Below are 144179 nucleotides of genomic sequence, written 5' to 3'. Positions count from 1 at the left end.
GATCTGTATAATTTTTATAATGTACGGAGATATAACGAGTAAGTTTTATTGCAGATAAAAAAATAAAAAAACTCAAATCAGAATTTAAAAAACTATATCACAAGGTGCGTATTCATTATCCGCACGGACGAACGAACGAACGAACGAATATTCGCTAGTGGTATGGACGGGGACCGCACGATAGAACCGCACGAGAAGACCGCACGCATTTCTTGTCGAATTTCCGTGGATTCACCATTCGCCAATACTATCGAGGTAATAGTGCTATGTATCGCGACGAAGAAATAATAATAATTAGCGCCTGTTATGTAGTAATAAAATTGCTTTCAAAAAAACAACGGCGAAAAAAAATTGGGAAAGGCGATTATACCAAAGCAGATTAATATATCGTGGAGTGGATATTCCAGAAGACCTTAGAACAGATGTTATTAATATAAATTGATTGTTAGTACAATACCTCATTTAATATAAAATAATATTCTACTTTTTGAAATGTATCGGGCCCTAATTGTACCTAAAAGTAATATATTTTTAGTGATATACCATATTGTAAACTATTTAATATTTCAGTCGCTTAAAAAGTTAATTTGCATTGAATAATTGCCTACCATTAAAGGAAATTTGAGCTATATAACCCTTGATGGGCATATTCTGGGTATGCAAATACTTCCTTTAAAATTTGGGTGTGGTTCAACCGATTTATTCTCAAAACCAGAAACATCTACATATAAAAAGAAGCACAGGTCATTAATTATAATAAACTTCACCCTTGGTATTACTTCCACGAATTATAATAAACTTCACCCTTGGAATTACTTCTATCACAATTACAATACGTTCATCTGCATTGGCATTTTCTACTTTTCGATGGGAAACAATAAACTTCCCAACATTTTTTAAATGATGTAACAATTCCTCTTGTGGTTACTTTTCCATAGATATCCTCATCTCTGTCCTCATGTGAATTCAGAGGCAATAAAATGAAAATTATTTACCATAAACATCGCAAACTAAAAACCTAAAAACAATTTTATACCGAATATAGAAATAAATTTAGTATTTTTACCTATTATCGTCCAAATCCATGTTAATATATAATTATTATTCTTAAATATATTTTTGGAACTGCTGGTTTTAGTAATTATTAAATTAAACGAACTAAAAAGTCTTAAAAATAAAAAATTCTTAACCATAACCTCAAAAATGCAGATCTCCTGTCAACTTTCTTTATTTTTTATTTATTCCTCATTTTCCTAGTGACGTCACAGGTGGTATGCGCGAACTGAACGAAATTGGAGCCGCTATCGATCATACCTTGTATTCTTTGTACCATGACGTCTAAACGCCTTTGATGTACCGACTTGAAGCGGATGGTCGAGCGCACGAACGAACGAACGGCCGCATGCGTTCGGTCCCCGTCTAAATATACCGCACTTTCATTCGTTCGTTCGTTCGTTCGGATAATGAATACGCACCTTAAATGTGAAAGCGCACGCAGGCGAACGCCTTTGATGTACCAACTCGAAGCGGATGGTCGAGCGCACGACCGAACGACCGGCCGCATGCGTTCGGTCCCCGTCTAAATATACCGCACTTTCATTCGTTCGTTCGTTCGTTCGTTCGTTCGTTCGGATGATGAATACACACCTTCATAAATCAATTGGAGCAAATATTACAAAAAAATTACGAAAAATTGCATTTTTCCTCACTTCACGTTTTTTTGTTTTTGTCTAAAAATGAAGAATATCTACTTCGTTTTATAAGATATTTCTTAATTTTAGGGACCTAAATTGAAACATTCCCATAAAATATTTAAAAAACAAACTAAAAATCAAAAACAGTATCCATGACAATTTTCTGTGGTAATTACGCCGCGCCGGCTGTGACAATAGACAAGGCCGAATCCATCGTCGTCGTCTTGTATTATATCTCGGATCTGCCGACTGAAAAGATTCCCGTGAACTAGTCTTTTGATAGTTCCTCTATGTCCGGATCCGATAACATACGGCTGGCACTCCCCACGCCTGCCTAGCATCAATCGCGCTGGCTGATCCATACGTAAATTAGTCTTTTATTTAGTTCCTCTAGTTCCTTTAGGTGCGGATCCGATAACATACGGCATACGGCTGGCACTCCCCACTCCTGCCTAGCATCGATCGCGCTGGCCCGATCCGTTCGTACGTAAACTAGTCTATCTAGTTCAGTGTTATTACAATAAGTACAATTGTACTATTTTGGGTACATTTGATAGTCAAGGAGTACATATGTACAATTGCAAGAAAAAATGTACAATTCTTACTTCTCAAACCCAAACTAACCCAAACTTAAACCCACGTACATATTTTTAGACGAACGGTGATACGCGATGCGTGGATTTGAAATGCAGGTTGCTAGGAGCAGAGGCACAGAATTATACATTACTTGAAATGCTAGTTCAAGCTGCACGGATGTCAAACGTAAGTTTGATATCCATGCGGTGAGTAGGAGGGGGGCTAATCACTGCGACCTTAGAGATCTATTGTGTCCCGATGTCAAACGTGACGTCACGCAATTAGTTCCCATTTAACCAATGCTATTCAAAGCTCTTTGTAGCTTCTGTATTGCTGTCCTCCATTTGCGAATTTCAAGTTCCAGAGCTTATGGAGGCAGTTCTGAACTTTATGACTCAATTGAATGGAGGGAGAGTATCGCGTTCTTGAACAGTTCCTAGAGCTGCTCAACTGCGTGAAAGGAGGACAGCATATGGTGTATAATTCTGTGAGGGTGCATCCACATTATCCTAAAAAAAGCGGATCGGCGGCGGTGTATCGGCGTAACGACCTTGAATCGATTTCCAGCAATTCTATTGGCTGAAAAATTCATCTGTCAGAAATTTTATCTGTCAAATTCACCTGCCAAAAAATTTCAGCCAATAGAATTGCAGGAAATCGATTCAAGGTCGTTAAGCCAATACGCCGTTCCGCTGTTTTTAGGATAGTGTGGATGCACCCTACGTACCAAAACTTGGTAAAAGGTAAATAGAGAGATCACATGACCCCACATTTTTGCACCAAAAATGTACAATCCCACTTAAAAAAGTACAATTTCGACACCATTTATAGTACAAAAATTTTTGCCCTTGTAACAACGCTGATCTAGTTTAGTTCCTCTAGGTCCGGATCCGATAACGTATGTCTGGCACTCTCCACTCCTGCCTACCATTGGGCTACGCGCGCTAGCCGATCCGTCGCCGTGGCATATTATTCTATATCGCTCAGTCTCGATCCCGGAATAGGTCCTGAGGAACTAGTTCTTTGAGAAACCAGGAACTAGTTTCTTTCATTCCGGGGTCGGATTGGTTCATTGGAACTAGTTCGTTCACGAACTACACACCTCTACAGGACACAGGTATAGGAGACTAGGTGCAGACTTGGAAAAGGAACAAACACAATAGGACTTATAGGTCGCAGTGTTTAATAATAATAATATATAAGACTTTATTGTACAAAAAGCCAAAATAACTTCATCGATTAAATGCTTTTACAAAACAAACAAAAGCACAAAAAATATACAAATAATAATAAATATCATACAATGCAAATCATACAATTCAGAAAAAATTACGCCATTAAAATTACTACATTAATACATGGGCATTGCAGAACACAAAAAAAGGCGTATCAACAAAATTTTACAATAGGAAAATTGCAAATGGAGATAATCATGTAAGAGTGCCCAAGCAGCATTTGGATGTCGGGACAACGTTGTGTCACGCGACCAAACGTCGGGGCGCAACGTCGGCACAACCTCGTGCCAACCCTAGTCTGCACTAGTTTGGAGAATAATTTTTGGGTCGAAACGACGTTGGATACCGACGTTGGCTAGAAGCCTAATTTAGTACAAACTGCAACGTTGTTTAAAATCCTAATTCACAGAAATACAAAACTAATATGGCGTCTAAGTCGCGTTTTATCCTAAATTGGGATAATTTTAGTAAAAATATTACTTTTATGATTTAGTTAGAGACATATGTCAGATGGCAGTGAAGGAAAACAAAACAAAAGTATTTAAGTGTGGAGGATGTTTGAAGATCATAATTATTGAAACACTTTAACCGACTCTGTAACTCGTTACCCAAGGCAAAAAGCTAAACGCAAACAACTTTATTGATAAATGTATTGTTTCTACTTTGAAAAATACTAATGGGCCTTAAAATTAAAGAAGTTTTAAAAATTTTCTTGAATTTTTTTTTAGTAAAATGAGAATAATTTATTCGCAGTCGAAAAAATTGTTTCCGCGTGTTTTTAGGGTCAAATATTTCAAGTTAATGTATTCAAAAAGCAGGAATTGCTATTTTAGGAACGAAACATTTTCTTATTTAACAACATGGCGGCTTTCACTTTGTTGTTTTGGAGATTAAGATGGAGTAGTTAGAGTAGTCGCATACTGGACTAATAAAGTCGCAGTTCGGCCTTAACAGGTAGTATACTAGTCGCAAGATTGCCTAATTTAGTCATCCTAGAGTCTAGCTTGTGCCGCCCTCTATAATATAAATAAACGAGGGAGTGGATAAACTATCGGTAATATATGTCGATGTATATTTAAATTTAGTTTTATATGTACCTTTCTTATGTCCCATTTTAATTAAGTTTTTTATAAAAACAAAACAGCACTGAACTGTCTGACTGAACAGAACAATGAAATGAAAATTTAAAATTTAAGGTTATGGTTCAATACAGTTGCAAAAAGGTAGTGACTCGACGTCCTACCAACGTAAGAATAAGGAAATCTAAACAACGTTGGAATTAGTAAAACAGACGACGTTTGCATAACGTTGGAATAGGTCCTGAAACTGACGTCGGAAAACTCTATATTGTCCAACGTTGTAACTACGTTGTCCGAATCACCTAAAGATCACTTAAGCAAAACAGGTTACAAGACAATGTTTATTCGACGTCGCAGAAGCTTCCTACTTTGCTGTAGTACTAGTCCAACGTCGGCACAACGTTATAAAAACGTTTAAATTTATTTTAAAACCCAAGGTAGGGAGCTAACTATTTTTTGTAACTAATCCAACGTTATGATTAGTAAACATGTGGTCGCAAGTCGTGAAAATGCTACTTGGGTGATCAAATATTAAATACTAGACCTTTGACCAGTGTGTGAGATGATCAAAATTTTAAAATTCAAAATTATTGTTCATGATTAAACATCAACAAAAAAGTCGTTTACCGCATATAGGGTTCTCTCCAGTAAAACACGGTTCTCACGAGGCGATTTTAATTGAACGATTTTTGTTGACCGACAAAAATCGCAAGCGATTTGCGTTCACACGGTTGAAATAACGATCGGGCCGAACTGCTAGTTTCTCCAAAATGGCTCCAAATAAAGTAGTGCAAAGTACGTGAAATTAAAAATATTTTATTTGGGGAACTAAAAATAATATCAGAAAAGAGATATTTAGAAAAAAAGAAAATGTTGGGTGAGGAGTTGGATATCTAGGAGAGACCGACTAGGAGCATCACAGATGCTTTTAAAAGAGCTAGCTTTACAATCAAAGATAAAGCTGGATACAAGAATTTTCTGCGTATGAGCGACAATTATTGCTTGAATCGCAGTATCTCTGGCATCTTTGTTCTTGTAAATAACAAGGCTTTGATCCCAGAGGGATTTGCTGCTGATAAAGATCTATAAACTTGAAGGTTAAAGCGTCACTCCATTTAAACCCCTTTTTAGACGAAGCTATTTTGCTCATGCACCTATCACGTACAAAAAAAAATACCGTATGATCGAAAAAAAACGGCGTCCAGTTGGCTTGGAAATGACGATCGATGACATTACTCAAATAATTTTACATATAAAATGACAGCGATGTTCATTTCATACCCATTTCTGACACCGTTTTTTTTTCGATCATACGGTACAAACAAAGATTAATCGCTTTCGAGTCGGTCTGGCTCGTTCTCACGTTCAACAAGATTCAACTCGCTCAAAAATTAAGCCGACTTGAAAGCAAAAGTTGACAGCCGGGCAACTTTTTATCGGTCAACAAAAGTTGATCAACTTTTATTGAAACAGTGTTCTCACGAAGGGATTATTGTTCTATTCGGAAGCGATTTTTAGTTGACCGATAAAAATCGCCTCGTGAGAACCGTGCATAAGTATGATTTCAGAGCTTTGCGAATTGCGGGAAAGAATGAAAGCGACTTGATATTCAAAGGCAAATGATTGTACATTTTTTTGGCATTGTATGTGAGTGATGTATTGAGGCTTTAACTAGTTCTGAGCTCGGGGTTGGCAGATAAAGATCGTGCTCCGCATTCTTAAGTCGATAGCTGTGAGATGGCCTTTCGGGAATAGCAGATATGTGCTTGCGGATTAAGCAAACGGATTCAAAAATGAATAAAGAAGAAAGAGTCAGTATTTTGAAATGTTCAAAGAAATTCTGGCAGTGAGTTCTACTGTTCAGTCCCAATAAATATCGAACTGCTCTCTTTTGAAGTTGGAAAATACGATCAAATTTTGTCGCGCAGCAAGTGACCCAGAATGGAAGGGCATAACGGAGATGCGACTCAAAAAGGGCATAGTAGACTATTCTAGAGGTTGATAAGTTAAGTTCCTTAGAAACTGATCTTAGTGCAAAACAGGCAGCGCTTAGTTTCTTTGAGAAAGCTTCGATGTGGAAGTCCCATTTTAACGAATTGTCTACAACAAGTCCTAAGAATTTCACAGAGTCCACGACGTCAATAGTGGTGTTATTAAGTACAAAAGGTACCGTTTCCGGCATAGAATGGCCCCTTAATACTGAGGAAAAAAAGTATTATGGTCAAAATAAATAATAGTAAATAAATGAGCTGTTTAGTTACATGTTGCTTGTATATTATTTTGGATCAAAACCAAATAAAGCATCTATCTCACAAAAAGGTATATTAAAACATAATCCTATTATAAAAAGATATTCTCTCAAAACTGACGTGTTAATTTATTCGGTAAACAAAAATGGTTCGATATGTATTTTTGTTTTTCTTTTCATTATCCCTTTCAACACAATTAATAATTTGAGCTTCCTTATATACAATTACCTCGGCAATTTATAACAAAACTCATTAATAATCCCCTTCAAACAACGCTCGATAAATCTGAGATATTCTCAAAATACGCGCGCAAATATTAACAGATTTTTCCCATTTATCTCAAACGATTCGGATTTAATTGCTAGCTGAATTAACGAATTGGAGGTTTTTCCAGGTATGGCATAGGTGCGTTTTCAATAAGCCACAATTTACTTTGATCCAGATAAATCAAAGATAAATCACGAAAATGCATCAGATTGTTTAGATATTTATAGGTTTGGATTCAAGATCCTTTAAAAAAAATTATTCGCGCAAAATTTATCAATACATAAAATTCTCGTATGACAGTTTTTGTTATATTCCTCCTAAACACCTTAACCGATTTTGATGAAATTTTATATATTCAGTAGGTCTGAGAATAGGTTATCTATTTTTTTATACCCCTAAGTGATAACCCCAACTTTTTTTATTTTTACTTTTTTATGATTTGGCATTAAAAAATACATACAACCCTAAATTTTCAACCCTTCTACCATCAACCCCTATTTTTTAATAGTTTTTTTTTAAATTTTTTGTTACCATACTTCTCCGAAACGGCTTGACCGATTTTGATTTTATATGTATATTCAGTAGGACTGAGAATAATAGGCTGTTATCTATTTTTTATACCCCTTAGTGATAAGGGTGGTCCACCTCAGATTTTTATTTTATTTTTTGGACAAAACTTTTTATTTTATTTTTTTTATCATTTGACATTAAAAAATACATACAACCTTAAATTTTCACACTTCTGCCATCAACCCCTATTTTTTAATAGCGATATTTGTAATTCAATAATTTTAATTTAACAACAAATTGTTTTTAAAAATTCTTAGAATAACTTAAATTAAAAACGTGGGTATTATTGGGTTATGATATAGTATTGGGTATTTATCCAAATTAAATATATACTATCTATTTGTCCTTTGGGTACATACCGGGCGCAAAAACTTGGGTATTTACCCTAATCTCAATATACCGGGTACTTGCCCATCACTGACCTAAAAAGCATTTACTTTAAATGCTTAGTTTTATTTACAGGGTGTTCAAAAATAGAGTATCAAACTTCAGTGGGTGATAAAAAGAGTCAGTACAGATAAAAACAAAACAAAAAGTTCCTATTAACATAAATATGCTCTACGAGGCTTCCTGGAGTTACAGACCTCGAAAGAGTAGATAAAAATAACAAATATACAGGGTAGTCCGAATTGCATACATTTTTACGAACTTTTTTATTTATCTGCAGAATATGCTGCCAAAGTGTCCCGAATACAATCGGGGCCACCCTGTATATAAATACATTATTTATTAATTTAAAACAATAAAAACTTTTTAGTTACTCAGATGGATAGCCATTGTGCGCCAAAATAATTTATATATGAACTAGTATATCGTTCGTCAGGAACAAAAATTGAAGCCAAATTTTTGAGATGGAGCTATACAAAATCCAAAGTCGGTCCTTTTCGTTCAACAGCTTTGAACTACGCAAGCGTGAGAAGTGCTACTAGCAATATATTCTTATAATACAGGGTGTCTCAGAAATAAGTGCAAGTATTTTAAGGAGTAGTAGATCTCGATAAAACTAACATATTTTCTCTTTATCGTTTTTCAAATAAGATCAAAATCAAGGGCGGATACAGAAATTTATTTTAGGGGGGCCCAAATAAAAAATAGTGCAAAATATGCCTTTTAGGGCGCCATTTTTAACCCAAAAGCCTAATATTTAACCCAATTTACAGATTTTAGGGGGGGCCAGGCCCCATCGGCCCCCCCTCTCTATCCGCCACTGGTCAAAATAACTCCGTTATTTTACTTTAAAAATTTCCAAATTTAAAAACTACTGGATCTTTTCTGCATTTTCTTTCTTGTAAATTTAATCTACTACCTATGTTTCCATATTATCAAGAAATTATGTTTTTTTTTACTAAAAACTAAAAAAAATATCCAAAAATTTTCAAGAAATTCCGTATTTTCAAATTGTTTTTTTTTTACGAAAAGAATCTCATAGGCGTGTTTCTGGGGTTGAACTGTAGGTACTACCAGTTAAAATATTTGCACTTATTTCTGGGACACTCTGTATATTTGGTCAAAATGTTCCTTAAGTTGTTGTGCAAACTATACATGTCTAAAGTACCATATAGCGAAATTAAAATAACTTTCGTTGCACATCATAGTACGACCACCAGCAAACTCAATAAGACGACGCATGGTGTCATTGATGACGTGTGCAACGAAAGTTGTTTTAATTTCCCTATATGTAGCTATTTTTAAATTTTTACTCACCAACTTGATAAAAAATTAAACTATGCCTGGTTGGAACTTCCTCGTCTCCACACAGGAATTACCGTCATTGTTTTATTACGTAGCTACGTCGACTTATATCTACATATCTGTTATTGTCAGAGATGCAGGCAGCGAGCGCTAGCGATCACGTAGCAAAACTATTTGCCTCGGCAGAAAAGGGAAAAAAATGCGGCACGTCAGCGCGGCATCCCTGAATCCTAAAAGCCTACTTACGATGTAAGTGGCTTTGGATGTTCTTAGTGGCAACGCAAATATGGCACGGAAGATGTGCGGTAGGAAAATTCGTTAAATTCGGTTATGAATATACAGGGATCAGAGAAATAAGTAAACGTTTTCTTCTTTTTTTTTCGCCAGTCATTTTTTTTGGTAAGTTACAATAATTTCGCATACCTAGCTGTCACTTCCTTTTGTCAATATCTCGGGCAGCAAGTTTTTATTATTGAGACAAGACACCCTACTTTTATTATTATGTGTATTAAAGTTTAGTTAGAATGTTCAATGAAAAAAGAACCTTCGGTATAGGCTTGGTGTATTCTCCGCCGGTGCTGCCACCATCGGAGAATATCGTAAACAATCAGTATATAAAAATACACGGGTTTAAACAGCGAGCATACGAAAAAACTTATATATACAGGGTGTCCCAGAAATAAGTGCAAGTATTTTAAGGGGTGGTAGATCTCGATAAAAGAAACATATTTTCTCTTTATCGTTTTTCAAATAAGTCCAAAATAACCGAGTTATTTCACTTTGAAAATTTCCAAAAAAAATGATTTTTTGCTCAAATTTTGGAGAACCACTGGATCTTTTCTGGATTTTCTTTCTTGTGAATTTAATCTACTACCTATGTTGCCATATTATCAAGAAATTATGTTTTTTAACTCAAAACTAAAAAAAAAATCCAGAAATTTTTTCAAAAAATTCCGAATTTTCAATTTTTTTTTTGCGAAAAAACCTCATAGGCGTGTTTCTGGGGTTGAACTATACTACCAGTTAAAATACTTGCACTTATTTCCTGGACACCTTGTATAATTATTTTAAGTGTTAGAAAGTGTAATTTATGAAAACTCTAAAGATGAAATAAAATAGTATTTTTGTTATCTTCAGAAGATCTCACTTGTTTTATAATTTATTATTCCAGCTAAAAAACTTTTTAGATGAGTTCAACTCTCATAACCCAAGTTCAAAATAACCCAAGTTATATCTCCAAAACTATTGGAGATATAACTTGGGCTATTTTGGCTATAACAAAATTTTTTGCAGGTACATATTTATAATTTCAGAAGATATTCATAAAAAAATTACGCACTAGTTGATTAAAAAATACCTACCATTAATATTGCAAATTATATTTTATCACAGATTATACAGATTATAATCTTTGTTTTTTCTTTATTGTTTTTCGTGGTTCCAATTTTCGGAATCGGGCACTAGTTAGGTGACTAGTTTGCGCACATAGCACGCCCACTTATGGCCTCTAAAATTGTGCACAGCGCCTGACCGGCACAGTTATTAGAGAGATATCGGTACCTTATCATGGTTACGATATGCGCGAGTCAATTTTTAACGCAACACCCGCTAATAACGTTACCGTCTGACGTAATTTGCGGATCAATTACACCAAGCGCTCTTTCTAAATAACCTCTGATAACGTTTAAAAATTGCTTAAATGGGCATGTGCGGGTATTTGACAACCGCAGCCGGCCGGCGAGATCTTTTATTTTAGGTTATGTTTGAATTGTTTTGAATTATTGCTTTAGTTTTATTAGGTATTTTGATATTTAAGTAGCTGGGATTAGTTTTAATTAAATAAATATGGCCCAAAATATGGATTCCACCTCTTCCAATACTAAAGAACCTATAAAGAGTCTTAGGTTTACAGTAGATGACGACTTAGCCCTTCTAAGAGAATTTGTTGCTTGTTGCCCTAAACCCACTGGCAGACGTTGAACAATACTTACTATTATACCGTTACTACTTACTTTGAAAAGTTAAAAGAAGTATTTTTTTCTTAAATTTTAAAAACCACTGGATCTTTTTTGGGTTTTCTTCCTTGTAAATTTAATATACTAACTATGTTATATGCCATACGTGGTATACTGAAAGACCATACCATAACTTGGTATACTGATGCTTCCAAAACCAATCCGGGAACAGGGATCGGAGTGTTTGGGCCGAGAGCTAAATACGCCGAACCAATGGGCACTTACCCTAGTATCCTACAGGCAGAAATCTACGCTATCGAAAGATGCGTACAACTTATCTTAAATAGGAACTATCGGAAACAAGAAATAGCCATCTTGTCTGATAGTCAAGCAGCGTTAAAAGCGATCAACTCAGTATCAATCAACTCGAAATTGGTCAAAGAATGCATAGAGAAGCTAAATAAATTAGGTAAAAAAAACAAAGTCCTCCTACTCTAGGTGCCTGCTCACCAAGGGATAGAAGGCAATGAAAATGCAAATGATCTAGCTAGAAAAGGAGCGAACACTTCACTAACTGGACCAGAACCGTTCTGCTTTCCAAGTGGTTACCAACTCAAGGCGGAACTCAAGAACTTGGAAGATTCCGTCCGCAACCTGGAATGGGAATCTTGCAACGGTCTAAGATACTCGAAGAAGTTTCTAAGGGCTTATGATCAAGAAAAATCACAGATCTTCCTGGGTTTAAGTAAGAACAATCTTCGGATTGTCACGCGGTTTTTAACAGGACACTGTCTCCTCAATGAACACCTCAGTAGATTGAAACTAAGAAGAAAGGGCGAATGCAGATTCTGTGGGGAAAATGGGGAAACACCAGTACACCTCATTATTGAGTGCGCCGAGACGACAACCATTCGTGCCATGAATTTTGGTACGACTGATATTGGAGATGGAGAACTACCCTCTATAAAACCGTCCCAGATACTGGCTTTTGTCAAAGCCCTGGGACTGTATGATGAGTTATGACTCAAGAAAGGGGGACACAATGGATCTGTAAGGTCGCAGTGATTAACCCCCCTCCCACTCATTCTATTCTATTCTATCATTACTTTTTATGCTTTCCATACAGCTTTAAATCATAAATAATCCTCCAGTAAACCGATATTCTGTAATATCGTAAATAATTTATAAAAATTGCATTTTACATTTATAATAAAATCTCGCGTGTTCCTATTCATGAGCTCATATTTCCTGTGATATATTACACCATTTTCCGGATAAAGAAGTACCAAATGTACCATTAAGCGTGGCTGTGGAAAGAAAATCCAGGTTTGGCGCGAGAACAGAAAAAAAAACAATGAAAAAAGAATCTCAATTTTCTTTAAACGAGATTTCCCTTTCGCATACAAATCGCAAAAATTTTTATTCATCGCGCTTATTTTCTATAATTATTCCATTTTTGGAATTTCATTTTTAATAATGCTATTAGAATAGATAACGATGAAGAACTGAAAATATAGTTTTAACTTGTAGAATGTAGAGATGTATGGGAGGTTGTAGTTATAACTAGTAGTGTTGAGTTATAACTCATAATACAATTTCAGGTAAAGATACTGGCTTTGACATAAGCCAGTATCTTTGCCTTTAGTAGAAAATGCATTTTCTACGAAAACTTGAAGGGATAGGTAAAAAGTGGAATAATACAATTTGATAGACAATTAAATTGTGCATCTGATTCTCATAAAATATACAGAGTGTTCCATTTAAATTAAACAAGTTATTGCCGTTTAAAGCTAGTAATTATTTAAAATAAATTTTTAGACACTCTGTATAAGGTAGTATAATTTTTATTATTGCAACACAATAACTGATCAATAAATAAACTTCAGTAAATATTTAGTATTAAAAACTTTGATATCCTCGGAGAAATGAGGCCTTAAAATTTATACTGCATTTTCGCAAAATTGAAAATATTTCAAGAACGGTAAGGTTTAAGTGTAATAAACCTTAATCAAATTTACCTTTATTTTAATCGTAGAAACTAAAAATGCAATAATATACAGGGTGTTCCATTTAAAAAATACAACTTTGAATTTTTTTATTTATTTGGGACACTCTGTATCTTGTAAAAATATTTTTAAATTGTAGCTCTAATAGTCCTTCAACGAACCCAAAACTTACAATTTGTAAAAATCTAATCGTTTAGCTACAATACTCCGTGTCGTATGTGGTGAACAACCCTGTATAATTAAGTTACAAATCACGATTTTTTCTGGTATTTAGTTAAAAAAAACGTCATTACGTAACAGAATAAAAAGCATTAGCCTCTTTATTACTAATATAGGTCACTAGGGAACAAAAAAAGGGAAATAATGGAAAAAAGATTTCCCAAATTGGTGTGGCAATCAGTCGAGATTAAAACAATGAAATAAATGAGCGGAAACCAGATCAGAGCAGCAGCCATTTGGGCTCATTTGCGTCTATGGAAGGAGATTTTCTTGAATTTATTTTTCGTCTAAATTAAAGGTAATTGCCAAATCAGTCGAGGCCATCTGGATTATCAGTAAAATTCTCTAACCAGAAAAAAAAGTCAGAAAGATTTTTTTTATTATTATTGTGCAAAAACGTATTTAATTTCAATCATATTATTGTTGATATACCGTATGATCGAAAAAAAAACGACGTCAAATTGACTTATTACGAAAATAGTACTGTTTTGTAACCTTTGCAAATATCAATATCAATCTATTCAATTTTATAATCGCCCCCCGTAGCATAGTGGCCAAGTAATATCGTCGGGACTAACAAAATTAAACCTCGTATATCGCCGAAAGTTTCGTGCTGTCAGCTGTCAGGCCAGTTCACCTATGCTTTAATTTGGTCGACTGTGCGGCTAGTGCGACACCGTTGCTGACGACCTTGAAAGAAAACTCGAAATTTGGCAGCGTTGACAGAATGACAGCGATTTTAATTTCATTTCAAATTTTTCGATCATACTGTATATTCTTAAATATTAAATAAAAAGTTTTTAATTTTAAAGCAGCCTGTATACAGCGTTAAATTGTTATTAAATATTTTGTATGCAGTTGCAATAAGTTTAATAAAATTTCCGGATAAATATTGCCTCTTCCAGATTATGTGCAAAACTAAGTATGAACAAACACAAATCGGATTCATATAAACGATAAGATAAAACGTATTTGCATAAAAGTGGAACTTTTTTTAATGGATTATCGGAAAACACTTCAAACTTCATCTATGTAACCACTCCATTTTGTTTATTTTGACTAAATGCTTGTTTAATAAAATGTACACACTTCTTTATTTTTCAGTGAACTATATACCGGGTTTCTCTCTCTCTCTTCCTCAAAAGTGGCTATAATTCTTTTTATTTTTTCATATAAAATAAACGAGATTTGGTATGTTAGTATATGACATAAACTTGGATTGATTGACGTATTCAATTGATTTCGGCAACTTCCTCTTTCACCGAAAATGCCTAGAACTTTTGACACTCCGAAAATGACACTCTGAATAGAATGACAGTCATATGTCAACTTTGGACAATTTCGCTTAAAAATCGTATTTTAATATTCAATCTATCCATGGCTGTATTTAAAACACTTATTTTTAATCAAGGAGCCTTGGAAAAATAGATTTGATCGTCTAATGTTTTTCGTGTCTTGTCCTGACCGGCTAAAAGATACCTATATCGTATTTAAAACCATATCTCATTTTTTTTCAAATAGAACAAGAGTGGCTCATTAGCATATTTGAAAAAAATATTTTTTAGGAAAAATTAGGTACCACACACTTGGTATTTCCAGTCAACTTGTCGTTATGAACCGCCATGTTGCAATTTAAAATATACCCTATCCGTCATTCCTATTCTATATGTCATTCTATTCACAGTGTCATTTTCTATCGAATAATAGTTATTTTTTATACAAGACGATAGAATGGTATTTTATCTTCGACCGAAAAGATTAATTCGGGAGACGATAATGCAATTTTATCGTCGTGTATAAAACAATTTTTTTTCCATGGCGAGTTACGTTTTAAAAAATATTCAGAAATTATTGTTTCAAGGAATTTATTACGAGTAGAAACATATTGTGCTGGGTTGACGTTGGTTTCTACCATAGAAAAACAAATAAAAAGAGACTGGCAAATTAAATGGCAAAGAGAGGGACAACGTTCCCGTAGCGCAACTCAGAACGCAAAATTTCGTTCTATTTATGTTGATCTGCGCATTGCGTCTATTAGGCCCACTATCTCATTCTAATATTACAAGAGAGAAAGAAGCAGCCATATAAAACGTAATTTCTAAATAGAAATTAGAACAATCGCCTTTCGTTTTCGTCATCATGACAACCAAGATGACAACATCATGACAATTCGTCATTTTTGTTAATTTTTTTTTGCTGATTTACCTTTTTTTCTAAACTCTCCATTTTATTGACTTATGAGTATGGACAAGGAACAAATTCCTTTGTTCCAGATAGGTATTTATATTTTGTTACTTATAATTTTAGGTTTTACTATTTGTTATTTTATTTGCTGCAGGAGCCAGTATCATCTATTTTTTACAGGTATTGGTACCCCCTTTCTGTGATAGATATGTTAAAGACACCCGGTAAAATAAATGTAAGTAGTTATATTTATCATCTTATTAAGAAAAAAGTAGAAGTAGTAGTGTCAAAAATATTTCGAACCTCTCTTAACATAACAAATTAATACAAATTAATTTTTTCATTTTTGTGTAGGTAGTTTATAGCTGGTTTATAGTAACCAGAAACTTTATTAATATACCTATTTTACTTTTGTTTTAGGATTAAAACTGGACTTGAAAATGGTTCAGGATCATGATTCTCGTAAAGTCTTCTTTGCTTGGATATTCACTTTGTTATTGCAATTAGGCAGTTTTTTTCGAAAATGAGATTTTTAATGTCCTTTAAAAAAATTGGCCGATCGTTTCCTGCAACAGTCAGTTCTTCTGCATTTAAAATTGGTAGGTGGGTGGAATAAACACTGTTATTTTTTGTTATTATATTATAAAAAGTTTATTTATTTTTATGTATAAATAAATATGTTTATAAAACAGTACAATTTTTGCTTTTCTTATAATTTCCCTTAGTATTCTTTCGTTCTGAAAGAAACAAATTTTCACTTAAACTGATTTATTCCCTACACCACGTTCCCTTTACGTGGTATAGGAAATAAATCAGTTTAAGTGAAAATTTTCAGTTTCAGAATGAAAGAATACTACTAATAATGGCTAATTTAAATTTTCCGCCAGCCAGAATGTGCGATAATGTCTTACGATACGTTTTATATCTATCTCTTTCTTGTTCATATAAAGCACACATAATAAAGAAAGATAGCAATAAAGACGTACGTCCGTACGTTCTAGCCATGGTCCTGCTAATTGGTTTCAAAATTGTTATTCTGAGTTGCGCTACGGGAACGCGGTCCCACTCTTTACCATGAAATTTGTCAGTCTCTTTTTTATTTGTTTGTCTATGGTTTCTACGTGATTTGACAAATAAATAAAGCTGTCTCTTTAGGTGTCAATTTGAGTCAATATTTTTAATTCTCTTTCGTGTCGATTGTTGATTGAATTGGAGCCAGAAATGTTGGTAAATTACCAACAGATATTCAGGCTGAGGAGACAAACGCCATGTCCAAACTACTTCCATTTAAATCCCGAATAACTTATGAAAAGGAATACAAAAATTTTCAAAAATGGAAGCAATTAAAAAACGTGCGACAAGAAATAAAGTTTTAACCTATCCTCGCTGTTAAAGTCTCATTTAATCTACTCTTGCGGTTAAAGTACTATTTTATCTACTATTTTTGATAGATATAAAGCAAGTTTAACAGTTGTTATGGAAAAAAGTAAAAAAATACCGAGGATATTCTCAAAAATCAAAAGTTGTAGTCATTTCCTGTGGAACAGGAAGTGACCAAAATCAATACGCAAGTACCAAAACTCGTTTTTTTATCTGAAAAAATAAAAGTTTATAGAGACGAGACACTTTTGAGAAATACCCGGTATATAAATACATTTTTTTCTCAATTTATAAAAACGGATTTATTTTAATCCTGATAATTTTTACAACTGGAATATTTCATTAATTTCTTTTTGTCGTATTCTCCAATTTTCTCTAAAAAATATGAAAACTAAGTTTGACAACATAAAATATAGGCCGCATTTCTCATTATCCTTTTTCTGCCTTTTTCAAAAGTGTTAGAGGTATTTTCCTCATTTTACTGCTTTTATATTCATTAAAAAAATGCTGAAATCGCTTGAATTCAGGTTTAATTATAAAGGACCAGGGCCGGACTGGCCATGGAGTTAGGGTGGATATTGCTAGCGAGGCACCAGCCTTCGCGGGCGCCCCTGTCCTAGGACCTACATAAAATAGTTCATTATTTAATCTCAAATACACGGAAAAAATAAATTGCAATAAACCCCACAATTGTAGAAATCACTGCTGCATTTTGCGTCTAAAATGGTACTAGGCTTCATTTATTAGGCGTTCTTATTAGGCTTTATTAGGCTATAATTAGGCGTACGTTGTAACTCTCCAAAAAATCCTTTATGGATATTTCGCCACTGCACTGCAAGAAAAATCTACAAAATAAAATAGCTATTTTGTGTAAACACTTCTGCGTTAAACCTAAACGGACACTGCTTGTCAGAAGTTATGTTTACAGTAATAAAAATTTGCCTAACAAAGAAAAAAATGCTTAATGTTTCGGAAAGTTTATCTCTTTCCATCGTCGGAAGCAAAAAAATACAAAGAATAAAGAAAAAAACTATTTTAAATATTTAAATTCAAATATTCGAGAACACTTTACTTTTTTTAAAACAGATACAGTGCCGGCCAAAAGTGAAGAAACTTTTAAATTTTACAATGCATCCCATAAATACATTTGCTATTGATACGCCAAGTATACGAATGTTTATAGATCTTGACACTACCTAATAAAAAAGAAAAACACTAAATATTTTTAGAAAGAATTTGCTAAGTAAAATTGTTTATTTTTATGGAGACATAAATAAAGAAAACATAAATCAGGTAAAACAACTAATTATTAAAAAATACCAGAAGGGAGTCAAGCAAGTTGATATTGCAAGTCAGTTAAAATTAAATAAAAGTGTTGTTTGCAAACAAATAAAACTGTACCAAGTAAGAGGATCAATTGAAAGTAAACCTAAACCAGGAGGGCCCAGAAAAAGTGGAGCTGTCACCGATAAATTAATAAGAAGGTGTTCTTTGAAAAATCTATTTTTAACTGCGGTAAAAACTCAAATTATAAAACAACCTAGGGCTTGTATGTTTTATGGCGTATAATGTTGGGTTTAGTCAATATAAAGTACACATTTAAATTTTTAAAATTCCAAAGAAATTAGTTTGAGGTGTAGCGCAGGGGCCGGAAAGTGAAATAGCAATAGCGGTTCCACCGTTTCCTTGGAAATTTCAAATAAAATAGTTCCAGCCTCAAACACTACGTGGTAGTGCAATTAATTAATTTTTAGGTTAAAAAGTTGCTAAAATAAATCAGTTTAAGTGAAAATTTTCAGTTTCAGAATGAAAGAATACTACTAATAATGGCTAATTTAAATTTTCCGCCAGCCAGAATGTGCGATAATGTCTTACGATACGTTTTATATCTATCTCTTTCTTGTTCATATAAAGCACACATAATAAAGAAAGATAGCAATAAAGACGTACGTCCGTACGTTCCTAGCCATGGTCCTGCTGATTGGTTTCAAAATTGTTATTCTGAGTTGCGCTACGGGAACGCGGTCCCACTCTTTACCATGAAATTTGTCAGTCTCTTTTTATTTGTTTGTCTATGGTTTCTACGTGATTTGACAAATAAATAAAGCTGTCTCTTTAGGTGTCAATTTGAGTCAATATTTTTTAATTCTCTTTCGTGTCGATTGTTGATTGAATTGGAGCCAGAAATGTTGGTAAATTACCAACAGATATTCAGGCTGAGGAGACAAACGCCATGTCCAAACTACTTCCATTTAAATCCCGAATAACTTATGAAAAGGAATACAAAAATTTTCAAAAATGGAAGCAATTAAAAAACGTGCGACAAGAAATAAAGTTTTTAACCTATCCTCGCTGTTAAAGTCTCATTTAATCTACTCTTGCGGTTAAAGTACTATTTTATCTACTATTTTTGATAGATATAAAGCAAGTTTAACAGTTGTTATGGAAAAAAGTAAAAAAATACCGAGGATATTCTCAAAAATCAAAAGTTGTAGTCATTTCCTGTGGAACAGGAAGTGACCAAAATCAATACGTAAGTACCAAAACTCGTTTTTTTATCTGAAAAAAATAAAAGTTTATAGGGACGAGACACTTTTGAGAAATACCCAGTATATAAATACATTTTTTTCTCAATTTATAAAAACGGATTTATTTTAATCCTGATAATTTTTACAACTGGAATATTTCATTAATTTCTTTTTGCCGTATTCTCCAATTTTCTCTAAAAAATATGAAAACTAAGTTTGACAACATAAAATATAGGCCGCATTTCTCATTATCCTTTTTCTGCCTTTTTCAAAAGTGTTAGGGGTATTTTCCTCATTTTACTGCTTTTATATTCATTAAAAAAATGCGAAATCGCTTGAAGTCAGGTTTAATTATAAAGGACCAGGGCCGGACTAGCTATGGAGTTAGGGTGGATATTGCTAGCGAGGCACCAGCCTTCGCGGGCGCCCCTGTCCTAGAACCTACATAAAATAGTTCATTATTTAATCTCAAATACACGGAAAAAATAAATTGCAATAAACCCCACAATTGTAGAAATCACTGCTGCATTTTGCGTCTAAAATGGTACTAGGCTTTATTTATTAGGCGTTCTTATTAGGCTTTATTTATTAGGCTATAATTAGGCGTACGTTGTAACTCTCCAAAAAATCCTTTATGGGTATTTCGCCACTGCACTGCAAGAAAAATCTACAAAATAGAATAGCTATTTTTGGTAAACACTTCTGCGTTAAACCTAAACGGACACTGCTTGTCAGAAGTTATGTTTACAGTAATAAAAATTTGCCCAGCAAAGAAAAAAATGCTTAACGTTTCGGAAAGTTTATCTCTTTCCGTCGTCGGAAGCAAAAAAATACAAAGAATAAAGAAAAAAACTATTTAAAATATTTAAATTCAAATATTCGAGAACACTTTACTTTTTTTAAAACAGATACAGTGCCGGCCAAAAGTGAAGAAACTTTTAAATTTTACAATGCATTCCACAAATACATTTGCTATTGATACGCCAAGTATACGAATGTTTATAGATCTTGACACTACCTAATAAAAAAGAAAAACACTAAATATTTTTAGAAAGAATTTGCTAATAATTGTTTATTTTTATGGGGACATAAATGAAGAAAACATAAATCAGATAAAACAACTAATTATTAAAAAATACCAGGAGGGAGTCAAGCAAGTTGATATTGCAAGTCAGTTAAAATTAAATAAAAGTGTTGTTTGCAAACAAATAAAACTGTACCAAGTAAGAGGATCAATTGAAAGTAAACCTAAACCAGGAGGGCCCAGAAAAAGTGGAGCTGCCACCGATAAATTAATAAGAAGGTGTTCTTTGAAAAATCTATTTTTAACTGCGGTAAAAACTCAAATTATAAAACAACTTAGGTTTTTGTATCGTTTATCGCGTATAATATTGGGTTTAGTCAATATAAAGCAATATTTAAATTTGTAATATCTAAAGAAATCTAGTTTGAGGTGTAGCGCAGGGGCCGGAAAGTGAAATAGCAAAAGCGGTTCCACCGTTTCCACGGAAATTTCAAATAAAATAGTTCCAGCCTCGGGCGCTAGGTGGTAGTGCAATTAATTTTTAGGTTAAAAAGTTGCTACTAGTTATTGCCAGATGGCGTTCAATCAGATTTTTTTTGTAGTTTCCTTAGTTTCCAACGGCCATTGTCATATTATTGTCAAATTCTCAAAAAATATTGTCGTTGTCATAGCGCCAATCATAATATTATCAAAAATAATTGCATATGAAATAATTATCAAAACCTTTGATCAAAACCATCAAAACGTTTTTCAAACTAATTTGTTATATGTGTTTTTATTAGACAATTCATTTTGTTTGTGGCCCTAAAAATATAATGTAAGTCATTTATTTTTGCTATCATTTAAGTACCTATTTATATTTACTCCATTTACATAATTTTGGGCGTATTACGTTGGTCTTGTTTTATTATAATAAACGATGTTTAAATATTTGACTAATAATTAAAATCTTTAAATAATAAATAATATTTACACATGTTTGGCTTTAATTTTATTTAATAATTGTATAAATTATACTGTTAAATCTTATTTTTTACACATCACAACGATACTTGTTATTAGTATTGTTGAATTTGTGTAAAAAATATGATTTAAAAATCAAATTTAAATTATATATTTTAGAGTATAATTCAGTAAATACGCTCATTTAAAAAGCCCGCGCTTCGATCCACTTAAAACAAGCCCTACTTAATAGATGGCGCCACTTCTGTAGAACCATTTTTCAGTATGGCAGAGTCCATTCTTTTTCTAGCTAGGTATATTCTTTGGTGCAGCGCGAAATTGGAAAATCCTGTCAAATTATGACATTTTTATGTTTTTTTTTTAAATAACTCTGGGTCTGGGTGCACTGTACAGAAAATTTGCAAGAGACCAAAAAGAAAGCTATTTAAATTCTCTACAAAAACAACAATGTCAGGAAATAACTTTGAATAAGAAGACTAAGGAAGGAGCATAATGTTATCCATGTATTCAAGCATGGTGGGCGGAAAAAGGATTCTAGTGTGGGGATCCTTGACAGTTCTGTTTGACACATTTGAATTTGATTTGAAATTTTGTGGATTTGTCAGTGACATAGATAAATGCAACAAGTTTAGATTGGAAAGCCCGTAAAAATTTTAGGTCGCGAAATTATTTTGGGTTGCGACCGTTATACGCGATCTGGCGCTGCTATAGCGGTCGCTAAGAACAACGGCAAACAAAAACAGAAATAATTTTCTCTTGTCAAAGTCAGAATCTTCAAAAATCATAATAATTTTTCAAAATCTAAACCGCTCTCATTAAAGAAATTCCGAAAAGTGTTTATAGCGTCCATTTTCAAAGCAATTATTGCTATCTTGTGAGTATAATTCAAGTTTTATTTACTCCCAACCGGTGATAATTGTGAAAAAGTGGCATAAAAAACTTAAAAATCTGTGCTGTGAACTGTGAACTGCAAAAACCATCGTGGATCGTGGCATAACGTCGGTTTCCAATGTTTCATAGGTATTTCATACATGCGTCCTTATATAAAATAAAGTTTCTTGTATGCAACACACTGTATTTTATTTATAAAATTAAACAAAAATAATAATAAATTTGAATAAACAATATTTGACAATATTATTCCGGAAAAGGCCGAACCGCTCCGAAATTTTCAAAAGTTTTGGGTCGCGACCGTTGCAAGAATAGCGCCAAATAGTGTTTACATTGTCCTTATGGGCACTTTCCAATCTAAACTTGTTTCATTTATCTATGGTCAGTGACAGAACTTAAAATAACAGTGACACTATCGCGATTTATCGAAAAAGACTCTAAAATAGTTGGTTGTGTAGCGTGCGATAGATCTCGGCAAAATCGAGTGAAATAATGGAACAACTTTTCGCTAGTAAGTGACTATATAATATACATACGTGTAATAAACCGATCATTTATGAAATTCACTTAAATTAACTAATTATATATTTTTTCATCCATTTTTGCTTTTATTTACTACTTGTCAAAGATTAGATGCCAAAGAATTTAGATACGTCAATTTGACTTACCTGCTACAGTAGCGTATCGGATGTTTATGATTATAAATAATTATTATAACTTATCTATTTTTATTAGAATTTTATATTTTTATAACAATTTTAATAACTACCAACATTTATTCACAACGTAAAACAAATAAAAAATTATAGAGTCTACCACACGTCTACCCTACATCATAGTTTTACATTTTTTAAATAAAATTAGAACGGCACTGATAAACCAGAATTTAAGTCCGCCATATTTGAGGCCCATCGCGGTGGACCTAAGATTTTTGATATGCTCCTTCCTTAGTCTCCTTATTCAAAGGGAAATAAATAAATAAATGTGGCAACTTGACATTTCTTACAGCAGAGCTACCAACCGAATCCCCAGCGGGAAATTTAAATCCTAGTTAGTCATCACGGCGCCGAATATGTCCCTGAATGGCAAAAATGAATTTAAAAATCGCTCCCTCCATTACGTAAACTAGAAGTTTAATTGGTATGGACTTTATATTCCGACCTTTAATAAAAACAACTATTCTTCAACAAAACCAAACACCCTGTCTTTTCTGGCTGGAGATATTCACAGAGAAAGACAACCTTTTCGCTTTATTGCTATCCGTTCCACCGGGGTTTCCCGCCGCCTGTCAACAGACCACAGATCTGTCGTGGAAAAGCTGGAAATCCAACAAAGCCAGCGAGAATACCCGGATAAAGCCACGGCTACGGCTCCTCGCAAAAGTCAAATTCCAGCTAGATATCCGGCAAAATCAAAGTAGTATACTCGATTATTTATACGGCCCTTTGTCCTTGTGCCCTTAGGATATAAAGCTTTGTGGTATTTGGGCCTGCGATTGTGTGCGGAAGAAGAAAGCCAAGAGCCACTGAGAGAGTCGATATGACGAAAATGCCAAAACGAGTTAAAAAGATCAGGGAAATAGCCCTTTTTTGAATTGGTAAAATAAAAGTTCTTTCTCCGGTTTAAATTCGTATAAGTTTGAATGTTTAAACGAAAGTTTCTTTTGCATTTAGACATTTGAGATCGTTTATGATTACAAAGGGACCTCATATATCTCAAATTTATTGCAAAATAGATATTAATAATATGGCACAATTTCAGTTAAATTTGAACGACGATCTGAATAAAACTAATAAATATGCTCGGGATCATAATTTAAAATTAAATGCCGATAAATCTTGTGTTATAATATTTGGTAGTGATATAAACAAAATTACAAATACGGCTGGTAACATGAATATCCATATAGATAATGTTGTGATATCTATTGTTACAGAGACTAAAAATATTGGAGTCTATTTTGATGCGAAGCTTTCTTTTCAGGCACATATAACTACTAAATTAAAGGCTGCTTATGTACGTTTGAAGAATTTTTCGTCTCTTAAGAAATATATACCATCAAAGACTCTAGAAAAATCCAAATACTTCAAAACTCGTGTCTATGGTTTTCTTTTAACATTCCTTTTAGAGATCATATAACGCCACATCTTAAAAATTTATTTATTTTATCCATGACCAACAGACGACAATTTCATTTATTGACATTCATTTATCGAATTTTAACTGCAGAGCATCAGCCTCTCTATTTGTTCTCATTATTTCACTAGGTTGGCCATGCTCATTCGACTAGGTAAGTGTATTATTTTAAAATTCCTCAACACCGAACAGCTAACTTCCAAAAATCTTTCAGTTTCATAGCGCCACATTTGTGGAATAATATTTCTAATATGAACAGGAAAGAAATCGTGAGGGAAATGTATAAAAAAGAAGAAAAAGATTAAACGGCTTAGCCCTCAACAACTCGTAACCGTATACACCAGTGTACACCAGTGCATACACGCACACTCACACACTCACACAACCACACCTACACTAGTGTACACTGATGTAACTGCCTTCAGGCTTCATCAGTACGGTAAGGAATCAGGAAGCGATGAAACCGATCCCAAAACACAAAAAACCAGGAAGCAAACGATGCAACGAGGCACCGTGTGCAACCCAGGAGATGAAAAAAAAATTGATGAAAAAACAAAAATAAATGATGGAAAATAAAAGGAGCATAGCAAACGGGAGCCTAAAGCCCCAATTTGCAGCCAAGTTTTTTGAGTTTGAGTTGAGTTTGAGTTTGAGTTATTGAGTGCTAAGCCGTTTAATATTTTTCTTCTTTTTTATACATTTCCCTCACTATTTCTTTCTGTTCATATTGGTACCACGGCTAAGGGTATTGCGGCGGGTTGCTGTTGGCTACCTCAACGGCTGTTCTGGACGAAGCCCGCAATCGTGGGCGACTCTAGTTCTTGGCTGCAAATTGGGGCTTTAGGCTCCCGTTTGCCACTTTTATTTTCCATCATTTATTTTCGTTTTTTCATCTACTGGGTTGCACACGGTGCCTCGTTGCATCGTTTGCTTCCTGGTTTTTTGTGTTTTGGGATCGGTTTCATCGCTTCCTGATTCCTTACCGTACTGATGAAGCCTGAAGGCAGTTACATCACTGTACACTAGTGTAGGTGTGGTTGTGTGAGTGTGTGAGTGTGCGTGTCTGCACTGGTGTACACTGGTGTATACGGTTACGAGTTGTTGAGGACTAAAGATACAGATTATAAAAAACAAATCAAAAATAATTTACTAAATTCGTAAAAGTTATAATTTCTTTGACTGATTTGTGAGGTTCTTGCTCTTCTGATATGCCCGTCATTGGTTGCTGTTCCGTATTTTACACTGTTTCGTTATGCCTCTCTGCTTATCTCCGCTCATCCCTGATAAAATTATATTTTTACTTTTTTTCTTAATCTAATCTCTGTTTATTTTTATAATTTAATTTATTTTATTTCGTTTTTGGGGTCGCACCACTCTGGCACTTATTGTATACCAATTTCAATAACCAATTTGAAGAGCTCTTTAACTGTGGGTATAAAAGCCCGCGGCTGGGGCCTGAAGAGGACAGAAATAACTAGACAAGTACAGTTAACGCGCTAAATTCAAAAAAAAAATGCTAGATAAATAGTTATAAATCGTTTGTAAATAGTTCTTTAAGTCTTTTATCGTTATTGTTTTTGTTAATTAGTGTTAAATAAATTGTGTTTAAATAAATTGTGACTTTCTATTCACACGGAACCGGCGAAAAACGTAACAGTATTATATAAAAAAACTGTCTGATTATATCTCAAGCTCTTCAAGATATCTGGATTTGCCATAGAAATCGATATCTTTAAAGTTGGAGATAAAAACTTCCGACAATCTATCAAATTATGGGAGTGCTATACGTCACCTGCCATGGCCAGAGCTGATTATCCGTCGATTGTCGATAAACAAGCTCCAAAACAAAATAAACTAATTTGCCTTTCATGGAAATCAAGCATACAACATGCATTTACGACCGACAATGGACCTATCGACTATCGACGTCCATAACTCCATATAAACCGACTTATTACATCCCTGTTCTTGCAAAATCCCTTTAACAAAGTTTACTTACAGTGATAGTATCAATTATAATTTACCCGTATATACTGTATCAAGAGTTATTAATAATTTTGAAACACATGGGTGCGTGTTCCCACAAAAACACAGAAAGCCTGATGTGTTGATTAATGAAGAACAGGAGTTACAGAGTAATATTTTAGTTTTTTTGGGGTTTAGAGAATTTATTTATTTTTAGTTTCGGTTTGTAAACACACTCAAATAATAAATATTTAAGTATTTTCATTTTAAATGTTACCTTAAGTGAAGGTAAACACTTAAAATGAAAATAATAAATACTCGGCATTCCTCGAGTCGTATTCCTAGTCTGTCATGACCGAGCCGTCCAAGCACAACTGCAACTGCGTACTGCCTGACCAGCCGACTAGCCGGCAGTGACTCTCGAGCAGGTGGATGACACTTCTTATGGTAGAACTGGAAATGGTTGAAAACTTGACTACAAGCGATTTTCTAGGAATCTTCTTTACCGATAAATTATTGACAAGAGTGACAGATAAAACCTTGACATTCTTTCAGTATAACTGTTCAGCTCTTTTTTCTTTCTAAAGTGTGTGTTGAAAGGGAGACAAAACAATTTTTGCAACCCATAAATTGTTATTCGAACACCACTTTTCTCCTTGTCGGGTCGTTGACGTGACTTGTCGCCATTTTATTTCTTTTGTTTACACGCTGCAGTTTGCTTTGTAAATTGAATACATAAATTATTTAGGCAAATATAGGTTTTTGATAAAACTCCTTGGACTAACGTGTAGGTAAGTGTTGATAAATAAGTTTTTTTTCATCTTAACATGCTCATTGTCATTCTCCTGATTTAGGTGACAGAAAAGGATCATCAAATGAAATTGAATTTTATATTTTTTCATCCCAGGACCGATAATAAAATATATATTTTATGGATACCTTCCTAAATATCAACGAGATGAGCCATCGGAAGAAAGGGACCATAGTACAAAACAGAAAGGTGATCTTTTTTCTTTCCACTTAGGATATTGAAATTATTATATACTGTAGTCGTGTTTGGCATTATGCTCTTAGAAATATAGGTAAACAAAGAAGAACAGATATAAAGCATCCCAGAGGAAAAGAGAGGCAATACCTGTACTCTCTCTCTGATATTTGTGAAAGTTACGGCAAAGTATTGTTGTAAATGTCATCTTTTTAATCGACCTGAAAACTTCGAGCAAAAAGATGACACTTTCAACAAAACCCTGACAGATATCAGAGACGATACAGGTTTTTCCTCTCTTTTTCCCTGGAATACTTTTAATTTATTATTCTTTGTTTATCTAGATTTCTCAGAGCACTATGAACGAACTCAGCTTGTATGTTTGAAATAATCGTCCAGTTGGCTTCAAAATGATGATCGATGACATTTCCTATATAATTTTACTTTCAAAATTATGATATATATCGTCATTTCTAAGCCATCTATGACGCCATTTTTTTCAGTTTTGTTATAATTAATTTTGTCTCTTGATCTACTTGTAACATTATTTTTTAATTTTATTAATTTATTGTGGTGAAATTAATTTCTGTTGTATATTTGATATTGATATTAAACATATTTTTAAAAAATGGTGTATTTTTTGTGTTTTTATCTATGTCATAATTAAAAATAAATGAAGAATTAAAATTTTTTATTTTTTTAAACTTCCCGCCATGCGTGACAATCTAGTCCGTAGTTCCTACAAGCGATATTGGGGGCGCTAGTAGCAGTAGACTTGTCAACAGTGTCAAATTTAAACGTCAATTTCACTTTCCAATATTTAGCAAGGCGCTCGCACTTGTGTATGTGTTTTGTGCTCTCGAGTACGAACGCAAAACGGGTAAACGTAAATTCGTCCGGCAACTTGCTATGTTACTAGTACCCTGGTCGTCTCTGTATAAGCTCAGTAGATTTAGTTTAGTTCACACTTGATAATGGTCAGTGATACTTCTTACCGAAACGTTGTGTAAGCAAAATAAATAAAGACAACGAAAGTCCGAAACTCTTTTAGTTTAGCATATACAAGCAAATGTAAGCAAACTCCCTTTATTTAGTTTAGTTCGACCATAAGACTATTATTTTAAATCCAAGATAACTTTAAACTTCAAGTCAATAATAATTTTTTTTTATTATACTGATAGAAAGTTTTAAACAATTTTCGCGTAGTTTCTGGTGAGACACCAGACTGCCGCTGACATTTGGCGGAAATTAAAAAAGCCCTCTCCATTTATTAATTTCTCTTGACGATTTTTATCTGAAAAAAAACGAGAGATACGCTCGAAAATACACGTTTGTGACGCCTGATGTCACGGAGCTAATTAGTTTGTCTCGCGCTTCTTTAAGTTTTTTTTTCAATCGCTCGCAGTTTCATAGAGAAAAATGCACTTGACGTATTGTTCGGTAAAATGGCATCTACAAAAATGGAATAAAAAATTTAATCAGGTCATCTATAAAAAACTATTTAACCACTTAGTTATTGATGCTAACGAATATGATTTTCGTTTTTGCATATACTTGAGTAATGAGTAAGAGGGCGGGTAAATCACTGCGACCCTAAAGATTTATTGTACCCCCCTTCCTTGAGTCATCACACAATCTATAACCCATCATACCTGTGTTGTAGAGGGGACAGGGTATTTCCCATCTTCCTCTGGCAACAGTTCTTCGTCCGAGGGTACACACTAGAGACCTGCACGGGCCGGTTTTTTGTAGCCCGACCCGGCCCGGCCCGAGAAGAGAAATAGGATTTGTAAGCCCGGCCCGGTTTGTGGAAAGTTAAAACTTAAACTATATAGTCCGGCCCGGCCCGAACCATTAAAATAAAATGATCTCTCTCTTGCCCTTTGATGGAGATGAGTCAGGTTGTTTCTTTGTTTCTTTACTCTCCCCTTTTCGGAGGAGTGTAAGTTTTGTTTTTGTTTTTTTTTTTTTTTTTTTTGTTTCTTCCTCTGAAGCAAGTCCTTCGTGGAGTAGTCGGAGGTATCTCCGTTCTTCAGCTCCGCTAAGACCTACTTTCAGAGAATCGTCTAGCCCGCCTGGTTGACCCAGAATTCCAAACACACGTGCTTTGATTAAGGCTCGATTAAGGTTTGCAGAGTTTCAGCATTTGCCATAAAATAGCGAGCAATTTGTTACAAAACCATATAAATTATATATCACTGTAATCAAAAAACTTCAATCTATTTCCGTATTGCAAAGGAATTTTAAATTATGTCTTTATTTTCGAGAAAATTTAGTCCAAACATAAGGAATAATTGATTGATGTTTGATCATCAAAATCTTAAAAATAAAGAAGTTGCCTAAAAATATGCTACAATACGGATATAGTATAATCCTTTATCTCTAATTTCCTTCTTAATTTGTGTAAAAATACCTAGCCAGTATAAACATAAAACGTTAAATGCCGAACGCTTATTTTGCTACTTTTTCGGGCTAGTGAAATGAACTCTTAACTGACAAGCAAAACGTAAGAATGCGTAAGGTAAAATATTACGTGTAGGCAGGGCTTTAGTTAGCTCAGCATTGACACAGGGCCATGTAAGTGAAATATTAAAAATGGTTCCAGCAAAAGTTTCCTAATTATGACGGGTGATGGCGCTGATCGTCAAAATTTTTGTACAGGGATTTTGCTTACCGACAATACGACGTGAGCTACGACAGGACCAGGACCAATCAGAATGATCAGTCTTTCTTGGAAATTTTGCGGAAGTGTGTGTTAATTTCTGTTGTGATAAGTGTGGTTGTGTTTGCAGTTTGATTTTTCGGTTTTGATATTATGTTAAAATTAATTTTGAAGTATTGTATCACCTGTTTTTATGTAATAGTACTTTTTTAGTTCTATAATCTGATATGTTATGATTTGTTAATGTTTGTTTAACAATGTTATACCAAAGAGGCTATACTTAATATATCAATTTGCATAGCCTAACTTTTTTATCAATAAACTTTGTAGATTTTCAGATTATTTAATTCCTTTTGTTTCCGTTTGTAATTTTATTTTTAAGACATATTATGTAATTGTTTCACATAATATGTTTTAAAAATAAAATTGCAAATAGCGAATAAAAATAATTAAAATAAAAAAGTGTATTTTACAATTCCCCCCGGCCCCGCACGCCTTTGGCTATCCTGTAAATGTTAGCTACAACGAGAGATGGCGCTACGAAAATGGAACCGATTTATTACAAGGAACTTGGGCTTCTCTTTCGTTAGTATATTCTGTGCATTGACATAAAGAACATTTGGAAGCTCCTCAAGCAAGAAGCAGTTAACGCTACACTAAAGACAGTTTATGATACGTATCTTTAATTTTATTAATTTAGCATATTATCTGTCAGATGCTACCATTTTTATAACCCGATTTTCTATCTTAGATAAGATTTGAACTAAGCCTTAGTCAAATCTGATTATTTTTCTGATAAATTTTGTACATCTGCTGATTGAAAATATTTCGGTAACAATTAGGTAGAATTAGAAAACGATTACTTGTTATTATAACATATGAATAAAATCGATATCATTAATAGGCCGTTAGAGCATATTTATTATTTCTCTATAAAGTCATTTTACTCTAGGTGCCAGCCCACTAAGGGATAGACGGTTATAAAAAAAACAAACCATGAAGCTAGAAAAGGAGTGAACACTCCACTAACTGAACCAGAACCATTCTGCTTCCCAAATGGAAACCTAAGTGCAACTTAAAGCGGAACTTAACAACCTGGAATACTACATCCGTAACGTAGAATGGGACTCTTCCAAACTGCCTTAAGACAGCAATAATTATTCCTCTTCATAAAGGAGGAGATAAAGATCAAGCTTCGATCTATCGCCCAATTGCTTTCCTGCCCACATTATCTAAGATCATTGAAAGATTGGTTAAAAAAAGGCTTCTATCTTTTCTCCTTAAATATAAAGTACTTTCTACCCATCAATTTGGATTTCTAAGTAACAGTTGCACAGTTGATGCTATGTTCGACGTTTTTAATAATGTATACTCTAGCCTGAAAAACCATCACTCTACAGCTACAATATTCTGTGATTTCTCTAAGGCTTTTGACTGTGTAAATCATAGTATCTTAATTAACAAATTGCAATACTATGGATTCAGGGGAGTGCCGCTCGAATGGCTTAAGTCGTATCTTGGCAACAGACGGCAGCTTGTGAGGATTGATACGTCTATGTCTTCTTGTAAGCCTATAGAATGTGGTGTTCCTCAGGGTTCAGTACTAGGCCCTATTTTGTTTCTGGTGTTATCAACGACATTGCAAATCTAGACATAAGCGGTAAAATCTGCCTCTTTGCGGACAATACTAGTTTCACTTGGAGAGGTCCAGATGTTACGGCACTATATAATACTATATCCAGTGACTTACGCACCATTAAATCTTGGTGCGATTCTAATCTTCTATGCCTCAACCTTTCAAAAACTAAAGTTTTGTCAAATAAAAGTTCTATACAACCTTTGGTACTTAATAACACCACTATTGACGTCGTGGACTCTGTGAGATTCTCAGGACTTGTTGTAGACAACTCGTTAAAATGGGACTTGCACATCGAAACTTTATCAAAGAAACTAAGCGCTGCCTGTTTTGCGCTAAGATCAGTTTCTAAGGATCTTAACTTATCAACCTCTAAAATGGTCTATTATGCACTTTTTGAGTCGCATCTTCGTTATGCCCTTCCATTCTGGGGCACTTTCTGCGCGACAAAATTTGATCGTATTTTCAAACTTCAAAAGAGATATTTTTTGGGACTGAACAGTAGAACTCACTGCCAGAATTTTTTTAAAACTTTCAAATTACGACTCTTCCTTCTTTATTCATTTAATTTGTATGATATGATTTGTATTGTATGATATTTTTTATTATTTGTATATATATTTTTTGTGCTTTTGTTTGTTTTTTAAATGCTTTGTCGATGAAGCTATTTTGGCTTTTTGTACAATAAAGCGTTGTTTATTATTATTATTACTATGAATACCTCAGTAGATTGATGCTAAGAAACAACAGCGAATGCATATTCTGTGATAGATATAGAAAACATTTGTCTTAAAATGTAAAGGGTTTTATTCCAACAATACTATGTTAGGATAATATATGAATTCGCTTTTTTATTAAGGATATTCTAAGGAACAACAACAATAAGCGGTTGTTTTATGGCCAAACCTATATAGGACTGTTTTATCGACAATAAGAATTGTATTTCGTTATCAAACCATGTTATAGCTTGGTATAGAAATAAATGCCGTCTCGGGATAGCCCATCAAGATTGCTGAGCTATATAATTCAGAATACATTGAATATCTCTGTAAAACATCATTTTGTAACGTCTTCTTGTTTAGCTGCTATTAACATAAGAAAACATGGCAAAAACACTCTTGGCGCCTGTTTTAATTCACGCCATAAAAGTTTTCACGCCAAAAAAGATTTTTTTAATTAAAAAAAATTCTTTTTATGACCGGGTTTATAAATTTGTTCAACGCTGAAGTGAAAGAAATGAATATATATTTTCTTGTTTGCATATCGTTATGCGCAAGTGTCTTGAAATTTAAATTGTCTAGAGCTTCGTTATCAGGTCTGAATTTTTTTACGAAAGATTCTCAAGTTATTCTACAACGTGAACCAATTATTTGATCAATGTTATAATGCCAATTTATAAGATGACAATGATATATACAGAGTATTTACGATAGTCACAATTTCGTGCTATTTTCCCACTATTTTCTTTTGGAGAGTTGTTCTACAGGGTGTTTCAAAAAACATGTGCCGTTTCTCGTGTGGAGATTCCTTGTGTAAAAATAAGATTTATTTTTCATATCAACATACAGGGGAGTAAAGTCTTAATTTTTTTCGATTTATTATAATTTTCTTCCAAATGCTTTTAGCGATTCGAATGAAATTTTGAGAGTAAAAGTTACTAGAAGTGCAACCTATTTTAATACTAAAAGAATGTCAACATCATAAAATAATTAACTAGAAAGAAGTGGCAACTCTGTGTTAAATCGTGGAAACACGATGCGCCACCGAAAGCCTTCGTTGTCGTCTGGAGAACTAATTTTCCAATTGACAGGTTGACATGATGGATTTTTATTTCCGTTTCCGGTTATTCAATGGCGGGCCCTCTTTTAGTTTAAATGTATTTTGTACTCTTTGTTATCATAAATAAAACAAAACAAAATTTTATTCAAACATATTTATTTGAAATATGAGACAACGTGACTAAATAAATATAAAAAATAAAGAATGGAATGATTTCTACAGCAATTACTTAATTATATGCAATTTTAACATAAATTAGTAAGGTATAAGCATGACTTACAGTAATTTGTAAATAAATACACGTATTCACAGCCATCAGGGATAGAAAACGGGGGCAGGAACATGAAAACGGGAGCCTTATACAAAAACCTGAAAACAGAAAAACAAATTTTTTATACTAAAAATAAAATGTAAAAATATAAATATATTGTTTAAGAAACCGTCCATTATTCCCAAACAGACCTGGCTCATCAAAAAGAAGCAAAAAAAGACTTTTGTCGGATAACATAATCAGACTATCAGTCCGATTTATTGCATTATTGACAATAAATCGCACATACTGGAGATAACTAATGTTGGCTATAGTTAAAAATGATCTTACCTTGCTGTATTTTGTTCCATTTTCAAAAAAATCGCCGATCAAAAAGATTATAACATCATTTTCTTGCATCTAAAAAATGTAAAAACAGTGTTTATTTACTACATATTTTTCATATGCATGGGACATACCTCCAAGTCTAATAACAACGTTAAATATATTCAGAAATTTTTGAGCAACAAAAAAGGACGCTACAAAGGTATGGACATGATTTAATATTGAACTGCGCAATCCTAAAACGAGTTTTTCTTTCAATTTATTGTTAATTTTTGAAAGGTTTTGTAATTGCAAACAGAGAGTAGTTAACGAGAAAGATTTTAGGAGCTGTTTAAGTATTAATTCTCGTAATTCCGCAATCAGCACGAGGAGAAAAACAAGAGGAAAAACCTTTAAAGTGGGGCGCTGGTCCTCTTACTGGACGGAAATACACGTGGAGAACGTATAACGCCGTAAACAATGGAACAAGCTGAAGCCAATTAACGCGACCACAGATTTAGACTGAGCAACACTGACAAGAAATATACAGTGTTCTTCCGAGTTAGGTATACATTTTTTTGCTTTGAATAAAAAGATTAAGAGTCCATTTCACTACTACTAGTCCTAAAAGTAGCAATATATTTAAGTTAGCTTTATGTAAAATTTGCTAAGTATTTTTACTCAAGTGAAGAAGGAAATTAAAGATTAAAGGATTATAATATATCCGTTTTGTAGCACATTTTTAGACAACTTCTTTACTTTTAAGATTTTGATGGTGAAACATCAACAAAATATTCCTTATGTTTGGACTAAATTTTCTCGAAAATAAAGACATAATTTAAAATTGCAGTTTTATGATTACAGTGATATATAATTTATGTGGTTTTGTAACAAATTGTTCGCTATTTTATGGCAAATGCTCTGTAAAGCTCTGTAAACCTTTATTAAACCTTAATCAAGGCACGTGTTTTAGGACTTTTGGGTGTGGCTTAACACGACAGGATCAGGCTAAGCCTCAGGCAAATTGCTTTGCTTTTGGTTTAAATCCAATTGTGTTGTGATACTTTACAATTGTGTTGTGATACTTTAAACTTAAACATTTTTACTAGCAGACCTTGCAGTCGAACTTTGTTCTTTTTAGAACCTCTTTTAGTGCGAAGTGAACAAGATAGCTTAACAGCCGTTTCAAAAAACTCATCGCAACCTTATTAGAATATTTTGAACGGGAAACCTGTAGTAATGGCCCTTTGTGTCCCTTAAGTGCTGTTAAAGAGGTGAGTTTTGTTGATGTAAATAATAACTGTTTATATATTTATAATTTATTTATTTTTACTTCCTAGAATAATTTTGACTGTGCCGGTCAAGCTTAATCACGTGACTAAAAGTTTATTTGGTATCCCTGCTTATATCATTTTTTATAAATTCACAAAACAATCACTAAAAAAATATCGAAATTAAATGTAAAAAAATAGAAATAATCTCTAGAGTTAGTTTTAGTAAATCAATACAAATGATCTATTAAGAAAAGTAAAGTCTCTCAGATATCCGCTATAAATTACAAATAATCTGAAACTTTTCTAATATCCAAAATCGTTTTATACATCTTAGCTCTATATAATAAATTATAGTTCTTCGGTTTGAAGTAAACGAGATCCGGGCAGCTTTCTCCATTTCCTAGGCGTTTATGTAAATGACGCCTCCCTTTTCCGTCTCTCTCTGAAGTTCGTTGAAACTTTAAAGGGCGAAATAGCTCCGTCTCAGTCGTTTTAGCTTTGCCGGTTGCACCCAAATCCGCTTGCAAAGAAATTAATCCGAGAAATAAGTTGGAGATGGTATAATTCATTTCGTTTTTATTCGGTTTCGCCCGACAGGTGGCGCACGTATTTCGCACTCGCTGGTTTATTCCGCAATGGATAGAAATCTAATCAATCCACGTGTATCATCATCAAAAACGGGAAAAAATGGAAATGCATCTCCAGTTTTTTTTTCGATTTGTAAAAATGCACTCTAACACCATGGTACAAAGAAAACAAGGTATGATCGATAACGGCTCCAATTTCGTTTTGTTCGCGCATACCACCTGTGACGTCACTAGGAAAATAAGGAATAAATCAAAAATAAAGAAAGTTGACAGGAGAGATCTGCATTTTTTGTATTTTTAGGGGTTATGGTTAAGAATTGTTTATTTTTAAGACTTTTTAGTTCGTTTAATTTAATAATGACTAAAAGCAGCAGTTCCAAAAATATATTTAAAAATAAAAGACAAAAATCCAAAATATTAATTATCTATTAACATGGATTTGGACGATAATTGGTATGAATACTAAATTTATTTCTATATTCGGTATAAAATTGTTTATTAGGTTTTTAGTTTGCGATGTTTATGGTAAATAATGTTCATGTTCATTATCTCTGAATTCACATGAGGACAGACATGAGGATATCTATGGAAAAGTAACCACAAGAGGAATTGTTACATCATTTAAAAAATGTTGGGAAGTTGATTGTTTCCCATCGAAAAAGTAAAAAATGCCAATGCAGATGAATGTATTGTAATTGTGATAGAAGTAATCCCAAAGGTGAAGTTTATTATAATTAGTGGAAGTAATTCCAAGGGTGAAGTTTATTATAATTAGTGACCTATGCTTCTTTTTATATGTAGATGTTTCAGGTTTTGAGAATAAATCGGTTGAACGAAACCCAAAATTTAGAGGAAGTATTTGCATACCCAGAATATGCCCATCAAGGATTATAGCTCAAATTTCCTTTAATGGTAGGCAATTATTCAATGCAAAATAACTTTTTAAGTGACTGAAATATTAAATAGTTTACAATATGGTATATCACTGTAAAAATATATTACTTTTAGGTACAATTAAGGCCCGATACATTTCAAAAAGTAGAATATTATTTTATATTAAATGAGGTATTGTACCAACAAATCAATTTATATTAATACCGGATATTAAAAAATAACAGAATAAATAGTTCTTTTTTTATACTACAAAAATAAACTATAGAATACAACAGAATACAAAAAATTAAATAAAAAAGTTATGTCCCCGCCGAGATTCGAACTCCGGTCTCTCGCTTCCTAGCCTGACTCTTTACGCACTGCTCCACAGTAACTTGCTTTGCGATAATTCAGTGACGGTATATAAACAAAAAAACAGGTTTATTATAATATCTTGACGATTTGAACAGGCGCGCGGAGCGTGCTGACCAATAGCGCCTGTTATCACCTGTGACGTAGCGACCAACCTGCGCAATATCATACCTTGTATTCTTTGTACCGTGCTCTAACACGAACTTATCAAACGTACTCATCAATACGTCGGCTACATTCGGCTACAGAGAATCTTTGATAGGCCATACGTGTAGAATGTATGTTATATTAACTATTGTGTCCCTTTTTCATAAATTATAACCAATGGCGGCTCGTGGTCATTATTGTAGAGAGGTCAATATCTAAAAATATTTCGGGGGGGCCAATTGGATTATGGTTAAGCCGCCACTGATTATAACAGGGTTGCCACAAGATGTACTACACAATACTACACATTTGCTTCAATGATTGCACAGCTACACCACAATCGCCTAAGCTTACACATTTTGAAAATTTACATATTTCGTATAAAAAATAATAGCAGAACAGTATATACATGTCATTATTGCCAAAAATTAAACAATGTTGAGTGGATAATTATTTGAGTGAAATGATAAATTTGGGAACTTTTGATTTTTTTTTAAATTAATCATAAATTTTTCTTCGAAAAAATGATAAAACTATTTCTGTTGAACTTATAGCACAAAAATATTTCAAATAAATGTTTTAACGAATGTATGATCGAAAACGGCGTCCATCAGTTGGCGATAACATTCCCCATCGATGACGCCGTTTTTTTTTCAATCATACGGTATCTAGTCTACGATATTTAGTCAACATTATGTTTAATTTATGTCAATGATGATAGGTATTGATAATTTCGATTCCAAATATCTCGAGAACCATTAATTTACCAAGAAACCTTTTCTACTTAAAAAAAACGGACGTAAAGTGATTACCTACCCTTCAAACCAGTTAAAAAATATGTAGGAGGCGCCCTCTACAAATAGGAGTCATATTGACATCAAAATAAAATTTATCATGTCAAAAAAACTCCCAGAAACCAATTTTCGTTCAAATGTTGACGTTACGACAGAAATTATTTTTGGAAAAAATCGAAATAAAAATGAAACTTCTACACCCTGTATCTCCGAAACTAAGCATTTTAGGACATACATTTATACAAACTTTTGTAGCAGAATATGCTGTCGAAGTTTCCGGAATACAGTTTGGACCACCCTATATAATTTCAAAGCAAACATCTAACATAAAGATTTTTGATATGTTATAAAGACATACGACAAAATAAGCATTCTCTAGCTATTCTCTGAATCTAAAATAAATTCTAATATTACCGGACAAATACGACCATTTCCTGTGTCCAGTTCAGTATAAATTCTAATTCTGATCGAATGGGAAACAATAGAACGGTTAGCAGCGTCCCGTTTCGTTCTAAAAGTCGCCGTAAATATTCGGAACAGCCACAGAGTAGGAAAATGAGATCGCAAATCGCTTTTTCCATTTGATTTAATGCGTCCAGTTTGGGTTTTCAATTCCCCATCCGGTTTGGGAAAAACAGATCTTACCACAGATAAATTTCGGAATAATGGAAGCACCTAACTGGAGTGGAGCCGTTTTCGGATCCGTCATTTGATCGGTACATCTTTAGGGCGTTACGTTTGTTTTTAATTAGTTAATTAAAAACAAAATTAATTTAGATTTTTTTGGAATTAAAATAATAAAGACACAGAACCTTTCCAAAACACTACAATTCAACACATTTAATCAACTATAAATCACAAATAATAAGTCAAGAAACACAGACGAGCGTGCTGAAGTGTCTCATGCTTGTTTCTCTCTACAAATAGGATACAAAATGTTGGATCTTATGTTATAGGGCCTTTTTTCTCTCTACAATTTCCTGTCTCACAATGTACCGTTCGTGTCCGGGAAGGGTTCATAGTTTCATAGTTGTCGATTTTCGAAAGAAATCAGTACATGTATCTTATTTCGTATATTTCTCATTTTGTTGATTTTATGGAAAGCACTGTTCGTTAAAATGTTGTATCCTATGTTATAGGGCTTGTTTCTCTCTACAATTTCCTGTCGCACAATGTACCGTTTGTGTCCGGGAAGGGTTCATAGTTTCATAGTTGTCGATTTTCGAAAGAAATCAGTACATGTATCTTATTTCGTATATTTCTCATTTTGTTGATTTTATGGAAAGCACTGTTCGTTAAAATGTTGTATCCTATGTTATAGGGCTTGTTTCTCTCTACAATTTCCTGTCGCACAATGTACCGTTTGTGTCGGGAAGGGTTCATAGTTTCATAGTTGTCGATTTTCGAAAGAAATCAGTACATGTATCTTATTTCGTATATTTCTCATTTTGTTGATTTTATGGAAAGCACTGTTCGTTAAAATGTTGTATCCTATGTTATATGGCTTGTTTCTCTCTACAATTTCCTGTCGCACAATGTACCATTTGTGTCCGGGAAGGGTTCATAGTTTCATAGTTGTCGATTTTCGAAAGAAATCAGTACATGTATCTTATTTCTTATATTTCTCATTTTGTTGATTTTATGGAAAGCACTGTTCGTTAAAATGTTGTATCCTATGTTATATGGCTTGTTTCTCTCTACAATTTCCTGTCGCACAATGTACCATTTGTGTCCGGGAAGGGTTCATAGTTTCATAGTTGTCGATTTTCGAAAGAAATCAGTACATGTATATTATTTCGTATATTTTCCATTTTATTGATTTTATGGAAAGCCATGTTTATTAAAATGTTGTATCCTATGTTATAGGGCTTGTTTCTCTCTACAATTTCCTGTCGCACAATGTACCGTTTGTGTCCGGGAAGGGTTCATAGTTTCATAGTTGTCGATTTTCGAAAGAAATCAGTACATGTATCTTATTTCGTATATTTCTCATTTTGTTGATTTTATGGAAAGCACTGTTCGTTAAAATGTTGTATCCTATGTTATATGGCTTGTTTCTCTCTACAATTTCCTGTCGCACAATGTACCGTTTGTGTCCGGGAAGGGTTCATAGTTTCATAGTTGTCGATTTTCGAAAGAAATCAGTACATGTATCTTATTTCGTATATTTCTCATTTTGTTGATTTTATGGAAAGCACTGTTCGTTAAAATGTTGTATCCTATGTTATATGGCTTGTTTCTCTCTACAATTTCCTGTCGCACAATGTACCATTAGTGTCCGGGAAGGGTTCATAGTTTCATAGTTGTCGATTTTCGAAAGAAATCAGTACATGTATATTATTTCGTATATTTTCCATTTTATTGATTTTATGGAAAGCCATGTTTATTAAAATGTTGTATCCTATGTTATAGGGCTTGTTTCTCTCTAGTAAGTAAGTAAGTAAGTAATTAGTTAATATCTTTTTTTGTACGCTTCATTGTTTAAAGTACCGTATGATCGGAAAAAAAACGGCATCCAGTTGGCTTAGAAAATGACGCGATCGATAACATTCCCCATTTAATTTTACATACAAAATGACAGCGACCTTCATTTCATCTTCATATCATCGCTGACGCCGTTTTTTTTTCGATCATATTGTATATACAGGGTGTTACAACAAGTATAAGTTATCTCTTGATATTTTGTCTAACGCAATTTTATTAATCACAATTAATAAAAAAAATAAAAAAAAATAATAAATTATACAGTACCGGCCAAAAGTGGAGAAACTTTTAATATTTTTACTATGTCAAAATACAGTTTACTCTCTGCAGAATAGGATATCAAGAAAATATTTCGCATTTAATCTGCTTTGTATAACCATATAAAAACTGCTTATTTTGTGAATAAATTTGCAGGCAAAAAATTATTTACAAATTCCAGCGGACATAAGTGGAGAAACCTTATCTTCTTCTTAACATTCTGTGAGATATTCTCTTGTTAAAGCGTCTAGATCGTGGTATTGGGTTCACAGAGCGTTAAAAATATGCCGCGCGGGATAAATTTGACAGATCAAATAAAAAAAATCATAATTGAGAAGTGTAATTCAAGAATTAAACAAATTGATATTGCTACTCACTTCAATTGACATAAAAGTGTCGTGTGCAAACAGATTAATTTGTATAGAAATCGTGGGACAACTGCCAGTATACCCAAGCCCGGAAGACCCAAAAAAACAACTTTGGCGACAGAGAAAATAATAAGAAGATATTCACTTCGAAATCCATTTTGCACTGCGGAGGATATAAGGAACGAATATCCCTTTATTTCAATATCTGTTAGGTCCATTAGACGGCGTCTGAAACAGGCACAACTAAATGCCGGAACACCTGCCCGAAAGCCGTTTATTTCTAAGAGAAATAGGCAGGCCCGACTACAATTTGCATTGGAACATGCAAATTTGACCTACAAGCAGTGGAAAAATGTACTCTGGTCAGACGAAAGCAAGTACAATCTTTTTGGTTCGGATGGTATTAGGTGGGTGAGACGTCCTGCCAACGAGAGATTCAATCCCAAGTACACCATACCCACCATAAAACACGGAGGTGGGAACGTTCTAGTCTAGAGTTATTTTTCTGGGCATGGGGTCGGGCCCCTTGTTCAAATAAATGGAATTATGGATCGTTATAAGTATTTAAATATTTTGCAAGAAACACTGGTACCTTATGCTGAATCTCTCTCTCATTAACCTGGAAATGTATGCACCATAATGATCCGAAACACACTGCCAAACTTATTAAGGAATTTTTAACCGAGGAACAAGTTGAAATGATCAAATGGCCAGCTCAAAGCCCCGACCTGAACCCTATAGAGAACCTATGGGATCAACTAGAAGTCGATGTTAGGCTTCAAAATAGGGACAAATTTATGTAATAGGGCAGCAAACAAATGTTTTGTTCGCTGCCCTATTACAAGCCTGGAATAAAATATCCGGGGACGTAATAAAGAACTTGATTGAGTCTATGCCCAAAAGATGCCAAGCAGTCATCAAAAGTAAAGGCTATGCAACCAAATACTGAGACTAACGACTACAAATGTATAAAAAATACCAGTTTCTCCATTTTTGTCCTCATAGAAATTAGTTTAATTTTTTCAAAATTTAATAGAGGCTTTTTCCAAAAAAATCTTGTGTGTATTTTTATGAGACAGTTATCCTATGTATAAATATATATGCTTTATAAACATTTTCGTTCTTGTAAAACGGCAGCAAATAAATTTAAAAAGTTTCTCCACTAAAACGGCAGCAAATAAATTTAAAAAGTTTCTCCACTTTTGGCCGGTACTGTATATTTTACCTTATTTATTATTATTTCTATTAGTTATTATTATTAATAGTCCAAGCTACAGCAATTTCAAATAAAAAAAAACTTTATTGTGACGGTAAAATGTTAATGGTTAATAATAAATGTTACTTTTTATTACATCCCCTGGTATTGACGCCACGCTACGCCACTGCCACAATACATTTAAACAATTCAACTAACTGATCTCATTAAATCGCTAGCTGCACTTCACTTTTATCTCCAAGATAAAACTGATCATATTAGAGTTTTATTACTTTATCAATACACCGACGCGACGTGTACTAGAATCAAACGGAACTGCAATTCCCTGCAAAATTGAAGAAATTCCCAATTTTTACCCGGTTGAATGACGGAAAAACCCTTTGTAATCGAATTTCTCGAACGGGGCTAGGTAGGAAATTTCAAGATGGCATCCCAGAGGGATACTTAACATATCTAGTGACCTATGGAAATAGGGTTAACAGTATTGGAGCTTGTTAGTCGGTTTTGCAAAGGATTATATTGAAACTAGCGTGTACCAGCGATTTCGTTCGCGTCGAATTAATCATTTGTAATGGTGATGATAAAGCAAAGCAAGAATCTCCATTAACATACAAACTGGATAAAATGTTCTTACATTTATGTCAGCATGAGAAAAAACAATATGGCGATATTATTAGCAGAAAGTGAATTTTAGTAATGGTAAATCATCAGATACTGTATCAATTACTAGAGGTGTTCCACAGGGCAGTATTCTGGGACCACTATTATTTACAATTTACACTGCAGACTTTTGTAAATGCCTCGAATATTGTTCCTCCCATCAATACGCCGATGATTTTCAGTTGTATTTTTCTTTTGAGGAGGTTCGATCTAACAGTGCAGTGGCACTAATTAATTCAGATTTGGCGGAGATATACAAAATTTCTAGTGCACACGGTCTAGTTCTTAATGCAAAAAAAACTCAGATGGTACTGCTTGGGAGGAATAGGAAAAATATTATTGATAATACTAATTTTAAGATCAAAATTAATAATGATATTATAAACAGTACTGACTGCTGTCGTAATCTCGGTTTATATTTGGATGTTGGACTTAGATTTGAAACTCATATTTCTAGATTGCTTCAGTCAAGTTATGGTAAACTCAAACAACTGTATTTGCATAAAGACTATTTAAATTCAGATATTAAACTTAAATTGTGTGATGCGTTGATTCTTTCTTGTCAGTCCTATTGTGACACAGTGTATTGGCCAGCTTTGACTTCAAGTCAAAAATTAAGTCTGCAGAAGCTACAAAATTATTGTTTGAAATTCAGCTACGGTATTAGAAAGTACGACCATGTTACACCGCTCTTTGGCATGTCAGGTTGGCTTACTCTGGAGGAACGATATACTGCTCACTTGTCAACTTTGGTATTTAAGATATTGAGTACCGGTCTTCCAACTTATCTTCGACAAAAGCTTATAAAGGGGTCTGAAGTTCACGGCATGCACACCCGCTATAATAATAAATTAGTAATACCAAAACACTCCACTGCATTATTCCAAAGGTCATTTAGCTACAACGGCGCTAAACTGTTCAATTCGTTACCAGATACTGTAACAATTCGCCAAGTATAATTAGTTTTAAATATAAATTAAAGGAAGTACTATTTAAAAAATAAAATACATTCTTTTTAAGAAATGGGAGAATCTATTTGCATATAGATGGATAAATATTTTGTTTATATCTTTATACATATTTCCTGCGACGGTTAGATGGAGTAGCTATGCTAGATCTCGCCGTCTAAAAATTTATTGACTTAAATAAAGACATTTATTATTATTATTATTATTATTATATAACTTGGTAATATTTGAGGGGTAGTTTCATCTCGTTGGAATTTGACTTTCGAAAAATCCGTTTGCCAAAAATAAGCTTTTTACGTCAAACAGTTTAAGCAGAATCGTGGTTAAGAAATTACCCAACTTTGTGGAACATCCTGTATGATTTTTAAAAAATTTCAAAATATGTAAAAAAAAGTTTTCCCGAAAGACTAACCGTTTTTTGAATAACAAATATTGTAATATTTGAGGGGCGTTTTCACCCTCTTGGAATTTGAGATTCGAGAAACCGCTCCTTATCGAACCTCTACACCCCACAGTCAATCCGTTTGCCAAAAATCAGCTTTAAACGTCAAGCAGTTTATGCAGAATCGTAATTACTCAATGGTCATATTTTATGAAACACCCTGTATAAATTTATAAAAAATCTTAAAATATGTAAAACAACAAAATAAAATATACGTGTTTAAGAGTTTTTCCGAAAAACTCACCGGTTTTTAAATAAAAAATATTTTAATATTTGAGGGATGGTTTCACCCCTTAGAATTCGAGTTTCGAAAAATCCTTCTTATCGAACCTCTACAACTTAAAGTCAATCTGTTTTTCAAAAATCAGCTTTTTACGTCAAGCGCTTTAAGCAGGATCGTGATTAATCAATGACCAGATTTTTTGAAACACCCTGTATACATTTTTAAAAAATCTTAAAATATGTAAAAAACAAAATAAAATATACGTGTTTAAGCGTTTTTTCGGAAACTTGAGCGTTTTTTAAATAAAAAATATTGTAATATTTGAGGGGTGGTTTCACCCTGTTGGAACTGGAATTTCGAAAAAATCCCTTCTTATCGAACCTCTACACCCTAGAATCAACCTGTATGCCAAAATTGAGCTTTTTACGTTGAGTGGTTTGAGCAGGATCGTGATTAATCAGTATGTCAGTCACTTAAGGATTTTATATATTAGTATAGATATAGATTTTAGGAATATGGTACAGTTTTGGAGATAATTTAGATCGTTATCTCTGGTTCTAGTGTATCTCTATTCTCTATGTACTTTTGAAAAATCTTAAATTTAAGTGTCAAACCAGTTGGTATATTGATAGCTTTTTATATTTATAAAATTTTTCCAAGCATTATGGTAATTAAAGTCATTGGCGTAACTACAGGGGTGCCCAGGGGTGTCGGCGCCCCCCAGGTACCGCTGGGCACCCCCCAGAGAAATCTTGAATTATAACTCTTGGCTACGTATTAATTTTTATTTGCTTGTGATGCAGTAAAAATTATGTTTTCTAGTTGTTTTAATTGTTTAGTTAGGTTAGGTTAAAATGTGTTAATTTTTATTTTTTTAGAAAATTTGTAGGTATTTAAGTAATCTACGGGAACACGGTTTGATAACCAAGTCTATGAAATTTATTGATAGAGAAATTCATGTAAACGTTTTATTCAAAAAATGTGTTTTTTAAAATTATTTTTCATTTTTAAAAAAACAAAAGCCCTAGGCTCCCCCTGAGCTCAACCACTGCCCCCCAGGATATATTGCTAGTTACGCTAATGATTAAAGTATATTTCAAACATTTCTACATCCCTAATTTTTTGTCAAGTTAACAATAGACAATCACAACATTTTATCAAATAATAAAGATCTACTGACACTATAAAACATAAAAATGGAAATATCTAGGGAAATATTTGTCTGAGGGATGGGCAACCTTAATAATATTTGATGAATTCCCCATTGAATATCGGAACAATATACTGGGTGTTCCATTTAAAACAAATGAGTAAAAGTGACCAATGTTCAATATTAATTTTGTCTCGCCCTGTATAACTTTTCGGGTCAAGATTTAATTTGACTTAGAGTACAACGGTTATTTTAAATAACAATTCAGGTAGCTTTTATTGAAATTTAAAATGTGTTCCACATTTTTAGAAAGTAGGTATCAAATAAGTTAAAAACTTTACATTTTAGTCATATGCTTCTCTAATGAAACCCGCCTTTATTTTCCTCCTAGAATCCGAAAATCAATTAATAATATAAGGTGAATGATTTAAAAAAACACATCTTTGAAGTGTAACTTTTTTCGGGGACACACTGTAGAACTCTGTATATTTTTAAAAAATGGCTCTAAATTGAGCTACATATGCTCACAAAAATGTAACTTCAATACAAACTGTCGTTCTACTTGGAGTCTGTCAGTCGTGTGAGAGACGCCGCCCTGTATATTTGGGAAACTGATCTGTAAACTTTATATTTTGTCCATTTAAATAGTAATTTTTAACACATTTCTAGGTCAGTTTTTAATTAATGACATATAGGGCCAAACCCAGCAAAAACTATCAGCATTTTCCACTTCAAGTGCCACTCCGACGCCGTTTTTTTCTCAAGAACATGATATTTTGTAAATCTATCATTATTTTTACCAACCACTTTACGATAACAGATCATAAATTCTAAAATTTAGAGTATATACTCGAAGTTTTAGATACTTAACTAAAAAGCAAAAAAACTAGACAGCTTAGAAGGAATAGAAATTGAAAAACACAATAAAGTGAATTCCACAAACTTTCTAAATGATCAAAGAGATTTACGGCAATAAATCTTTCGCCTACCTTTCCTGAGAGCAGACATTCCATTGAAAAATAGACCCTAAAGGTCGATCCACACGTCAGTCTCGCCTCAGTGACGACTATACACATCTAGACAGTTTTAAGACACTCTGTATATATAAATCATTTTTGATTTTTAAAATATTTATATGCAAGCTAGAGAGAGAGAAACCGGACAACAAGAAAAGATGATAGGAGTTAGGTAATAGCTTTTAGACTACCGTTCGTAATGCATTAATGTTATTTTAAAAAAACAAAATACGAGTATCGGAAAAAGGGGCCAAAAATGTTATTTTAGTTTATAAGTTTTGGTTATTGAGACAAAGAATGTTAGTGAAGATAAAGTAAAAATGTTTCCTCATTATACAGGGCTGTTCACCACATACGACACGGAGTATTGTAGCTAAACGATTAGATTTTTACAAACTTAAGTTTTGGGTTCGTTGAAGGACTATTAAAGCTAGAATTTAAAAATATTTTTACAGGATACAGAGTGTCCCAAATAAGTAAAAAATAATATAGTTGTATTTTTTTAAATGGAACACCCCGTATATTATTCTATTTTTAGATTCTACGATTAAAACAAAGGTAAATTTTATTAAGGTTTATCACACTTAAACCTTACCGTTTCTGAAATATTTTCAATTTTATGAAATTGCAGTAAAAATTTTAAGGCTTTACTTCTCCAAGGGTATCAAAGTTTTTAATACTAATTATTTACTGAAGTTTATTTCTTGATCAGATATTGTGTTGGAATAATAAACATAATACTACCTTATACAGAGTGTCTAAAAATTTATATTAAATAATTACTAGCTTTAAAAGGCAATAAATTGTTTAATTTAAATGGAACACCCTGTATATTTTACGTGAATCAGATTATAATTTAATTATCTATCAAATTGAATTATACCATTTTTTACCTATCTCTTCAAGTTTTCGTAGAAAATGCATTTTCTTATAATTTAGACCTCATTTATCAATATACCCATGGAATATTGACATTTTAGATTTTTTTAAAGCAAAAAAACAACATATGTACAAAATGTACAGGGTAAAAATAATAATATTGCAAGCCCATTTGTTGACAAAAAGAAAACTATTAAAATCTTTGTAAAAGAGTATACCAATTAAATATACCACCATTATTTCCGCCCAAAAACTAGTTAATTACATACTTAATTGTTTTAATTAATAAATTATTATTAATCAATGTGAATTTGACTCAGAAATCAATATAATAATAACGTCTCTGTTTTTACAAATAGGCATTCGTCAAAAAAAAAATTATAAGGTGTTACTTTTTACCACACTGTCTAATACACGTCCAAAATTCAGTTTTTTAGTATTTGGTGCAATTATTATTAATCAATGTAAACAGTCAATTAATGTAGTTTGAATACTGGGATCATATTAATTGGTCCTCTTGAACAAAAAATATTTAAACAGTTTTCTTTTATTTTATCGACAATATTAGTATCTGTACTCTTTGAAAATTTGTTACATCTTTAAAAATAATCTAAAATGTCAATATTCATTCCATGGGTATAGTGATAAATGAGGTCTAAAAATAAATGCATTTTCTACGAAAACTTGAAGAGATAGTTAAAATATAGTATAATACAATTCGATAGACAATTAAATTGTGCATTTGATTCTCATAAAACATACAGAGTGTTCCATTTAAATTAAACAAGTTATTGCCGTTTAAAGCTACTAATTATTTAATATACATTTTTGGACACTCTGTATAAGGTAGAATAATTTTTATTATTGCAACACAATATCTGATCAATAAATAATCTTCAGTAAATATTTAGTATCAAAACCTTTGATACTCTTGGAGAAGTGAAGCCTTAATTTTTTTACTGCAATTTCACAAAATTGAAAATATTTCAAAAACGGTAACGTTTAAGCGTGATAAACCTTAATCAAATTTACCTTTATTTCAATCGTTCGTTCTAAAAACAGAATAATATACAGGGTGTCCCATTTAAAAAAATACAACTATAATATTTTTTACTTATTTGGGACACTCTGTATGTTGTAAAAGTATTTTTAAATTGTAGCTCTAATAGTTCTTCAACGAACCCAAAACTTACAATTTGCAAAAATCTAATCGTTTAGCTACAATACTCCGTGTCGTAAGTGGTGAACAATCCTGTATTTAACTAGTGTTAACTTATTTTATTTTTCCGTTGTAATATTCTGTGCTAAAGCTTTTCCTTATTTATATGATCTGAGAAACGTACCATATACTTAACATGTAGTATATCCATATATTTTTTTAGTAAATTTACTTATTTCTTTTTAAAACAAAATGGCACTTGATACAAACAAACATAAAAACTATAACTGAGTATAGCCTCTCGAATTCCAGGGACCTCAGTACCAATAGGTGGAGATCTGCTAAATAACAAAACCTTCATTTATGAATGTTTTAAGTGTGTTAAACCTCAAACCCTGGTATGAAAGACACTAATTGTAGTATTATTATTTCTCTTTCATTAAAATTTAGAACAGCATAGGTCAATTTTTTCCTTGACGTACTTTTCCCTTGTGAATTCCAGGCAAAGTACGGCACTGGTTTGATTTCATCTAATAAAATAACTAGGGCTATTTAGATATTTAGCGTTTCATTTACAAAACCTATTCTCAAATTTCCTTAATATTGCTTCTGTAGAGCGCAACCTACACAATTCAAAAATAAAACTATTGTGTACGATAATAAATTTCTTAAATATACCTACCTGTAGATAACATGTTTTCAAACAAAGCAGAGTAAGTTGTTGATTTTTCATATAAACCGTTTGTTAATAAATTATTCTAAAGATATTTACGTTCCTCTATGAAACACCCACAATTTCAGAGTAATGAAGCCATTACATGTAGCTAAATCTCTAGTACGGTTTATATAAAAAAAATATCAGTATAGTTTTTAAATCATTTCTGCATATTTTTTTCCAGGTACAAAAAATATATTTAAATTATTGAGTATAAAAAAAGCCTTTTTCGTGTAATTACGTTTTTAAAATCACCCTGTATACGGGGTGGTCCGAACTGTATTCCGAAAACTTCGGCAACATATTCTGCAGATAAAAATAATTAAAAAAGTTCGTATAAATGTATGTCCTAAAATGCTTAGCTTCGGAGATACAGGGTGTAGAAGTTTCATTTTTATTTCGATTTTTTACAAATAATATCTGAAGTAACGTCAATATTTGGATCAAAATTGGTATATAGGAGTTTTTTGGAGCCTACACGTGTTTGAACTGTTTTGAAGAGCAATAACTTTTCATCCGTACCTGTATAAAATTAACGAGTAAAAAAATATACATCTCCGTCACTTTTTGCCTAAAAAATGTCTCTTTTTTTTGTCATCCAAATATTGACGTTACTTCATTAATTATTTGGAAAAAAACGAAATAAAAATGAAACTTCTACACCCTGTATCTCCAAAACTAAGCATCTTAGAATATACATTTATAAGAACTTTTTTACTTATTTTTATCTATAGAATATGCTGTTGAAGTTTCCGGAATACAGTTCGGTCCACCCTGTATATAAAAAATTAAATTAAAAATATTCAAAAGCTAAGAAAAAAGTTTTTAAAATTCTTACCTTTTGTTATTATTTCTTTAATATCATTATCACAAAACGATATCAATATTCCATGATGTAAAACAACAATTACAATCTAATATAGTTCTAAAATCACGTGCAAATAATTGTTATAACATTTTTCGAAAATAATTTTACCCACTAAGGAAGAAAAAAGTTCAATTTTTTCCGTAAGAAATATTTTGCGCGCTTTTTCGCGTAATTCGTAAAGATCCGTAAGTCACAGTGACGTGCTCCCTCGTAGAAATTTAAGAGCGCACTGATAAAGCGTCGCGACGCTCCAAACCGACGCTGATATTTCACGGGAGACGCTTGAGCACTTGCGACGGCCGTACAATCAACTGGAAGCTGGATATTTCCTAAATCGTTCTTTCTACGTCCCAAACCTTGATAACATTCTTTTTTTAATTTATATCGTTATGTCTAGCTCTTTTTTCTCAATCCTAGTAGTGGAGTGCCCAAAGACTTTTACCTCGGAATTCAATTACTGTGAATGTATTAATATGAAACCTTCAGTATTGTGTTTTATAGATAAAATACTAAAATATTTACCCATTTTTTTCCGTTGCTTTTAATTTTTTATTTTAGTAATTTTAGTAAATTCTTAATTATTTCCTTCTTAATTTTTTGATTTTTTTAATTCTTTTTCTAAGTAAATTTATTAAAGTAAATAAATCTAATGCATAAGCTATACCTATTTTGCTTATATACTAATCATTGAAATTTTGATTGAAATCGAATTATACAGGGTGACGCGACATATACGACGCGGTTTTTGCAAGGAGAACAATAGTTTGTATTGAAGTGAAATTTTGTGAGCTTATGTAAGTCAATTTAAAGCATTTTCTAAAATTATGTAGAGTTCTACAGGGTGTCCCCCAAAAAAGTTACACATCAAAGTTATGTTTTTTGTAATGGAATTATTTATATTAATTGTTTTTTGATTCTAATAAAAAAATAAAGGTTTGTTTCATTAGCAAAGTATATAACTAAAATATACAGTTTTTGAAATACATTCACCGGCAGGAAAAATGGACAACTTTGATGTATTTTAAAGGTTAATATATTTTGTTTTAATGGGCCAATGTTGATGACTTTTTAAGCAGTGTATAGCCAAATTATTTGACTTTTTAGTATATATTTCTAAATTAAAAATGGAACTCCCCATCTGTCAATTATACGCGGGAAAACAAAATGTTGATATTTTGGTGAAAGTTTGAAACACCCTGTGGAATATGGTAAAACCACAAGAAATTTAAAAACCATTTTATCATCTGGATACATCCTTTCTCGATGGTTTTTGGTTTTTTGGTTCATCTCATTAGCTTTATTTTTGTTGGAAATATTTGCTTTTGAAGAAGATACTAACATTTTTTCGTAATTTTTACATTAAGACCATGCCTTTGTTTTTGGGCCTAGTCAACACATCTAGTAAGTTCTGGTCCTGAAGCATAGGGTTTGCTTCATTTAATCTTCTTCTTATAGTCCGTTAGTTAATATGTACGTTTCTTAAGTGCAATTCATTATCAATTTGAAAAGCTGACAAACGGCGGTTCCTTAGCGATAAACTTACAATAAGTCGATCGTCTCGATTAGAACTTCTCATACGAAGGTTCCTGGACGTCTAGATTGACGTCCTCACGTTTGTGGTCATAATTTAAAAACCACTTAGTATACTCTATGGTATTAAGGTATTTTCGGAACCGGAATTTTATAGCAAATTCACTGAACTAAACAAATATAGATATATATTTGACTCACCCCCCTGTATATCTATAAAAATATTTTTGAAATGTGTCTAACATTAAACACATATTTTGTAAAATGTTTGGAGTAAAAATCTCAAATAGGAATCCTGATACAGAGCTTTTTCGGAATACGTGAAAGCAACGAATTTAAATGGGTAAATTTTGTAAGATATCTTATTAACAATACAATGCAAAAGTTTTATAAAAATTCGTTAACAGTAAATGAATTCAGAGGTTTGTATCCCATAAGGGATTAAAGCACTCCACTATCTCTACTCATAAACGGGAAACTCCATCACATGCACGAAAATGGGACACCTTGTACAACGTCCGCCTTTTTTCTACTATACACAATGTCTTACTAGTCCAAGAAAATAGGCCTTTGATATATGTAAGTTACTTTGAAAGATCTAAAACGAATTATGAAAGATTTTTTAAAATTCACCACAGAAAAGGGGTGAAATAAATAAATTTATTTTTTCGAATTTTGGGAGAAACGGTAAGAACTAGAAAAAAGTTTAAATAAAAGTTGTAGAGCGTCAAATTTTACATAGAAATGATCTCTATTTTTTTGCTCAAATCAAAATTAACCGAGATAGGGTGGCGAGAATCTACGGGATGATAGAAATTTAAAAACAATTATAAGTTGCTGAAAAATTCATATATCTAACATTTTTCTTCAATTTGTTTAGGAAATTATAAATTTCCATTATGATTTTTTTAAATACACCCCAAGACGGGGTGAAAAATATAAATAAAGTGTTTTTTCCCAAATTTCAGAGGAACGGTAAGAACTTTGAAAAAAAGTTTCAATAAAAGCTGTCCCCTAGATTCTAGCCACTCTATCTTGGTTAATTTTGATTTGAGCAAAAAAGTATAGAGACCATTTTTGAGTAAAATTGGATGCTCTACAACTTTTATTTGAACTTTTTTTTTCTAGTCCTTACCATTTGTCCGAAATTTCAAAAAAATAATTTTATTTATTTATTTCACCCCTTCTCGGGGGTGAATTTAAAACAATCTTTCACAATTCGTTTTTAGATCTTTCAAAGTAACTTATGTAAAATGTTGTGTAGATAGGGCTAATATCTAAAATAATAATAAATTATTTTGATGTTTTTTACCTGTGAATGTAATCAATCCTTTATCACAAATAAAATGTTTTTTTTTAGTAAGATTTTCTTTATAAGAAACAAATGTGCCTATCACAATCATAATCACAAAATCCGATAACTATCCAGTAAGTACGTGCACTTTTTCGAACTTAGATCATCTTCTAAAATACTATTTAATAAAAAATTTAAACGCTTCCGTTTATGTTGTGTAAACAAACTAACAACTTTCTAATTTGTTATTGAAACTACAGACAGCATTTTTTCCCGATTATATTCATGCAAATACTGATTAGAAAAAGTATCTACCGCCAACCAAAGCACGTTCAAAGTAATAATTTACAATCCTAGATAATAGTCTTAACATATTAAAGAAATCAAACATAGCAGATCAAATAAAAATGTCTTTATTTACACCTGGTTGAAACTAAGCAAGTCGTTAATCGATTTTGTATGTCACTGAATAAAACACTTACTTATACCTTATAATAAATTACACTAGTTAACATATTAACTATGTACGAAAAAATATTTTTTTAAATAAAAAAAATATTTTTTTAAATAAAGAAAATATTTTTTTTAAATAAAAAAATATTTTTTAAATAGATCCGTATGCCACAGTGACGTGCTCCCTCGTAGAAATTTAAGAGCGCACTGATAAAGCGTCGCGACGCTCCAAACCGACGCTGATATTTCACGGGAGACGCTTGAGCACTTGCGACGGCCGTACAATCAACTGGAAGCTGGATATTTCCTAAATCGTTCTTTCTACGTCCCAAACCTTGATAACATTCTTTTTTAGTTTATATCGTTGTAGTAGCTCTTTCTAATCCCTAGTAATTGGAGTTCCCAGAGACTTTTATCTTGGAATTCAATTACTGCGAATGTATTAATATGAAACCTTCTGTATTGTGTTTTATAGATAAAATACTAAAATATTTACCCATTTTTTTCCGTTGCTTTTAATTTTTTATTTTAGTAATTTTAGTAAATTCTTAATTATTTCCTTATTAATTTTTTGATTTTTTTAATTCTTTTTCTAAATAAATTTATTAAAGTAAATAAATCTAATGCATAAGCTATACCTATTTTGCTTATATACTAATCATTGAAATTTTGATTGAAATCGAATTATACAGGGTGGCGCGACATATACGACGCGGTTTTTGCAAGGAGAACAAAAGTTTGTATTGAAGTGAAATTTTGTGAGCTTATGTAAGTCAATTTAAAGCATTTTCTAAAATTATGTAGAGTTCTACAGGGTGTCCCCCAAAAAAGTTACACATCAAAGTTATGTTTTTTGTAATGGAATTGTTTATATTAATTGTTTTTTGATTCTAATAAAAAAATAAAGGTTTGTTTCATTAGCAAAGTATATGACTAAAATGTACAGTTTTTGAAATACAATACAACTTTGATGTATTTTAAAGGTTAATATATTTTGTTTTAATGGGCCAATGTTGGAAAAATGGTTCCAAAAAATGGAACTCCCCATCTGTCAATTATACGCGGGAAAACAAAATATTGATATTTTGGTGAAAGTTTGAAACTCCCTGTGGAATATGGTAAAACCACAAGAAATTTAAAAATCATTTTATCATCTGGATACATCCTTTCTCGATGGTTTTTGGTTTTTTGGTTCATCTCATTAGCTTTATTTTTGTTGGAAATATTCGCTTTTGAAGAAGATACTAACATTTTTTCGTAATTTTTACATTAAGACCATGCCTTTGTTTTTGGGCCTAGTCAACACATCTAGTAAGTTCTGGTCCTGAAGCATAGGGTTTGCTTCATTTAATCTTCTTCTTATAGTCCGTTAGTTAATATGTACGTTTCTTAAGTGCAATTCATTATCAATTTGAAAAGCTGACAAACGGCGGTTCCTTAGCGATAAACTTACAATAAGTCGATCGTCTCGATTAGAACTTCTCATACGAAGGTTCCTGGACGTTGACGTCCTCACGTTTGTGGTCATAATTTAAAAACCACGTAGTATACTCTATGGTATTAAGGTATTTTTGGAACCGGAATTTTATAGCAAATTCACTGAACTAAACAAATATAGATATATATTTGACTCATCCCCCTGTATATCTATAAAAATATTTTTGAAATGTGTCTAACATTAAACACATATTTTGTAAAATGTTTGGAGTAAAAATCTCAAATAGGAATCCTGATACAGAGCTTTTTCGGAATACGTGAAAGCAACGAATTTAAATGGGTAAATTTTGTAAGATATCTTATTAACAATACAATGCAAAAAGTTTTATAAAAATTCGTTAACAGTAAATGAATTCAGAGGTTTGTATCCCATAAGGGATTAAAGCACTCCACTATCTCTACTCATAAACGAGAAACTCCATCACATGCACGAAAATGGGACACCCTGTACAACGTCCGCCTTTTTTCTACTATACACAATGTCTTACTAGTCCAAGAAAATAGGCCTTTGATATATGTAAGTTACTTTGAAAGATCTAAAAACGAATTATGAAAGATTTTTTAAAATTCACCACAGAAAAGGGGTGAAATAAATAAATTTATTTTTTCGAATTTTGGGAGAAACGGTAAGAACTAGAAAAAAAGTTTAAATAAAAGTTGTAGAGCGTCAAATTTTACATAGAAATGATCTCTATATTTTTTTTGCTCAAATCAAAATTAACCGAGATAGGGTGGCGAGAATCTACGGGATGATAGAAATTTAAAAACAATTATAAGTTGCTGAAAAATTCATATATCTAACATTTTTCTTCAATTTGTTTAGGAAATTATAAATTTCCATTATGATTTTTTTAAATACACCCCAAGACGGGGTGAAAAATATAAATAAAGTGTTTTTTCCCAAATTTCAGAGGAACGGTAAGAACTTTGAAAAAAAGTTTCAATAAAAGCTGTCCCCTAGATTCTAGCCACTCTATCTTGGTTAATTTTGATTTGAGCAAAAAAGTATAGAGACCATTTTTAAGTAAAATTGGATGCTCTACAACTTTTATTTGAACTTTTTTTTTCTAGTCCTTACCATTTGTCCGAAATTTCAAAAAAATAATTTTATTTATTTATTTCACCCCCTCTCGGGGGTGAATTTAAAACAATCTTTCACAATTCGTTTTTAGATCTTTCAAAGTAACTTATGTAAAATGTTGTGTAGATAGGGCTAATATCTAAAATAATAATAAATTATTTTGATGTTTTTTACCTGTGAATGTAATCAATCCTTTATCACAAATAAAATGTTTTTTTTTTAGTAAGATTTTCTTTATAAGAAACAAATGTGCCTATCACAATCATAATCACAAAATCCGATAACTATCCAGTAAGTACGTGCACTTTTTCGAACTTAGTTCATCTTCTAAAATACTATTTAATAAAAAATTTAAACGCTTCCGTTTATGTTGTGTAAACAAACTAACAACTTTCTAATTAGTTATTGAAACTACAGACAGCATTTTTTCCCGATTATATTCATGCAAATACTGATTAGAAAAAGTATCTACCGCCAACCAAAGCACGTTCAAAGTAATAATTTACAATCCTAGATAATAGTCTTAACATATTAAAGAAATCAAACATAGCAGATCAAATAAAAATGTCTTTATTTACACCTGGTTGAAACTAAGCAAGTCGTTAATCGATTTTGTATGTCACTGAATAAAACACTTACTTATACCTTATAATAAATTACACTAGTTAACATATTAACTATGTACGAAAAAATATTTTTAAATAAAAAAAATATTTTTTTAAATAAAGAAAATATTTTTTTTAAATAAAAAAATTTTTTAAATATTTTTTTTATTTAAAAAAACACTTTTTATTTAAAAAATATTTTTTTAAATAAAAAAGTTTTTTTGTAAATAAAAAGTATTTTTTAAATAAAAAAAGAATTTTTTTAAATAAAAAGTGTTTTTTAAATATTTTTTTTTAAATATTTTTTTTTAAATAAAATTCATTCCGTTGAAACACTGACATCTTGTTGTTGAACTTCGTTGTCCATGTGTAGAACAACGTAATCTTCGCCTTCTGTATTTGACGACACTACTTTACATTGAGCATCGTCTTCTAGCAAAAACAAAATTAAAGTGTTACCAAGCATACATATGAGGCGTCAAGTTGCAAAACCTGTCTTATCCCAAATACGTTGTTTCGAGATAATATGCAAAAACTGTTTTAGCAAATGTTTGAGCGCTACTTTACAAAAAACGTGCCCATTGAGTAGTTATTGTTTTGTATCTCGTTTTTCTAGAAATAAAAATTAATATTTAATTTTTAGAGAGAAAAAACGTAAAAATAATGCGGATAAGGCGGGTTTTGCTACAGCAAGAGATTTGCAATTTAATAATTTGGGAATAAAAATATAACCTGACATCAGAAGAAACTCTTTCTGCACTAGAGTTAATTTGCGAATGAAATGTATTCAAATACCGGATTTCTGGCACTTCACAATTTCAAAATAAATCTCTATCATTTAGAAGTGTAATGGATTCACACGCAATAACTTGAAAAATCGGTCCAACGTTTTAATAGATGAATAGGTATTAGGGATATGTGTTATATGTTATAACATATTTTACAATTATTTTTCGATCTATTACATTCTGTCCTGTCAAAGAATATACGATTTTGCCAAAGGACATCCAAAAAATGACAGAAAAATTATACTTTTGAATTAAAATGAGATTAATGTCATATGTTCCCTGACAAAACAAACTATAGTTATTTTTTAGGTCGCAAAAATCTGTAACACATGGCATTATAAATAAATTGCTAACTTACCCATAACATGCTCTGTTTCTTCTTCATGTTCAATTAATTCAACTTCCTGCTGTTCGACCTCTTGTTCATAGTGCACCGTGTATTCTTCTTGTTGTTCAACCTTCTCCACGATACTATCTCCTTGCTGAACCTCTATAAAAAAAATGTATCCAACAACTTACCAAAAAAACCTTAAAATACACTTTTACAAATGTCAGATTATACTCTGTTTTTTTTTCTCAGGTAAGATTTCGACAGACGATGACAGAAGAAAAGCAGATGACGTCCCATACCAATCTATTTATTTTACCAAAAAAAGTTTCTAATATTTTTTAAGTTAACTATGGATGGTTTTAAATATAAATCCGTCATGCGTCGTCGCTTGTTGTTTTTAACCAGTTTTATTGGTTTATTTCAAAAATGACAGATCATATTTCAGATTTTATTGGTTTGTCGGAACGATTAACGACAAACACCGATTCGTATGAACTTGCCTTTAGCTTTTTGAGGCTTGTCAAAGTCTTGCCAAATTATAGGTTACAATTTTGTGTCAACTTATGTCAAATACCCTGCGTTTTGGGAGATGATGCATTTTGATTCGTGTTATTACGTGTGTTTGGTGTCTTTTGAAGTCAAGTGAAGGAAAAATCGAGGGAAAATTAACTGTAGACCCAGAGCACAGTTTATAGTTAATACTCGCTGCCCAGGAAGAAAGTCTTATACACCAATAAAGTTACCATCAATAAAGTTTGTATACCGTCTCGTCGTAGATAAGTGCATCTCATATATGGTACAAGGCAGGGGGGTGACAGTGAAATAGGAAAATTGAAAAGTCATTAGTGTCATTCCTGTCATCTCCTGACGACAAGTATGGCCGCCTAGACAAGGGCAGCAATGTTTTTGTCCAAATACGTTTAAAATAAAGTATACGGAGGGTACCGCTTAAATTCCTGTCCCGATATTGAAGGATGGCTATAGAACTTCAATGCATTTCCTACATAAGTCTATCCTTGTGTTGTAGGAGGTTTGACTACACAAGGATGAACCTATGTCTTGAAACCATTCGACTCGATTTTCTGTCCTCCTTCAATACTGGGACGTAAATCCTCTCATTGCTCTTATGGGGAGGCCGTCGTATATTTTATTTAAACGTATTTGTTTTCTGTCTAACTTCACAGTTTAGAATTGACAGATTTCAGAGACAACTTCAGATTTGTTCTAGAACAAATTTCGACGCCATTTTAATTCTCTCCGTTTAGTTTTGTTTTGCAAATTCAATTTGATATTTCGGCAGAAATTTATAAATATAAAGGTAATAAAGCATATAAAATATATATCAGATGAAAAATCCTGGAGAAAAAGACGTTTCTGCAGTACTAGGTATGTCCCATGTATATTAAAGATAGGTAGTAAATAAACACTATTTCTGTATTTTTTATATGCAAGAAAATGATCGGCGATTTTTTTGAAAATGGAAACAATTTACAGCAAGGTAAGATCATTTTTAACTATAGCCAACATTAGTTATCTCCAGTATGTGCAATTTATTGTCAATAATGATCTGATTGTTATTCGACTAAAAGTCTCTTTTTGCCTCTTTTTGATTTATAAACCAGGTCTCTTTGGGAATAATGGACGCTTTTTTTTAAACAGTATATTTATATTTTATACCTATTGATATTTTTACATTGTTAATTTTAGTATAAAAAAATTTGTTTTTCTGTTTTCAGGTTTTTGTATAAGGCTCCCGTTTTCATGTTCCTGCCCCCGTTTTCTGTCCCTGATGGCTGTGAATACGTGTATTTATTTACAAATTACTGTAAGTTATGCTTATACCTTACTAATGTACGTTAAAATTGCATATAATTAAGTAATTGCTGTAGAAATCATTCAATTCTTTATTTTTTATATTTATTTAGTCACGTTGTCTCATATTTCAAATAAATATGTTTGAATAAAATTTTGTTTTGTTTTATTTATAAGAAAGAGTACAAAATACATTTAAACTGAAAGAGGACCCGCCATTGAATAACCGGAAACGGAAATAAAAACGAAGTCATCATGTCAACCTGTCAATTGGAAAATTAGTTCTCCAGACGACAACGAAGGCTTTCGGTGGCGTATCGTGTTTCCACGATTTAACACAGAGTTGACACTTCTTTCTAGTTAATTATTTTATGGTACAAGGATCATACTAAACCATAATATACTAAAAACTGGAGTAGCTGTAAAATATCGACATCACACGATAGGTAAATAATGGATTTTAGTACTACAGAAAAATAATGTCAAAAGGTACCGGTTAATTAATCAACCAAGGTATTAAATTTGGTAAGTGTCATTATTAACAAAATAGTTTGTTTTATTTATTCTTGTGGAATATTACAAATTTGTATTTATACATAAGTTGTATTGATAAATATAATAATAAATGCGGGAAGTTTCTTGAAGCTTGAAAGTCAGAACTAGTTCTTTTTTATATTTTTTTGGTGTGTGGTGTTTTGTTCTCGTTTGTTTTGTATTAACACATACCGTTTTTTTAAATAAAATAACTCGATTACATTTTTTCGGTTTTATAAGTTTTTTTTCACATTATTTTGAAGTAATCACTTGTCAGTCGAATTTTAAATATTGTAGCATTAGAAGTTATAAAAAAATGATGGAATGTTTTTTTATAAGAATTTTCTTTTGGAAAAAATATTAAAACAACTAATACTATGCGACGGAGCTGTTCGCCGGTGAGCAATGGGTCGTAAGCTAGTGAAAATTAAATTGTGATACTTACGTCTTTATAATATACTGGGCGCCACTCAGTTTTCCATTTACTTTCGAAAACTTCTAAGTTGAGAACTGAGAAATCAACTCAGAATACAGGTATTACGTACCGGTCTCTTATGTAGAGACAAAACGTGGCCCAAATGTCAGGTACAAAAAAAAATGGCACCAGAAAATGCTACCATAAAACAAAATGCGTACCATAAAATAAAACCCTCTGCTCAGAGGGTTTTCCCAAACAAATTGGCAAAATGCCAACAAACGCCGATAGCTCTATCGGTTTGAGCCTTTACCACCAATATGGCGAGGGAAGGTAGGCACGAAATGTGACATATACACCGTCAGATATAAAGTGACCAACAAACTTCGACCGGACTGAAATATTTCGCCAGAAATAAACTTGAAGAAAAAAATAAAAGATAATAGCAGTACTTAGAATGCCATCTCCGTGCGAGGACTTAAACTTGATTCATTTAAATAAAATAATTCTGTACATTTATATAAATTATGTGTATTTTAAATAAAATGCTACAATATATTAATTTCCTACTATGCGTTCCAATTGTACCAACTTATTTCTTTGTAAAATAAAATAAACTACTTTGAAATTAAAATGACAGACACATCTATCACTGTCAAGGATCTTGTCGTTAGGCAGACTGTACCTAACCACTTTCGGCTGTTTATTCTTACCTGTTGAATTTTCTCCGTGAGACGAAAGCATGTGATCCCTCAAAGCAAATGATCTTGCATAGCTTGCTCCACAAATGTAACAGTCAAACCTCAGATTGTTGTCCCTTTTGTGGGTCTCCATGTGGGCTCTTACAGCGTACAATGAGGCGAAGGGCCTGTTACATTCCTTGCACAGGAACGGTTTGGTATGGCTAAAATATTACCAAACTCTTGTTGGTGGTATATTTGCACTACTCGAGTTAAGATACAGGATGTCTTTTAAATATTATTAGTATTTTAACTTGTAGTTATAGTGCAACTCCGAAAACACGTCCGTGAGCTATTTTTGATAAAAATTAATGAAAACTTCTCAAAAATTTTCTAGAAATTTTTAAAGAAAATTTTTGTGCGGCCAGATCCTTTCTCCTGAAATTTATTTGGCGGTGTACTTGAGACGTTGCAATGTTGCCACCTTCTATGTTACTCACATTTTGCTTTATGTCAGATTCTCTGTATAAAAGTTTGTTTCTCTGTTTAAAAGTTTTTTTTATAACAATTATTTACTCTATTCATTGTAGATATACTGTACAGCATAAACAGTCGTCATATATTGGTTACTAGCATGTACCCACGACTTCGTTCGCGTCGAATTAATCATTTGAAATGGTGATGATAAACCAAAGCAAGAATTTCCATTAACATACAAACTGGATAAAATTTTCTCACATTTACATATGTCAGCATGAGAAAAAGACAATATGGCGATATTATTATATAACTTGGTAATATTTGAGGGGTAGTTTCATCTCGTTGGAATTTGACTTTCGAAAAATCAGTTTGCTAAAAATCAGCTTTTTACGTCAAGCAGTTTAAGCAGAATCGTGGTTAATCAATTACCCAACTTTTTGGAACACCCTGTATGATTTTTTAAAAAATTTCAAATTATGTAAAAAAACAAAATAAATTATTCGTGTCCAAGCGTTTTCCCGAAAGACTAACCGTTTTTTAAATAATAAATATTGTAATATTTGAAGGCCGTTTTCACCCTCTTGGAATTTGAGATTCTAGAAACCCCTCCTTATCGAACCTCTACATCCTACACCCCACAGTCAATCCGTTTGCCAAAAATCAGCTTTAAACGTCAAGCAGTTTAAGCAGAATCGTGATTACTCAATGGTGATATTTATGAAACACCCTGTATAAATTTTTAGAAAATCTTAAAATATGTAAAACAACAAAATAAAATATACGTGTTTAAGAGTTTTTCCGAAAAACTCACCGGTTTTTAAATGAAAACCATTTTAATATTTGAGGGATAGTTTCACCCCCTTAGAATTCGAGTTTCGAAAAATCCCTTCTTATCGAACCTCTACACCCTAAAGTCAATCCGTTTTCCAAAAATCAGCTTTTTACGTCAAGCGCTTTAAGCAGGATCGTGATTAAACAATGACCAGATTTTTCGAAACACCTTATATACATTTTTAAAAAATCTTAAAATATGTAAAAAAAGAAAATAAAATATACGTGTTTAAGGGTTTTTTCCGGAAACTTGACCGTTTTTTAAATAAAAATTTTTGTAATATTCCACCCCCCTTTTTACCCCCTTAGAGGATGAACCTGTGCAAAATTTCAGATTTCTAGAGTCAAGGGTTTGGTCTAGGCGTTGATGAGTCAGTGATGTATGAATCAGGACTTACAGATTTATATATATGTATATAGATTATATAAGACAAGATTTGTTTTTAAAATAATAAACAGAAATTATGTATCTACTGTTTTAAAATACTTGCCTTGATTTAAAAGAGACCCTGTATAATATATACCCTCGAAAAATACGTTTTAAAATTAGCAAAGGATAAATAAATAAAATGAAAAACAATTTCAAAATCAGGAAAGGCAGACTGTGTTTGGTCAAATAACATTAAAAGTATTTACTTTATAAATTGTTATTTACCTATTTTTATGTCCGGCAAGTTGTACAGCTGTTTTAAATGCTTTAGCACAAAATGGACATTTGTAGTTACGCTCATCCGAATGCGTCAACAAATGATGGTTGTAAACACTATGCGATTTAAACCTAAAATAAAATAATAAAAAAACGTCACGGTAGCCTTTAAAATTAAAATAATTTCAAAGCACACCATGACGCCCTTTTTTTCCTCGATTGTATAGTAAATACAAAACAATAATGAGATCGATACAGAGTAGGTTTTTTTAATTAATCGTAAAAAATAAGATGGCATAAAAATTTACCTTTTACCACAATGTTGACAAGAGTACGGTCTGTTTCCTGAGTGAGTGCGCATGTGCAACGTTAGACAGTAACTAACCCTAAAGGATTTACCGCAAATCTGGCAAACGTGCGGTTTCTCGCCTGTGTGAATTCTTTCGTGTTTCACCTATAAAAATATACAATATTATTTGTATTGTAATAATTTTTAAAGTAACCTTTTCATGAGGTCGTGCAAATCGCCTGCCACAATACTGACATTCGTACTGACGTTTGTGACACTGATTCACCACGTGATACTCTAAAGCGTCGTAATTGGTGAAGGGTTTCTTGCAGTAAGAACAGGCGAATTTTTTTGTTCCTGTGTGTGCTAAAGTTAAAAAAGAAATAAAAAGTAATAAATAAAAAAAATTAATTAAAAAAGTATACAGGGTATGGTCCGAACTATATTAAGTAAAGAAGTTCGTATAAATGTACGTCTTAAAATGCTTAGTTTCGGAGATACAGGGTGACAAAGTTTCATTTTTTTTTTTCGATTTCTTCGAAATAATTTTTGAAGTAACGTCAATATTTGGATGAAAATTGGTGCCTGGCAGTTTTTTGATATGAGAAATTTTATTTTGATCTCAATTTGACTCGTATTTGTAATGGGCGCCACCCACACAAGCACAGTTAACCTAATAGGACTGCTCATTCAGCCAAAAGTATCAGCCAGGTGCATGCGAAAACTCCTTGCTTTGTGACGTCATTGTAGTTCTTGTCAAGGCTATTAGTCCTTATCCGGCAACCAATAATAAACACACGTGCATTATTGGTTGCTGGATGCAAAACGTTCATTATTTAGTTTATTTATTTAAACACCTTATATGTATGCAGTATAGAAAATTAACTGTATAAATCGTATTAAATACTCGGATAATGCATTTTTAAGAACAGCAGTTCCCAGCATCACCTTTTGTAGGTATTCTTTTTAGAGTACTTCCATATTTTGCTTTAAAATAATTAATAAACAATATCGTAGGCATTTAGTAAGCACTTTGTCACAATCCACAACACAAAATGAACGTATTTTATACACTCTAAAACGGCCTACACACGTAACGATTTATCGTACTGCATGCAGTACGATATCCATCGAAACTGCCTCATTAACGATAAATCGTAGCGTGTATAGGGAAATTGGATTGTTTGCAGTATGCAGTCGTCAAATCGTTTGCAGTACGGAGCTTCCGTAAAATATCGTATCAACGGGTCGTGTCTGGGGTGGGGTTTGAACGCGTGGAGTGTATTCCCTGCCGCAGCGCGCAGTTACGATATAATTTTTATTTATTTTTGGTTTAATCAATATTATGTATTGAAAAAATAAGACGTTCTGGGAAGACTTTATTAATTTATATAGAGAAATAGATGCCTATGGGACGTGAAATCAAAAGATTATGCAAATAAAATGAAAACAAAAATATTTCTCTCCAGCAACCACTTTTACACCATTTCGCTTTTAATTTATTTTGTTCAATATCTTCATCTATCAGCAATACCGCAGCTACAAGCACGGCAGCTTCCTTCTTTGAAATTCTTGACATAACGGTAGCCCTTCTCGACGAAAAGTGAATAATCTGAACTGCGGCAGTACAATGTGTTGCATCGTGTGTACAAAAAATGGCTGTACTGCAAGCCGTACGATTTTCTTTACGATCTGCAGTTCAACGCGCAGTACGATAAATCGTTACGTGTGTAGGCCGTTTAAAGCTCTAAAAACTTTAAAAACACCTTTTTCACATTTAAAATTGACAAAATAATATAACTCAAAATTTCTCAGCTGTTATTTTTATAAGTTTACCATAGGCAACTAATAATACACACTATCATGACAAGGACTACAATGACGTCACAACTATCAGCTGAAGCGCTATTAGTTTACCGTTCTTGCCACCTACATATTTTTTAACTGATTTGAAAAATAATAACTTTTCTTCCGTACCTGTATAAAAGGACTGAGTAAAAGAATAGACATTTACGACGTTTTTTACGTAAAAAAGGTTCTTGGTGAAAATTGGTTCTCGAGATGTTTCTCATCCAAATATTGACGTTACTTCAGAAGTTATTTAGAAAAACTCGAAATAAATATGAAACTTCTCCACCCTGTATCACCGAAACTAAGCAATTTAGAACATACATTCATACGAAGTTTTTTACTTATTTTTATCTGCAGAATATACTGCCGAAGTTTCCGGAATACAATTCGGACCCTGTATACAGGGTGAGAGTTTTAAGGGACGGTAAATCTGAACAAAAAAAACATTTTCCCTAATTAGCATTTATAAAATAAATAGAAATTAAATGATTATAGCAATAAAGAAATTAAATATATATAACAATTTAACTTTGAAAATTTAAAGAGTTAATACTTATACATTTTCAGAATCGCCTATATTATGTCTCTACCTGTATATATTTTTATTTTGAAAAAAGTACATTATAAAGGAAATCTTTTTACCTTTCATATGCATCTCTAAGTTATCCTTGTTTTCGAATCTCCTGTTACAAACGTAACAAATATTTATTTGTTGCACTGCGTGTGATTTTAAATGGACTGTCTCGTATTCTTTATCATATATTTTGTTGCAAACTGGACAATGAAAAACTTCTCTTTCTGCATTTTCCTGATTTTCATTTTTACCCTCGCCCATAATATTGTAAGAAACTGGAGGGTCTACCTATGAAATAATTTGTATACAGGGTCGTTCAAGCTATTCCAGGAGGAGTATTGTAGTCATTGAATAATTTAAAAAAAATATTTGTGACAATCAGTGACGGCTTAACCATGAGGTCAAATGGTCAATGCAATTTATTTTCCTTTAACTAAACGTACCAGTACCTTCTAAGAAACCAAATTTGGTCGCGTCTTCGCGACCAAAAATTCAAAAAAAGATTCAAAAATCGACGTAATATTTTTAGATATTGACCTCCCTACAATAATAACCACGAGCCGCCACTGGTGACAATTATTTTTTTTTATATTAATCCCTCTATAATACCCTTGTATATGAATTTTTAAAGTAGCTCAACCTAAGACGTTTAAGGATGTAAAGCACCAGATGGCGGGACGTATTTCACAGTCTTTTATTTGCTTTTACTACAGAAAAATATTTTTGTTACTCTGAATTACAATAAAAATCGATAATTTTCGGACTGTGCCAATTGGTTACTAATCGACCAGATACTTTTTGTCTATTAGGATATGCTATAAAAGTTAGTAATTATACAATTCGACCATTGTAAATACCCGACAAATTCCGCAAGGCCGACAGGCCGATGCTTTTCACTGATAAGAAAAAAAATGTTTGTTTAGATAATTTTCGAGATATTTTTTCTTTCTGAATGCACAGTTTTGAAGTATTTTATATTCTTTGTCCACTTGATCTATATACTGGTCGCACGTATCGAAGTTCTGTTTCTTCTAGTTTTTAAAAAATGTTCTTATTTCTTTGTAGTGGTTGTAGTGTAAAATTAGATTAATTTTATTAAGTTTAATTATAATGTTTAGTGTAGAATACCAGAAATAGTTTAGTAGTGTTTTATAGTTTATTATTTTGTAGTTAAGTAGTAGGTGAAGGATAATTTGGTTATTTTTTCTTTTGTTTGATTAATTAGTTGTTAATTTTTTAATAAGTTTGATAATTTTTTCAGTGTAGAATACAAGAAGTAGTTGTGTAGTGTTTTTATAAGAGATTATATTAGTTTATTTTGTAGATGAGTAGGGTGAAGGTATTTGGGTATTTTTTCTTTTTGTTTTTCTTCTAATTGTAGTAATTCTATTAAGTATTGTGATAGATACACTATATCTTCCTTCAACTTCGTTGAAAAGTGCGTTATCATATAATTTTGGTTTTCTGATAGTAGAATATACGAAAAAAAAAATCTGATCAAATTTATTTTAAATTAAATTAATCGAGTCTTATTAATCAAATTAATCTAGTCAAACAATAATAATAGTTAGTTTCTAAATACTATACAGGGTGAGTTTCCTACGATGTTCTCTATGGGTATCTCGGAAACTACTGGAGATAGAGTCGGTTAAATGGGGAAAGAATTACAGTTTTGCGGGGTCATAAATATGTGCCTTTCGGGTTTTTCGGAGAAGTTCAAGGCTTACTAGATATTTCGAAAAAAAAAAATTTTGGCTATTTTAAAACTTGTCTCTAATTCCATTATAATCTACCGTATGAAAAAAATTATATGCGAAATATCATCGATCGTCATTTCATAGCCATCGCTGGCGCCGTTTTTATTCGATCATACGGTATTTTAGACAAAAGTTTTCAGATAAAAGTTGTAGATAATCACATACCTAATGAGTTTGTGTTTTCTGTTTTTTTTTTCTAAAACCTGTCATTTTGACATATGACACAAACATTATGTTTTTTTTTGAATGGAAACCATCGTTGGCCATGACTTCATAAAAGCGCCATTTTTAAGCTTTTCAGCGATATAGGTATAATATGTTTTTTTCAGAAAATTACAAGTTATAGCCAATTCCCTTTCTCTCTTGGCTAATTTCCATACCAATAATACCATACCAATTAGTTGGCATCAAAAATGTAAAAAATTTTATGTTTTCAAAAAAAAAATTTCGTAAAATTCGTAAAGCACTCAATTTAGAATAAAATAATCTAAGAATGAAATGATTCTTTTATAAACCTGCATTAAAATCAAATTAAAATCGGTATGTAACTTTTTTTTAATATTAATTAACAGCACTTAGCATTATCATAAATCATAAATAATGTACCAATATATCAAAATAATAATTTCTTTGTTAATACGGTTTAGAATTCTTAAAATAACAGGCAAAAATAATCCACAATTTACAATAAAATAAAAGTTTCGTTAAAATTTATAATCAGCTGATCACTATTAAAGTTCGCAGAAACCCGGGCTATATTATTACATTACTCTGAGGAAAATAACGAAAATAATCGATATTTTTTGACTCCGCCCCGAAAGGTTCACGATTTGTCCTCCAGTTGGCAGCACATTTTGTCTAGTCGGTTGAGCAACTTTAAGAATATATAAACAAGGATAATACCCAAAGAACTTTCATGTCAAGGTAACAATTTGGTCCCTAGTGTTATTGGTCCTCGAATTCTTTAAGTCATTGTGTTTGAGAATGTCAAATGGGACAGCAATCTCAAAATATGCTTTTTCAAAACATAAAAGTGTCACAAAATAAACCTAACAAACCTTTTTAGTTTTCACCGGATCATGCATCCGGCTATGTAGCCTCAGCTGTTTGAACGAAGGAAACTTTGTGTTGCATACCTCGCAGACATGCAGAGACATTGTTATCTTTTTCTTCTGAACCAATCCTAAAAAATCAACCATTCTAACCAACTATATCTAAAGGAATAGTTAAAAAACAGTTACCTGTTTCATCGTGGACTAGATGCGCTTTCATATGATCATTCAGTGCAATCAAACTTGCGTAAATCGCTTGGCAAAATGTACACTGGTAACTGAGTGTCTCTTTAACCTTTAAATTTTAATTTAATACTAATTATAAGATAATATAATAAATAAAAATATGTCGTTGGTACCTTAGGTAATTTTTTATTAGATTTTTAATATGTTTGGCATTATTACATTTGTGTTTTCAAAAGTGGTTCAAATTTGGAAACTGCAATTTACAATTTGAACAGCAGTGTACTTCAATTATAGATGATAAATCTGCTGTTTCGGAAGCTTCTTCTTCTGATATTTTTCTCACATTTCCTGAAAAGGGTTATATGTATAAGAAATATTCTATTTTGATTTATTTATTTACCATTCTCAACAATATATTTAGTTGTAATAGGATTTGAAGTTTCAGGCTCATCTAAATTTGTTGTGCTCTCTTCTGATATGCTTTCATTATTCTGAGATTGAGACCTAAAACAACAAATTTTAGTAAATCATGTATAACAGTCGAAAAAAACATTACGTTTCTAAATCATCTGTATTATCTACTTCCATATTTTCATGTTCACCTTCATAGACTAACACTTGTTCCCCATTTCCCTCATTACCTTCCTACAAAACATACATAATATAATACACATAATACAATTATTATTTGATTATACAACTAACTAATACAACTTCTTCTCCTTCATGGTATAAAGCCAAATGCTCTTTAACTGAATTGAAGCTCATGTTGCACATTTGGCATGTATAGAGCAAGGTAGAAGGATCTTCAGCGTTTTCTTCTTCATTGCCATTCTCAGTAATTTCATTATCAAACTCTAGATTAAATACTCTTGAAAGTAACAAGACACAAACTTAAACTTATACCTATACTACCTGTGTTATAATTTAAATTTTCGGTAGCTTCTTCCCCAGCTTCTCTTTTGATATCCTTTTCTTGAATCAAATTATTATGTGTAGCTTCTTCGCTAGGTTGATCTACATTTTCACCGTACTGCACCAAGGGGTATGGAAATGGTTCTTTTTCTTTTGGCAGGTTTGTGCACTCCCTGCCTAAATGATCTGCTAAATCCATTAAGTCGTCGCATCGTTCGTTACACGACGGGCAAAATAAATTATCTATCATACTTAAAAGGTGATATTTCAATGAGACATGGGAAGGAAAAGTTTCGTTACAGCACAAAGGGCAATTTAGAGCCAAAGGCGCCATTTTTCTGCCACGCTTCACAGAAAAGGCAAGGTGTAAATAATCACAGAACGTAATTACCTTCAATATAGTCCACTATAAATTTATAATAAAGAATTAATATAAAAAAAGTACATAATTCAAAAAACTAAAAAGTTTGGTTACTTATTTGAATTTTTGAATATTAGAACGCAACTTCACTCGATACGAAAACCTGCGAGAAGTTGGATAAAATGGCGTCTAAAGCCATTAATGACATATCGAACAGACAGGGGCGCTGCTATCAATTAGGAAGGCGGGATATTTAAACAAATTAAATAACTTTTAAATATCAAAACATGTATATTTACAAAATATCAATAAATTCCTAATCTTCAGACTCATTTGCATTATCTAATACAGCCAGCTTTGATAAAAGAAGATCCATATCAATTTTTTTTACTACTTTTTTAAAATTATTTGTTTTCTTAGCTTTTAGGACTCTCTTCTTTACCTTCGCCTTATTCGGTTTCTCATGAGAGACGTTGATAAAATTAATACACCTTCTCAATTTTTTGGAGCTCATATATAACTCTTTTTGGGGCTCTTCAAATATTGTTTCCAATGCCTGTGAATTCAACTTTATTCTTTTGTCTAAATAATAATTCTGTACGTCCTTCATTGTACTATTAATCTAAAAATATTATAAGCAATATTTTTTATTCCTACTACCATTAAAAAGAACTTAACTTACACTTAATTTTCTAGGATTTCTTAACACTCGACAATTTTCTATAGTAGGTTCTAATGGTCTTATTCTTTTCCTTAATGATCTTCTGGGGTTCAAATCATTCTGTTTACTTTCATCTTGATGCAATGAATTACTTGTACTACTACTACTAGGTGATAATTCACTGTGATTACGCTTCCTTTCATTTTCTTTGATTTCTAATGTTGATATATCAATGTCGATATCCATTGCCTACCTATTTGTTTTTTTCTTTAATCACAATAGGAAGAAAATAAAGAAAACACTATATACCTAACTTCTATTCAACTGAAAATAAATGTTTGTTCTCATTTCTACCCTAATTCCCAGCACATGTTCCTTACCTTAGATTAACAATTCCTTACCAAAACTCCAAGTCATAAAAAAGTTTGGTAATTATTGGGAAAACTGGAAATCGTCCGATTTTCACCAAAATTGGTATACATACTATTTTGAGGTCGTAGATTACGAATCTGAAGTTTTTTCTTGGCGGTCTCACCGTTTTTCAGAAAAACGGAAAATTATTTCAACATTGAATTTTTCTTAATTTCTTATTTTTAAGGTTTTCTAGCACATATTTCGTTAGGTATTCAATAAACAACGATGCTATTGCTATTTTCTGTTACTTTTTTAACAAATTCTATGCAATAGAGGAAAATTTGCTAAAATAAATTTATAAACAATCTGAAAATGTTGGGTTATGTGTTTCTGACATTTAAAACAACGTTGCCAATGCTAAACCCTCTGGCTAAACCTAAATTTAGGGCGTTTTTCCGCTCATTCTGTGATTACGAAAGGCGGTCGCCAGAAGAACGGCTCCTTTTTTACCAACTATTTTACCAACGAGATCTGACTATTTATAACCACGAACTTGCACGAAAGAGTTTTGTGCATTGGTTACAACTTCCATGCGGAGGGTGTTAATCTTTTGTTGTTATATTATATCAGAAAAAGATTAACCCCCTCCGCAAAGAAGTAAAAACGAATGCAATCAAAACTCTTTCGTGCAACTCCGTGGTTATGAATAGTCTTTATATAACTTCTTTGCGGAGGGGGCTAATCTTTTTTTTATATAATATAACAACAAAAGATTAACACCCTCCGCATGGAAGTTGTAACCAATAATGCAATCAAAACTTTCTTGCAACTTCGTGGTTATAAATATAATATAACAAAAAAAAAAGATTAACCCCCTCCGCATAGAAGTTGAAACCAATGCAATCAAAACTCTCCCGCGTAACTTCGTGGATATGGGTAGGTATATTTAATTATTGTCAATCTCATAATAGGTAATTTATTTAAAATCCCTAATCACCCGAAAAAATTGAAGATATGGCAACGTTGCAAATTTCCAAATTTCTAGATTAGGTTTAGAATATATTTGTCTCTCTCATTACATAGGCACAAAGATAGGAGAGAGAAAGAAGGATATATCAATTGGTGAAATTATTACTTTATAGGGCCCAAATAAAGAAAAATTCAATATTGAAATAATTTTCCGTTTTTTTCTGAAAAACGGTAAGAGACCGCCAAGAAAAGAGACCTCAAAATAGTTTGTATACCAATTTTGGTAAAAATCGGACGATTTCCAGTTTTCCCAATAATTACCAAAAATTTTTTTAAAACACAAAACCAGGTCAAAACTTCAAGCTGGCAAAGAATCTTGTATCAAATCTGGAAGTTCCATATTTATGTAAATACAAGTAACAGGAATTGTTTATTTTGGCCAAAAAAAAATTAAAAAGTCATTCCAGACCGCCAACTTTTTTGTATTTTTTTAAATCGAAAATTAGAATTAGAAAAAAAAATCAAAAATCATAACTACTATTACACCACAGATCAAAAACAAATACCTAAAAATAAAAACTAGTATTGGGTATATTGGGGTATATCGACTTAAGTGTTCTGTGTATCGACTTTACCATGTTTAACCGGTTAACTATTTTTTTTTAAATAAGTAGCTTAAATAGATCAAAACAAAAATATACTCTCATTTTTTTTGTTACAAATTCTGATATGAAGTAAAGATTATAATATTATTTATATTTATTATTTTTAAATAAACGTACACTAGTCAGTCTAGTCAAAGTCTAGTCAGGGGTCTAGTCACCTGCCTTATATCTATGGCCGTTTTTTACTCATCACTAACACTAATAAAATCAGATGATTTGAGGTTAGGTTTATTTGACATAACATAAATATATTTTTTTAAAATGAATTCTTGTTAAATTGCTAATATTTTTAAACATTTATAAGAGTTTTCTAGCGTACCAGTGGAATTTTTCAATTGGTTGGCTATTACGTAAAGTGCAGATGTATAACTATATTACTGTCGACAATGCAAGAAAGTTACTGGAATGTTAGTGTTTCACCGAAGATTTTTCCAACTAAACAATATCCATATACTGTTAGGCCTATTATTTATCGTCGGATTTGTAATTCAGTGCCGATATTTGTATAGAAACCATCAAAGAAATTTAAGGATTGCCGAGTATAAGTCTAGGGTGGGTCTTGGAAATGTTATTAGAAAGATTCATGTCTTGATAAGAAAGTGTCCTTATTTATAATATGTTTTCAATTTATTCTAGATTAATGATCTGTCTACCAACATGAAGAAAATTGAGAAAATAGCCAACCTTACCTCGGCATCTTTGGATAGTTTAGAGCAGAAAGTATCAAAACGAATTGTGCCACATTCTAAAGTAAGTTGACCCTATACTTCTCCAAGACTTACCTTTTTATTAGTAGTTAGCGAGAAGAAAATAATAAGATCTTCAAAGTACTTGTTACTTTTTTTCTTTGTTTAAAGAAAAAATATACTTTTACAGCGAACAGTTAAATTTTGTTGATTTTAAAATTATTCAAAATACCATCTTTGTTTTGTTGTAATTGTATGTTTTTTCTTGAGATGGCCAGTTTATTATTACCATAGTACAACTAATATATTTACACCAAATAATTTCTAACCTAAGTAAAGTTTTGTTATGGAAAATATAATAAAAAACATATATTTTGTTATACCTATTATATTTAGATAGTTAGGGGATCTTAAAAATACTAAAAGAATGTAGTTTCTATAAGCTTAAAAAATATTATAAATGTACCTAGCACAAAAGATATTTTATAGTCAAAATTATACATGTTATTCTAACAAACTAACTTTTACTGTTATACTAATTCCGTTTAAGATTTTTTTTGTTAATCAATTGTTATATTACTAACATTTAACGAAAGTAGAGTTGTTAATATGATTATATATTTTATTTATCGCCTGGTTTGTATACAAGATATGTTTGTGTGACAATAAAATTGTTTATTTTTCTTTCAAATGCTACAGTAGTTTTATTTTACCATAAGTTATCTAAATCCATACACAAGGAATTGTTTTTATAATATCCCTTGTCTTCTAACACAGCATGCGGAGCACAAATCCATGGATCTTCAGTTTTACCCTGCCAATCTATGAGCCTACTTTTTAGCTCTTGAAGAGTATCTTCCATGTTTGGTTTCCCAGCTAAATTTATAACTTCGGATGGATCATGTTTTAAGTCGTACAACTCCCATTCAGGTCGTTCATAGTAGTTTTTTAATGTTTTGAACCATCCTGTTGGTTGGTTGGCCTTTGTTTTATTTAAAATATCCTAAAAGTAAGTAAGATATTTAGTTGGAAGTAACAAAAAAGAATTTTTTACTTGGAAAGTAGGAGACAGATAAAAATCTTGGTCAATTGGGAATGAACTGCCATAATTTATGTTGTGGATTAATTTGTATCTCTGTGTTCGTATCATTCTCATTGGATAATACATGGTTATTTCATGTAAGTTATGACTAGCAAAAACAGCTTCTTTTGATGTATCAGCAGGCTCTAAAAAATATATTTAGTATATTGATTTTAAATTTTTTGAATGAAAATTTACCTTTAACCAGAAGAGGCAAAAGACTTTTACCAGTCAATATTTGTTTTGTGATTATTACTGTCTTATTTATCTCATACCAGTCTAATAAAGTAGGAACTAAATCTAAAACACATCATTGTTTGATTCATATTCTTCAGACAATTAATATAATTCTACCTAGCAAACTTGAAAGCGAATTTGTAACTTGGTTTCGCCTTTTTTTATGTAGCGGTGAAAAAATAAACATAGGTTCCGCAATTCCTGAATCGTAAAGGTTTGTTCTTCCATTAGGAAAAGGTATTCCATTATCAGAACTGTATATAATCAACGTATCGTTTAAATGTCCCGCATTTTCTAGCTCTTTTAGAACAAGGCCGACACCTACAAGAAAAAAAAAACTAAGGGTAAAGTAGAGATGGGCTAAAAAATAAATATCGATATGGAAATTTGAGAACGTTGACATTATGGATATGTGGGATCTGGAGGTTTTTCTGTAGCCGTAGAAATCAGTGGTGTACTGAACTATTACCCACCTTGATCTAACCTGGAAATGGTTGTATACTGAGCTGAAATATCTCTCCTTGCTGCTTCAGTGTTTGGAACGTAATAGGGTACTTGAACTTCATCCCACTGATAATCTATGGGTTGCCAATCCTGTATCACACCCATTCCTATAGGAGATTAGTAAATAATTATGAAATACAACTAATAATACATGGAATCCTAATGCTTTTGTCTTCTCTTTTCTCATAAAATAATATCATATATAAACAATATGTAATAATTTATCAAGAATACAAAAAGGGCATTCCATAATACCATTTTTTAATAATACAAGGATAATACTGTCTCATTCAGAGATATAGATGTGATTATTATTATTACTCAACGTATTATTGGTGGCATAACCAATATTCAGTAGCGAGCAGTTGTTGTTATTATTTAAAAATATATATTAAAAAATCTTATATTTCAAGCAATAAGTGATTTTTTACCTTCTTCGCCGTTTCCAAATTTCTCGCAGAACTGTCCATATTCTGGATTGGTATGGCCACAGCGATGTGGGTCATGGAAAGCTACATACAAAAAGAAGGGCCTAAAAACATTTTTTTAAAACAAAAGTTTTTATCTAGAATGAAATCTAAATTTATGAAAAATTATACTTATCCAGTGTAGAATTGAGAAATTCGCGTGTTAGAAGTTTTATGTGAGTGATATTCCTACCAACTTGTAAAATAGAATTATTTTCTTCAGTCTGGGCGTAGTCAAAAGGATATGCCTCTGCTGGACCGACATGTTTCTTACCAATAATACCTAAATTTTGTCATATAATTGATATTTAATTTTTTACTAATCCAAAAATATACCTGTACGTATGTTATTTTTCTTCAAAATCTTTGGAAGACTCTCTACATTATTAAAAGAATCAAAATGATTAACACCTTGATGAAGACCGTACATTCCATTTTGATGCGATGGTGTTCCAGTTAAAATAGCAGATCGACTAAAAATTAATTAATTTATTTTTCTTAAGTAATCCAAGACCTTATTTTTACTTACCTAGGGGAACAACTGCTTACAGATGTAAACGCTTTGTTGAAAATCAAACTGTTCTTTGCCAAATCGTCTAAGTTTGGGGTTTGACATATCTTATTACGATATGCTCCTATTTCAAACCCTCCATCATCGGCTAAACAAAACAATAAAACCCTACTTAACACGGTATAGTACGCCTATGTGATTTGTCTTTGTATGGAGGCATAAGAAAATATCGATATTTTAAAACATCGATAATCAGACCCAGCTCTAACTTTCCTCCGATAATTTGAATCATAGATATAGGGGTGGATAAATGTCTTTATTCATCTATGGCTAATTGTTAATTTCAGCATAACCTCATTTTGGATTTTGTTTTTGGTTTTTGTTGATTTAAGAAATGAAAAACAGAAACTGTTTACGTGTCCAAAGCCAACTGATAAGAATGAATACTTACCGACAATTAACAGTGCATTTCGCTTTGTCTTAAATTCAGTTTTAACATCTTTTACAACGTATGTAAAAATTAAAAACCAGCATAACCAGTGACTTGCGAGCTTCCACATCGTGAACTGAAAAAAATGCCGAAAAAAATTATTTGTCTCTTCGACGTTGATGGTACTCTTACTAAGCCAAGAAACGATATTGACCCCAGGTTTGAACTATTTTTGCAGCAGAAACTCAAACCATTATGTGCAATTGGTGAGTTCAAATTTAATCTTTGTACTTCAAACTTATTTTTTTTTTATTTTGAAATGAATATTTTCTAATATAGGTCTAGTAGGCGGGTCAGATTTCAAAAAAATTGCTGAACAAATGTGCGGTGAAGATGTTATTGAGCGATACCAGTATATTTTCTCAGAAAATGGTCTAGTCTATCATAAAAATGGAAAAGAAGAAAGTATTAACATGTTTTCCATTCACAATTTGTATATTTTATCTGACATATACTTTATTTTAGGCAGAGAAAATATCCAGAAGCATATAGGAGAGGATAAATTGCAAAAATTTATAAATTTTGTACTTGGATATCTTTCCACTATAGTTCTGCCCGTTAAAAGAGGAACTTTCATTGAATTTCGGACAGGGATGTTGAACATATCTCCTATAGGTATAAAAAATGAAATTTTACAGAGCAAAATTTTATATTTTTACTTCAAAAGGTAGAAATTGTTCTCAGAAAGAAAGAGATGAGTTTGAAATATATGACAAGCAAGAAAAAATTCGAGAAAAGATGATTGAAGCCCTAAAAAAAGAATTTCCTGATATAGGATTCACCTACTCCATTGGTGGACAAATAAGTTTTGATGCTTTTCCTACAGGGTGGGATAAAACATTCTGCTTAAATCATTTGGAACCTGAAGGTATCTTATTTTACATCTTTTTAGAGTAGCCGTATTACTTATTTCATTTTTATTATATAGGTTTTGATGAAATACACTTTTTTGGTGATAAAGTTTATAAAGGAGGAAACGATTATGAGATATTTAATGATTCTCGCACAATCGGACACAAAGTGTTAAATCCCCAAGATACCCAAAGACAATTAGAGGCATTATTTAATTTATAACTTATACAAAGTATTAAAAATATATTTTTAAAATTTTATATCAATAAGTATAAAAAATATATCACAATCCCTTAAATTTTGGTTTCCTTTTTTCTCTAAAGGCACTTAGGGCTTCTATACGATCCTGTGTTGGAATTATTTGAGCATAGCAAGCTTCCTCGATGGCCAGGCCTTAAAATATTTGATTTTATGAATATATTTAAAGAAAAAAGACAAAAAAATGTTACCTGTATTTAAATCTACTTCAATTCCCTTGTTTATAGCTTGTTTAGCAACTTGCACTGCCAAAGGTCCGTTAGGTAGAATTTCCTCAGCTATTTCAAGACATTTTTGGTAAGCTGCATCACCTTTTGGTTCTTGCTCGACAACATAATTTACCAAACCTGAGTTAATAAGTAATTTGTATACAAAAATGGTTGAAAAAATGCTGTTTTATCAGGTTTTTGAATTTCTATATGTACCTATATCATGAGCTCTAATTCCATCTATTACTTTAGCTGTATAGATCAGTTCTTTGGCTATAGAAGGATTGATAATTCTCGGTAATCTTTGGGTACCCCCTGCACCAGGAATTATAGCAAGTTTGGTCTCGACCAGTCCCATTTTGGAATCCGTTGAGGCTACTCTTATATCACAGGCCAAGCATATTTCTAATCCGCCACCTTCAATTATTAAAATACAGTCAAAAAATATCGTATTATTACAAAATTTGATTTTTACCAACTGCAACGCCATCAATAGCAGCTAGAACTGGAACAGGAATGTTCTGTAATTTTGACATAACTCCTCTTAAATTTGTAACAAAACTAGAAACTTCCTTAGGGGTCATCACAGCTCTTTCTTTCAAATCTGCCCCTGATTTGAACATTTATTAATAACAGCATTACTAATACTACTGAGTGTTAAATTTTACCTGCACAAAATACTTTAGGAACCATACTCCTTAGTATAATCACCCTAGCAGTACCATCGTATCTTAATTTATCTATAGTTTTGCTTAAAGAATCAACTAAATTAACACTAAACGCATTTCTTTGTTCTGGCCTATTTAAACCTAAAAAACTAGTTTAAACTACCTACTTGATTTATTTGTAATTATTTATTTACCTAAAATAGCTATTCCTTCATGATTTCCTTCTAAATAATTAAAAAATAGCTCACTATGAGAAGATTTTTGCGAATAAAATCTTGTAAAATTTTTGGTTTTTAGAATCTTCAACAGTGCTTTTTTTAACATTTTTATTAATGGCAAATACTGTATTACCTTTTGAACAATAAAATTAATGTGTTGTTTTTTACATTATTAATGCAAATTAAAGATAAAAATGAGTTAACTTTTTATCCTTGAACCAAAGATTTTTGAACTATTTCAAAATATTCAAAACAAATAAATGCAAACATGTCAAAATTAAACACAAGGATTTTGAAAATATTACAGTTATCGGTAGCTTGTCAGAGCTTCCGTTTAAGTCTAATGCGATAGATGGAGCTGACTGAAAGATAAAGAGGAGGGAAAATTTAAATAGACGCATAATAAAATAATATTTGTTATTTATTATATTAAGTTTTTAGAGCATAATAAGTGCCAATACTGTAACGATAATAAATCTTGCAGGAATGGAAATAATGTCTGCATCGCTGCCGTTGGGCTGTTCATCTTCTGCTACTTCTCTTTCTTCTTCTTCTTTCATCGAGCGTTACAGCATTACATAACTCTCCCTCGCAAGCTGTGCATGAAAAATTGATGATATAACCCTCGTACAGGGCGTTATTATAATCGCAAGCACTGAAAACAGCTCCGTAGAATATGGTTTCTGCTGCATCACAACCTCTGATTGTTACATTTCTGTCAACTAAAACCAACAGTACATTATTACAAAACAGCTAGTAATCTACAGTAATTTAAGACTTCTAAAGACTAAATGTACATTATACAAATACTACAATATAGGAAGAAACACTGATATATCATAGAGTACAGATAATATTTGGTCATGAATGATAGATTCATTAGTGTTTTTCGGTTTTCATTGTACAGACTTAAACAAAGAAATAATTTCACGTTTATTTCCAGAAAAATTATATGAACTTTCAATATATTTAAAACAAATAAAACATACGTGAAACATAATTTAAACATATCAGAAGTAGACAGATGATCTACAATATTTTAGTTATTTGATGGTGCTGACGCAAGGAGGAAAATTTAAAAAAGGCTCATAATAAAGCATTATAATATATTTATTTATTATATTAAGTTCAAAGCATAATAAGTGCTAGTATTGTCTAGTATTGTAACGATGACAAATTTTGCAGAAATGGACATAATGTCCGCACCGCTGCCGCCGGGTTGTTCATCTTCTGCTACTTCTTCTACTTCTTCTTCATCTTCTTCGATCACTTCAGCGGGCGCCACGACAGCATTACACAATGCCCCTTGGCAAGTTGAGCATTCAAAATTCGTGATATAACTCGAATACATCAAGTCATAATAATCGCACGTAGTATAGGAATATCCGTATATTACTGTTTGTAGTACATCGCAGCCTCTGTTCGTTACATTTCTGTCAACTGAAACCAATAACACATTTTATTATAAACTAGCTAGTATTCTACAGTTATTTAATACTTCTAAAAGCTTAATGAACATTCTACAAATAAAATTAAAGAAAAAATCTCAATTTTAGTGATGTAATCCAAGAAAATAGGCTTTTAAATACGGAGTTTTGGTTTGGATTTTATTTTATTATGTATTTATGATTATTTCACCCCCGAGAAGGGGTGAAATAAATAAATAAATTTATTTTTTCGAAATTTCGGAGAAACGGTATAAGAACTAGAAAAAAAGTTTAAATAAAAGTTGTGGACCGTCTATTACAGTTATATCCTTGGTTATATATATATATATATATATATATATATATATATATATATATATATATATATATATATATATATATATATATATATATATATATATATATATATATATATATATATATATATATATATATATATTACAGTTATCTGTAATTTTATAAAGATTTTTAGATAATGGCGGCTAATGTGACAAATGATCGTGATTATGTCGTGATAACCCCTGCATAGTCGTGATTTAAAGAGGAAAATTTAAAAAGGCGTCTCATAAGGTATGTATATTTTTATTACATAGATTAGGTTCAAAGCATAATAAGTGCCAATGCTGTAATAATAATAAAACGTGCAGAAATGGACATAACGTCTGCACTGCCGCCTGCGTCGCCCTGTTGTTCATCTTCATTTTCTTCTCCTGCACCTTCTTCTTCTACTTCTTCTACTTCTTCTACATCTTCTACTTCTTCTACTATTTCAGCGGGCGTTACAGCGTTACATAGCTCTCCCTCGCAAGCAATGCATGAGAAATTGATGATATATCCCTCGTACAGGGCATTGTTATAATCACAAGCACTGAAGACAGCTCCGTAGAATATGGTTTCTGCTGCATCACAGCCTCTGATCGTTACGTTCCTGTCAACTAGAACCAAGAGTGCATTATTAGAAAATATCTGGTAGGTATTTTAGAGTTTTTTTAAGATTTTTAAAGACTATAAATGTATATAACAGCTAGGAGATATAAACCATATAAAAAATAGATACATTAATAAAAAACGATTATCTACCATCTTTTATTGACAAAACATTAAAAGAAATACAAACCCCAAATCATATAGATAGAAGAAGGACAAGAAAACAATATAACATACGAACATCCTTCTAAACACAAAATACACTGAGATCCGTTTTAACACACACTAAACCAGTGAACACTGGACAACAAACAAAAAACGTTATATACAAAATATCATGTGAATGTGATACATTTTATATTGGTGAAACTTCTAGACCCTTAAATGTTCGAATTAAAGAACAAAAATATATTATTTAAGAAAGGGCGATTTCCACAAATCTAAGATTTGTCAGCATTCATATAACACAGGACACAGGGTAGATCTAACAACGCAAAAATTATAATGAAAGAAGCGATAACTTCTAAAAGAAAAATAAAAGAGGCTTTTTAAAAAAATTAAATGTATTGCTCATGTATCTATAGATGTTAGTAATGTATGGCAATCGCTTCTTTGATTTTAAAGGACATAACATACGTAAAAATTAAAATCAAATTAAAAAATAATCAAACAGAAAGTTTGAAGCTTTTTGGTTTTGCTTTATTAAGTAATTGTTAATTTTGAAGTTTAACCATTAGCGTAACTAGAAATTTATCCTGGGGAGAGCCTAAGGGGGGGGGGCTGGTGTTGAGGCCAGGGGAGGTTTAGGGCTTTTGTTTTTTTAAAAATGAAAAATAATTTTAAAAAACACCTTTTTTGAATAAAACGTTTACATGAATTTCTCTATCAATAAATTTCATAGACTTGGTTATCAAACCGTGTTCTCGTAGATTACTTAAATACCTACAAATTTGCTAAAAAAATAAAAATTAACACATTTTAACCTCACCCAGCCTAACAAACAAAATAATATTAACTAAACAAAACTAGAAAACGTCATTTTTACTGCATCACAAGCAAATAAAAATTAATAGGTAGCCAAGAGTCATAATTCAGGATTTCTCTGGGGTGTGCCCAGCAGTACCTGGGAGGGGGGGGCACCCCCCGGCACCCCTGTAGTTACGCCAATGAGTTTAACTTGATATAAGTCTCCGTTGGATTAACGCAGCAATGTTTACAGAAAATAACTATTTTATTTTGTAGATTTTCTTACAATGGCGAAATACCTATAAGATTTTTTGGGGAGATCAATCCGTCACAGAGGTTTTAGATCCATTTTTTACTATAAATGTACATTATACAAATAAATTATAGAGAAAACCCGTGATATATCATAGATTGCAAACCATATTTCGTCAAATCGACAGCACATTCACTGGTCAAATAGGTTAGAGTGAAAATTTAAAAAAAAATAATAATAATTACTAAAGGTGCGTTTACACGAGTCAAGTCAGCTGATCAAGTCAACTGAATTCATTTCTTATGAATGTAATATGACCGTCTAAACTCGACCAGTTGATTAATTTTCTCATTTAACTCTTGACGCTCATGTGGTGTCTTTAAAATGGCGGTAAGTAATAGTTGGTCAGAAAAAAATAAATAAACAATCGTTTTCGTGGACGTCTTAAGCTCCTGCGACCTAGCGGTGATTTGTCGCGTGAAACTCTCACTATCCTTTTGTTGTACATTCTGCTGATATGCTCGTTTCATTCTTTCTTTCTGCTGAGTACCCACTCATTTACATTTTCCACCTTGCATGCTCTTCTTACGCTTTCATTTCTATCCCTGTATCTAGTAGTTATTTAGTTTTTGCTATATCAGGTCGAGTTTCTGCAGTGTATGTCATTATTGGTCGTACTGGGTACATCACCAGTCAGTCACTGAGTGTGCACGCATTTCATTTAAATGCAAAGGAAATAAGCTGTTTGATGTATGTAAACTTGCGTTACACAACACAACACGTCAGAACAATGTGTCCCTGGCTTAAAAGTCGATTTAGACACTCGCCAAGTCCGTAGATCATTGACCGAGGTCCGCGGTTCGGATTCCGCGTTAACAAAGTAGACACCGCTCAGATTAGCACTAGCAGATAAATGAATCGTTAACTTAAAGTACTTTAAGCGCTTTGTCAATTCTGTTGTTAAAATTTTGGCAGTTTGAAGTACGGCTTTAGGCAATCGCCATTTTGAATCAACTAGCAGAAGCTTTTTGATTTGAAATGTGCTTTCAAGTGAGTTGAATTTCAGTGACTTGATCAATTCACTTGCCACGTGAAAACGCGCATTCAAAGTGATTTTTATCCAAAACAATTTACTCTGCAGGCCAGAATTAACGGAAGGAACATTGTGTATCAAGTTTTTCCCACTATAAAGAAAGACAATCTGTATCAAGTTTTTCCCACTATCAAGGGCTTCTAAAAACATTCATTGCCCTTAAAAGCAATTGCCCGCCGCGCCGGACCAAACTCTTAGTCATAAACGTCCTTTAATTATTATTAGTCGAAAGTCCCTATTTTAAAATAATATACTTTTTTTTGTTAGTCATGTCCGTTTCTATACACAAATATTGTTACGTCTAAAATTTATTACAGTTGAGGGTTGGAACCTTTGGTGTTACACAGCAAAATAAAACACTAAATCACCACAATACACCAAAAACTTTTACTTTTACACTGGACGCGCGTCTCGCTAACCATGTCATCTGCTGATGATGCTAACATGGTTAGCGAAACGCGCGTCCAGTGTAAAAGTAAAAGTGTTTTGGTGTATTGTGGTGAGTTAGTGTTTTATTTTGCTGTTTTTGTCTAGACTTTAGTTACCTTTTTCTTGAAGAATCGACACCTCAATGAATTTTACTCTAAGAATAGTCAAAAGCATATTGTACGTCTCTAGCTTTGGGAAGTCAGAGAACGTACTTAAGGCACTGAAGAACACAGAGGCACTCATTCATTCACTCACTCTCAGTCACTCAGACACATACACTCATTACTCTATTCCAAGGCGAAGCTCTTAACAGGACGCTCTCTTTTATTTTCGACGCATTTTTGACAGTTACATTCGGCAATTTCTATATTTAATTGTAAAACTAATTGTAAAGAAGAAGAAGAAGCAGTTTGATCCTCAACATTAGAAGAATCTCAACATAAGAAGAATACTCAAGTAGCAGATTCCTCAATATTGGCAGCAATTTCTTAACAATGGTGGTCCAACTTAGAACTCTAACAACATGTACAAACGCAAGAACAAACAAAACAAAAGCATATGATAGATTCACCAGCTCGATATTCTATGGATAGACCTAAACAAACAAATAATTGCATCTTCATTTCTAGAAAAATTGGTCATGTGCGAGTCGGACTGGCGCACGAAGGGTTCCGTACCATTCATTATCTATACAACGTTAGACCACAAAATTTGTGGTTAGACTGTATTATTATAAACTTTTTTCCTATTTAGCTGAAATTTTGAATGCGCGTATAAGTAATTAAAAAAAAATGAACACATTACTAAAAATTGTATTAATCAATAATAAATATGTAAAAATATGTAAAAATTAAAAAAAAAACCGATTGAAAAAAGTCGCTTTGACTAGGATTCGAACCTGCCTTACTATGGCTCCAATGTCATAACAGCGTAAAGTTCTAACGCTTTAACCACGCGGCCACCGAGGACTTGAAAGATTCTATGTAAAATTCTTACTTAAAAGATAATTAATGTTTAGTGAAAGTACTTTTTTATTTATAAACATTTATTTAATTCTGTTTTTAGTAGTTGTTCTTATAGCGGCAACATAGATACATTATCTGTAAAAATTTCAACTGTCTAGCTATAACGGTTCATAAGATAGACCTTTGTGACAGATGGACGGACAGCGAACTCTTAGTAATAGGGTTCCCGTTTTTACCGTTTGAGTACGGAACCCTAAAAATTATGGACTGCAAAATATTCAAAACAAATAAAACATTTGTGAAACCATATTTAAACATGTCGAAAGTAAACAGATAATCTACAATATTATAGTTATCTGTAATTTTACATCACATTAGTTTTATCACTCATCATACAGTCTCAGGGCTTGGACAAAATCCAGTATCTGAGACGATTTTAAAGAAGTTAGTTCACCATTTTCGATATCAGTTCTACCAAAGTTTATGGCACGAATGATTGTAGTCTCGGCTCACTCAGTGATGTTCTGGTGTTTCTCCATTTCCTCCACAGAATCTGCATTCGCCGTTGTCCACTGTCGTCTGAGGTGTTCCTTGAGGAGACAGTATCCTGTTAAAGACCCCATGACAATTCGAAGATTATTCTTATTGAGGATTCCCCTTAGATCGTTTGAGGTCTTCTAGGTTCTGGAGTTCTTCTTTAAGTTGGTTTCCTCTTGGGCAGTAGAACGGTTTTGGTCCTGTTAGAGGAGAGCGTTTGCTTTTGCATTACCTTATATCCATTGATGGGCTGGCATTCAGAGTAGGAGGACTTGATGGTTACTGAATTGATCGTCCTTAAGAATGTGATTGCTGGTGCTGATTCATTAAGGGAAATTTAAAAGGCGCATAACATAGTATTAAAATATATTTATTTATTATATTAGGTTCAAAGCATAATAAGTGCCAACACTGTAACGATAATGAATCTTGCAGAAATGGACATAATGTCTGCACCGTTGCCGTCGGGTTGTTGATCTTCTGCTACTTCATCTTCTTCGATTACTTCGACGGTTTCCGCGGCATTACATAACTCTCCTTGGCAAGACGTGCATACAAAATTCGTGATATAACTCGAATACATCAAGTCATAATACTCGCAAGCAGCATAGTTAATACCGTATAATAATGTTTGCGTTGCATCACAGCCTCTGGTTGTTACATTTCTGTCAACTGAAACCAATAACAACAGATATATTTTAAACATCTAAAAGCATAATAAACATCCTACAAATAAAACAAAAAGGAGAGATCTCAATATTAGGGATGGCAGATCATGTTTATCAAATCAATGTCAGATTTATTGGTGGCTAGTTAGTAGTTTTGCTAGTTGCTTACAGGAAATTGCATTGATAGAAATAAGAATTTAAAAAAATTGTTGGACAAGGGTCCAGCTACGTTGAAACACCGGTTCTCATCACCTTAATTTAGACGATGTGAGTGTATTGAAGCTCTGCAAACTATGTCGTGCTGTTGTTTCATAGAAAGAGTGGAACTCTATTGAGACACACTGCTCATTCATTCGGTTAGAGGTCGTATGAGATCGGATCTCTTGAGTAAAGGGGAGTTTACACTTTCAAGTAATCTGGTTTCGTAAACCGATTTACGAAAAGCCAATTTGTGTAAATCTATAAATCAGTATACAAATATTTCTTTTACACTTTTATATATGAACATCCAAACCTAGACAGATGCCTGATAATAGTACAGATGTGGTGGATGGTGCTGATACAATGAGGAAAATTGTAAAAAAGGCGCGTAAAAATGTATTTTTTATTATTTATTATATTAGATTTAAAGCATAATAAGTGCCAGTGCTGTAACGATGAAAAATCGTAAAGAAATGGACATAATGTCTGCCCCGTTGCCACTGGGTCTATCAACTTCTGCTTCTTCTTCGATTATTTCAACGGGACTCGCAGCATTACATAATTGTCCTTCGCACGATGTGCACACAAAATTCGTCATGTAACTCTGGGCCATCGCGTTGTAATACTCGCAAGTACTGAGGGTACTTCCTAGTAATGCCCTTTGTGCTGGTTCACAGCCTCTGGATGACACGTTTCTGTCAACTAAAAGCAATAACGTGTTGTTATAAAGTAGGTACCTAGAATTCTATAGTTATTTAAGACTTTTATAGTTATTTATGTATCAAGGAAATGATAAGGGTGTTAAATTAGCAAGGACATAATTAATCTCCCTAGGAACAATAATCGAAAAAAAAAAACGACGTCCAGTTGGCTGGGAAATGTCACGGATATAAATGGATATCTATAAATTATACATATAAAATGACTGGGATCTTGACTTCATCGCTGACGCCGTTTTTTTCTGATCATACGGTATTAATTCAGTAAGAAATAAAAGAGAACCCCCCTTATACAAATATAATAAAGATAGAAACCTCGATAACATGAATTGTAGGCCATATTTATAATATTGTAGGCAGAGAAACAAAATATTAATTAAATTTGTTCATAATCAGAACAATATATTCCTCAAATCAAGCAACTAGGAATGATTTTCAAACTTCAGGGTGTTCAGATGAGTGTTTTCAATCAACAAACCCAGATGAGAAGGAATATCAGCACGATCATGGAGATGCATGATTGTTCTTCGTTCTTCGGTGTTTCAAACCAATGTTCCCTGGTGTTCTGTGGAGAGACCTAAATAAATCAATAATTGATGTAATTTTATCTTTAGAAAAATTATGAACAAAAAAATAATCATTGCAACTGCTGGGTTTATATACATTTAAATAACCTGTAATGCTTAAAAAAAGTTAATTATATCTCCTGTCGCAGAAAGAAAGACACAACTACAAAGGAAGATATATGTAACATGGTCGTGGTATGACATAGAACCAGACAAATTGCAGTCTTAAGTACTGTGTGCTGATATATTGCGCTAATTCAAGCAAAGCATAACAGACATATTTTTTGAGAGTATGAGACTATATACATCTCATGGTGGTGGGTTAGGGCCCACGTTGGACGCCAAAAATATGTGTGAAACATTTTTTTACGATTACACCCTGCAAACGGATAACTTTTCGCTAACTGGACAATTCTACTGAGCTATCTTAACTGCCTACAAACTGTTCTGCCGGTGAAAAGTTTCTCTTCTCAGCGTGTAACAAAGAAAATGTTACACACATATTTGTGGCGCCTAACGTGATACCCTATCCCACGAACCTTGGATTAAAAGTTTTATGCTCTCAAAAAATATGTGTGTAGCGGCTTTTTTTGGGAGCATGCAACTCTTTTAGGGAATACCATTAGTAAATTAAGTTTTGCTTTCGAGCGGAACCACAATTACCCACGTACACCAGTTTTAGCATCGGTAAATTTAAAAAATTACCTTAAATTTACCTGGATGGAATTCCAAAATTGCACTAATGGCGCGGCGCACAAGTGGTGCGCCAGTGCGGCATTAATCTCATTCATTGTGGTTCAAGCCCCACGTTGGGCGCCAATAATATTTGTTTAACCTTTTTTTTTATTTGTTACACCCTGCGAACGGTAATTTTTAGCTGGCAGAAGAGCCGTAGGTGGTTTCTTCTTGAAGTACCGACAAAAAGCAATGAATTGCGTTCATCAGGGTTTAGATTTTTAATTGAGCTCATTAACTTGAACTAGCTATCTATTGTAACGGTAGCCAAATATTATATTTAATTTTTTGTCATAAATATATACTTACAATAGGTATACGATAGGGTAACACACACTTGGGCAGCATTATTGGCAGAACCGTCAAGCGCTGGAAACGATTCCAAGTTTGATGCTACCGCTAGATCAGCACACCGTTGGACTTGGATTCTGCTGGAGTCAATTGGATCTTCGCATGGCAGTCCATCTCGTTCAGTGTTACAGAAGTGACAGAAAGTTGCCTGACCTCTAGCTGTGGCTAAAATAAAAATTAAAACAAGTGACAATTAGGACCTTGTAATATTGCTACTAGGGGAAGTACCAGCCGTATGTTATCAGATCCGGACCTAGAGGAACTAAATAAAAGACTAATTTAAGTACGGATCGCCCAGCGCGAACGTAGCCCGATGCTAGGCGGGAGTGGAGAGTGCCTGCCGTATGTTACTTGTCCCGGATCGAAAGGACTGAGAGGAACTAATTAAAAGATTAGTTCGCTGGTATCTATTCAGTCGGCAGATCCGAGATATAATACAAGGCAAAGACAATGGATTCGGCCTTGTCTATTGCTACGGTCGGCCTAATTCTCGTGGATACTGTTTTAGTTTGTTCTTTGAATATTTTATGGGAATATTTCACTTTAGATCCCTAAAATTAAGAAATATCTTATAAAACGAAGTAGATATTCTGAATTTTTAGACAAAAACCAAAAGCTTGAAGTGAGGAAAAATGCATTTTTTCGCATCTCCAATGGATTTGTGATATTTTTATTTTTTTATCTGCAATAAAACTCCCCTATATTTATTTAACATATACAATTACACGTCTCGTTATATTTTGTACATTATAAAAATTATACAGATCATACTGTGAATAGTTCTGACTGACAACGAAACCCATTAGCAAGCAATAGGGATGTCAATGTTAGTCGGGAACTATTGTGAACTAAAAACTTTGTTCAAGGAACTATTTCTCTGGAGGAACTAGAACTAATTCCTCCCAAGGAACTAGAATTCCCACCTCAAGTGTAGATGTAAAACAGAAGAGTGAGCTTGGGTTACTTCAAGTCGCCATAGAATAATATTTGGGTAAAACAATTACAGGGTGACACATTTTGGTTACAAAAGAGGGGTATCACGATTATAAGTAAAGATAGGACTTTTCTATTTTCGCGAACCAGATCTTCTTTTTCTGAACCCACAAATAAAACTTTCATAACCTCCTTAGTTTTCAAGATATAGGGTGGTTTTAAAATTGTTGCAATTTTAGTTCTGTAGCGCAGTTGTCTGACAACTTCTCGAGAAGGTTAAAACGGATTCTTATAAAACTTTTTACGAATAATCCAGTGGCGTGGGTAGTTAATGTTTGCCTTAATATTACCATTTTTGAGATATTAAGCAATGTTAAGGTTTTTTTTATTATAAGTAGATATGCATGTGTCTTTTGTTTGTTTTATCTTCGTCAGCGATGGCTATGAAATGAAGTTCGTCATTTTATTTGTAAAATTATATAGAGTATCGGTCTTAATTTTCAAGCAGTTGGCTTGGAAACCTTTTTTTCGATCATACGGTATATATTTGGCACATTACTGTATAAAAATAATGGCTAATCTATCAAATTACATTCAAATTCATATCTACTGCAATAAATTTAGAAGAAATATAAACTTCTAAATAAAATTGAAATTGTCATTCTTCTCTAATTAATTTATAGCACATAAGTACGATAAACAAAAATTATCTGTCATGGCCTACTGCAAAATTTTAGATGCGTAATTTTAGAAAATTATAATTTGTGTAGATATTTATTAAAATAAAATAAACTCATACTGTAAAATATTTTCGAAAAGCTTCTAAAAAGACCAATTTGCTTCTGGTCAAATATATACAGGGTGCATGTCCCATTTAAGGAAACTAAAACATTTGTCAATATCTTAGAAACGGTAAAATAAAAGAAACAAATAACTAAGCTACTCAATTCTGCATAAAATGTCTCATAAGAATCCTTTTTGACTTTTTCGATAAATTGTTAGACAACTGAGATACGAGGGTTGCCTGAAATTGTAACATTTTCAAAATCACCCTCTACTGTAAAAATCAAGCAAGCTAATTTTGCTTGTGACATTTTAGTTTGACCAAAAAGGAGCTTAGGTTTGCGAAATTTTACTTTTTTATTTGCCCATACTAAGATATGTTAATAAAAAGTTGGTAGGCAGTTCTTTTAGTTTCAAAGTAAAGGAATTTTTTCAATTTTTTTTTATCTCAAAAACTGCGACTTTGCCTGATTTTGATGTTATTACAAATTTTGTTGCAAATATTATTCCTAATCTTAAATTGAAAACCGCGTTTCGCTAGCTACTGTAATTTTGGAGTTATGATTTTTTAAAATTTTTAACCCCCTCCCATACCCCCTTACCAACCCACCACCCCCACCAAAAACTAATGGTCAGATTCTCGGGTGCCACAGTATTTTTGTGCCAAATTTGGTTAAAATCGGTTTAGCGGTTTTTGAGTTATCGTGTTACGGATGGACAGACAGACAGACACCATGAAAATATTCTGTAGTTAGGTCATTTATGACCGAAATAACTCATTTTGAGTGAAATTAAAAAATTTTTTTTAAAAGTTTTAAAAAAATTAATTTGCAATCAAAATATGTGCACTTTCTGTGCACTAGTACAGAAGGCTCTCTACTGTGTACCAAACCAAACCAAACCAAACCAAACCCAAAAATTCCGATATTAAATCCCGAGGTTTCGAAAATCCCGAAAAATTTTCCAATCTGAAGGGATTCGACTTTATACAATTTAGTCTTTTTAAGATAATTTTTTATTTATGCTAAGCAGAACGTCAATATTAAGTTACATTTCCGTGTTTGCTCTATTTCATTTATTTTGCAACAAGAATTATTGTATTTTTTTGACTTTTGAAACATGAATGTTATTTTATTTTAAATTTCATTTTCTTTTTGATGCAACTGCATTTTTATTGACAATTTCTGTAGATTAGAATTTTCTCATTCTGGAAGTCAATTTCGGGATCTCGGGATTATAGGTTTTTATCCCGGGATTTTCAAAACGGGCTCTCGATCCCGAAAATTGGATTTTAGTTGATAATTAAGAGGTCTATCATAAAAAAAAATAAAATAATATAAAACGATACTTACCAGCTAATAAAGCGAGAGATAGAAAAACTTGTAATTTCGACATGTTAACTTGTTATGCTATGCAAAAGCTTGTGAAACAGTGAGTGCGAAACTTGGGAGTTTGTGATTTAGTTAATAAACGATTGTCAGGTCTAAACCTGATGGATTATAGCTTATAATAATAAATTTAATACAACAATTTTGAGAGATATTACTTCCAGATATTTTTCCATATACACAGAGGCCACAATATTTTGTTCGCTCTGGTATATTTAGGTCACTTGATCTTGATAGAGGGGCATTAGAATTAGAATTAGAATAAGTGGGAGGGGGGTTAATCTCTGCGACCTTAGAGATCTATTGTGTCCCCCTTTCTTGAGTTATAACTCATCATTCAGTCCCAGGACTTCCTACGGAGACCCGTGTCCTTCACAGTCGAGGAGCTACGACCCAGGCCGGGTAGACGAAACGGTAGCTTGTGTCGCCTGTTGGGTTTAGAGGTAGGAGGTAGGCTCCCGACCCTTGGAGGAGGTGGTAGCTTGTATGCCACTTGCGGAGGATGGTCTCACGCAAGTGTCAGCCACCTCTCCTGTAGTTCTCTTTGGGTTTGGCCCCTTGGAACTTTCATTGTTACTGTTCCCAGTGTCGCTAGGGGGTTTCCCCAGAGCTTCACCGGTGATGTTTTTATTACTATTATTACCAGATCTCATAGTGTTCCTATGAGTCGCTAGGGACAGTCGGTCCACTTCTACAGAGCCCCGCATGTAGAAGTAAGGTAATACAATGGGGTGCCCCCCGGTACCCCAAGGTTGAGGCTGTCCGTAGCCCCGCCCGGTATCGTTATATGTCTTGGTGTAATTCCCTGGCCACGACACTACAGTCAGGGACAAGACGATGAGTGAGATTCTTCTTAGACCAAGCCAAGTGCTAGAGGGGATTACCCCCAGCACCTGACCAGGAGCTTCCCCACCAACGACAAGGTCTTGCATCTCCTAGGGGAAGTAGAGGGGCATTAGCGTAACTAGTAATTTATCCTGGGGTGGGCCTGGGGAGGGGGGGGCCTGGGGTTGAGCCCAGGTGGGCCTAGGGTTTTTGTTTATTTAAAAATGAAAAATAATTTTAAAAAACACATTTTTTGAATAAAATGTTTACATGAATTTCTCTATCAATAAATTTCATAGACTTGGTTATCAAACCGTGTTCCCGTAGATTACTTAAATACCTACAAATTTTCTAAAAAAATAAAAATTAACTCATTTTTTGAACATAACAAAATAATATTAACTAAACAAAACTAGAAAACGCCATTTTTACTGCATCACAAGCAAATAAAAATTAATACGTAGCCAAGAGTCATAATTCAGGATTTCTCTGGGGGGTGCCAAGCAGTACTTGGGTGGGGGGGGGCGACACCCCGGGGCACCCCTGTAGTTACGCCAATGCAGAGGGGAGAGTCCAAAATAACCGAGATAATTTACTAAACTTTACTTAAAAAAAAATGATTTTTTGCATAAATTTTGAAAGCCACTGGATCCTCTCTGCCTGTAACGTTAAAGAAATACGGTATTTTGAGGGATAAATTAGACTTCTCGTTATACAGGGTGAGTTTTAAATAAGCGCAAATATTTTCAGGGCTGGTAGATCTCGATAAAAGAAACATATTTTCTCTTTAACATTTTTCAGATAAGTCCAAAATAACCGAGTTATTTAAGTTTGAAAATTTAAAAAAATGACTTTTTTTTGAAAAAAATTTGGGAGCCACCGGAATTTTTCTGTATTATTTTACCAGTGTACCGGAAGGCCGACCATGCCTAACCTCATAGACGTCTTTCTGGAGTCGAAATACACTACACCTAAAAATATTTGCTCTTATTTAAGACTCACCCCGTATATTTTTGTTATAAGCACTCTTGCTACTTGTAAAAGACCTTATTGTTCAAAACTTTTATTTTTCATTGGAATTTTTTAAATTTTAGATTTCTTAAATTTCTTAATAATGTAATAGACTACGAATGTTTTAATTTTATCTAATATTCAACTTTAAATTTGGACCACCGGGTATTCTTCAAGGGTATTATTTCTAATTGTCGTAAATAAATAATAGAAGATCTTACTTTTATCCCATTTGTAGGAAATTATAGATTAAGATAAAATAACTTTGTATATACTATTGGAATAACTGAAATTAGATATCATATAATTCCCGGCTATAAATATTATTTTTCTTAGTTAATTATGAAATAATTGTCGGTACCTATTATTTAAGTACTTACTGTGAAACTCCATTTTGATAAGATTGTTCGCGATAGACTTGATAGTGACCTGGTAAAAATCTCTTGTAATAAACTATCCGGAAAACAGTCTGAAGCACGTCAAGGTTGTATTTCCTTATTTCCGGTTGTCTCGGCTTATTTCCTCTTGTCTTTACCTACTTTCAATTCTTAAAACGCCCCGAAACTACTCTTGAAATTGCGAAGAAGGGCGTGGGGGTATTTTTTTATTTTTTTTTTGGACCTAATATGATTCTTTTTATATTTTTGGACATATTGGCTTACTACACGACTAACTAATATAAAATTAAAAATCTAAGTGCAACTAGGCTGCTTTATTATAATTTTATTTAATAATGAGAATGAGTGAAAATCAACAAAAACAAATTTCATTTTAAACAGAAAATATGGAAAACAATTTTAATTATTTCTCACAACTAATAGTCTGTATTCTGTATTGCCTCCTCGAGCCTCAATGCAAGCTGTGAGACGACGCGACGTGGCATGCTCTCAATTAAGTTGTCTAGAAGATGTTGAGGAATGGCTGCCCATGATTCGCGTGCAGCAATTTTCAATTCATTTAAGGTACGGGGGGGGGGGGATCATTCCTTTTGGCAATATGGCGTTTTAGCATGTCCCAAGCATGTTCGATCACATTCATATCTGGAGACATCGGTGGCCACCACAGTTTACGCATACCCTCTTTCTCATAAAATTCGCGAACCGCTAAAGTGCGATGGAGAGGAGCATTATCGTCCATGTAAACAAATTCATCCCCCACTGCCCCTCGAAATGGACGCAGAATAGGCTCTAAAACGTCTCTAAGATATGAGGCACCTGTCATTGTGCCATCAAAAAAACAAGAGGAGTTCGAGCTCCGTGCATTATACCTGCCCATATCATAATGCTTCCCCCTTGAAACGGGACACGGGGTTGAGCATTGGTTGAGCTGCATTCAAGCATGCTCGTCTTCCAGATGCTCTCCAGACCAAAGTTCGTCGCGAGTCTGACACTAGGCCTATTCTTGTTTTATCAATAAACATGACGAAATTCCAATTAGGTCCATTTGCTCTCATCTCCTCAGCCCATTGTAGTCGCGTAATTTTGTGCTGTAAATTAAGCTTCGAAACATGTAGAGGCCTCCTTAAATGTAATCCTCTGTCATGGAGTCTTCTTGCTATGGTCTTTCTTGAAACATTTATTCTTTCAAGGCGAGCTAACTCATTTTTAATAGCAGTACTAGAAAGCAGGGAATTACGTCATGCAATTAGGGATATTTGACGGTCTTGCACAGCAGTAGTAACTCTCTTTCTCCCTCTTCCAGGCCGGTCAGTAACCTCGTTTGTCTCCCTGAATTTTTTTAATATTCGCGAAACATCGCTTTGGTTAACTCCTACAATTTCAGCTATTGCAACTTGCCGGTAGTTGAGACAGTGTTACTATTCTGACTATTAAACTGTGAAATAATGTTTCTAGGCATTTTAAGGCCACACAATGGTCAAATTTCTTCTGAAACCCAAGAGACCACAAATCGAAATGTGCAAGAATTTGTAATAATATTGGGTCTGAATAGGGTTCCCAACTTGAGCATCGGCGATTCCAGGACAATTATTTTTAAGCTTTTTAAATAATTGAAACAAAACAGTAAATATTAGAAATTAAAATATATTATGTGTGTAGTATACACTTTTTTATTGTCCAGGTCCCGGCCAAGGTAAAACTTTCGCCGGGACAAACTTTCTGATTTCTGGTTAATCCCGGCCAAACCGGGACGGTGGGGAACCCTAGGTCTGAAAGATAAACATTGTTTACCATATCCATTTTAACAAACAAATGTTTATTACTGATTGTCATAGCTATGTATAAAAAAAGATTCTTTAAATTCCTTTTCGTATATTTTGTGTGTAAGATTTTTAGGACATATATTCAGATGAAGTTTTTTTTCTTAGAATAGATCCAAGAATCACCTCCTTATATTAGCATGTCATTAAGGAATACTCTGTATATAAAAAATATACAGAATGTAATTGAATTTTTTTAAAATTTTCAATTTTAATAAAAATAAATAAGTATTAATAAACTATGTAATTATTTGTAAGTAATGGTATCTGTGTGTATGCACTCTTTATCATGATTATACGTCAGTTGCTAAATGGTTCTAGAGATACTGACGCAAACTTAACGAAATTCTCTCACTCTCTTCCAAATAAAAGATTTTTAAAGACTAAAAAAATAGTTTATTAAAAAAGCATTTTTGGTAAACTCTGTCTCAAATAGTTTCTGAAAAATAAAATTAATTTTATTAAAAAGGTCCGATTAAATTAATATCTCCGAAACTAAAGTTCCAAGAAATGTCGTAATATATCTACAAATTCATTTACCCACTAGTAGATATAAAAAGCATTTTTGGTAAACTCTGTCTCAAATAGTTTCTGAAAAATAAAATTAATTTTTTTAAAAAGATCCGATTAAATTTATATCTCCGAAACTAAAGTTCCAAAAAAATTCGTAATATATCTAGAAATTCATTTACCCACTAGTAGTTATAAAAAGCATTTTTGGTAAACTCTATATCTAATAGTTTCTGAAAAATAAAATTAATTTTTTTAAAAAGGTCCGATTAAATTTATATCTCCGAAACTAAAGTTCCAAAAAAAATCGTATAAAAAAATAAGTATTATTTATTAATATACTGTTTATGCTACAAGCAAAAATACTAAACTCAATACTAATGGAAACACAACATACTGCAAACTGACTGCATCGTTTAAATTACCACTAAGACTAAATGTTTGGTTGTTACATAAAGAATCAGTACACGTAGTACAAGATATTACAGTTGCGTTAGGGCCGTCTATTTCTTCTTTGAAAAAATCACAGTAACTCTCAACATCACTTTTTTGCGACTTGCATCCTCTGTAAACTCCAGTTAAAGTATCATTACCTGAAATTAGAAATAAGAAACAATTAATTTGGTCTTTAAAATAACAATTGTTTATAATTTTTGACACCTATATCACAGATTATAAACTTTGTTTTTTCTTTATTGTTTTTCGTAGTTCCAATTTTCGGAATCGGGCACTAGTTAGGATACTAGTTTGCGCACATAGCACGCCCACTTATGGCCTCTAAAATTCTGCACAGCGCTTGACCGGACCATTTATTAGAGAGATATCGGTAAACCGAATAGCGTCATGCAGTATTTACGCGTACCTTATCATGGTTACGATATGCGCGAGTCAATTTTTAACGCAACGCCCGCTAATAACGTTACCGCCTGACGTAATTTGCGGATCAATTACACCAAGCGCTATTTCTAAATAACCTTTAAAAATTGCTTAAATGGGCATGTGCGGGTATTTGACAACCGGGGCCGACCGGCGAGATCTTTTATTTTAGGTAATGTTTGAATTGTTTTGAATTATTACTTTAGTTTTATTAGGTGATTTGATATTTAAGTAGCTTGGATTAGTTTTAATTAAATAAATATGGTCCAAAATATGTCTCTTCCAATATTAAAGAACCTATAAAGAGGTTTAGGTTTACAGCAGATGACGACTTAGCCTTTCTAAGAGAATTTGTTGCTTGTTGCCCTAAACCCACTGGCAGAGACGTTGAACAATAAAGCACTGGAAATAAGCACTTTAGCCCATTAATTTTAAAATACCTAGTAAACAAAACAATTTCAAAGTTTTAAATTCAAAGTTAGGCTAAGTTTAAATAGCGGACGCGACGCGAACAGAATTCTTTCCGATCCGATAACTATAAATGAAGAGAGACCACTTCACATAAAAGAAATAACACCTGGCCTTATTAACGTCCATGCACGCTATTCGGTTTAGCGATATCTCTCTATTACGCTGTTTATTGTTATTTTACGCGAGTTTATTTTTGCGCACAGGAAATTTTACTTGTTTGCACATCGTCATAAAAAACAATTTTCGTACCACGAATTAGGGATAAGATTTTTATCTGTATACATATAGTATACTTAATCTGTGTCTATATGCTATTCATAGATGCTATTTTGGGAACTGTCATTTTTTTTTACAATTGAACGATAAGAGAAATCATTTTTTTTTGTACGGCCTACTGCAAAATTTTATTTGTTTGATTAATGTTCGCTCTGAATAAAATTTAGTGAAAATGTAAATTAAATAATACTTCATCAAAAAGTAGTTTTTGTTAATATTTCTTATAGATATATTTTTCTAAACAAAATATAATATCTAAGTGACAGTTTTAAATTTCTCGTTCGCTTTTTCGAATCTATATAACATAGAAAGCCAGCATGTTGTCGGAAAGTTCTGATAATGAAAACTAATTTAATATTGGTACTCCACCAGAACTTACAGAAGCTGCAAAAAGAGCAGAAGCCAGTTTACTTCCAGAGAAAAGTAGGGGGCGATATGAAATAGCATTGAAAGTATACGAAAAATTAATGATGTGCCGAAAGAAATGCTAAGAATATTGCTTCGGAGACAGTCTTGATGGCATATAGTCTTTGGGCTACGTACAGCATATAATACGGACAATGCTAGAATTCAGGGAAAAGACTGACATATCAAAATATCACAAACTCGTTAAAAAAGTTTTTTAAAACGCCAGAATGTAGGTTTTAAGTTTAAGCCAAAGAAGTCTAGCATTTTTACCTTCAACAAATAAATGTATTAAAATCTTTAATTATTATTGTTAATCTTCTTGTTTATTTTTGTTGGTGTTAGATAAGTCTTTCATAAAGATATTACAAGAATATTTTGCTTAATTAAATGAGGCGAAATAAGAAAAATCGAGTGAGGGAAATGGGTGAGGGAAATGGAAAAGGGAGGAATAACTTACTACTGTATTTAATGTACGCAGAGAGACAAATGTAGGTAGAATTAGATTCAGGTGGACCAAATTCTTTATTACAGTTGAGTAGCTTGGGTACGCTTGTGGCAGGATCGCCACATTTTTCACCTTCATCTACTGGATCGCAATCGTAACATTGTATCGTCTGAGAAAGAGCTAAAAATTAAAATAAAGTATTAAATAGAGCGAACTTTTACTATTTTCAAATTCAAATTAATCAAAATGTTTTCGAGAAAAAATTATGATGAAATAGTTTATGTTGAAACTTAGCACAAAAACATTTCAAATTTATGATTTCAGTTTAATAGCTAGGTATGTTAATATCACGGCATATAAATCACACGGCAGGCCAACTCGCTTTAGCGGGAACGCTACGCGCATATCCTTGCGCACGCCGCCATTATGGGTGCCAGCAACAGAAATTAACCAGTGCCGTAGTCAGTCGACAACATACAGTTACGGCAGCTTTGAGTCAGTAGCGTACGGCTTAATTTATTTCATTCTTTTCTTGAGTGATATATTTTGTTTTTTTATTTTTGTTTATTGTGTGATATATTTGGTTTTTGTAGTTTAGTAGTACAATGGAAGTCCGAAATTCTTTTAGTTCTAATACTCAATCATTGCCTACGGCATTTAAAGTAATTTTTATTATTAGGTATCCTGCAAAATGACAAACAAGATTCATTTCTAAAATACTGTTTTTCTGATTATCCGTATCAATTTTTTATTTTTATGGATAGCTCATGACAATTCAGAGAGAAAATAACAGAGGTCTTGTTGTTTTTTATAATAAGGTCTGCCGTTTTTAATAAGATGTTTGCCATATCATTTTGGCAATTTTCAGTACCAGGGTGTAATATTCGGACACAAAGTTTTTTAAATGTTCTTTTAAACTGGATGGAAATAATGATAGGTTTACAAGATATTGGAATTACAAGATAAAGTTGTCGTACCAGATTTTTATGAGTGCAACTGTACACTCAAATCTCGCGACAAGCTTTTATGTAATATAAAATTGTGTAATGACGTTATAAGTTCATAATAAAAGTTTTAAAGAAAAAGTTTATTTTTTCTTCTTAATGTATTTAAATAAAAGCTTGTTTTTAAAAAGTTTTTTTTCTTAAATTTATTTTTTACTTTTTAGTTATGCTGGTTTCTCAGTGCCACACACTTAAACTCAATTATTTTTCTTAAATAACTTCCTATGGGCATCCTAATAATATGTATATCGATTTTCATTAAAAAGGAGAACTTAAAAAAACGACAGCTGTCAAATTTGACAGTTCAAATGTGAGACAAATAATATGAAAACCGACTATGTGGTAGGGAGCATCCAATGTAACGATTTTTATCAAAATCGGACAACTTTGAGATTTTTTTGACAGCTGTCAAATTTGAATATTTTTTTCTTTCATTTTAGCCCATGGCCATCTTATATATCGATTTTTGTCAAAATCGGACAATTTTGGATTTTTTTGACAGTTGTCAAAAATTCGGGTCATGCTTTGCAAGAAAATGTATTGTCATCGGGACTGAACCTACATGCCAAATTTCAATTTCCTACAATGAAAGGAAGTGCTTCTAATTTAGCTTACAAGATTTGCCCCGAACAAACATACATACAAAGCAAGCTTGTGAAATAAGCTAGAGACTGCTTCCCATTGGCAAAGATACGTCTGAGCATAACAACATGAGACACCCGAGCTGGTTTAAACTCTCTGTTCCCCTTCTGGTCCTCAAAACCTACAATATTATCAAGACCACTATTATAAAATAAATTGCACTTGATATTCATATTTATCATCAATACATAGCACAATATCGATTAAGTTCATCCGGGTCATCGAAACTTTCAACTTTTCTTTTTCAGAGTCTCAAATACACTAAGATTTTCTAAGCCAGGTTTGATATCGATGTCATATATATTCATTACCTTAGTGTCTCTGGGTCTCTGGACGTGGAAGGCAAAATAGATTTGTCAAGAGCGTCTTGTATATTTTTGGCCCGGAAAACTATATAGCCAAACATTTATATTTCAATTCATTAGTTACTTTTCTTCCTTTAGCTGATTTGTTAATTTGTGCAATTCGAATATTAACAAAATTTGCTATGTCCATTGATGGACATAATTTGTACGTAGCCACTTTAGATTGTTCAATAGATATTTTATTGGGTATTTCTTTAATTCTTGTTTGTAACTCCTGGCATGTTTCTTAATTTTAATTGTCTATTCTCTACAGTTAAATGTTTAATTGATTTTTTCATTTTTACTTTTCGAGGAGTGTGCGCGGTTAACTATTCATTTGTTTAGATAAAAGTATTGTGTAAATAAAATTCAGTTTCAGTCAATTACAGTATTTTTTTTAATACGACCCTGTCTATCAATAGTTAATTTTCTGGGAAATTTTTTGATACGTTTTAATCCGGCCCTGACTCGGCACCCATAATGGTGTTTTCAAGGTCAAATTTTATAGAAATTTCAAACAATGGGATCTGGGCAGAGTTAGCCTGCCGTGTGATTTATATGCCGTGTTAATATGTTGAATTTTTGTCAATGATGTATTGATTATTTAGATTCCAAATATCTCGAGAACCATTGCACGTAGTGATTTTTACCAAGAGGCCTTTTTTACGTAAAAATTAACCGAAATGTATATTTTTTCACTCAGTAATTATATACAGGAACGGACAAAGAACTATTACTCTTTGAAATAGTTAAAGACATGTAGGTGGCGCCCCCTAGAAGTAGGAGTCATATTGACATCGAAATCAAATTTTTCATATCAAAAAACCCCCAGAAACCAATTTTCATCCAAATACCGACCTTAGATCAGAAATTATTTGAAAAAACCCGAAATAAAAATAAAATTTCTACACCCTGTATCGCTGAAACGAAGTATTTTGGGACAAAAATTTATACGAACTTTTTTACTCATTTTTATCTGCAGAATATGCTGCCAAAGTCCAAAATTCATTTCGAACCACCATGTATTATAGTTATCGATAACAATCTTCATACCGATAGTTATCGGTTTATCGATAATTTTAAAGTTATTGGATAAATTGTTAACTATCGATAGTTATCGATAGATTGTAAAAAAAATCTCATTCCTAATTTAAATTAGTTTATTTTATAATTTTCCAAATAGAAAATTTTTCGGAATAGCCAAAAAAAAATATTAAATAAATTACACTTACCAAAAGAGAACGTAACTAATAAAATTACAAAACTCGAAGAAAAATATATTTCTGTTTTCATTTTGTCAATATTAGTACAAAACTTGGCATGAAACCTTCACACAATTTAATAAATTGAAGCTTATTAATACGGTTTACATTTTTTAACTAATTGACAATGATAAGATATAAGATAAATAGATTGTTTGCGATGATATCAGATGTATATGCTTTAGGAGACAATTTTTGTATGTGCAAAACGTATTCTTCGAATTTTCATTAAAGCGATAAAGGTAATTAACAACGTTAAGCCCTGTCTACACGTGAAGTTTTACTTTACGTCGAAACGTAAAACACGTAAAAGATTGTTTGTAGACGAAAAAAATGGACGATTTACTTGAACTGAATTATCATGGAAGACCGTCTAGAAAAATGCCGTCAGTTCATTAAACGGGTTTCCGTTTTGACTGGCCGGTAAAACGTACGGTAAGACGTTATGTGTAGACTCAGCTTTAATCAGAAAAAGTACAAATTTAAGTACTTTAGGGGTGTCGAAATATATTGATTAACTGTTTATTTAGTAATGATTCACGTATGTTACTGAATTATAGAGCTAGTGCAAAATAATTAGTCATATTCAACCATTTCCAATTATGAAGAAGATAAAGAAAAGTAAAGAAAATTCATTCATTTTAATACATAAATTTCACAGGTTAGTTTTTTTTGGCTCACCCTGCTCTGTATAATAATATTCTGCCATGGAATAGATTATGTGACCATAAAGACATACATTCTCTAATGGAAATAAGACAAATATTCAATATCATACAAAGTGGTTTATTTAAAAAAAAATAAGAAAGTATTACTCATTACAATATGCTCTTTAAGCTGCACGCAAAAATATTAAACATAGTACTAATGGAAAAAGAACATACTGCAAGCTGGCTGCATTATTTGCAATACCATTTAGATCAAAAATTTGTCTGTTGCACAAAGAATTCGTGCATGTATTACAAGAAACTAAGGTAATATTTAGGTACCCGAAAGATAGGAATCTCATTACCATTAAGCCCTTTTCGAAATGAATACAGTAGTTCACTTTAGGCTTAGCTTCCATGCAGTCTCTGAAAATTCCTGTTTGAGAGGCATTACCTGAAATCAGAAAATCACTTTTTTTTGATTCTGTTAAAACTGTTAAACTGTTAAAATTGCCTTATATCTATCAAAAATAGTAGATAAAATAGTACTTTAACCGCAAAGGTAGATTAAATGATACTTTAACAACGAGGATAGGTTAAAAACTTTATTTCTTCACGCACGTTTTTTAATTGCTTCCATTTTTGAAAATTTTTGTATTCCTTTTCATAAGTTATTCGGGATTTAAATGGAAGTAGTTTGGATATGGCTTTGTCGCTTCAGCCTGAGTATCTGTTGGTAATATACTTATTTCGTTTTGAGCCATTTCAGGCTCCAATTCAATCTGCAATCGACACGAAAGAGAATTAAAAAATATTGACTCAAAACTGACAACTAAAGAGACAGCTTTATTTATTTGTCAAATTACATAGAAACCAACGCCAACCCAGCACAATATTTTTTTCTACTGGTAACAAATTCCTTGAAATAATAATTTCTGAATATTTTTTAAAACGTAAAATATTGTTTTATGCACTGTTTTATACAATAACATTTTATCGCCTTGTATAAAAAAAAGATATTTTTAAAGTTGGTTTGCAAAATACACTATAGTCAGATCAAAGAAAAATCAGCGTCACAGTGGTAATTTTTGACTCTAATTCTTCATTTAAGTTCTTTCACTTCCTTCCAATTAAACGATAAGAGAAATCATTGTTTTTTATGGTTTACTGCAAATTTTATATGTGTAAGTAATACGAATTTTTTTCAGAGAGAGTTACATATATTGTTCTTTATTAAAATGGATTCATACTAGTATTTTTAAAACGCTTGAAAGAAAAACAAATAAACAGTATGCCAACTGAGTGTCTTTACGATAGACCTGTTCCGTGTTGAGATTTGAACACCGGTGTTAGGTGTTGATGACCACCGGTGTTTTAGTCGGTGTACCGGTGTCAACACCGACACCGGTATTTATCTCAACACCGGTGTTCATTTCAACACCGGTGTTTATCTCTACACCGGTGTTCATGTACAACACCGGTGTTTATCGTGACACCGGTGTCGGTGTCGATCGTCGATGTCGATGGTGCCGTTTTTTTTTTAATGTAATATTTTTAGCTTATTTTACAGCTACGAATTTTTGTTTATGTTTTGTTTTCTATTTGTTTTTGATTAAACAATTTTTTACTTTATAGTTGTTTATCTGACGCTTCTACTCTATTTTAGTGATTAGTCTGACAGAAAAATTATATTTAAATTTGAAAGCTTTAAATTAAAGTCGGGGGGTGCGCTTTAATAAACTATAAAAATAAGCACCGATACGACATTATTATTATCAGGTTTATTTTGAACTTATTAATTATCATTATTTCTTCTTTAACCCGTTTACAAAACACCGGTGTCAATATCAAAACCGGTGTCGTAGTCAAAACCGGTATCAAGATGAACACCGGTGTCCAGACCAACACCGGTGTCGAGATGAACACCGGTATCGAAATGAACACCGGTGTCGGTGTCGACATCGGAACACCGAATAGTCTATATTTGGCCACCGGTGTCAGCCCAACACCGGTGTTAAAACGGTGTTCCGATGTTTGGAACAGGCCTACTTTACGAGAGGAAAAACCGAGCAAAAACTTTTTTTATTTTTAAAGTTTTTCCTCTTGTAAATGTAATCCGGGGATATAATAATTTCTTGAGAAATCTATTTAAAAAAGTATTTGCCAGTATATTAACAATTAATTTTTTTATAAATTTAACCAACACATTTGCAACCATAAATGCAACACTACCTACTTACCGTATTTAATGCTAGCAGAGATACAAATGTACGTAGCGTTATCACTTGGTGGACCATATTGCTCATTACAATTAATTATTGTGTTTTGTGATGAACTTTCGACAGGATCGAAGCATTTGTTACTTTCATGGTCTGGATGACAATAATAACATTCTGTCGCCTGAGAAAGAGCTAAAACACAATTTTAAGTATTCTATTCAACAGTTATCAATAGTCAAATCATCTTACTTGAATGAATGCAAATCAGTGTTATAACAAGAACAGAGCACAAGATTTTTGAATCCATTATAGCACTACCTATGTGATTTTGAATACCTAACTGTTCTTAAACTTACTGAGGAATATTTGTATAATCTAGAGGATTCATTATTTATGTATGCCTTTCCTTTTCGATTAATCATACATGCACTCTTTATTTATATATTGATAAAGAGACCTTCTAATCTAATGGAAAAGGTACTTTTTTAAGGAAAATTGACAGTCTGATTATTTGCGATACAGCAAATAATGACTTGGAACATGCGACAGAGGAAATTTTCAATCGGAAAATAAGAATATCGATACCTTACTTTGAAATACTCAAAACCTGTTTTTACAGGAGAAACAAAAACCTTTTTTAAGTTCGGTTAGGTTGTTTATAATATTAAAATTTATAGATATAGATTCAAAGTTATTTATATAGTATTAATAGAACGAAAATGTCTCAAAAAAGCTACTTTTAATAAAAATAATACAGCAAATTGAGTTATGTTAAATAAATCCAAGGCTTTTATACTTACAAATACAATACAAATTTTGAAAGATCTTACTAAATAAAAAAAAAACTATACTAAAATAAAATGCCATCTAAAAATTATTTATAAAAATTAAATTATTATTTTTGCAAAAATATTTCTTTACTATATTTATTTATATAAAATAATAACAAAAATTCTGTATTATATATATTCTTAAAATGTAATTTGACAAATCGTGTTCTATCCTATACACATTTTTCTATATTGGTTTAATCTAGCTTAAAAATATTGTTAATTAAAAATAAAATCATATTCAGATAACTAATTTAATATTAAGAAACATGTAAAGATTTCACCAAAATTCTTCTGTGTTCAAAACAACAATTCTATTCTAATTATTATTTCCATTTTTAACTTCAGGATTATTGCTAGGATACGAAATACGTAAACAAACCTATAACACGCCTGGACATTACATATAATACATATACTACTGTACGATATTTCAAAGAATTAATAAACAAACTTCTAGTAACACAGTACAAATTATTGGGCATATAAAACAACAACCAAAAGCTATTACATTTTGTATAAAAAGTTCACAACCAAAAATACTAAATTACTGATGAATAAGTAAACAATAAAATACTCTATGCATCAAGGGTGTCGATATACGATAATGCCCATCGTACGTTAGTATACTATAATGCCCCACCGGGCATTATGGACATAGGTACTACCGCCTTAAGTACATAAGTGTATCTATTATAAAACAAAATTTGTCAGAATCTGTATTGCATAAATGTTGAAATAAATTCTTTGGTATTAAAAAATAGTAAAAGGAGGAAAAATAAATGTTGCTCATCACACAGTCATCAAAACACTTTTTAATATTGACATTTTATATTGAAACTTATTCAAAAATACTAAAATACTGATAACCTAAATCTTGTATGCATCACGCGTGTTAGTATACGATAATGCCCATCGTGTGTTAGCCAGTATACGATAATGCCCAGCAGGGCATTATGAGCATACTAACGTAATCTATTAATAATCTATTATTAGACAAAATTTTACAGAATCTGCATTGTACGAATTTTGAAATAAATACTTCAGTAACAAAAAAATAATTAAAAATAGTTATAAATAAATGTTGCTATTGGAACGAATACTAGAAGCATTGCGCTGTATGTGACTGGATGTGCGGCATTGCACAGGTCACTCGAACTGCACGTTGTGCACAGTTTGACAGTCCGGTTTACGCCAATGACATGTGAACTATCGGCGTTGACCACGTCACAAACGTTAGGCTCGAAACATCCCCTGTTGACCATGTATTGGGTCGAACCTATAAAAATAAATAAAAATTATGCAGATTTTATACTTTTTGATATTACATATAACATTCATGGGAAATGATTTCAAGTGACTTGAGCAGTTGACTTGACTTGTATAAACGCTCCTTTAAAGATACAGTTGCAAGATTGGGGATAGGTTAGGGGACAGGTCCTCACAATAGGAATTGTGAAAAATAGGAATAGAGACAAAGAAACATATCCTCTATTATAGATACGGGACAACACCGGTATCAGGTCTAAGGAGATTAGGAGAGACCAAGTTAAAGAGGTGGAGAAAATGGAGACAGATCCTCCAGCCTCCACCTCACGGGTTCCTCAGCCGGAGACAAGCTCCTCGACTGTGAAGGGCCGCACGGAGGGCCAAACTCCAACAGCGGAAGGGTGTGTACCCTCGGAGGAAGAACTGTTGTTAGAGGAGGATGGTAGATACCCTGTCCCCTCTACAACAGGGGTATGATGGGTTATAGACTGTGTGATGACTCAAGGAAGGGGGACACAATAGATCTTACTCATTCTATATTCTACAAGATTGGGGATACAAACATCACAAAAATAATAGAGCAACAGCGATATTGGCGAGAGGTCGATGTATCGTTTTCATCTTTATATGCAAGGTATACATAAAAATATATATCTATATCGTATCTACTTACTTTCAACTATATAAGAAGCACAGACAAAACCAGTTGTGCAATTTTGTTGATACGCTGAAGTAAGGACATTGAGTTCACAATCAGAATTGTTGGTATCTCCTCTGCATTGATAACAAAACAGTGCTGATGCTGTAACAAAAATACATACATATAAGAATTAGATTGTTGTAGTATTCGTAAGATAATAATAAGGTCTTATTTTACACACATATTAAATTATTAGGATATAATAAAAGTAATCTGTGAAAGCTTTAAGTACAAAAAACCTAACCCCCTCCTCACACCCCAAGTTTTACTTTATTTGATAGAAAATATCATTCTGAATAGAATGACATATTATATATGTCAACTTTTGACATTTTTGCTACGGAAAGGAAATATATATTATATTTCAGAAATCTGCCTAAAGGCGCGTTCTCACGAGTCAAGTTTAGTTGAACAACTTTAGTTGATCAACAAAAATTGAATAAAAACTATAGTGAGAACTACTGTTACAATGGACTTGATCAACTTTTTAATTGTTCAACAAAAGTTTGATCCATTCAAACTTTTGTCGTTCAAGTCCCGAATTGCTTTCAAGTTGAAACAAGTCTTGAAACGTGTGAACTAGGCAGTCAATCAACTGACCACGGTTTTGGTAGTTTTTGCCAAGAAATATTATTGAAAATAAAAAAATAGTGTTAACAATGAGTGTTAAATGGTCAGAAAATGTGATTATGAAGTTTTTTGAACTATATCAAAGACACGAGTGCCTCTGGAACTATCGCATCAGTGACTATTAAAACAAAGATGCAAGAGAAAACGCTTTGCGTTGTATCGACGCCATTTTTAAACTGAACCGGGACTACCAATTTCTGCTGCACATGTGAACTTTACTTGATCAAGTTTTTATTCAATTTTTGTTGATCAACTAAAGTTGTTCAACTAAATTTGACTCGTGATAACGCGCCTTAGGACTTAGCCCGATCCTGTCATGTTAAGCCACACCTAAAATTCCAAACACACGTGCTTTGATTAAGGTTTGATTAAAGTTTGCAGAGCTTCAGAATTTGCCATAAAATAGCGAGCAATTTGTTAAAAAAACATATAAATTATATATCAGTGTAATCACAAAAATTCAATCTATTTCCGTATTGTAACAGAATTTTAAATTATGTCTTTACTTTCGAGAATATTTTGTTGATGTTTCACCATCAAAATCTTAAAAATAAAGAAGTTGTCTAAAAATGTGCTACAATACGGATATAGTATAATACTTTATCTTTAATTTCCTTCTTCATTTGTGTAAAAATACCTAGCCAGTTATAAATAAAACGGTAAATAATGTCGAACGCTTATTTTGCTATTTTTTCGAACTAATGAAATCGATTCTTAATATAAATTTACATTACTGATCGAAAATAAAAACATTCTTACATTCTAAAGATAGCTTATTATTACAGAATTATTCTTCTACTTACTAACAACTAAAAACAACTTACTTGGATGTATGCAAATAAAAAGTGTTAGGACCAAAACTGAACACAATATTTTTGGATCCATTGTCACTGTATGATGGTAATTATTTTAACCTTTAGTTGAGTAATATTATTCTATTCTAGGTGTTTAATTGTATGTGTGTGTTTTCGATGACTAGCTCTCTTATCTGTCTGTAGACATAATGATAAAAGCTCAAGTTCATCCTCATGTATTGAAAATAATATTTTTAAGAAAAATCGATTTTTTAGATAAATAAAACAAGTACAAGTGTATAGCTCTTATTTCGAGGAAAAACAAGTTAAAATCTTACTGCTATATAGGGTAATTCTGGCTAAGTTTGTATTAGCACAGATTAGGTATCCTATAAGTATACAGATAAAAATCTTGTCCCTAATTCGTGGTACGAAAATTGTTTTTTATGACGATGTGCAAACGAGTAAAATTTCCTGTGCGCAAAAATAAACTCGCGTAAAATAACAATAAACAGCGTAACAGAGATATATGGCTAAACCGAATAGCGTGCATGGACGTTAATAAGGCCAGGTGTTATTTCCTTTACGTGAGGTGGTATTAACTCTCTTCATTTATAGTTATCGGATCGGAAAGAATCCTAGTTATATATATACCTATTCTGTTCGCGTCCGCTATTTAAACTTAAACTAACTTTGAATTTAAAACTTTGAAATTGTTTTGTTTACTAGGTATTTTAAAACTAAAGGGCTAAAGTGCTTATTTCCAGTGCTTTATTGTTCAACGTCTTCCAGTGGGTTTAGGGCAACAAGCAACAAATTCTCTTAGAAGGGCTAAGTCGTCATCTGCTGTAAACCTAAGCCTCTTTATAGGTTCTTTAATATTGGAAGAGGTGGAATCCATATTTTGGGCCATATTTATTTAATTAAAACTAATCCCAGCTACTTAAACATCAAATTATCTAATAAAACTAAAGCAATAATTCAAAACAATTCACATAACCTAAAATAAAAGATCTCGCCGGCCGGCCCCGGTTGTCAAATACCCGCACATGCCCATTTAAGCAATTTTTAAGCGTTATTTAGAAATAGCGCTTGGTGTAATTGATCCGCAAATTACGTCAGGCGGTAACGTTATTAGCGGGTGTTGCGTTAAAAATTGACTCGCGCATATCGTAACCATGATAAGGTACGCGTAAATACTGCATGACGCTATTCGGTTTTCCGATATCTCTCTAATAACTGTGGAGGTCAGACGCTGTGCACAATTTTAGAGGCCATAAGTGGGCGTGCTATGTGCGCAAACTAGTAACCTAACTAGTGCCCGATTCCGAAAATTGGAACCACGAAAAACAATAAAGAAAAAACAAAGTTTATAATCTGTATAATCTGTGGTATTAGTTTCAGTTCTCGCTAATTTTAAACGGATACACCTATTTTTCTTGTGATAGTAAAAATAACTTTTTCTAGTTTTGTTTAGTTAATATTATTTTGTTTTGTTCAAAAAATGAGTGTTAGTTTTGATTTTTTTTACAAAATTTGTAGGTATTTAGAGAACACGGTTTGATAAGACTTTTAAATTTATTGATAGAGAAAATCATGACGTTTTATTCAAAAAAACGTCTTTATTTTTTAATATTATTATTTTTAATATTTTAAAAAACAAAAGCACTAGGCCCCCACTGACTGTGATCTACTCTAGGCCCCCCAGGATGAATTGCTAGTTACGCTAATGTTAATATATTACTTCAAAGTCTACTGGGAGGGTATAATATTATCAAAATTTAGATATACATACTTAATAATTTATAAATAAGACTGAAACACTCGGTTAGTAAATTATACAGGGTGGCCCATCGAAAACGTTCCGCAAGACATAACGGCCAGGATATTTTTTGTTCAAAAAATTCAAAAACACGTCAATTTTGTTTGTGAGAGGGACAACTTTTGCCCCAAAAATGATTGCAAAATCTTCAACCCTCTAAGCGGGGGTGTCATCCCCAACCTTGTGGCAAGTGAAAAAATGCGTAAACATAAGTAATAGAAAAAAAACAAATAATAATAAGAAAAAAAAAACAAATAAAACAACAAATAATAAGAAAAAACAGCAAATTGGTTGAAGGAATTTATCCTTATCATTTAGTCTGATAAATGTTTAAATAAACTTTTCAAATTTCAATCCTTAATATTAATTTTTTTTTTCAATCTTTAATATTAAGAGCTCAAAACTTTACCAGATTTTTTTTTCATCATCCTGAACGATATTCTAACGGTAACTTTTTTTTGGTGCACCCTTCTGTATACAGAACCAACAATTTTGTTATCAGTAGATTTGTCATAAAATTACCCGTCTATAATTACTCGTAATTATAGATAATACATAAATGAAACATGCCAATAAAATATTAAAATGATTATTCTATAAAAGTAAGATATTTATTAAGAGTCTATTACGCTGTGCTTTCGTGTCGCTTTTAAGGGGTCGGGTAAAACGGGTGTGTGGCCGAAGGAAATATATATATTATATTTCAGAAATCTGCCCTAAAGCTTAGCCCGATCATGTCGTGTTAAGCCACGCCCAAAATTCAAAACCCACGTGCTTTGATTAAGGCTTGATTAAAGTTTGCAGAGCTTCAAATAAACTTTTCAAATTTCAATCCTTCATATTTTCTCAATGACTCGACCGATTTTCAAAAACGAAGCGGGGAAATATAGAGAATAGAAAGCTCTTTTCATTGCTGTTTTTTTCCCCTTCCCATTTGAAAAAAGTTGGGGGATGACACCCCCGCTTATAGAGTTGAAGATTTTGCAATCATTTTTGGGGCAAAAGTTGTCCCCCTCACAAACAAAATTGTCATGTTTTTGGATTTTCTGAAAAATAAAATAACCCTGGCCGTTATGCCTTGCGGAACGTTTTCGATGGGCCACCCTGTAAAAAGCTAATTTTATAAAAATACAACCTGCACTACAGTGTGAGTCTTAAATAAGTGGAAATATTTTTAGGGCTAGTATATTTCGATCTCAGAAACACGTCTATGAGGTTGTTTTCGCGAAAAAATAAAACAACATTCGTAATTTTTTGAAAAATTGAATTATTCATTAAAATGAATTATGGATTTTCTTAAAATTATTATTTAAAGAACCTTATATCATGAAAATATGGCAACATAGGTAGTAGATTAAATTTACAAGAAAGAAAACTCAGAAAAGATCCAGTGGTTCTCAAAATTTAAGCAAAAAAATTAAGAAATTATTTTTTTAATCTTCAAAAGAGAAAATATGTATATCTACCATCTATGGAAATATTTGCACTTATTTAAGACTCACCCTGTATAATTATTGATAATTATTAACATTGAAAAAAAAGGCATAGATTTAGAATAAATTCTACGAACTTGTCTATAATATTTTTTTAGAATAACAACAAGTTGGAGTGGGTTCAAGTTATAACAAAATGATGTCTTACCATAACTGCATAATGTTACTGCCAAAAAGCACAAAAACACAAACTTATACGACATAGTGTGGCATGTAATGCGGCTTGGCTCACCGATCAATGAGTAACGTCTATTACTTCCTTACAAATTTTAACATTAACTTTTAAACTATCAAAAAATAAACAAAAGTGACTACATACGTTTTTTCTAGAAACGTTATTTGTTAAAAATTCCAACAAAGCAAGTTTATCTCCATTAATAATTTGTTAAATATTGTTGCATAGAAAACAAACGAAAAATACCACTTTTTCATAATTTTTTTTTATTAGTTTTTAAAATAAACTGAAAGCAAGTAAGTTATTTAATGAAAATCTGGTGATGTAGAATCATAGGATAGCATTTTTTTGGTGCCAAACAAAGGATATGGCACCAGGGATAATTTTGGCGATTTTTAATAGTTCGTTGTGTGTAGTAAATTTTGTATAAACTTTATTACAATGGTGATTTGTTCAGATATCATGTGTGAAAGCCACATAGAGAGGAAATAGCCAGGAATTACTTTTCTAGGTAAATAAACAAACAATAAATTTTCTGCACTCCACCTTTTTAGCTTTTGGGTTGTTGTATATAAGTATGAAATTTTATATTTTTGAGCCATTATTTCGTGATAAAAATATGATATTTTATGTTTTTGAGTCATTATTTCGTGATAAAATATGATATTTTTTGTTTTTGAGCCATTATGTCGTGATAAAACATGATATTTTATGTTTTTGAATTATTATTTCGTGATAAAATATGATATTTTATGTTTCTGAGCCACTATTTCGTGATAAAATATGATATTTTATGTTTTTGAGCCATTATTTCGTAATAAAATATGATACTTTATGATTTTGAGCCATTATTTCGTGATAAAATATGATATTTTTTGTTTTTGAGCCATTTTTTGCGATAAAATATGATATTTTATATTTTTGAGCCATTATTTCGTAATAAAATATGATATTTTATGTTTCTGAGCCACTATTTCGTGATAAAATATGATATTTTATGTTTTTGAGCCATTATTTCGTGACAAAATATGATATTTTATGTTTTTGAGCCATTATTTCGTGATAAAATATGATATTTTATGTTTCTGAGCCACTATTTCGTGATAAAATATGATATTTTATGTTTTTGAGCCATTATTTCGTGATAAAATATGATATTTTATGTTTTTGAGCCACTATTTCGTGATAAAATATGATATTTTTTGTTTTTGAGCCATTATTTTATGATAAAATATGATATTTTATATTTTTGAGCCATTATTTCGTAATAAAATATGACATTTTATGTTTCTATGCCACTATTTTGTGATAAAATATGATATTTTATGTTTTGAGCCATTATTTCGTGATAAAATATGATATTTTATGTTTTTGAGCCATTATTTCGTGATAAAATATGATATTTTTTGTTTTTGAGCCATTATTTTGTGATAAAATATGATATTTTATATTTTTGAGCCATTATTTCATAATAAAATATGATATTTTATGTTTTCGAGCCATCATTTCGTGATAAAAAGTGATATTTTATGTTTTTGAGCCATTATTTCGTGATTAAATATGATGATATTTTATGTTTTTGAGCCATTATTTTGTAATAAAATATGATCTTTTATGTTTTTGAACCATTATTTCGTGACAAAATATAAAAAATTGTAGAAGTTATCATATACGATTTGAAGTTGAACTTTAACGTAGAATATCTTTCAAACGAGTCGATTAAATGAAAATTCATATCAGACCTTTTTTGAAGACCGTTCAATTTCCCACAAGAATATGTATTGATTTTTACAAACCGCTGTTTTGTTAGAACGCAAGTAAATTCTAAAAAAGAAAAAATTCTTTCCCCGTGTTATTTAAATGGGAAATAAAAAATCACGATGAGGGCACCTCTTAATATTAATATTAAGAGCTCAAAACTTTACCCGACTTTTTTTCATCATCCTGAACGATATTTTCACGGTAACTTTTTTTTGGTGCACCCTTCTGTATACAGAACAAACAATTTTTTTATCAGTAGATTTGTCATAAAATTACCCGTCTATAATTACTCGTAATTATAGATAATACATAAATGAAACATGCCAATAAAATATTATGATTATTCTATAAAAGTAACATATTTATTAAGAGTCTATTACGCTGTGCTTTCGTGTCGCTTTTAAGGGGTCGGGTAAAACAAGTGTGTGGCCGAAGGAGATATATATTATATTTCAGAAATCTGCCCTGAGGCTTAGCCCGATCATGTCGTGTTAAGCCATACCCAAAATTCCAAACACACGTGCTTTGATTAAGGCTTGATTAAAGTTTGCAGAGCTTCAGCATTTGCCATAAAATAGCAAGCAATTTGCCACAAAACTATATAAATTATATATCACTGTAATCACAAAACTTCAATCTATTTCCGTATTGTAACGGAAGTTTTAATTATGTCTTTGTTTTCGAGAAAATTTAATCCAAACATAAAGAATATTTTGTTGATGTTTGAACATCAAAATCTTAAAAATAAAGAAGTTGTCTAAAAATGTGCTACAATACGGATATAGTATAATCCTTTATATTTAATTTCCTTCTTCATTTGTGTAAAAATACCTAGCCAGTTGTACATAAAACGTTAAATGCCGAACGTTTATTTTGATATTTTTTCGAACTAATGAAATGGACTCTATAAAATGGAATATGGATATACCAAGATATTTTTGTTAACAGGAAATGTAAGACATATTCATTCCAAGAAAGAAATTGGTATACAAACGTGTTTTCCCGAACACTGGTATTGCATTATCAGATATAAATAAATATTTGTCTAGCAAATGTTTTTAAACGAAATCAGTGAAATCAAACGAACTAATAATTTTTTTTAAAATAATCTAATCAATTTCGACAATTTCTTTCAAGTGGGTGGCTTAATTGTTTATAACTGTAAGTTTAAGAAAAAAATACACCAATATTTTTAATAGCTTGTACAAAATCAGAACAATGAAAAAAATGGGAGTCTTGTATTCGTTTGCAATTGTTTACCTATTTGTTGCAGGTAAATTTTCAAAAAAATTAACATCTTTTATTTTTACGCTATTTTGAGGTTTATTACGTTTGAATATGGTATTTACTAAAGGTGTCTTATATTTTTTATATTGTTTTGAAGGTACCCAAGCCCTAACTTGTTACTTTTGCGAAGATCATGATTCAATAAATTGTCCTAAGGACCTGTCTGATGCGGCTGTTCTAAAATCACAAACCTGTGGAGGAACTTTGTCACATTCATGTGCCAAATATTATATTGACTTATTGAACGGTAAGAATTAATAGATTTTATTTTAAACATTACATTTTATTAAACAATAAACTATACAACAATTTCTGTTCTATAACCAATGCCTATTAATACAATACATATACAAAAAAAACAGTGTCAGCTATGGTTGTAAAACGAGGATCATGTGAGCCAATATACCAATAACGTCACGTGATTAAGCTTAACTACCGCTTTTCCGTTTACAATATTCTAGTAAAGAGTTTTTTACGGCTATTAAGCTATCTTGTACCACTTCGCAATTCGCATAAAAGAGGTTCTAAAACAAACAATGTTCGACTGCAAGGTCTGCTAGTAAACATTTTGAATCTTAAAGTATTACAAAATTATTTATTTAAAACAAAAACTCGTAATACAAAACTAAAGTGTCAAAACGATTGACAATATCAGGAAATAAATAAATAAATCCGGCAACTCTTAGACAAGGAAAGAGAGGGGACAGCCAACACGCATATTCATCAGGGAAAAATTTTTGAGGCCAAAATTTGATCGATGGCCATACTTTGGTGACAAGGTTTCGAGGTGACACCAAGCGAATTTTTATGCTTTTTGTGAATACTGTTTTGTTTTAAATTTATAAACTGTGTTGTTTAGTATGGTGAAATGTTCAGCGTATGGCTGCAAAGGCCGAAGCGAGAAAAAAGTGGCTGGAATTACATTTTACAGGTAAAAATCAACATACAAATTTTGTTATGTGGTCATAAAATGTACATTTTTTTCATTACAGCAGTAAAAATATGTAAAATGCTTTTAATATGTCTTGTACCACATCCTAACAAAACTATTTTTAATAATTCCAAGTAGTATTTTCAATATCCTGTATTATAATTAATGTTTGAAACTATAAATAATGCTACTCAGCATGGATTTCTCCAGTGGCGTAGGGAATTTCTCCAGTAGCGTAGTAGCATTATTTATAGTTTCAAACATTAATTATAATACAGGATATTGAAAATACTACTTGGAATTATTAAAAATAGTTTGGTTTGGATATGGTACAAGACATATTAAAAGCATTTTACATATTTTTACTGCTATATAATGAAAAAATGTACATTTTATGACCACCTAACAAAAGTTGTGTATCGATTTTTACCTGTGAAATGTAATTCCAGCCACTTTTTTCTCGCTTCGGCCTTTGCAGCCGTACGCTGAACATCTCACCATACTGAATTTACAGGAAATACAGTTTATAAATTTAAAACAAAACAATTGTCACAAAAAACAAAATTCTCTCGGTGTCACGTCGAAATCTTGTCACCAAAGTATGGCCGCCGATCGAATTTTGGCCTCACAAACCGATCACAGAAGAATATGCGTGTTACCCGTCCCCTCTCTTTCCTTGTCTACGTAGTGAGCACGGCGCGGCGCCGAGTTCATGGTTGGCAACAATGATTTTAAAAATCGCGCCCTCAAGAGAGAAATACACTATCTTTTATACATATTTATTTATTTCTTTTAGGCGAATCCATTGTGTACAGATCATGTGCTCCAGAGTATATTGGAGGAACAGCAGCTGACTCAAACAATCTGACATTTTGTGAATACAATATGCAACTACTCCAGCCCTTGATAATCGAAGGCCTCGTAGCTGGTTTTAAGTGTTCCACCTGTAACAGTTTTGAGTGTAACACGTAACTTTGTTGATAGTCTGATAAGATACAAAAAATTTGTTTTAAATAATTAATAAAAGATACTATATTTTTTAAGCTTTGTAAGTTATTAAGTTGCAAATAATATAATAATAAATTGTATTGGGATTCTACATTTTTTAGTAAACTTGGAGATAAGAGCCTAATATAGTTTATTATCCAGGAACATAATTAAAGGTGTGGTCTGTCATTTTATTTCAAAAGCAGATTGTTTTTTCTGTAATTTTTTGAATGTCGTCTTGCCAAACTCGTATATGCACCCGTTGTTCACAATAGAATAATGTTACGAATTTTGTGGGTCCACTATAGTCTGTCCAACGAGAAGATCCTTGACAGTGATAGATGTGTCTGTCATTTTAATTTCAAAGTAGTTTATTTTATTTTACAAAGAAATAAGTTGGTACAACTGGAACGCATAGCAGGAAATATTTAAAATTTGATTGACAAGATGACAAGTGATTACTTCAAAATATTATGAAAAACTGTATAAAATTGAAAAATGTAATCGAGTTATTTTATTTAATAAAACGGTATGTGTTAATACAAAACAAACAAGAACAAGACACTACATACCAAAAAAATATAAAAAGAACTATTATTTACTTTCAAGCTTTATGAAACTACCCGCATTTATGATTATATTTATCAATATAACTTATGTACATATACAAATTTGTAATATTCCACAGGAATAAATAAAACAACATAGGTAAATAAAACAAACTATTTTATTAATAATAACACCTACCAAATTTTATACCTTAAAGGTTGATTAATTAACTTTAATCTTAATTTTTTTAAACCAGTACCTTTTGACATTATTTTTCTGCAGTACTAAAATCCATTATTTACCTATCGTGTGATTTCGATATTTTACAGCTACTCCAGTTTTTAGTATGTGTTTAGTTTGATCCTTCTACCATATACGAGATGCACTTATCTACGACGAAATGGTATACAAACTTTATCGATGGCAACTTCATTGGTGTATAAGACTTTCTGCCTGGGCAGCGAGTATTAAACATAAACTGTGCTCTGGGTCTACAGTTAATTTTCACTCGATTTTTCCTCCACTTGACTTCAAAAGACACAAAACACACGTAATAATACGAATCAAAATGCATCATCTTCCAAAACGCAGGGTATTTAACAAAAGTTGACACAAAATTATAACCTATAAATTGGCAAAACTTTGACAAGCGTCAAAAATGACAAAAATCTAAAAGCGAGTTCATACGCATCGGCGTCCGTTTGTCGTTCATCGTTCCGTCAAACCAATAAAATTGAAATACGATCTGTCGTTTTTTAAATAAACCAATAAAACTGGTTAAAAACAACAAGACACGACGTATGACGGATTTATATTTAAACCCATCCATAGATAACTTAAAAATGATTAGAAACTTGTTTTAGTAAAATAAATAGATTGGTATGGGACGTCATCTGCTTTTCTTCTGTCATCGTCTGTCGAAATCTTACCTGAGAAAAAAAACAGAGTATAATTTAAACTCACGATTAAATACTTAATGAATTTATTTTCTCATTATATGCACACATTTTATACTGATTACAACACACAATTAACTATTTATAAACTCCTTCGCCAAATTGACACGATTCACAACTTAAAACGGTGTATTTTCAAATTTCAAACTGCTCAACTGTCGATTGCACGCCTTTATATACCCTACTGACTGTTTCTGGAACCTTCTAAAATTATCGGTATCCTTCTGCCTCCTACCAGTAAATTCTGCCGCCTGATTCGCTTACTTTTCTACTTGGTTAAGAGATGGCGCCTCAACAACAATGGCCTCAGATAGTCCTCAACCAGCAATACACTTGTGGTTTATTCACTTCTCCGACAGATGTCGCTACATATATCTTGACAATAATTTAAATCTGTTCGTTTCTGTCAGAGTTCCAAGATCATCTAGTCATTCAGAAAACGTACTAAAGTTTTCTGGTTCTACTTTATTTTGTGTTAAAGTATTAGCCCATATTTAAAAATGTATTCGTAGTGTATAGACCCTAAATTCAGTGCGTCTTTACTGAAAAAAAAACAGAAATTTTTATTTTTAATTGTTTTTTTACTCAGTGACGATATAAGTAGATTGCATCAGAGGCTGAGAAATGTTTGCTAAACTATTTCTTAATTTTTAAAAATAGCTTTGTATAAAATACCACAGCATGAGCAACACCGAATTTTAAATATGCCAATATTTCTTTCACCGGTTTCAACTAAACATTTCCAACATAAATTTCAGCGAAAATAAAAATGAAAAACCGCACTCATCGCATTTTATAAACTTTCCTAAACGTAAACAAATCTAATGGATTAAAATGCTTTCAGTGGTGGCACTATGATCGTGTATACACAGGGTGAAAATCAATGACTAAAGAATACAAGAATATATAACACCCGAGACCAAATTGTTACCATGGCTCCAAACAGTGCCGTGGCCATATATTTTTCTTAACTTAGCTGCTTAATGAGATATTTTTGACAAATGTTTTGACTACGTCTATGGTGTAGGCGGTGGTATCATACTAATTAATTACGAAAAAAACGTATTAAAATGTTAACAAAAGGTACAAAACTAGTATCGACGATTAGCACATATCAAGTAGGTACATATAATATCAGAAAATAGTTACCAAATTCAATAAGAAAACGGTAAAAAGGTGGAATGGACTGTTTAGTTACTTATGAAACGCAAAACTTGGCTCTTTCTTATCATTGCGGCTTATCACCATTGTAATAAAGTTTATACAAAGTTCACTACACCCAACAAATTATTAAAAATCGCTAAAATTGTCGCTGTTGACGAGGTGGTGACTGGTGACTCATCCGTAGGCTCCAATATGATGGCGTCTAATGTAACAAATTCTGCTGCAGCCCGTATATGGGCGTTACATGTCCTTGTATTCTTTAGTCATTGGTAAAAATAAAGTAGAAACTAACCTTAAACTAACTAACCTACAGTACGTCTGTCCGTTCTGTAGCTACGGGGTATCCGCGAGAGGGGAAACGATATTCTCTCGATGTTTTTCGTAAAAAATTAGACGACGCGTCCCATGAATAAAAATTCGACAAATTTGCAAGTAGCCAATAAAATGAGTGGGCGGAGCGATTTGCGGTGACGACTCGTCAAGTCGACGTATAAAATATATTGCTGTTTATTTAAATGTTTTTTGTCCGCATTCCTTTCATAGACACAGATTCAGCAGACGTACTGTATATTAGGTTTGTTCTATGGAGGGCTTAAAAATAGGCTTTTAGACTCCATAGTTTGTTCTCACAGCGTGTTCCCAACATGTTTGTGACTTCTTCCAAACAGGTGTTAATGCGCAGGTCTGAAATAATGCAGTTTCTGATCGATTTCAAACTGTCTGTGCAAACAGCGAATACCCTACTCTTCTTTTTTGATCTAATAATACAACTAATTTTAACTCCTACGTAATACCGAATAAAGAAGAAAACGAACAGGGAATTAACCAAAGACATATATTAATGTTTTTGGTTTTGTTCTTTTTAATGTTTTGTAATTTTGATTCTTCGGCCTGTTTCTACAACCTAACCGTTCCTCCATCAGCTGTTCTAGGTCTGTGTCTGTATCTGAAAATTCGGACGCCTCATATTCTTCGGAAGATTCAAAATCGCTCATCTATTTTCTTTATGTTTTGAAGAAAAAAACACTAAACAAAAACAACACACGTTTTGTAGGTTAAGTTTACCAAGTAATGTGTGTGACGTTGGGTCGCAAAACTCATGCGCTGGACACTTTACTTGCAAAAGATCCGCGAACAGGTCTGACTGTCAGCTACGTCAGTTAACAATCAGAATTTTCTGTGTGAACAGCATACTGTTGGTTGGAAACCATGGTACAAAGAAAACAAGGTATGATCGATAGCGGCTCCAATTTCGTTAATTTTGCGTATACCACCTGTGACGTCATACGCCATACAAAAAAATATTCATATTGTCCAATTGCCACTAATAAAAAAAGACCTAAAATAGGGAAGAATTAGGACATAACCCCAAAAGTTATGTTAAATCATCGAGCTTGACACTTGAAAAATTATTTTCACATTTATTATGTCATCTGTTTGACAATTTGAAATTGGCGCGCAGAGCTTGCCGACCAATGGTGCCGTTTATCACCTGTGACGTAGTGACCAACCTGCGCAATATCATACCTTGTATTCTTTGTATCATGGTTGGAAACCAATCAAAAATTTCTGTGCGAACGCGTTTTACCCTGCGCATGATTATCTGTTGGAAATATGTTTCTTACAGCTGTGAGAACAAACTTATTATATCCCTAATTTTACTTTATATTTAAATAATGTCTATATTATCTTTTTTTTGTGTTTATAACTTTTCTTTTACTTTTTATTTATATATATTTTTTTATATAAAAACACTGACCGCCACTGTAAATGGTAATTAATTGAGATTCTATTTTCTATTCGGGGGTCAGGAACTGTTTTCAGTTAATCTAAATATAACCAGCCGTCTATCCAAATTATAAATCGTAGAGTAACTAAGCCACGTGATCATCTATAAGTCAGAACGAATTGTTGTAATTAAAGTTAGCGAGTTAATGAGTGTACGGAAGCCATATGTTTAATTTCCTAATGGAATATTCCGTGTAAACTGCTCTAGGATTTGATTTTAGTAAATTCCACATTTTATTTATTCCTTACTCAGATTAATAAAGAATATTTCTAGTATGGATTACTTATTTAGAGCGGTAGTGGGTCTTAGACTTATACAAAAAGCAGCTCCAAGGCCAAAATTAAGACTATATAGTGTTAGATCTACCAGGACCAAGACCGACAAGTGCAAGAGTTACGCAAGCCCAAGACCCAGCATGCAAGGCTCTTGCGATCTTGTTTTTTTCACCTTTTCATAATGTCTCCCCGTGATCTTCTTCTGATCTGAGATTACATTCTCCAGTCTTATTTTTTTTTTGTCAAAAAGTCTAGCACCTTGGACACTGAACCCTCCATATTATAGCTCTCTGACAATGGTCTGTCTGTTACCGAGAACAGTACATTTGCCAGGGAATATATGTATAGAATATATTCTAGAGATTCCTGTTTTGCTTACATGTTTTGATTATTTTTTCCACGAATATAGAAATTTGTTGAACCACTCACTATTTTGTGGCCACATAGAATAACTGGTAACCAATTTATTATTTTAATAACTAACTACCATCAAACAAAAAGTATACATCTAAAATGGTTGATTCTAGTAAACTAGTAGAAACTCTAAAGTACTTGTCAAATGATGCTTAAACCCTGAAATGATCTCAAGATAAAATGTAAAATATGTATATTCACGTCACAAAAATATTGAAGCACACTATACAGGGTTGTTTACCACATACGAGACGGAGTATTGTGAGTATACTACCTTATACAGAGTGTCCAAAGATTTATATTAAATAATTACTAGCTTTAAACGGCAATAATTGTTTAATTTAAAATGGAACAGCCTGTATATTTTACCTGAATCAGACGCACAATTTAATTGTCTATCAAAATGTATTATACCATTTTTTACCTATATCTCTCTTCAAGTTTTCGTAGAAAATATATTTTCTTATAATTTAGACCTCATTTATCACTATACCTATGGAATATTGACATTTTAGATTTTTTTGAGAGCGACATATGTACAAAATATACAGGTGATAAAAATAATAATATTGCATGTCCATTTGTTTACGAAAAAAAAACTATGTAAATCTTTGTAAATTCCATTTAAATTTTCAATTTAAATTAAACACGTTATTGCCGTTTAAAGCTAGTAATTTTTTAATATAAATTTTTGGACACTCTGTATAAGATAGTATAATTTTTATTATTGCAACACAATATCTGATCAATAAGTAATTTTCAGTAAATATTTAATATTAAAAACTTTGATACCCTTGGAGAAATAAAGTCTTAATTTTTTTACTGCAATTTCACAAAATTGAAAATATTTTCAAAAAGGTAAGGTTTAAGTGTGATAAACCTTAATCAAACTTTACGTTTATTTCAATCGTATAATCTAAAATAGAATAACATACAGGGTATTCCATTTAAAAAATACAAGTATAATATTTTTTACTTATTTGGAACACTCTGTATCTTGTAAAAATTATGTTTAAATTGTAGCTCTAATAGTCCTTCAACGGACCCAAAACTTACAATTTGTAAAAATCTTATTGTTTAGCTACAAGTACTCCGTGTCGGATGTGGTGAACAACTCTGTAGGTGTATTGCCTTCAACATTTTTTTGTTGCTCTAAATTATCAATAATCAACTATAATTTTTTTAACGCATTTTATATTAGTTTTTAAGATTTTATCAGTTTTTTGAGCTAACTACACTTGTTTTTTTTTGTTTTAACTATCTATACAGATTGTTCTTTTGAATAGGTCAAAATATATCTCCCAAGTCAAAGACTCGCTCGCTGCGCGAAAGCAGGACATCGTTGCCAAGTCCCCTCCATGTCCCTCCCGCAAGAAATACAAACAAATAAACCAAAAAGGAATCTACTCCAATCTCCGGACGGTGCGGTGGATTTATCGCTGTTGTATGCTCTGGAAAATCCGAGTGGAGTTCCAAAATAATCGGGCATCGTGCGAATTGCTGATTTTTACTGGATCGACAGCACTAGAGCGCGATGTTTCCATCATGTCGGACAGGAACAAACGGAATATGAAGTCGAGATTGAGTGTTGTGGAAGAAGAAATCTTATAAATATAAGTGGGACAAGAGTTTGAAGTGTTGAATAAGGGTATTATTTAAGGGAAATATGGACGTTTTTAGTTATGTGTTGATAGTTTTAACTACTGTCAGTTATATTCCAGCAGGTAAAGTTAAAAGTGTTAAGTTTTTATTTATGTGATTTTTTTTAAACTTTTAATAGTCGATATTTATAGGAATAAGAAGACATTTGAAGGAAACAATCAGGTTATGCTCGAAAAAACGGCGTCAAAGACGGCTGGGGAATGACAATCGAAAATAATTTTGTCGAGGTCAATCTCTAGATGTCGTTTACTCAAAATTGACATAAAACTTGTGAAAAATTAACATTAATTATAGGAAGATAGAACGTTTGCAGACTCACAAATTAATCTATTTTCAAAAAAATACGTTTTTTTAATTTTAACTACACTGCTTAAAAATAATTGTTACTCAATATAAAAATAAATTACAAACTTTTTAAGGCTTTCTGCTGAGAGCAAGCGCCATTATAAAATAAAGAAGATTGCGGGAGTGCGGGCTAAGTAAATGACGTCTATAAAGCTTGACCTCGCCAATATTTATTATCGATTTTCATTCCTCAGCTGTCTTTGACGCCGTTTTTTTTTCGATTGTATCTATGGTATCTGTAAATTAAAAAAAACTACAATCACTTCAAGTATCTTCAAATTCCATATATCCATCGTGGTTTTAAAAAATATCACAATAAACAATTATTGATAATATTTAATATTTAACAAAAACATTATATTAATATTTAACAAAATTAATTTAATTAATATTTAACAAAAAGTATCCTTGGAAATTTTTAGTTCTTGAACCTTGTATCGATATATTCTTAAATTAATTTTCTTGAGACATTTAGATTCCAAAAACACTGAAATTATGTTTTTATCTTGTTTAAAAATTTTTATTTAGTCTATAGACAAACGTTTCGGCCCTCAATACAGCCTTCATCAGTGTTATATACCGGGTGCGTCTCAAAAGTGGCTCACCTCTATAACTTTTTTTAATTTAAAAAAACGAGATAAAGTATACGACATAAATTAGGATTGATTGACGTATTCAACTGTTTTCGGTCACTTCCTGTTTCACCGGAAATTTCTACTTTTGATTTTTAAATGGCACCCTCGGTATTTTTTTTACTTTATTCGATAGAAATGCATTAATTTGAATAGAATGACATAAATATTATCATATGTCAACTTTTGATATTTTCTGCGATATGGTGGTTTATTTGAAATTATAACATGTGGTTCATAACGAAAATTTCACACCTCGAACAACCAAGTGTGTGGTATCAAATTATTTGTAAATTTTTTTTCCTAAAAATATGCTAATGAGCCACCTCGTTCCATTTGAAAAAATTGAGATATGATTAAAATACGTTTTGGGCATCTTTGAACCGACCAGAACAAGACACACTAAAAACATTAGGCGATCAAATCTATTTTCCAAGGCCTCCTTCATTAAAAAATTAGTGTTTATAAAACAGCCATGGCACTCTCTAGGATTGAAATTTAAATGCAATTTTGTTTTGAGCGAATATGTCAAAAGTTGACATATGATATGTCATTCTATTCAGAGTGTCATTTCTATCGAATAATCGTCACTCCCGGTGAACATTTGAATATGTCAATCAATCCTACTTATGTCATATACTAACATACCAAATCTCGTTTTTTTTATCTGAAAATAAAAAAAAAAAAAAAATAGGGGTGAGCCACTTTTTGAGACGCACCAGGTATAAATTTATAATTAATTTCTTCACCAATAATCTAATCAAATCCAAATCATTCATCTATAGTTGATGTAGATAGGTATGATACGTTTTTTTTCTACTTTTATATTTATGTAAAATATAGATAATGTTTATTTTTGAAAGATGCATTTGGCACACTTAAAAATAGATATATGTAAGTGTCGCTGATCATAAATTATGCTGTGTAAACTACGCCTACATTTTGATGATTTTCCCAAACTCCTCAATTATTTTAGAATCTTTTATTTAGACCATATAACAACCTATTCATTACCAGCCTGTCGACTTTTGCCAATCATTTTCCTAGAAATCTTCATATACCTACCCCTTTGTATATGAATTTTTAAAGTAGCTCAACCTAAGACATTTATGGATGTAAAGCACCTGATGGCGGGGCGTATTTCACGGTCTTTTACTACAGAAAAATATTTTTTGTTACTCTGAATTTTGAAGCGACCAATAAAACTGAGAAAAATAAAAATCGATAATTTTCGGACTGTGCCAATGTGTCGGACGGTTACTAATCGACCAGATACTTTTTATCTATTAGATATGCTATAAAAGCTTGTAATTATACAATTCGACCATTGTAAATACCCGACAAATTTCGCAAAGCCGACGAGGCCGATGTTCTTTTCACTGATAAGAAAAAATGTTTGTTTAGATAATTTTCGAGATATTTTTTCTTTCTGAATGCATTTTAAAGTATTTTAAGTATTCTTTTGTCCGTTTGATCTATTATACTGGTTGCACGTATCGAAGTTCTGTTTCTTTTGGTTTTAAAAAAAAAAATGTTCTTATTTCTTTTGTAGTTGTAGTGGTTGTAGTAAAGTAGTGTGTAAAATTAGATTAATTTTATTAAGTTTAATTATAATGTTTAGTGTAGAAGACCAGAAATAGTTTAGTAGTGTTTTTATAGTTTATTATTTTGTTGTTAAGTAGTAGATGAAGGGATAATTTGGTTATTTTTTTCTTTTGTTTGATTAATTAGTAAGTTTGATATTTTTTCAGTGTAGAATACAAGTAGTTGTATAGTGTTTTTATAAGAGATTAGATTAGTTTATTTTGTATTTATAGTAGGTGAAGTTGAAGGTATTTGGGTATTTTGTCTTTTTGTTTTTCTTCTAATTGTAGTAATTCTATTAAGTATTGTGACAGATACACTATATCTTCCCTCAACTTCGTTGAAAAGTGCGTTATCATATAATTTTGGTTTTTTGGTAGTAAAATATACGGAAAAAAACTCTGATCAAATTTATTTTAAATTAAATTAATCGAGTCTTATTAATCAAATTAATCTATTCAAATAATAACAATAGTTAGGTTTCTAAATACTATAGGGTGAGTTTCCTGCATGATGTTCTCTTATGGGTATTCCCGAAACTACTGGAGATAGAGAGTCGGTTAATGGGAAAAGAATTGCAGTTTTGTGGGGTCATAAATATGCGCCTTTCTGATTTTCGGAGAAGTTCAAGGTTTACTAGATATTTCGAAAAGAACGAATTTTGGCTATTTTAAAACTTGTCTCTAATTTCATTATAATCTGGGCAATGCATGATTGAATAAAAACGGCGCCAACGATGGCTATGAAATGAAGATCGTTGTCATTTTATATGTAAATTATTTTTTTTTCTTTTCATAGCCATCGCTTTCATAGCCATCGCTGACGCCGTTTTAATTCACCATATGGTATTTCAGATAAAGTTGTAGATAATCACACATACCTAATGAGTTTGTGTTTCTTTTTTTTTTCTAAAGCCTGTCATTTTTGACATATGACACAAACATTATGTTTTTTTAAATGGAAACCATAGTTGGCCATGACTTCATAAAAAGCGCCATTTTTTAAGCCTGTCAGCGATATAGGTATAATATGTTTTTTTCGAAAAATTACAGTTATAGCCAATAATTCTTTTCTTTCTTGGCAAATTTTCATACCAATAATACCATTACAATTAGTTGGCATGAAAAATGTAAAACGTTTTAAAAAATATTAAAAAAAAATATCGTAAAATTCATAAAGCACTGGATTTAGAATAAAATAATAAATAAAAAAAAAAAAAAAAAAAAAAAAAAAAAAATTAAATCAAATTAAAATAGTATGTAACTTTTTAATATTAATTAACAGTATTAGCATTATCATAACTTATTATAAATAATAAAATTAACATATCAAAAATAATAATTTCTTTGTTAATACGGTTTAGAATTCTTAAAATAACAGGCAAAAAATATTCACAATTTACAATAAAATTATAAAAAAAAGTTTCGTTTTTAAATTTCTTAATCAGTTGATCACTATTATTCGCGGGCTATATTATTACATTACTCTTGAGGAAAATAATCGATATTTTGACTCCGCCCCTAAATGTTCACGATTTGTCCTCCAGTTGGCAGCGCATTTTGTCTAGTCGGTTGGCCAACTTTAAGAATATATAACAAGGTACCTACCTATAAATTGATACTCCCGTACCTTCAGTTCTGTTAAGTCGGGTTCTGAACTCCATTAAAGCTTCGTTTATAAATAACCATCGGGACTGGTGCTCAAAAGACACTCTCTACATCATAGGGTTCCCAACTTGAGCATCGACGATTCCTGGGACAATTATTTTAAGCTTTTAAATCATTGAAGCAAGACATTAAATATTAGACATTAAATTTATTATGTGTGTAGTACACACTTTTTTTAGTTTCCAGTCCTTATTGTTAGCAAAACTTTCGCCGGGACAAAATTTCTGATTCCTGGTTAATCCTGGCCAAAACCGGGACGGTTGGGAACCTTACTACATCAAGAGATGACCAGCTGATACTGAAAAAAGCTGTGCCCATACTGTTCTTTGATGCTGTAATTTTTCCACATGTTTAGTAAATTTTTATTATAATTAGAAATAACCAAAACACAGTTTTTGTTGTCAGCAACAATTAAACCACATAACACAACAATAAATCAAACAAGACTGTTCTGCGACAAGATCAAACAATAAAGATTTGCTTTTCTAGGACAACCATAACTATAAAAATAATATTGCTCTCCTAATTGTAAGCATTTCTTTTGGCCCAAATCTCATATAAATAAAACATTTTTCATCTTTACTCTTTTTTACATATTAATATTTATATTAATAATTTTTTGATATTCAATTTACAGGTGAAGCTATATTATGTTACCACTGTCATCAGACCACAAAAGAGTGTAACAACGGTGTTTTAAGTTCGATAAAACAGAAGAATTGTACAGAAGATAAATGTGCCATTATTAAATATGAAAGTAAGAAAGAAATATTTAATAATTAATTATTTTATTCACAATCATAGAAAAATTGTCTTCACTCATAAGAAGCATTTAAAGTTTTTTTTTTCTGTAGCGGGATGAAGTAATACATTTATTTATAATAGGTATTTTAATTAATATGTTATAAGATAACTGTATTCTTGCGCATTCGCCATTATTTTTTAATGTAACATTTTCAAATGCAAATTAAAAATAAATGTTTATTAATCTTACAGCTCTAATGCCCGGTAGGAACGTTCTGGCCACCATGAGGGACTGCGTACTTCGAGATGCCGAAGAACTGTCAGAAAAACTACATTCGATCCAAAAACCTAAAATCATCTTTAATCGACCTGTAGCGAACCTCTCTAATAACACCTATTTCATAACGACACTTAGCAAAAAATCTTTTTATTATTTGTTAAGTATTCTTTATTTTTGCTATCAGATAACACGAGAAGCTTTAAGCTTTTTTTAGATGTAATTTTTATATCTCTGTAAGATATTAAGATAAAATAAATTGTTTTCTTAAACTGGACTCTACTTGAATTTTCGGAAATTTTGATATAAATAATTTTTTTTTTTAATTATTTCAAAAATTGAGTTGTTCGAATGTTATATAATAAAGGGATTAAGCCATAAAGAAATTTAAATTTAATTGTTCTAATCCCATATTAAAACACTGACAAACAGTTACTTATACGAGTTTATAATTATTTTATAAATAATTAAAATTTTGAAAAATGGAAAAACTGCCCTCCTTCTCATAAAAAAATACAAAGTTCAATAAAATAAAACAATCTTATTATTCCAGAATTTCTAAAGAATGATCTCTGCAGTTCATGTACATATATTTACAGAAAAATCTGTTTATTGCATAATTATTGAGTTATTGGTTAAAAAATTATGTGCAATAACGGGGCGAGTATATAAACGCTCAACTTGTAGATTGTACTTTAGTTTATAATCATCTGCTGATGATGCTAACATGGTTAGCGAAACGCGCGTCCAGTGTAAAAGTAAAAGTGTTTTGGTGTATTGTGGTGATTTAGTGTTTTATTTTGCTGTGTAACACCAAAGGTTCCAACCCTCAACTGTTATCTGCTATAACGAATAAAAAGCAATTTTGACATATGTATGACGTAAACAAGGCGATATCTTGTCCACTTCGTGCCTTTGTTCTACCACGGTACCCATCCGTTACGCTCGGTGGGCTCTGACTCGGTTGCTAGATCTTGCCACGCCACTCGGTGCCCACTGGCGAGTATATAAACGCTCCAATTTTAGATTGTTTTTGTTATGTCTGCGCGTCCAGTGTGCAGTTTTAGATTGTAGGATTTAGTGTTTTATTTTGTTGTTAGTAAAATAAAAACACTAAATCACCACAATACACCAAAACCCTCTTTTACTTTACACTGGACGCGCGTTTCCTGCTAGCCATGTTAGTCAGCAGATGATTATAAACTAAAGTACAATCTACAAGTTGAGCGCTTATATACTCGCCCAGTGGGTACCGACTGGGCGTGGCAAAATCTAGTCAACCGAGTCAGAGCCCACTGAGCGTAACAGTTAGATTTTTGCCACTAGAGTAGTAGGAACAAAGAATTTGAAGGAATTGACCGTTGTCTCCTCAACCATACTATCTTTACATTTATTAATTCTGATGCTTTCATATGCATCTAATTGCCTGTAATTTGAGACTTGTTTAATTAATTTTAAATTATTAAGATCTATACAATGGTCATTATCAACAATATGTTCGGCAACGCAAGATTTATCCGGTTTACCATATCTTATCTGAGCTTAAATGTTCTTTTTAAATCTAGTTAATATTGATCTTCTAGTTTGCCCAACATATTTCTGATTACAATATTTACAAGAAATTTCATAAATACCCTATCTTTCCAGTGGAGGTGTTTTATCCTTTTACTACCTAATAATTGCTGTAATTTATTATTAGCACTATACACAACACAAGTTTATAATTGACATTCTGAAAAATTCCTTTTAGACCACGGGAAAAGTCTCTATCAAACGGTATCGAAAAATATTTAGACGTATCTTTCTCCACTTCAAAAAGTCGAATTTCAGAAATCATTAACCTATACCTACAATGTTTTCTAATTAATTTATGAACTAGTGAAGGAGAATATCCATTACACTCAGCTACATTCCTAATATAACTTTTCTATTTCATATCTTCCGTTGGAAAGTGGGAAACTACGTAATCTATGAACTAAGAAATTTAAACTAGCTATTTTATGTTCAACACTATGAGGATCTTGCCAGGAATATATCTGTGTGTGGTCGTATTTTTCCTATAGATATCAAATTCCAGGTAACTATTAGTATTTCTAATAATCCAATATCTAGAAATGGTAATCTGTCGTTGTTCTCAATTTCATGCGTAAATTTAATGGAAGGAAAAACGATTATTTAACTTTAGAAATAAGATTATCTATGGTGTCTGAATGTGTGTCAAAAACAGCAAAATATCATCCACATACCTAAACCACTCTTGGAAAATACTCAAACCGATTCCTAGCCTCCACTTCAAACCTGCTCATGAATAAATTAGCCAAAATGGAGACAATGGATTACCCATTGCTGTACCTTCCCGCTGTTCAAAAAAGTTATTAAATTGAAAACAATTTTGTTTCATACATAACGATGTAAGCTCAATATATTCAATCACAGTTTTGTTGTCAAGACCATTTGCGTTCAGTAATTCCCTCAAGTAGCATAAAGTATGTGGAATTGGAACACTTGAGAACAACGAAGATACATCAAAGGAGACCAAAATTTCACCTTCATGCAATGTTATACCTTTTAATTTGTTAACGAATTCAATATTATTTTTAACTGAGAAAGATGGTTCATGATCAGGTAAATCTTCAAACTCCTTTGATAACCATTTTGCCAAATTATAAGTCGGAGAACCCACAGCCGAAACAATTGGGCACATAGACTTGTCCGGTTTATGATTTTTTTTTTAAGAAAATAGCCACTAAGTGTCACTAGAAAATTGCCATGACGACCCCAGCCATCTTGATTACAATTTTATTGGAAAATCGCTTTTTGTTCAAAATCTGAGCCAGATAGCTGTAGAAAACCCTAATATAGTTTGAAAGAGCTTTTAAATATACTTCGATTTATTTAAAAAAATACATAGTGTTGTATTTGAAATAACGAAGTTTTTATGTAAAATAAATATATAAAATGGACCAGCAATTTTTGATACCCCTGTATACATTTAAGGAAGCAATCAATTTTTTAGTAAAGTTTATTTCTCTGGCTTGAAAGTCAACAAAAGAATTAATTCTGAAAAGGAATGTACAAGGTGTTGACAAACTTTTTTATTATAGTAGTATGCATATTTAAATATCTTTAAATATCTTAAAAACCAAAGCTTTTAAACATATTAAACCCTTATAATAAATGCCTTATTTTAAATAAAATACCGGGTGTAACTTTGGTATGGATCTTAGTTCTGATATACCATGTACATTTGAAAATAATTTTAAATTATGCACATTGCCTTCCCAGTTTTCGTATAATCAACCGGGGCGAATGAGGTGCGCCACCCTGTATATCATCTATCTCAAATTATATTTAAATAATATAAACTCTTTTAATTACTACAATAAAATCCATCTTTTTCTTTTATTGATATAGTGTTTAGATGCGAAGATATGAACGTAATAGTTAATCTACCCTATTACTTTTGACATGTCAAAGTAGAAAAAAGTATATTTATTTGTTTAAATAATTTGAGTGAAATCAACCAAAACTGTATGACTTGTCTATTTCCCTTAATACTATGGTTACTTTAAAAAAAAAATATTGGTTTTAGTACTTATCTGTTGCCAGTATCTTTTCTATTAAGGAAAATTAAATTATTTTCGCGTCTTCACTTCGGTCTTTTGTCTATTAGAAGTCGGACATACAGTAATTACGAAGATGAAGTGGATTTTTGGACTTATTATATTTATTTGCCCCATCCATTGGTAAGTGTACTTGTTCTGAATGTTCTTAATCTACATATAGATTATAATAAATTTATAAGTAATTTAACTGCTGATAAAATAATAGTTGAGACAGTGCTTTTTCAGTTCAGGTCTTGAAATATTTTTGTAAATTCTACTATGCTGCTATCACAGCCTATTTATAACCAGCCTGCCAACTTAGGATAATTTTTGCAAGGAAATCTGTAACAATACTTACCTACAGTTCATATCAAATAAACTTTTAGTCACGTGATTAAGCTTGACAGGCACAGTGTTGTCCACTTTTACATATTTTCTTTTAATCAAAATATTTTAGGAAAAAAAATTAAATTAATTATAAATATATAAACAGTTATTATTAACATCAAAAAAACTTAACATCACTTAAAGGACATAAAGAGCCATTACTACCGCTTTCCCGTTCAACATATTCTAGTAAAGTTGCGATGAGTTTTTTACGGCTATTAAGTTATCTTGTACAGGGTGGGTCAAATTCGACGCTTTTAAATGGAAACACCCTTTTCTATAGGAGATAGACGAAAACTAATATCGGTGTCTGCAGCTCAATTTTCATCAAAAACATGATGGTGAAAACCGCACATCAATATCTGTTACTGTTTCAAAAACGTGCATTTTTAACAAATCGCTGTAACTTTTTTGCTATGGAAAATTTTGTATTTCTATGAAAACATTTCCAAAGCACCTTTTTACGTAGAATTTAATGGTTTAAGTATAATTATTTTAAAATTAATAATTTAAGAGTTATCAACAGAAAAAATGCTTTTTTATTTGGGACACCCTCTATATATTTAATTAACTGAAAATATTTTAAAATTGCCTTTCCAGAAATATAGCACACTTGATATTTTGTTATAATCCCTTTCGAAATACAGAATTTTTAAAAGTTCGCCACTTTTAACTAGTAGGCTTTGTACCCCTTATTATATGCCCTTAATGGAACTCGAAAACATATTTTTCCAGCAAGACAAGAGCACCGCCTCTGAAAGCTGAATTTACCAGCAAATTTTTGCAGCCAATTTCAAGAACAATTGGATAGCTAACCAAGATCCCAGCCATTGGCCGTCGAGGTCTCCTAACTTAGTGCCCATGGATCTAATCCTATGGATATATTTGCGGAAGAATAAAGGTTCCTTATTCTTCCGTATAATCTAGACAAGAATTAAAAATACTTAGCAATTATGAGAGGGTATCTTTCCCCCCCACTGAGTTAATGAATTCCGCGAGAAATTTTCAAAAACTGTCCCGTCTGTCCATAACAGAAGAGGGTTGATATGTTGAACACCTGTAGCAAAATCTGATGTCTTGGTTTGCTATTTATTTTTATTGTTAATAGATATAGTTTAAATGTGTTGGTTGGTTAAATATATTTTAAATTGTTATAAAATTCTGCATCTCTCATAGCAAATATTATTTTCGTTTTAATTGATGCTCACAGCTAGATTTTTTTTGGCATTACAGCCGGTGCCGTTTAAAGCCTTCTTATTTAAAGCGGGCGAATTTTTATATACTCTATATCTCGAAGAGGAATCGAGCAAAACATCAAGTGTGTTTTATTTTTGGAAAGGTAATTTTAAATTATTTTCAATAAATTAAAAATATACAGGGTGTCCCATATAAAAATTCAAATTTTCTGTTGATAATTCTTAAATTATTAATTTAAAAAAAAATTATACTTAAACCATTAAATTCCACGTAAAAAGGTGCTTTGGAAATGTTTTCATAAAAATACAAAATTTTCCATAGCAAAAAAGTTACAGCGATTTGTTAAAAATGCATATTTTTGAAAAACACCCCGTAACTCCGAAACGGTAACAGATATCGATATGCGGTTTTCACCATCATATTTTTGACAAAAATTGAGCTCCAGACACCGATATTAGTTTTTGTCTACCTCCTGTAGAAAAGGGTGTTTCCATTTAAAAGCGTCGAATTTGACCCACCCTGTACACTTCGCACTAAAAGAGGTTCTAAAAAGAACAATGTTCGACGGCAAGCTCTGCTACTAAAAATTTTGAAGCTTAAAGTATCTAAATAAAAAATTTTTTCGCAAAAAAATCTCACCTGGGATCGAAATATACCACCCCTAAAATATTTGCACTTATTTAAGACTTACCTTGTATATTTGTTAATATTACTTTAATACACTAAAATGTTAATTTGTTTTAGTTTTATCCCAAGTAATAACATGTCACAGATGCTTCGGAAATACGTACTGTAACAATGCCAGTCATCCGGATTTTCAAGCGAACATCAGAGTTGCAGGCTGTGGTACCTTACTGTAAGTACTTTGACTCTAGCTTGATGACGGACTTCATATAATGCTACCTTTACAAACTTGCCAAGCTTCGGCAAGCTTCCACAAAGCCCCGAGACTACACAAATGCCTAAGCTTGTATTCAGCGGCATCCAAGGCAACGAAAAAGCCGATGAGGTAGCTATCTTGGTCCACAGCCAGTACTGGGAATACCCAAGTGTATGGCCCGTAGTGCACTCTAAAACTCTGGATCAGGGAAAAGCAGAATGTCTACTGGAGAAATAGACAGGAACACAGGCACAGCAAAGCTTTCATCCAAGGATTTAGCTCTAAAACCGCAAAAGAACTGCTAGTCAAGTGTTACCTGAACAAGCTCAACCTGTATTAAGGAAGTCTTTGCTGCAGACTCTGCGATAAAGATCCTGAAACAGCGGAGCCCATAATATGTCACTGTGAGGCTCTGGATCGCAAGCGACATTGTTTATTTGGGAAAGCTAGGCTCGAACCGGAGGAACTATGCTCCCATCCTATCAATGACCTGCATAAATTAGTGCAGGGCACAGGGATAGGAGAATGGGTGCAGATAAAAGGGGACAAACACAATAGGCTTCACAGGTCACAGTAGTTTCCGGCAGAGGACCAGCCCCTTGTTATGGAAAAAAAACTTCCCAAATAGCATTTTCTCGACTTGCGACCACATGTTTACTAAACACAACGTTGGATTAGTTACAAAAAATAGTTAACTCCGTACCTTGGGTATTAAAATAAATGTAAACGTTGTTGTAACGTTGTGCCGACGTTGAACTAGTACTACAACAAAGTAAACGCTTTTGCGACGTCGAATAAACGTTGTCTTTTACCCTTTTTTGTTAAATGATCTTTAGGTGATCGGACAACGTAGTTACAATGTCGGGCAATAAAGAGTTTTCCGACGTCACTTTCAGGACTTATTCCAACGTTATGCAAACGTCGTCTGTTTTACTAATTCCAACGTTGTTTAGATTTCCTTATTCTTACGTTGGTAGGACGTCGAGCCACTACCTTTTTGCAACTGTATTGAACCATAACCTTAAATCTTAAATTTTCACTTCATTGTTCTGTTCAGTTAGACAGTTCAGTGCTGTTTTTGTTTTTATACAAAAAACTTAATTAAAATGGGACGTAAGAAAGGCACATGTAAAACTAAACTTAAATATACATCGACATATTACCGATACTTTATCCACTCCCTCGTTTATTTAGAATACCTATAAGGGGCGGCACAAGCTAGACTCTAGGATGACTAAATTAGGCAATCTTGCGACTAGTATACTACCTGTTAAGGCTGAACTGCGACTTTATTAGTCCAGTATGCGACTACTCGAACTACGCCATCTTAATCTCCAAAACAACAAAGTGAAAGCCGCTATGTTGTTGTATAAGAAAATGTTTCGTTCCTAAAATAGCAATTCCTGCTTTTTGAATACATTAACTTGAAATATTTGACCCTAAAAACACGCGGAAACTTTTTTTTTTTTCGACTGCGAATAAATTATTCTCATTTTTATATTAAAAAAAAATTCAAGAAATTTTTTAAAACTTCTTTAATTTTAAGGCCCATTAGTATTTTTCAAAGTAGAAACAATACATTTATCAGTAAAGTTGTTTGCGTTTAACTTTTTTGCCTTGGGTAACGAGTTACAGAGTTGTGGTTAAAGTGTTTCAATAATTATGATCTTCAAACATCCTCCACACTTAAATACTTTTGTTTTGTTTTCCTTTACTGCCATCTGGCATATGTCTCTAACTAAATCATAAAAATAATATTTTTACTATAATTATCCCAATTTAGGAGAAAACGCGACTTAGACGCCATATTATTATAGTTTTGTATTTCTGTGAATTAGGATTTTAAACAACGTTGCAGTTTGTACTAAATTAGGCTGCTAGTCAACGTAGGTACCCAACGTCGTTTCGACCCAAAAATTATTCTCCAAACTAGTGCAGTAGGTTGGCACGAGGTTGTGCCAACGTTGCGCCCCGACGATTGTTCGCATGACACGACGTTGTCACGACGTCCAAATGCCGCTTGGGTTGTATTCAGAGTATTCAGGTATTTTCAAGCTGGTAAATGCAAAACAAACCATATGATAAAAAAAAACGGTCTCAGAATTGGCTTAGAAATGAAGATTGTCATTTTATATGGACAATTATACGAGGAATGTTAATGTTTTATCAAATTTCAAACCATGAAATTTTACCTTTTCCATTTTTGAACATACATTACTAATATACTAATCGTGAAGCAACATCAAGCTTCTCCAAGTTAATCCTGAAGCTTTCCAAGCATGTAATGGTAGCAAAAGTGCGTTTATATCTTATTATAGTACAAATGGCGTTACGCATTAATGTACTTGTTTTTTTTATTTTGGGTCCATTTTTTCTCACAAAAAAAAAATTAATTTAAATTAAATTAATTTGCATCCAATCTCTAGGATCTTCTAACTATAGCTTAGGTGTCAAATTATTAGTCAGTAGATCTGTAGCTAATACATTTTCTGACCTATAGATATTCTTCTTTGATCTGTCAATTATATTGCCAAAATTTTAGCAGTTTGAAGTACGGCTTTACGCTCTTGTCGCCATTTTGAATCAACTAGCAGAAGCTCTTTGATATTCACTTCTTTAATATTCTGAATAGTAGAATTTATTTAAAATATGAATGATATTTCATTTACTTTTCTTTTATCAGAAGTACCAACAATGTTGAAACGGAAAATGAAGCCAAACTGAGAGCGATAGAAAAGAAGATCAATCCAGGGATATCTACTATGATTGATGGAGTCTATCACCAGTGCATTACTGCAACAGTTTTTGAAGGTATGTGTTTCTATAAACAACTCGTTAAATGTAATCATGCTAACTAAGCGAAATTAGTAAAAAAACATAAGAATTGGCTATAACTCAGTAATTTTTCGAAAAAAAAAAACATATAGCTTATATCGCTGAAAAGCTTAAGAAATGGCGCTTTTTATGAAGTCATGGCCAACTTCCATTTTTCCATTTAAAAAAAAATGTTTGTGTCATATGTCAAAAATGACAAGCTTTATAAAAAAAAACGGAGGACACAATCTCATTAAGGATGTGATTATCTACAACTTTTATCTGAAAACTTTTTGTGTAAAATAGATTATAATGAAATTGGGACAATTTTTAAACTAGCCAAAATTTTTTCGAATTTTCGAAATATCTAGTAAGGGCACGAACACACTGACGACCAGGTCCAAAAAATTAGTTTTTTTAGTTGTATTGTAGTCATGTACAAAAAGGACAACTGTATTTTAAATATGATATTTAATTTAACGTTTTTCAAACAGGGTTCATCTATGAAACTATGAACCCTTCCTGGACACAAACGGTACATTGTGAGACAGGAAATTGTAGAGAGAAACAAGCCCTATAACAAAGGATACAACATTTTAATGAACAGAGTGCTTTCCATAAAATCAATAAAATGAAAAATATACGAAATAATATACATGTTCTGATTTCTTTCGAAAATCGACATCTATGAAACTATGAACCCTTCCTGGACACAATCGGTAAATTGTGAGAGAGGAAATCGTAGAGAGAAACAAGCCCTATAACATAGAATACAACATTTTAATGAACAGTGCTTTCCATAAAATCAATAAAATGAAAAATATACGAAATAAAATAAATGTACCGATTTCTTTCGAAAATCGACATCTATGAAAATATGAACCCTTCCTGGACACAAACGGTACATTGTGAGACAATCCTCCGCTGATATTTCGCCAAATGATTTCTTTCTCTGGGGCCATTTTAAAAATAGGATATACAAGGATAAAAAATACCCAAATCTAGACGAGTTAAAAAATACTATTTCTGCCGAATGCAATAGAATTTCAGTTTACCAACTAGCGAATGTAAGAAGAGAATTTTATGATCGCCTGGGTTATTGTCTAGCAGTTGATGGAGGAATATTTGAACATCTTAAATCCTAAAGTTCTAACAATTTAATAGTACCTAAATTAATAAGTTATTGAATATTGTAATAATACTATAATTAACCTTGTAATTGATTATTTTACTTTAATTCATATTAATTTGTAATTATAAATACATTTTTAAGATTTCCGATGTAGGAATGAGTTTTCAATAATAATAAAGCACTAAATAGGTAAATTTCTGAAATGACAACTTCATTTGACAGTTATCTTTTTTGTTTGTCATAAGTAAATACAGGGTCATAAGAAAGGAGAAATATTTAAAAAGAAATCAGCGATAACTCGTAAACGACCTAATCAAAAATATCTAATGTTATATATATCTTTTGAATGTGGGTTTTAGTGCTCTTCATTAAACTTAAATAGAATTATTCTTTAAAATAATTAGGGAAGCCAATAATTGACCTCATTAAAATTTACATGGGATTTCCTATGTCCCGTCCGACGATGCAACACCCGGTATAGTTAAGTACAATAGTTTTTAAAATTCAATGTATGTTTTTATAGTTAGACGTAGATAAAATATTGTACAATGCACGCGAGTTAACTTCATTAAGATACTTGTGTGGTTACACAACTCGTGCTACGCACTCGCGCAACTTTTACACGTGTATCTTAATGATGCTGTTAACTCACTTGTATCGTAAATATCTATTAAACAATCCCGACACTTACCGAGTTACAATCGTGTTTAAAACAATAAAGACTCTTTTAAACCATAAAAAACGTTTTTTTTTTCAACCCTGATTAATATGGCTTAATATATCTTTTAGGTAATGAAGCTTTCACCATAAGAACATGCCAAACGAGTGATCTACCTGAGCCATACCTGTGCGAAAGAATTCGCGGTAGTCTTGTACCAGCAAGGACAACTGGAAGCCAATTTAACTGTACCCAATGCAGTTCGGACAACTGCAATACTCACACTCTGCAACGCCCTCTGGGAAGCAAAGCGACCGGTATCAAAACTTGGTCTCTTGGTCTTCTTCTCGCACTCATCATGGCCCATTTGAAGTTAAATTAAGTTTTTCTGACTTTTGTTCGATACTCTTTACCACAAATTAATATTCTTTACTTTATATCAAATTATTTTAAGTAAAATTTATTTTATATGTAACATTATTAAATTAATATTGAAATTATATAGTTTTATAATTTCTTGTATTTAGAGAACTGATTGTAATTATATAAATAAAAAGAAAAAAGTATTTAAATTGCATACAGGGTTGTTCGCCACATACTACACGGAGTATTGTAGCTAAACGATTTTTTTTAAACGAGTTTTGGGTTCGTTGAAGGACTATTATTAGAGCTACAATTTAAAAATAATTTTAACAAGATACAGAGTGTCCCAAATAAGTAAAAAATATTATAGTTTTGCTTGGTTTTTAAATGGAACACCCGGTATATTATACTATTTTTAGATTCTACGATTGAAGTAATGGTAAATTTGATTAGGGTATATCACATTTAAACCGTTTTTGAAATATTTTCAATTTTATGAAATTGCAGTATAAATTTTAAGGCTTCATTTCTCCAAGGGTATCAAAGTTTTCAATACTAAATATTTACAGTAGTTTATTTATTGATCATATATTGTGTTGCAATAATAAACAAAATACTACCTCATACAGAGTGTCTAAAAATTTATATTAAGTGATTACTAGCTTTAAATGGCAATAATTTGTTTAATTTAAATGGAACACCCTGTATATCTTACGAGAATTAAATGCATAATTTAATGGTCTATAAAATTGTTTTATACCATTTTTTACCTGTCTCTTCAAATTTGCATTTTTTTATAATTTAGACTTCATTAATCACTATACCCATGGAATATTGACAGTTTTAGAATCCAACTTTCTCTGACTTTAAAATTTAAAAAAATATATACAGAACGAGTCTTAAAGAAGTGCAAATATTTTCAGAGCTGATGGTAGATCTCGATAAAAGAAACATATTTTCTATGTTCTCATTACCGTTTTTCAAATAAGTCCAAAATAACAGAGTTATTTTACTTTGAAAATAGAAAATATTTTTCTCTTAAATTTTGAGAACACTAAGATCTTTTCTGTAAATTAGATCTTGTAAATTTAATCTACTACCTACATATATTGCTATATTAACAAAATATTATGTGTCTTAACTAAAAATTAAAAAACAATATTTTTTTCAAAAAATTTCAAGTTTCAATTGGTTTGAAAATTAACGGGTCAACTTTCGTTTAGCTGAAATCAGTTATTAGAAAAAAAAATACATTTTTGTCTTTAAAAAGACTTTAGAATAGCTGAAATCAGTTACATAAAAAATAAATATATTTTTGCCTTTTAGAAGCATTCACGAATTGAGGAAAATAAAAATTTTCCTGCGGAAATAAACTGTATCCATTTTCTGAGGAAATTTAATAGACTTTAGAATAGCAGAAATCAGTTATATAAAAAATAAATATATTTTTGCCTTTTAGAAGCGTTTACAAACTCAGGAAAATAAAAAATTTCCTGCGGAAATGCTTGATTTTCATTTTCCATTTTTGTAAACATAAATACATAAAAAATTATCTTTTTATCACTTTTGAACGAAACAAAATCATTTAAAAGTGTCTAAAATGCTAACCAATCTAATAATATTTTTAAAAATCACAGTTAATTATTAAAATATAAAAACCACAGCTTAACACCCTCCACAAAGAAAAGCTAACCAAAGCAATCCAAATGCTAACCATACTAATATTTTTGCAAAATCACAGTTAATTATTAAAATATAAAAGAAAACTGCACGATCCAATGATTTTTTGTTTTGAATCAGCCCTATTTACGTAAAGCTTTTATAAAAACAAGAATAAGTGCAACATTCTGAAGACATTTTACCCCACCCAGCACCCCTATTCGCTCCCGGACCCCGTAAGCTTCTAAACTGAAAAATGTATGAAAAACAAAATGCACAAAATGACATTGACACATTTCTGCAGGAATTTTTTTGTATTTCTTTGCTCGTAAAGGCTCGTATAAAACAAATATAAGTTCATTTTTCATGTAACTAATTTCGGTTATTCTAAAGTCAAAGCATTTTTTTATGTAAAATAAAAATAAAAAATTTCCGCAGACACATTTTTGTGTTTTTATGTTTAGAAAAATGTCTAAAATACACCCCGAAGACTAGTTTTGATGTAACAGATTTCGGCTATACTAAAGTCCGAAAAATGAAAATGACGCATTTCCGCAAGAAAAATTTTGTACATTTGTACTCCTAACGCCTTCTAGAACGCATATATAAAGTAATCTTTTATACAGGGTGTTTCAAAACAAATGCGAAAAACTTTAGGGGGTGATTCCTTGTTCAAAATAAAGGGTAGTTTGCTTTATAAACCTTGGGTCAAAAGTCAACCATTAGGGAGATATCGCTGTACAAAGATGGCGGAAAAATAATGTTTTTATTTTTTATCTTGAAAACAAAAAGAGATAGACTAATGAAATTTTATGGAAGCATTACTGTTATGGAAACACACTTTCTGGTAATTTTTTCACTTTTTTAAAATGAGTGGAAGGGGTTGAAATAAACTACCCCTATCATTCTTGTTAACAAAATTTAAAGAAAAATCTTATCAAACACATGCAGAGAAATTAATTTGGATAGCTTAGTTTGTTTAGAAACTTTTTTATCTCTTGTGTTTTTTTGATAAAACTCACCGATTTGAAATTAAAAAATAAAATGTAAAGCATTACATGTCAGGACAAAAAACATTTTTAGATTAAGAATCTAGTGATAATAACGATAATAATAATCATCTAGATAATAAC

The 144179-nt window shown here is 32.1% G+C and overlaps 11 protein-coding genes and 1 long non-coding RNA gene across 17 annotated transcripts; 4 read left to right on the top strand and 8 right to left on the bottom strand.

Moving 5' to 3' along the window:
- Positions 1-57438: 57438 nt before the first annotated feature.
- LOC115884682 (zinc finger protein 2-like) lies at positions 57439-70858 on the bottom strand. Its single transcript, XM_030903331.1, has 14 exons — positions 70304-70858; positions 70094-70245; positions 69945-70033; positions 69789-69892; positions 69621-69736; positions 69392-69497; positions 69209-69333; positions 66462-66681; positions 64183-64334; positions 63988-64133; positions 63689-63811; positions 61756-61946; positions 58309-58440; positions 57439-57594 (listed from the first exon to the last, which is right to left on the bottom strand). Exons 1-14 carry the CDS (start codon positions 70635-70637, stop codon positions 57482-57484), a joined length of 2103 nt encoding a protein of 700 aa, XP_030759191.1. The 5' UTR covers positions 70638-70858; the 3' UTR covers positions 57439-57481.
- A 73-nt stretch (positions 70859-70931) lies between these two features.
- LOC115884693 lies at positions 70932-71929 on the bottom strand. 2 transcript variants are annotated; one of them, XM_030903343.1, is made up of 4 exons: positions 71706-71866; positions 71635-71649; positions 71347-71578; positions 70932-71286 (listed from the first exon to the last, which is right to left on the bottom strand). In XM_030903343.1, exons 3-4 carry the CDS (start codon positions 71569-71571, stop codon positions 70981-70983), a joined length of 531 nt encoding a protein of 176 aa, XP_030759203.1. In that variant the 5' UTR covers positions 71572-71578; positions 71635-71649; positions 71706-71866; the 3' UTR covers positions 70932-70980. The 2 variants fall into 2 exon arrangements, with proteins under 2 accessions (XP_030759203.1, XP_030759202.1); XM_030903342.1 differs by having other exon boundaries at positions 71347-71649; positions 71706-71929.
- Positions 71930-73501: 1572 nt separating this feature from the next.
- Positions 73502-74693, top strand: LOC115884691. Its single transcript, XR_004050600.1, has 2 exons — positions 73502-73865; positions 73950-74693. It is a non-coding gene; the product is annotated as an uncharacterized LOC115884691 (long non-coding RNA).
- LOC115884687 (N-sulphoglucosamine sulphohydrolase) lies at positions 74608-77393 on the bottom strand. The gene is made up of 10 exons (XM_030903337.1): positions 77251-77393; positions 76818-76947; positions 76625-76761; positions 76421-76571; positions 76253-76353; positions 75791-75928; positions 75435-75638; positions 75279-75380; positions 75054-75226; positions 74608-75002 (listed from the first exon to the last, which is right to left on the bottom strand). The coding sequence occupies exons 1-10, from the start codon at positions 77357-77359 to the stop codon at positions 74709-74711; spliced, it is 1539 nt and encodes a 512-aa protein (XP_030759197.1). The 5' UTR covers positions 77360-77393; the 3' UTR covers positions 74608-74708.
- On the top strand, positions 77153-78439 carry LOC115884690 (phosphomannomutase). 2 transcript variants are annotated; one of them, XM_030903340.1, is made up of 5 exons: positions 77157-77495; positions 77569-77694; positions 77755-77904; positions 77957-78157; positions 78218-78439. In XM_030903340.1, exons 1-5 carry the CDS (start codon positions 77375-77377, stop codon positions 78361-78363), a joined length of 744 nt encoding a protein of 247 aa, XP_030759200.1. In that variant the 5' UTR covers positions 77157-77374; the 3' UTR covers positions 78364-78439. The 2 variants fall into 2 exon arrangements, with proteins under 2 accessions (XP_030759199.1, XP_030759200.1); XM_030903339.1 differs by having other exon boundaries at positions 77153-77495; positions 77569-77904.
- Positions 78244-79765, bottom strand: LOC115884689 (methylglutaconyl-CoA hydratase, mitochondrial). Its single transcript, XM_030903338.1, has 6 exons — positions 79471-79765; positions 79277-79417; positions 79084-79218; positions 78825-79025; positions 78591-78746; positions 78244-78534 (listed from the first exon to the last, which is right to left on the bottom strand). The coding sequence occupies exons 1-6, from the start codon at positions 79598-79600 to the stop codon at positions 78425-78427; spliced, it is 873 nt and encodes a 290-aa protein (XP_030759198.1). The 5' UTR covers positions 79601-79765; the 3' UTR covers positions 78244-78424.
- Positions 79766-81511: 1746 nt separating this feature from the next.
- LOC115884694 lies at positions 81512-92556 on the bottom strand. 3 transcript variants are annotated; one of them, XM_030903344.1, is made up of 3 exons: positions 92421-92556; positions 89311-89517; positions 81512-81877 (listed from the first exon to the last, which is right to left on the bottom strand). In XM_030903344.1, the coding sequence occupies exons 1-3, from the start codon at positions 92461-92463 to the stop codon at positions 81543-81545; spliced, it is 585 nt and encodes a 194-aa protein (XP_030759204.1). In that variant the 5' UTR covers positions 92464-92556; the 3' UTR covers positions 81512-81542. The 3 variants fall into 3 exon arrangements, with proteins under 3 accessions (XP_030759204.1, XP_030759205.1, XP_030759206.1); XM_030903345.1 differs by lacking the exon at positions 81512-81877 and adding an exon at positions 86467-86784; XM_030903346.1 differs by lacking the exon at positions 81512-81877 and adding an exon at positions 87379-87683.
- A 4776-nt stretch (positions 92557-97332) lies between these two features.
- LOC115884684 lies at positions 97333-102985 on the bottom strand. Its single transcript, XM_030903333.1, has 3 exons — positions 102719-102985; positions 99509-99676; positions 97333-97613 (listed from the first exon to the last, which is right to left on the bottom strand). The coding sequence occupies exons 1-3, from the start codon at positions 102777-102779 to the stop codon at positions 97366-97368; spliced, it is 477 nt and encodes a 158-aa protein (XP_030759193.1). The 5' UTR covers positions 102780-102985; the 3' UTR covers positions 97333-97365.
- A 528-nt stretch (positions 102986-103513) lies between these two features.
- LOC115884683 lies at positions 103514-106032 on the bottom strand. Its single transcript, XM_030903332.1, has 3 exons — positions 105864-106032; positions 105636-105806; positions 103514-103849 (listed from the first exon to the last, which is right to left on the bottom strand). The coding sequence occupies exons 1-3, from the start codon at positions 105919-105921 to the stop codon at positions 103581-103583; spliced, it is 498 nt and encodes a 165-aa protein (XP_030759192.1). The 5' UTR covers positions 105922-106032; the 3' UTR covers positions 103514-103580.
- A 538-nt stretch (positions 106033-106570) lies between these two features.
- Positions 106571-113419, bottom strand: LOC115884685 (prostate stem cell antigen-like). 2 transcript variants are annotated; one of them, XM_030903335.1, is made up of 3 exons: positions 113301-113419; positions 108387-108515; positions 106571-107723 (listed from the first exon to the last, which is right to left on the bottom strand). In XM_030903335.1, the coding sequence occupies exons 1-3, from the start codon at positions 113353-113355 to the stop codon at positions 107506-107508; spliced, it is 402 nt and encodes a 133-aa protein (XP_030759195.1). In that variant the 5' UTR covers positions 113356-113419; the 3' UTR covers positions 106571-107505. The 2 variants fall into 2 exon arrangements, with proteins under 2 accessions (XP_030759195.1, XP_030759194.1); XM_030903334.1 differs by lacking the exon at positions 113301-113419 and adding an exon at positions 109868-110052.
- Positions 113420-116213: 2794 nt separating this feature from the next.
- On the top strand, positions 116214-118435 carry LOC115884686. The gene is made up of 3 exons (XM_030903336.1): positions 116214-116361; positions 116473-116622; positions 118103-118435. Exons 1-3 carry the CDS (start codon positions 116307-116309, stop codon positions 118276-118278), a joined length of 381 nt encoding a protein of 126 aa, XP_030759196.1. The 5' UTR covers positions 116214-116306; the 3' UTR covers positions 118279-118435.
- Positions 118436-124847: 6412 nt separating this feature from the next.
- Positions 124848-141639, top strand: LOC115884695. Its single transcript, XM_030903347.1, has 7 exons — positions 124848-125164; positions 129968-130087; positions 130327-130510; positions 134057-134097; positions 136285-136396; positions 139104-139231; positions 141156-141639. The coding sequence occupies exons 1-7, from the start codon at positions 125107-125109 to the stop codon at positions 141404-141406; spliced, it is 894 nt and encodes a 297-aa protein (XP_030759207.1). The 5' UTR covers positions 124848-125106; the 3' UTR covers positions 141407-141639.
- Positions 141640-144179: the final 2540 nt, after the last annotated feature.

Source organism: Sitophilus oryzae, unplaced genomic scaffold, assembly GCF_002938485.1.
Source record: "Sitophilus oryzae breed Bouriz unplaced genomic scaffold, Soryzae_2.0 scaffold_312_pilon_pilon, whole genome shotgun sequence".
NCBI lineage: Eukaryota > Metazoa > Arthropoda > Insecta > Coleoptera > Curculionidae > Sitophilus > Sitophilus oryzae.
Note: the sequence above shows the minus strand (reverse complement) of the source record. Positions and strands in the feature narration are given on the sequence as shown.

Excerpts from the sequence above, each read along its gene's own strand:
- LOC115884682 (XM_030903331.1), bottom strand. The coding sequence starts at position 70,637 with ATGGCGCCTTTGGCTCTAAATTGCCCTTTGTGCTGTAACGAAACTTTT. Across the intron at positions 69,498-69,620 it reads TTCCAAATTTGAACCACTTT|GTTAAAGAGACACTCAGTTA; the intron begins TGAAAACACAAA and ends TAAAATTTAAAG. Across the intron at positions 57,595-58,308 it reads AGAAACAGAGCATGTTATGG|AAGACGATGCTCAATGTAAA; the intron begins GTAAGTTAGCAA and ends TGTTTTTGCTAG.
- LOC115884693 (XM_030903342.1), bottom strand. The coding sequence starts at position 71,571 with ATGGATATCGACATTGATATATCAACATTAGAAATCAAAGAAAATGAA. Across the intron at positions 71,287-71,346 it reads GAAATCCTAGAAAATTAAGT|ATTAATAGTACAATGAAGGA; the intron begins GTAAGTTAAGTT and ends TAATATTTTTAG.
- LOC115884687 (XM_030903337.1), bottom strand. The coding sequence starts at position 77,359 with ATGTGGAAGCTCGCAAGTCACTGGTTATGCTGGTTTTTAATTTTTACA. Across the intron at positions 76,354-76,420 it reads CTCAATTCTACACTGGATAA|GCCCTTCTTTTTGTATGTAG; the intron begins GTATAATTTTTC and ends AAATGTTTTTAG. Across the intron at positions 75,381-75,434 it reads TTCGCTTTCAAGTTTGCTAG|ATTTAGTTCCTACTTTATTA; the intron begins GTAGAATTATAT and ends GATGTGTTTTAG.
- LOC115884690 (XM_030903339.1), top strand. The coding sequence starts at position 77,375 with ATGCCGAAAAAAATTATTTGTCTCTTCGACGTTGATGGTACTCTTACT. Across the intron at positions 77,496-77,568 it reads CAAACCATTATGTGCAATTG|GTCTAGTAGGCGGGTCAGAT; the intron begins GTGAGTTCAAAT and ends TTTCTAATATAG. Across the intron at positions 77,905-77,956 it reads GTTGAACATATCTCCTATAG|GTAGAAATTGTTCTCAGAAA; the intron begins GTATAAAAAATG and ends TTACTTCAAAAG.
- LOC115884689 (XM_030903338.1), bottom strand. The coding sequence starts at position 79,600 with ATGTTAAAAAAAGCACTGTTGAAGATTCTAAAAACCAAAAATTTTACA. Across the intron at positions 79,026-79,083 it reads TATTGATGGCGTTGCAGTTG|GTGGCGGATTAGAAATATGC; the intron begins GTAAAAATCAAA and ends TAATAATTGAAG. Across the intron at positions 78,535-78,590 it reads TGAAGTAGATTTAAATACAG|GCCTGGCCATCGAGGAAGCT; the intron begins GTAACATTTTTT and ends AAATATTTTAAG.
- LOC115884694 (XM_030903344.1), bottom strand. The coding sequence starts at position 92,463 with ATGTCGAAATTACAAGTTTTTCTATCTCTCGCTTTATTAGCTG. Across the intron at positions 89,518-92,420 it reads ATCTCTCGCTTTATTAGCTG|CCACAGCTAGAGGTCAGGCA; the intron begins GTAAGTATCGTT and ends TTTTTATTTTAG. Across the intron at positions 81,878-89,310 it reads TACCCTATCGTATACCTATT|TTGACAGGAACGTAACGATC; the intron begins GTAAGTATATAT and ends TCTTGGTTCTAG.
- LOC115884684 (XM_030903333.1), bottom strand. The coding sequence starts at position 102,779 with ATGAAAACAGAAATATATTTTTCTTCGAGTTTTGTAATTTTATTAGTT. Across the intron at positions 99,677-102,718 it reads ATTAGTTACGTTCTCTTTTG|CTCTTTCTCAGACGATACAA; the intron begins GTAAGTGTAATT and ends TTTAATTTTTAG. Across the intron at positions 97,614-99,508 it reads TGCGTACATTAAATACAGTA|GTAATGATACTTTAACTGGA; the intron begins GTAAGTTATTCC and ends TTCTAATTTCAG.
- LOC115884683 (XM_030903332.1), bottom strand. The coding sequence starts at position 105,921 with ATGGATTCAAAAATCTTGTGCTCTGTTCTTGTTATAACACTGATTTGC. Across the intron at positions 105,807-105,863 it reads ACTGATTTGCATTCATTCAA|CTCTTTCTCAGGCGACAGAA; the intron begins GTAAGATGATTT and ends ATTGTGTTTTAG. Across the intron at positions 103,850-105,635 it reads CTCTGCTAGCATTAAATACG|GTAATGCCTCTCAAACAGGA; the intron begins GTAAGTAGGTAG and ends TTCTGATTTCAG.
- LOC115884685 (XM_030903334.1), bottom strand. The coding sequence starts at position 109,928 with ATGGATCCAAAAATATTGTGTTCAGTTTTGGTCCTAACACTTTTTATT. Across the intron at positions 108,516-109,867 it reads TTTTATTTGCATACATCCAA|CATCAGCACTGTTTTGTTAT; the intron begins GTAAGTTGTTTT and ends TTTTTGTTACAG. Across the intron at positions 107,724-108,386 it reads TGCTTCTTATATAGTTGAAA|GTTCGACCCAATACATGGTC; the intron begins GTAAGTAGATAC and ends TTATTTTTATAG.
- LOC115884686 (XM_030903336.1), top strand. The coding sequence starts at position 116,307 with ATGAAAAAAATGGGAGTCTTGTATTCGTTTGCAATTGTTTACCTATTT. Across the intron at positions 116,362-116,472 it reads TGTTTACCTATTTGTTGCAG|GTACCCAAGCCCTAACTTGT; the intron begins GTAAATTTTCAA and ends ATTGTTTTGAAG. Across the intron at positions 116,623-118,102 it reads TTATATTGACTTATTGAACG|GCGAATCCATTGTGTACAGA; the intron begins GTAAGAATTAAT and ends TATTTCTTTTAG.
- LOC115884695 (XM_030903347.1), top strand. The coding sequence starts at position 125,107 with ATGGACGTTTTTAGTTATGTGTTGATAGTTTTAACTACTGTCAGTTAT. Across the intron at positions 125,165-129,967 it reads TGTCAGTTATATTCCAGCAG|GTGAAGCTATATTATGTTAC; the intron begins GTAAAGTTAAAA and ends TTCAATTTACAG. Across the intron at positions 134,098-136,284 it reads TTTATTTGCCCCATCCATTG|TTTTATCCCAAGTAATAACA; the intron begins GTAAGTGTACTT and ends AATTTGTTTTAG.